Source organism: Podarcis raffonei, chromosome 8, assembly GCF_027172205.1.
Source record: "Podarcis raffonei isolate rPodRaf1 chromosome 8, rPodRaf1.pri, whole genome shotgun sequence".
NCBI classification, from domain to species: domain Eukaryota; kingdom Metazoa; phylum Chordata; class Lepidosauria; order Squamata; family Lacertidae; genus Podarcis; species Podarcis raffonei.
Window position 1 is genome coordinate 10,278,610 of NC_070609.1, and position 141,630 is coordinate 10,420,239.

At 46.4% G+C, this 141,630-nt stretch overlaps 5 protein-coding genes across 7 annotated transcripts; 1 reads left to right on the forward strand and 4 right to left on the reverse strand.

Moving 5' to 3' along the window:
• Positions 1-8,010: 8,010 nt before the first annotated feature.
• LOC128418308 (pregnancy-specific beta-1-glycoprotein 8-like) lies at positions 8,011-21,668 on the reverse strand. The gene is made up of 6 exons (XM_053397843.1): positions 21,102-21,668; positions 18,246-18,653; positions 14,808-15,188; positions 12,735-12,878; positions 11,438-11,516; positions 8,011-8,454 (listed from the first exon to the last, which is right to left on the reverse strand). The coding sequence occupies exons 1-5, from the start codon at positions 21,151-21,153 to the stop codon at positions 11,479-11,481; spliced, it is 1,023 nt and encodes a 340-aa protein (XP_053253818.1). The 5' UTR covers positions 21,154-21,668; the 3' UTR covers positions 8,011-8,454; positions 11,438-11,478.
• CEACAM20 (CEA cell adhesion molecule 20) lies at positions 9,603-42,044 on the forward strand. Its single transcript, XM_053397847.1, has 8 exons — positions 9,603-9,669; positions 32,408-32,527; positions 33,015-33,287; positions 35,517-35,621; positions 36,866-36,981; positions 38,867-38,908; positions 41,171-41,214; positions 41,726-42,044. The coding sequence occupies exons 2-8, from the start codon at positions 32,437-32,439 to the stop codon at positions 41,727-41,729; spliced, it is 675 nt and encodes a 224-aa protein (XP_053253822.1). The 5' UTR covers positions 9,603-9,669; positions 32,408-32,436; the 3' UTR covers positions 41,730-42,044.
• Positions 42,045-55,252: 13,208 nt separating this feature from the next.
• LOC128418313 (carcinoembryonic antigen-related cell adhesion molecule 21-like) lies at positions 55,253-61,256 on the reverse strand. The gene is made up of 4 exons (XM_053397848.1): positions 61,032-61,256; positions 58,902-59,273; positions 57,147-57,276; positions 55,253-55,838 (listed from the first exon to the last, which is right to left on the reverse strand). Exons 1-4 carry the CDS (start codon positions 61,102-61,104, stop codon positions 55,802-55,804), a joined length of 612 nt encoding a protein of 203 aa, XP_053253823.1. The 5' UTR covers positions 61,105-61,256; the 3' UTR covers positions 55,253-55,801.
• Positions 61,257-77,379: 16,123 nt separating this feature from the next.
• On the reverse strand, positions 77,380-91,925 carry LOC128418307 (formin-2-like). Of its 3 annotated transcripts, XM_053397841.1 has the most exons (8): positions 91,656-91,925; positions 87,779-87,955; positions 87,707-87,739; positions 86,972-87,517; positions 84,335-84,482; positions 82,658-82,711; positions 78,693-78,776; positions 77,380-77,619 (listed from the first exon to the last, which is right to left on the reverse strand). In XM_053397841.1, exons 1-8 carry the CDS (start codon positions 91,864-91,866, stop codon positions 77,616-77,618), a joined length of 1,257 nt encoding a protein of 418 aa, XP_053253816.1. In that variant the 5' UTR covers positions 91,867-91,925; the 3' UTR covers positions 77,380-77,615. The 3 variants fall into 3 exon arrangements, with proteins under 3 accessions (XP_053253816.1, XP_053253815.1, XP_053253817.1); XM_053397840.1 differs by having other exon boundaries at positions 87,707-87,955; XM_053397842.1 differs by lacking the exons at positions 87,707-87,739; positions 87,779-87,955; positions 91,656-91,925 and adding an exon at positions 87,539-87,561 and having other exon boundaries at positions 86,972-87,466.
• Positions 91,926-118,222: 26,297 nt separating this feature from the next.
• CEACAM3 (CEA cell adhesion molecule 3) lies at positions 118,223-128,628 on the reverse strand. Its single transcript, XM_053397846.1, has 7 exons — positions 128,418-128,628; positions 125,863-126,231; positions 124,928-125,066; positions 122,656-122,703; positions 121,530-121,562; positions 120,486-120,530; positions 118,223-118,259 (listed from the first exon to the last, which is right to left on the reverse strand). Exons 1-7 carry the CDS (start codon positions 128,527-128,529, stop codon positions 118,256-118,258), a joined length of 750 nt encoding a protein of 249 aa, XP_053253821.1. The 5' UTR covers positions 128,530-128,628; the 3' UTR covers positions 118,223-118,255.
• Between the last annotated feature and the right edge of the window lie 13,002 nt (positions 128,629-141,630).

Sequence of the window (141,630 nt, forward strand, 5' to 3'; positions counted from 1 at the left end):
AGATCAGACCTCTCCATTCTGAAGGAAATCAGCCCTGAGTGCTCACTGGAAGGACAGATCCTGAAGCTGAGGCTCCAATACTTTGGCCACCTCATGAGAAGAGAAGACTCCTTGGAAAAGACCCTGATGTTGGGAAAGATGGAGGGCACAAGGAGAAGGGGACGACAGAGGACAAGATGGTTGGACAGTGCTCTCGAAGCTACGAACATGAGTTTCACCAAACTGCAAGAGGCAGTGGAAGACAGGAGTGCCTGGCGTGCTCTGGTCCATGGGGTCACGAACAGTCGGACACGACTAAACAACAACAATAACAGGGCTCTTCCAGAACACCTCTATTTTAAGCCTGAATTCAACCATGCCCTGGAAAATTCAGGTTAAGCAGTGATCGTTGATGGGGAGGTCTTGCTCAAAACCCTGCTTCCCCCAAAGATCTGACTTTTTGCAAGAAGGAAGCTGTGGGGGTGATTCTTGCTATGACGCAACATCCTCTGACCTCCCCACAAAACAGATCGGAACGGATACTCTCTAAATCGCTGGTGTCTCTAATCTGTTTGGAAGTGCCCTTAGTTTAGGATCTTTCCTTCCTTCCTTTCCCACACATGTGAGGTTTGAAAAGTCTCTTCTCCTGCGTAGTCAGCACTTTAGACTAAAGCAAAGATATGTATTAGATTGGAGGGGTGCGTGGATGTCAGCCTTGTCAGATTTTCTTTTTTCTTTTTTACATGAATCTCCAGAGCTGCAAACCACTGCTGGTTATAAAAGATAGGCTGTAAAGGGTTTTTATGCTGTCAGCCTGGGTAGCTCCGTTAGTTAGAGCATGGTGCTGAAGATGCCAAGGTTGCAGGTTCGATTCCCGTATGGGATAGCTGCATATTCCTGCATTGTAGGGGGTTGGACTAGATGATCCTTGGAGTCTCTTTATGATTCTGAATACTCCTTGCTAGGAATCGCAAGCAGGCTTTGGGTTGGCCATCAATGGGACAGGATCCTGGAATAGGCTGTCCAGTGGCCTGATTCAGCAGCTTCTTCTTATTGCTATGCTCTTAATTAAAGAGCAGGATGCCCCCGTTCTGAGCCTTGGGATGAGTTTTCAGTGCCACAGCTGAACTGAGTTTACAGTCCTTTTGCAAAAAAAAAAAAAACCCACCTCCGCTCCCAGTGAGCTTTCTTCATTTCAAGCAGTCTATCTGATATAGGGAATGTGGTGTTGTTATCACTGTCAAACAAACGGAGAGCCAGGGGACCCGGCTGCAAGTCGACCAGATGTCTATGCTTAGATATTGTTGTAGCAAAACGGTATATAAATTGTTGAAATAAATAAATGAAGTAAGGTATCAGTCGACCCTGATGTACTAGGACTATGGGAAGTGATGGCTCAATTGGGCAGGCACACCCCATGAATTGAGCAATGTTGTGGCTCTGAGTATAGCCCTTGAATTGGGGATCCGGACCAGAACTAGGCCCCTAAGTCCACACACACACAAATCCACTCCTGGTTTTCCCTCTTATCAACGTGTTCTTTTTTCTTTTTTCTTTAGCGTGCTAATTTGGGCTTGTCTACATTTCTGGTTAGGGATGTGGGTGGCGGTGTGGGTTAAACCACAGAGCCTAAGACTTGCTGATCAGAAGGTCGGTGGTTTGAATCCCCGCGACGGGGTGAGCTCCCATTGCTCACTCCCAGCTCCTGCCAACCTAGCAGTTCAAAAGCATGTCAAAGTGCAAGTAGATAAATAGGTACCGCTCCGGCGGGAAGGTAAACTGTGTTTCCGTGTGCTGCTCTGGTTCGCCAGAAGCGGCTTAGTCATGCTGGCCACATGACCCAGAAGCTGTACGCTGGCTCCCTCGGCCAGTAAAGCAAGATGAGCGCCGCAACCCCAGAGTCGGCCACGACTGGACCTAATGCTCAGGGGTCCCTTTATCTTAACCTTTACACTTCTGGTTGGTCCCTGCCTAGCAAGCATGGGTCGGAGAGGTTTCCCCACACTTTCTAGGCACAGGTCTGAGCGGTTTCCTCATTCCTGGAAAACCTGGAAATTGGAACAAATGACAACCCTCAGAAGATCCAATTGCTGTTCCGACTCAGCGCTAAACCACAGGTTTTCCTGGGGGAAGGCGGCGAGGCAAATTGAGGTGTAAACAAGCCCTTAGAAGGGCTGGGTGCACTTTTTAGTTTAAATACCTGGGCATCAAAAACCCTGGCAAGTCACCCAGAGATCTATGTGCAGATCTTCCTGCCCACCCCCGGCCTAAACCCTTTCATGCAGGATGGGCAGGAGGAAGGAGCTATAAGCTCTTTAGAAATCTGCCATGTGGCTACAGCCACCTCTTGTTTATGAGACATCTGAGGTTGTTGCCACATGTTCTGCTTCAACAGGCTCATCTGATCTGGAAAAGTTTCATTCTGATGTATTTATTATTTTCAACTAGCAACTTCATACCTGACAGTGCTTGGGAATTCTAAGGCTTATCCTCACTTCTGGGAAAATCTGTGATTCATTGCTGAATCTGAACAACCGGGAATTGGGTTTTCATTCCCCTTAATTGAGCTCCTCTTGACCCCATCCCCGAGACGTCCTCTTTCTTCCTAGAGTAACATCCAGCCTTTGCTGTGGATGCAACTCTGGTGACAGTCATTTTGTTTGGATTCCAACCCCCACACTGACCATGTTTCGAAAGGCGCAGCCTACCAGCTTGGTTCAAAATACCGTCCAATTTTGTGCCGTAATAAATGGAAATCTGCCCTTATTCCCTTATGGGGGACACAAGAGCCCTTACAGAGTCTTTTGCAGGTTCTCCATCGGTCAGAGAAAATAACAGAGGCCAACCAGAGAATATTAAGAAGCAAAGCAGCCAGTAAGCCTGATCTTTATTGAACTGTTGGAACAGGTTGCCCCCGTCAGATGCAGAAGAAGAAGGAGGACCCAGAACCCAGGGGTGTCTGCCCTTATATAGGCATTTTAAATTGCCCGCCCTGGAGTCCAAGACCACCCCAGACACATCATAGCTACATCACAGAAAGGGCAGTCTACAGCAGAAATCTGAGTGCGTTGTTTATCCCCCGTCGTTGTTTATCTCCTGTCTGGCAGGTTACCTGTTAATACTTACTTGATTGGATTACCTGGGGAGCCTGGCCAGTCTTTTGTAATGATAAATACTTAGTTCCTGAGCCAGGTCACAGGCTCACCCTATTCATATACAGATATACCCTTAAGACAGGTTTTGTGAATGAAAAGACAATGGGGAGACTTTTCCATTTTCCTTTGACCTTGCAGAGAAAACATTTGGTCAGTTTGGGAGCCAAAATGGCTCTAGGATTGCCCTCCTGTGCTGCCTCAGACATGTGGCTCATACATTTATGTACGTGTTTGCTTGGTACATTTATGAACATTTATTATATGTATATAAGACCTTAATATTTTTATTTCAATGCGAACACGGACAAAAAACCACTCCCTGATCTCGTGAACTGTCATGCAAAATTCAGCCAAGGCATCCAAAAAGGTCCAAACGCACAGCGAACATACAGCTTTCCAAAACAGGTATTAGACCCACCAATTTAGTCTTGACCTGGCGGATGCTGCTTATCTTGACTGCCAAAAGCATCCCTTGAGAGACGACGCAAAGACATTTCAGAGATAAGGGAGGCCTGTTATTATTTGTAATATGGGAGGCCTGTTATTATTTGTGACCTGCTACCCGAGAGTGTTTGGCTAGGAAATTTGCCGCAGTTGGTTTCAAGATAGGAAATGTTTAACAGAGTCAAAGCAGGTTTCTGTTACGGGAGAAAGTTGCATTTAGCCATTTAAGGAATGCAAATAGAGAGGAAATGTCCCTGACACTGGGAAGAGGGGGGAGGAAAAGGAGCAGAAGGTGTTTGTGTGGAAGGTCCAAGTGAGGCGTCATCGCTCACTACCTTAATGCTTAAAGCCCACAGTTCACTAAGGCTGAGGGTCTGGGAAGAGGATGGCCACAGCCTTAGCGGCCCCATAGAAACTGGGCTGCTTTAGTGTGTGAATGTTATTATTTATTTAGTTAATTTGTATACAGTGGTACCTTGGTTCTCGAACTTAATCCATTCTGGGAGTCCGTTCGATTCACAAAACAGTTCAAAAACCAAGGCACGGCTTCTGATTGGCTGCAGGAGCTTGTTGGACGTTCGGCTTCTGAAAAACATTCGCAAAGCGGAACACTTAACTTCCGGGTTTGTGGCGTTTGGGAGCCGATTTGTTCGGCAACTAAGCTGTTCGAGAACCAAGGTATGACTGTATAGTGGTACCTCTGGTTATGTACTTAATTCGTTCCGGAGGTCCGTTCTTAACCTGAAACTGTTCTTAACCTGAAGCACCACTTTAGCTAATGGGGCCTGCTGCTGCTGCCGCACCGCCAGATCACAATTTCTGTTCTCACCCTGAAGCAAAGTTCTTAACCTGAGGTACTATTTCTGGGTTAGCGGAGTCTGTAACCTGAAGTGTATGCAACCCGAGGTACCACTGTACTGGCCGTCATCTGCAGATTTCCGGGTGGTTCGCAGCATAAAGATACAATATAAAAACACCAAATACATGATAAAAACAAGAACAAAAATAATAATAATCAAATCAACAAGCCCCTCCCCAAATACATTCAATTCTGTTCAAGCTGTTCAGGAAGCAAAGGGTTTGGAATAAGAGGGGGAGCTCTGAACCCCAACAGAGATGTTTATGAGGAACTGCCTGCTAAGATTTGTGTGAGTGCAGAATTACAAAAATATTGAGGAAGGAACACCCTAAAGGGCTAGGAGTGAGCATGCTCGGAGCCAACAAAAGTGTTGTGGGGGCGTACCCTCCAACATTTCTCTGATGAAAATAGGGACGTCCCATTCCATAATGATAATTTTACTGTTTATACCCCACACATCTTACTGAGTTGCCCCAGCCACTCTGGGCAGCGTCCAACATATATAAGAAACATAATAAAATGTTTAAAAAACCTTCCGTATACAGGATTGCCTTCAGACTGCTTGGGGGGAGTCGTATAACTCCATACCCTCCAGCATTTTTCCAATGAAAATAGGGACATCCTGAGGAAAAATGGGAAAAATCAGAAACCGGGATGGCTTCTCTAAATCAGGGATGCCCTTGGAAAATTGGGACAGTTTGAGGCTCGGGGGGGGGGCAGAGATGGAAAACTGAGGGGAAAGTGGGAATCGCATTGCATGTGCTGGGATAAGGGCATGGCTGGCTGAGTAGCTGGAACCCTGAGCGGGACATTCCACGCTGCAACATTTTGTTGCTGGCCCTGTTAGTTAATCTTTATCCCAGTTGGAACCTTTCCCTGGGATTCAACTTGCTTTGGTTAGTCAGCTGCACCCTGGAGAGGGTTTTTATTCCTGTATTTGTTAACCGGTTAGCTAATGATCAATGCCAGGCTGCAATTAAGAAACTTGAGTTTCTTGAGCAAGGAGACGCCACCCCATTGCTCTTCCCGCCCGCTGCATATGGCAAACACCCTGCTCCACTTCTCTAGGTGTCAGGAATTTGGAATGTGGGGCAGCTGCTTTCAAATGTGCTCCTGCGCCTTCCAGGGCAGCCTGCCGTGCAGAAAAATTATGGGTGCCTCCAGAGTGTCGCGGTTTTGCGGGAGGGATTCAGGCGCATACCGGAAGTTTAGGTTTGTGCAATTAACGTGATTTAAAGGGCTCCGTCGCCCTGTCACAACAAATCCGGTTTGGAAAGTGGCGGAGGGGAATGATTAACGGGAAGGCTTTTAATCAACACCCTGCAAGCAAATCAGGAGGAATGCTCACTAAAGGCCGGATATAGTCTCATCTCCGCGTAAGGTTTGTGCAGGCAAACCAGGACAAAGGTGCCCAGGAATTAGGTCACCTGGAGGGGTCTGAATGCAGGCAGAGTGTTTCTCTTGGGCAAGGAGATGAGGGGTGGCGGACGCTTCACCCCATAGCGACTGAACGTGACTGTGTCAGCAATTAACGGCGCAGCAGGAGAGTCCGTGAAAAAAGCAATGGCAACTGTCAAGGAAGTGGAACAAGGTCCTCTAGTACCCGGCTCTCTCTGGGGAGGGCATTTCATATCCAGGGGGCCACCACTGAAAAGGCCACTCACTCCCATCGGACCTAGCTTGGTAGTGTTGCAGGAATTTAGGTATAGGTTGGGGGGGGGTTGCCCCTCCAGCAGATATCATGTACATGGAGCCCACTACCAAAATCAGCACAATCGCTTTTGTGACTTTTGTGATTTGTCCCCACAAAACACTTCATCACAGTTTCTTCCTATCTATTCAAAGGGCCTCTGCTGCATGATACCAAATGTAAGAATTCACTGATAAATGTTCCTATGTACTGGCTCACTGGGAAAACTTCAGAAATTCATATAGACATGTGAGCTCAGCTACTCAGCAGTCCCTCTGCCTGAGTGGTAATCCCTGGCATCCTGATACCCGAGTGCCAGACAGGTAGCCATTCCGGAAATAGCAAACCCAGATGAAGACAAAAGGGTGTGATTAACTTGGCTGGGAAACAGGGAAATGTAAATATCTCTTTTGCTTCACTTGATGGGTGTTTGGTGGAGGGCAAGGGGAACCATGGGGCAGGGTCCAGGATGCTCAGATTACTGCCACCAGACCTCCCCTTTCATGATGTAACCATGATGTATTAGTGATGTAGTTTTTTGGGGGGTGTAACATGGGGATTAAGGGACGCAGGTGGCACTGTGGGTTAAACCACAGAGCCTAGGACTTGCCGATCAGAAGGCCGGTGGTTCGAATCCCTGTGACGCGGTGAGCTCCCGCTGCTCGGTCCCTGCTCCTGCCAACCTAGCAGTTCGAAAGCACCTCAAAGTGCAAGTAGATAAATAGGTACCGCTCTGGTGGGAAGGTAAACGGCATTTCTGTGCGCTGCTCTGGTTCGCCAGAAGTGGCTTAGTCATGCTGGCCACATGACCCAGAAGCTGTATGCCGGCTCCCTCGTCCAATAAAGCGAGATGAGCGCCGCAACCCCAGAGTCAGTCACTACTGGACCTAATGGTCAGGGGTCTCTTTACCTTACTAACATGGGGATTAGCAGCTAATAAAAGTTTGGGGGCTCTTTTGTTCGGGGCTTCCATCTTGTTCCACCTTGTGGCAGGTGGGAGTCCTGTCACGACAGTCTTCAATAAAGACCAAGCCTACTGGCTGCTATTTTGCTCTGGTATTCCTGGCTGGTGTCCTTGTTTTTTGTCCAAGGGAGCCCTCAGATTTCTCCGGAGAAGATGTCTTGGATTGGCTGGATGCAGAGGAATGGTGGGAGGAGCCAGGTGGGGAACCCCCCCCCAAAGGAAGAAGGCTCAGATCCCGGGGAGTGGTGGTGGGATGATGGTGAGTGATCAGAGGGAGAAGACTGGGAAGAGGAGGTCAGGAAGCTGGAGGGGTAACAGGTCTTAATGAGCAGGGAGAATATGTGGCAGAATGCAGTCCAGAATCAGAGGCAGAAGCTGAATCAGGAGAGGGCCAAGAGGCAGAGAGAATTCAGGCTGGTGAAGAGTCCCTCCTGCTGCGACAGGCTCCCCTCCTTGTCTCACAGAACCCGCAGAGGTAGGAAGAGGACAGAGCAAAGAGAGGCATGGCAACGAAGTCTCAAATTGCTTGGGAAGGCTAAAAGGGAGGAGGATCCTGGGACAGCTGTGGTAAGGCTGGTTTCGTCTCCACAATAGACCTGCTGTGCTCATGAGGCCTGGCTCCCCTGAGCAGACCTTGTTCCTTCTAATAAAGAGTTGACTTCACCTACTCCATGTGATTTATTGCTGGCTGGCTTCTCTTCCACTTTCTCCCTGCCACGCACCATTTTATAAACTTCCACCATGTTGATTCTTTTACCCCACTAATCCTTTTATTCACCACCACCCCTTGACCCCTTCCTGTGCTGCAGAGTCCATGCTGGGTGCAGAAGGCCCGGGAAAGTGTTATAAGAACAGCAGAGATTTGTTCCAGATGGGTAGCAAAGGGCCAAATCATGCAGCTGAAATGAAAATTTGCAGCTTTAAGGCAGAAAAAAAGCAACACTTTATTTGAAAAAAGCATCAGGAAAAGCACCAACAGGCTTACAATAAGTTTGTTCAAAACTGGGTAACATCTGATAATTATGGGAAAACAAGCTACATAGGTTTGATATACTTTTCTGAGTTTCTTTAAGTTGCACATCTTGTGCACTGTCTACATCAGAGGAGATCCAGTGAAATGAATGGGCCTAAGTTCACCATGTCTATTAATTCCAATGAGTGTACACTGAGTTGATCGAACGCTGGATAGAACTTTTAGAAACCTTTACATTATTTTTTTTAGTATTAACAGAAATGAAATAAAGTTTTTATATGTAAGACTGCACAGGATCCAGGATATTTCTTCATCCACGGCTTGGCACTGCATAGAAAGAGGTAGAGAGGCCTTCCTGGTTATCGGGAATCTGTTGCCCAGATGGCGAGGCTGTGGAAAGATTTGGAGATTAGAATATTAGAATATTCATAGGGTATTAGTGATGTGGAGCTTCTACAGTATAAGAGAGAGGGAGAGTTCTTTGCCCCAAACAGCTTACAAAATAAAGTTTGCAAGAGGAGAAGGGAAAGAGAGGCAAGATGAACACATGACAAAATGATTTCGAGCTGAGTACCGTATTTTTCGCTCTATAAGACACACTTTTCCCCTCCTAAAATGTAAGTGGAAATGTGTGTGTGTGTCTTATGGAGCGAATGCAGGCTGCGCGGCTATCCCAGAAGCCAGAACAGGGAGAGGGATCGCTGCGCAGCGCTCCTTCTTGCTGTTCTAGCTTCTGGCTTAGCCGCGCGAAGCCTCTTCAGAGCACAGGGAGCCTTCATCCCGCTGTCCTGAGGAGGCTTCATGTGGCTATCCCAGAAGCCAGAACAGCGAGAGGGAGCGCTGCACAGCGCTCCCTTTAAATAATTTCCCCCCCTTGAATTCCCCCTCTAAAAACTAGGTGCGTCTTATGGTCAGGTGTGTCTTATGGAGCGAAAAATACGGTAGCTTATTGTCGAGCATGAACAAAAAACTGGATGCAGCAGCAATAACTCACTGCCAGCAGGAGTCACATTCAGAGCTGCCAACTTTTCCTAGCAACCCCTGCTCCTGTGCCTTTTAAAGCAACTAGATCTGTAGGCATTCGTAGGTAACAATGCTCATGCCTGTGCGGGGTGAAACTTTCCCTGCTGGTTTCTGCAGATCACCAAGGCGTTGGGGGCTTTCGTGTGCGTGTTTGTTTGGCAATTTGTCTCGCAGGAAATGTTCAGCACCACTGGAGAAAATCATTCCCTTTTTGTAAGCGGGAGGCTGCTGTTGTGGTTGGTGTCAAGCCTGGTGCCACCTGGTGGCTACTTCAAGCTTTGCCACCTGCTCCGGGGGGAAATCCACCCAGCTTTTTCCAACGCCACAATGGATTGCAGTGGCTCGTGCCTCTTACAAAGACCCTCCAAGTGCCCCTGTTTTCCAGGGACAGTCCCCGATTTACAGAAACCACCCCAGGTTCTGATTTGATCCCGGAATGCCTTGCTTTTCCTTAGAACCAAATGCTTTGGAAAGGCAGGATGGACTTAGCCTGCTGCCTAGAAGATAACCATCCCAGGAGAGGGTGTTCCAAAGACAGAAGGTTCCAACTCCAGGACGGAAGAAGGACCACTTTAACAGAAGGTAAGTCATATGGTGCTGGAGGAGACTCTTGAGAGTCCCATGGACTGCAAGAAGATCAAACCTCTCTTTCCTTAAGGAAATCAGCCCTGAGTGTCCATAATTTCCCGGTTAGCCGGAATATGACAGTCATAAGCAGTGTCCGGCCGGAAAAACCACGTTGAAAGTTTAGATAAGGAGCTATTCTTTAAAATAGCCCCAAAACTTCAGTGGTTTGTTTGTGTGTGTGTGTTTTGTGTTTTTTTGCAAACAAACAAAAAAGCTCAGCAACTTTGGTCAAAAAACAGCAACAGCAACAGAAGAAGAAGAGTTTGGATTTGATATCCCGCTTTATCACTACCCGAAGGAGTCTCAAAGTGGCTAACATTCTCCTTTCCCTTCCTCCCCCACAACAAACACTCTGTGAGGTGAGTGGGGCTGAGAGACTTCAGTGTGACTAGCCCAAGGTCACCCAGCAGCTGCATGTGGAGGAGCGGGGAAGCGAACCCGGTTCCCCAGATTGCAAGTCTATCGCTCTTAACCACTACACCACACTGGCTCTCAGCAACTTTTGTGTCCGGATTTTCACTTTTTGAAATATGGCAACCCTAGCTCTGGCTGGGAAGCAGGACTCTACCCTAGCCAACAGCCAGGGTTGCAGGAAGCATCACCAGGAGTGGGGCATGGCTTGGTCACCCAGGCCCTGGTGGTGCCCCTATTTCTGGGAACAGACCCTCTTCCAACACAGTGACCGCCTTCACTCAGGAGTCTCGTGAGGCAGGAGAGTCCTGTGAGTGAGCAAGCCTTGCCCGTTGGGACAGCCCTATTGATTCTGCCCAGTTCTGGACTGCTTGTCCAGATCTTGGACTCTCTGTAAACTGGAACCGGCCCTTTTGGCCCAACTGGACTTGTCTTTACTGTCGCTCAGGCGTGAGTTGCTACCTGTTGCTGAGACTTTACCTCTACTCTGCCTCAAAGAAGGCCTTTTCCTCACTCTCATGTCATCAGGGCCTGAGTGGGAATCAGGGCAGAAGCTGCCTTGTAGCAAATCAGAACACCAGTCCATTTAGCTGTCAGGTGTGGGATCTCCACCAGCCCTACCTGGCGATGCCAGGATTTGAACCAGGGACCTTCAGCGTGCAAGACGATTCTCCCCCACTGAGCTACAGTCATACAGGTTACAGACGCTTCAGGTTGCGTATTTTCGGGTTACGGACCCGTCGAAACCCGGAAGTACCGCAATGGGTTACGTCCGGGTTTCAGCAGTCATACATGCGCAGAAGCGCTAAATTGTGCTTTGTGCATGTGCAGACGCACTGAATCGCAACCCACACATGCGCAGACATGCCACTGTGCATTGCGAACGCTGTGGGTTGCGAACGTGCATCCCACACGGATCATGTTCGCAACCCGAGCGTCCACTGTACTTGGCTAAGCCCCAAACCTAGGGTACCTGGAAAGCCTTTATTGATAGACAGGTCCACATGGGTTTTTGATGTCTTCATTGCTGTGCTTGAAAGCAGTTTGACTAGTTAATGTTTCATGCAGATCAAACTGCTGTTAAAGGCAAAGGAGCAGGCTGCGCAAGGTTCTTCTGATCAGTTGGCTTTGAATTTATGGATTTTCTTGGCGTCCTAGCTCTGGGCAGGGGAGGAGAAGCACCGCACGACCCTGGTTTCCTACGAGCTGAATTTGAGCCCAAACTGGGGAAGGAGCAAATGCCCCAGAAGTTGTGGATCCTGTGAGATTGAGCCCCCGCTGTCACTACCAACCCAACAGGCTGTCAACATACCTTGCAAAAGTTAGGGACTTTCCGCCAAACTCATCATTCATTCACGGGATGACTTTGCGCCTCAGGGAAGTGAGGGAGCCTAAAAGGGTGGAAGAAATGGGCTCATTAAGTACGTCCACTTCCTGCCCTTCCTCCAGCGATAAAGAAACACAGAGATTGTCCTATTTTCGCCTCACAACATTTCTGCTAGGTAGGACAGGGTGTGTGGCTCAAGGAGGCCAAGGGAGCTTTGTGCTCCAGCAGAAATTCAAACCCTGGAACATTTATAGAACATTCCCCCTCCCACCCGATAAATCGTGGGAACTGTGGTTTGTTGTGCTGGGGGGGGGGGGAGTTCTAGCTCTGTAAATGGTGCTGTTTTAAATGTGCATTTCATATTTAACTTCCCTTGGCAATGTTTTCTTTCGAAATGTTTAAGATTTTTTTGTCGACTTTGTTTGTGTCAAATATGTATTCTGTAGTTGACCTCCTCTGTAATGTTTTATTTTGAAATCTTTTAAGATAATATTTTAGTTTCCTGTTAATTATGTTGCTTTGGCTGTATACTTTATATTTGACTTTCTTCGGAAATGTTTGATTCTGGATTGTTTTAATCTGCTGTAAACCGCTTTAAGATTTTTCTTAAAAATATAAAGCGGTATTGAAATGAAATGAATAATAATAATAATAATAATAATAATAATAATAATGCAGTTCCCAGGCTTCTTTGGGGTGTACATGTTTGCTTTAAAGGTATGGTGCATTCCTGTCAACTGCTTTGGAAAAAACCAGGACATCCCGTTTCTTCCTGAGAGAGAACAGCGGCCATTTTGGGAGCCTTGCTGTTGTGCAATTTCGGGCCGAAAACTCACCCCGAAAAAGCGCCTTTCCCAGATCTGTGATCTCACACAGGCCATGTGACTTTTGCAGGATTTCAGAGCCGAAAGATGGTGTCCTGGATTTGCGCCATGTCATGTCGGAAGGTATGATAGTGTGTGAGCCTGAGATTGTCTGTTTGAGATGGCCAATGATGCATGTAGCATATGGGCCAAAACAAAACGCTTTGCCACTGGTCCTTATTCCCATCTCTAGGGACTTAAGAAGAACCCCACTGGGTCACAGCAAAGGTCTGTCTGGTCCAGCACCCTTTCCTCACAGCAGCCCACCAGAAGCCTCTAAGAAGCCAACGAGCTGAACTCTCATTCCCCAGTGGCTGGTTTTCAGAGACCTGCTGCCACCATGACTGGCAGCCCTCGAGAGAGAGAGCCTTATCCTCATTTCTGAAGCTGTGTATCCTAGCGGTTTGTGTGCCACTCACAGAATAGCATGGAGAAGACGGGCATCAGGGCGTCTGCCCAGGCGAGCGATCCAAGCAAGGTCCCAGCGACGACGGCTGCGCTGTAGGTCAAAGAGGCAGAGGCACGACCTTTTTGGGGGCCATGACCTTTTTGGGGGTCATGACCTGAAAGAGGGGGAAAAGGATTGGGAATGAAAGCACTGATCCAGAATTCGGCTCCAAACAGCTGCCCTGTTGCGATCCGGAGGTGCGTTCCAACACCCACGCAACGAGGTCTTTCCAACTGTTAAACAAACCTTAAATAAACAGCTTAGGTAGTGATTCAATCTGCGTAAATTAAATGTATCCAAAACTCCCCATCGCCTGGCCGTACAAGGTAAGCTGGCAACTTTATTTTGAAGAGGTCAAAGCATCCCTGAACAGGTGCTCATGGGATGGCACTGATTTGCACATGGCTGAAACAATAGTTTAAAGTCCCAAGATGGCAGAACGAACGTTTTTTAGACCAGGCGTTCTCTCCAGTGTGAGAGAATGAGGCAGGGATCCCTCTCCCAACCTGGGGCTTGCTGTCCTCCCTAATAATAATAATAATAATAATAATAATAATAATAATAATAAGTTATTTATACCTTGCCCATCTGGCTGGGTCCTTCTTAGTACTCAATCTAAGTACTTCTTAGATCAAGGCCCTGTCTAATAATAATAATAATAATAATAATAATAATAATAATAATAATAATTATTTATTTATACCCCACCCATCTGGCTGGGTCCTTCATAGTACTCAATCTAAGTACTTCTTAGATCAAGGCCCTGTCTGTACTATGCAGTGGTACCTTGGTTCTCGAACTTAATCCGTTCCGGGTGTCCGTTCAACTCCCAAAACCGTTCGAAAACTGAGGCGCAGCTTCCGATTGGCTGCAGGAGCTTCCTGCACTCAAGCAGAAGCCGCGTTGGACATTCGGCTTCTGAAAGACGTTCGCAGACTGGAACAGTTACTTCCGGATTTGTGGCATTCGGGAGCCGATTTGTTCGGCATCTAAGCCGTTCGGGAGCCAAGGTTCCACTGTATGTTGAAAGGAGTACCATACCACTTTAAACAGCCCCAACTTCCCCGCAAAGAATCCTGGGAAATGTAGTCTGCTGAAAAAGTTGCTGGGGGTTGTTAGGAAGCTCCAGTTCCCCTCACAGAGCTACCACCCCCCTTGCAATATTCTCCGTCCCCCTTGCAATATTGTATATATTCATGTGGCTGCCGCCTAGTGGCCAAAAGGCAAACTGCTCTCTTGAGAAACAGTTGGAGCTGAGTTCTTGGGAGCTGGTCCAAGATGGATGCTGGACTACAAACTGTGTAACAGAAACCAATAAATAAGACCACATATTGGGCACCCGCTGGTATTGCATACATATATTATACCTCTTCCCAGGGAATTCTGGGAATTGTGGTTCTGTGAGGGGAAGGTGTCTCCTAACAACTCTCAACCACCATAGCAAATTACACTTCCCAGAATCCTTTGGGGGGAAGCCATGACGGTTTAAAGTGGCATCAAAGTGCTTTAAATATGTGGTGTGGACAGGACCTAAAAGAGAGGAGGACTAGTTGATCAGTTTATGGTCAGGATCCGCCTTCTGCTACTCTTGCCTGGCCTTCTCCAGATACCAGACTCTCTGTGTCTCCATAGTACAGCAACTCAGCACCTGCTCAAGATGCTCAGGACAGCAAGGGGCTGTGAGCAAACCCCCAGATTTGTGTCTCTTTCATTGGGAAGCCGGATAGAAATTAAGACCTGCAACCAATCTCATTGCTTTCCACCACTCTTTGGAAAAGTGCAACAGTGGTGTCAGAAGTTAAACCGCAGCAGGAGAGAAAGCACTACAAGGGACTCCTCTTGGCCAAGGAAATGTTTTGCCCTGGAATGCAAATGTTAAGTTTGGCGCCTCCTAGAGCTTGCAGTGGGGTTCCAATGTCTAATCGATGGAGTGGTTTGATGATGTTAAAAACGCTTTTAAGGGGCCCAAAAAGGAAGAAGTCATTGTTTATTTAAGCAGGCGGCTGCCGTACGGTGTAGAGCTTTGGAGAGGATGGATACTTGCCAGATTGTCGGAGGACGTCAAGATAGATCTGTCCCTTGTGCACCTGAAAGTCTCCAATTTCAGGTTCCTGGTGGGAAGTCCCCTGCCCTGGTTGTTGCTGCTGGTTCAGAAGAGATTCGATCTTCACCGTGTAGTTGCCGGTGTCAGAAACATCAAGCTGCCTGATGTGCAAGGTGCAATCCTGCCTCAAAGTCGTTCTGCCTTGGGACAAGCTTTGCTGGTCTGTGTCCTCTGGGTCGTATTCGAGAACTTTTTCTTGCCCGCCCCTGGGGTGTATGACCCACTTGCAGAAGCTTAATTGCTTGGGGGCATTTTGTGGGGTCAGGGTGAGGTCCTGACCTTGAACAGGACGTTGTGGGTTGAGGTTTATGGACATGAGGCCTGTAAAAATAGAATTCGTGAGGATTTCACATGGCTCAGGATGAGAGTGAATATACCGTATTGGCCTGAATATAAGCCTTGTATTTCCCCCCAAATTCCGACTCTGAAAAGTTACCGTATTTTTTGCTCTATAAGACTCACCTTTTCCTTCCTAAAAAGTAAGGGGAAATGTGTGTGCGTCTTATGGAGCGAATGCAGGCTGCGCAGCTATCCCAGAAGCTAGAACAGCAAGAGGGATTGCTGCTTTCACTGTGCAGCGATCCCTCTTGCTGTTCTGGCTTCTGGGATTCAGAATATTTTATTTCTTGTTTTCCTCCTCCAAAAACTGGGTGCGTCTTGTGGTCTGGTGCGTCTTATAGAGCGAAAAATAAGGCAAAGCATTAAATTTGAGACCTTACAAAAATGGGCTTTTGCGATATCACTGTAGGATTTTCTTCTACATTTGCCATTTATGGGTGTGAGTGCCTGTGGAATTTTAAGGGAGCGGCTTATATTCGGGTATTGTCTCCCCCCCCTTTGAATTTTAAAGGTGTGGCTTATATTCGGGCCAATACGGTATATATATATTTGGAAAGCGGGTTGCCAACTTATTTTACGGCTTGCACTCCTGTGCCCCAATCAGCAGCCGGACCCACAGACTTTGCCAAATGTTTATCACTGTGCTTCTGCAAACCAAGCTTGCACAGCCTATCTCCTTTCCTTTCCGGTCAACTAGCAACTTTATGTGGAAGGGGCCAAACTACCCTTAAATAACTTTGCTCCTCCCCCTGCTGGATTGCCACTTTTTTCATAGTCCCTGCTCCTATGCCTTTTGGACAGTAGCCTTGAAATGAACAGCTGAAGCTTTTATCAACATGGGCAAAAATCCAGACAGAGGTGTGTTTTTTTCTGACATCCAAATCTCAGATAGGTCTGGGAAACCCTGGACATATTGCAGCCCTAGGCAAGTACTGGGAAAAAATCTTCCAACAACATTCTCCCCCCCCCCCCCGGAAGAATACAGGACTTGGTTTAAAAGGCAGAAAATTCCCACGGTCTTTTCTGACCCTACAATTTTAAAATTATTTAGAGCCAAAACTTCCAGGAATGGATGGTGAATTGATAGGAGTGTGCTGAGATCGAATTAGGGCTTGCCAGCTGACCAGAAAATCTGCCTGCTGTTGTGCCATAGGCACACACACTTATTTATTGATACTCATGCATAGATATACAAAAATACATACACATTACAAACTAGCTTTTTTATAATATGCTAAGATAAAACAGCTACTTAGTCTAAAAAAGAACAAAGCCAGAAAGAAGAAAATACAAGACAAGGAGAGACCTACAGAAAGAGAGAGCGAGAGAGAAGAGAAAGAACGGACTAAAATAAAATAGAAGAAAAATGACTTTTGGCTCTCTGTCCTGCAGCTACTCATGACATTTGTTCCTTAAACCACAACCATTCTGTCTTCTATAAAGTAGTGTTTTTAAAATATCCAAATCTTGATAGTACACACAGTGGCGTAGCGTGGGTTGTCAGCACCCGGGGCAAGGCAAGTAATTTGCACCCCCTAACCCGTGGATTTGCGCCCCCTAACCTGTGGATTTGCGCCCCCTAACCCTAACCCCCAGATGTTGTGCCCGGTGCAGCCGGCCCCCCCTGCACCCCCCACGCTACGCCACTGAATACACATTCCTCTATCCTGCAAAAAGTCCATAAGAAATTTCCAATCCTTAACCAGTGCCAGCAATGATTTTTCTCCAATTAAACATGTCGGCTTTGCCATCTCAGCCAGCTCCAATAACTTTATCAGCCTCTTCTAGAGTGGCTGTCTTGTGCCCTTGATATATAGGAGGCCTGTCTGCAGAGACTGGCAGAGCCAAGCCTTTCATGGTGTGGAAATAATAATAATAATAATAATAATAATAATAATAATAATAATAATAATAATAATAACAACAACAACAACAACAACAACAACAACAATAAGAAGAAGAAGAAGAAGAAGAAGAAGAAGAAGAAGAAGAAGAAGAAGAAGTATATCCCGCCCATCTGGCTGGGTCTCCCCAGCCACTCTGGGCAGCCTCCAACAGAACACTAAAATACAATAACCTATTAAACATTAAAAGCTTCCCTAAACAAAGCGCCGTTGCAGCTGGCGGCAGCGAGAGCATTTGCAGCAGCGAGTGCAAATGTTGGGGGGAACTTCCGGCCCTCCACAACTCTCTCACTGGCCCCTGGAATCCTCCCCAGGCCATGCCTCTCACAGGCTCTGCTGCTCCAGACCCTCCCTGAGGGTGTTTGCCTGGCGGGACTGGGCCCCCAAACTTCAACAATGCTTCTTGCTTGCCTGGACAGAGGATAGGGAGGTGTTTGTGTGTGGAGACTAACCTCCTGCGCAAAGGAAAAACTGAGCATTCTATGTTAATGGCTAGAAATTGAAGGGGGGGGGCAGGACACCAACAAAGGAAGATGGCAAGATCAATTGTATTTGGAATTAGCAAGAATGACAGAGGCAATTAGGAACCACCAAACCAAAATCTCAAAAAAAAAAAACCCCACACAAAAACCCACACACAAAAACCCCCCACATAAACAAAGGGGGAGTGGGAACGTGTAAAAGATTATCTGGGGAAACATTGTTCTCAGATAAAAACCCTTGATATGTTCCGACTAAATTTTGCGAAGTGAAGGTCAGATAGATGAGATATATTACGTATTAAAAAGGCAGTAAGAAAAACAACACAGCTGAAAAGAGAACGAAGACAGAAGAAGCTGCACTGAGGTATTGGGAATAAATATTGTGTGGAAATGTTGTTATTGTTTGGTTTTTATATGTGTGCAATATATATTAAAAAGTGAATGGAATATGTAGATGAATAACCAATTTAAAACTCAAGAAAAAGCAATTTAAAAAGAGGAAGAAGGAAAAACTTAACATTCTCCGCCCTGCTCTCTTTTGCCTCTGATGCAACGCTAAGAAAAAAAGGATGGCCCTTTTCCCGTTACATTGTGGTTAAAGACACAGGAGCCTTTCTTTGAAAAAGGTGGCGACCGATCGGTTTGGTACTTACTTGAGATTTGCAAATAATAAGAGTCTGAGAGGTTTCTCCCTACAAATTGTTGCCCTTGGCCTGTTTGCTGGTCCGGGCCGAGCTGAATCACCACGGTGTAGTTCGCCGCATCGGACTGCGTCAACCTCGCGATATACAAGGAGCACCCGTCTCCCAACGACTCCCGTCCGGTGTGTCCGGGGCCTTTTTTCTGCTGCCCCTGAGTCTGCCCAAATTGCGTGAGGATGTTCTCCACTCTCCCCGAGAGGCTTTGCCGGAACCACTGGCACTGCGCGAACTGCCGGGGGGCGTTCCTCAGAGACAGCTTGACATCCTTGCCCAGAAAAGGCTCAATTGGCTCAGGGGTCAAAGACAACTGGGGTTGAAATTGTGCTGGCACCAGCTGCAACACGCAGCTTAGGAGGAAACCTAAGGAAAGGGGAGGAAAAATGGACTAAGACTTCTTCTATAGGGCAATGGTCTAAGACACACAATAACATACCCTCTAACATTTCTCCGGTGAAAATAGGGCGTCTTATTCCTTAACACTCCTGCCAACCTAGCAGTTCGAAAGCACGTCAAAGTGCAAGTAGATAAATAGGTACCGCTCCGGCGGGAAGGTAGACGGCGTTTCCGTGCACTGCTCTGGTTTCGCCAGAAGCAGCTTAGTCATGCTGGCCACATGACCCGGGAAAACCGTTTGTGGACAAACGCCAGCTCCCTCGGCCTGTAAAGTGAGACGAGTGCCGCAACCTCAGAGTCGGTTACGACTGGACCTAATGGTCAGGGGTCCCTTTACTTTTACCTTTATTCCTTAACAACAGCAACAGTTTTATTATTCTTACCCCTGGCCATCTGACCGGGTTGCCCCAGCCACTCTGGGCGGCTTCCAACATATATAAAAACAACATGAAACATGAAACATTTTTTAAAAAAACTTCCCTATACAGGTCTGCCTCCGGATGTCTTCTAAAGGTTTCATAGTTACTTATCTACTTGGCTCGAGGGGTCGGATAACTCCATACCCTCCAACATTTCTCTGATGGAAATAGGGATGCCCTACTGTACACTCCGATATTTATCAGGTGAAAATAGGGACACCCTAAGACTCTTTAGAGTCCCATGGACTGCAAGAAGATCAAACCTATCCATTCTTAAGGAAATCAGCCCTGAGTGAGAGCTGGACTATAAAGAAGGCTGATCGCCAAAGAATTGATGCTTTTGAATTATGGTGCTGGAGGAGACTCTTGAGAGTCCCATGGACTGCAAGAAGATCAAACCTCTCCATTCTGAAGGAAATCAGCCCTGAGTGCTCACTGGAAGGACAGATCCTGAAGCTGAGGCTCCAAGACTTTGGCCACCTCATGAGAAGAGAAGACTCCCTGGAAAAGACCCTGATGTTGGGAAAGATGGAGGGCACAAGGAGAAGGGGACGACAGAGGACAAGATGGTGGGACAGTGTTCTCGAAGCTACCAGCATGAGTTTGACCAAGCTGTGGGAGGCAGTGGAAGACAGGAGTGCCTGGTGTGCTCTGGTCCATGGGGTCACGAAGAGTCGGACACGACTAAACGGCTAAACAACAACAAAGGAAAAATGGGGCATTCCAGGATCAAATCAGAAACTGGGAGAGCTTTGGTAAATCTGGGGCCGTCGCTGGAAAAGAGAGGCACTTGGAGAGTCTGCCATAAAGGACGAAGGAAGCTGGGTGTTTCTGTGCTTTAGGGTGTGGCAGAAAATGGTACCTTGAAGGGGAAAAGAGGAAGTTTGCTCTTCTGAACTGAAGATATCGGGCTGGCCTGCCCATGAGAAGGAGAAAGGCGGTCAGCTCAGGAGGCAGATTTGGGTCCAAGGAGCACACTGCCTACTGCCATGGCATGCCTCTGCCCCATTAGGAGTGTGCCCTGCTGCTGAGGGCAGCCCCTGCCACCTCCCCCATCATGGGTGCATCCCACCACTTGCCTCCCCCTGCTACCACAACCTCCGTGGACGCACCCTAAAATCATAGAGTTGGAAGGGATTCTGAGGGTCTCTATTCCAACGCCCTGCAATGCAGGATTCTCAATGAAAACAAGCTGTTCTGCTGTGGCGGCTGCTTGGCTGCCATCTTCTCAGCTGCAGGTGTGCCTGCTGCAAGGAGGAGGCAGGTTGTGATCTGGGGGCAGCAGGTCCCGTCCCCCCCCCCCTGGTCTCAAGTGCCAAAATGTCCCCTCCTGGCCCTGCGCCTTGTCCAGCCTGGCTGTTGATCCATCTAACCGGGGCGCCACAATTTAAGAAGGATATCGGCAAGCTGGAACGTGTGCAGAGGAGGGCGACCAAGAAGATCAAGGCTCTGGAAACCAAAGCCTTATGAGGAGCGGTAGAAGGAGCTGGGTTAAGAGGAGATATGAGAACCGTCTTCAAATATCTCAAGGGCTGCTGCCATGTTGGTAGATGGAGCGAGCTTGCTTTCTCCGGCTCTGGAGGGTAGGACTCGAACCCATGGCTTCATGTTACAAGAAAGGAGATTCCAACTAAACATCAGGGAGAACTTTCTGGTGGCAAGGGCTGTTCGGCAGTGGAACAGACTCCCATGGGAGGTGGTGAACTCTCCTTCCTTGGTGGTTTCTAAGCGGAGTTTTGACGGCCATCTGCCAGGGAAACTTTAGCTGAGATTCCTGCAATGCAGGGGGTTGGACTAGATGACCCTCGGGGTCCCTTCCAACTCTACAATTCTGTGATTCTATAACTCTTTTGCCCACACTGAACGGCAGCGGCTCTCCAGGGTTTCAAGGAACGGACAATCCTAGCCCGACCTGAAGAGCCATGGATTGAACCTGCGGCCTTTTGCGTGCAAGAAAAATGCTCTGCCGTTGCCCTACTCACTTTCCTCAGCTTACCTGCCAGAAGCATGACCTTCCGCGCTCCCTGTCGGCTGTTGGGGAGACCCATCGCCTTTTTCGCCTGCAGCCTGCGAAACTTCAAACACTTCCAAGAATCAGGATGGACGGACGGACGGACAGGCAGAGCCTCTTCTCTGGACAAAGTCTGGGTCCCTCTGTTCCACGTCCCTCTGCCTGCAACACTCGCTTCCTCCCCTCAGCCTGTTTCTCCTTTTGTCCTGCAGAAAAAAAAGGAAGGAAACGGGTACCGTAACACAAGGTCGACACATCCCTGCCTTCTTTGGTTCGTTTATTTTGCCATTTCTGAGTTACACCATCTCAAGGTGACTAAGGCTGAGTCCTGGCAGTTCAGCCCTGTAGTGCAACTCCGGAGGTGTGGGGGAAAGCGGGTCACTGGGTTCTTGTGGGGCTGGTGGGGGAGATCAGCTGCCGTCCCTTCCATGCACAGAAGGGATTATTTATTAGTAGAGTGTCCTCAGTGTCCATTGTTAGCTAGGCAACACAGACAGGTCTCTGCTCTCAAAGCGCTTACAGTCTGCTATAGTGACGCAACAACACAGGGAGGGAAGGAGGGAGGGAGGGAGGGAGGGAGGGAAGGAGAACAGGCAACTGCCATGCTTTAGTCTTGGCTGCAATCCTAACCCCACTTAACCAGGAGTAAGGCCCACTGAATTCAGTAGGACTTACTTCTGAGTAGGCACAGTTAGGAAACATGGCGCAGTTCATAAGGATAGAAAGGCCTATCAATTTTAGGTCTCTCAGTATCTCATGTTTCCACTCTTAAATTCAGTTCTTACATTCAGAGGGGGAGATTTTCAGCCCCGAGGGCCACATTATTTGCTTCAAAACCTTCTGGGGGCCACACGCCAGGGCAGGCAGGGCCAGAGGCAAACAATTCATGCAAATATTACCTTTGCAAAGTAGGCTGCCTTGCGGCTCATCTTCAGGAGAATAGGCTCCGGAGTGAACCCTACACAAATGTGGAGTCCTTAAGACGGTTGGATGGTGCCTTGCACGCCTCCTTCCGGCAACTCTTGATGCCCAGCTGGTGTCAAATGTATTGTTCTGCCTTCCTTTGGACCACATCAGTGAGGCTGAGAGGATGGTCTTGTCCTCTGGGCAGCTCAGGACCTCCCAACACGCTGCCCAGGCTCGTGCCCCAGGGAGTTCAGTTTACCGCTGCAAACGCAGCCAGAACAACACTGGAGGCAGCAGTTACAAGTCTCCACAGCCACAGCAGGCGCTGCGATTCTCCAGCACTTAGACTTCACCCCTGGAAGCGCACTCCATTGTCTCTCGAGGCAGATGGATGCCCAAAGCCGTAAAACAGCAGGCTAATTCGATGCACGCCTTTCTTTGGCACCCAAACATTCAAGAGGCATTATCGGATTTCAAGGACGCATTCCACTCAGACCAAAGCTCTCAAGGGGTGTAAGGAGGGGTCTTGCACGTGGAGCATCCCAGAGGCCAGGAATAAAGACCTGAAGGGCCACATTTGTCCCCAAAGTTCCTCAGTCTACTAGATGCCGTGCTGGAGTCCGGCTAGTGGAAGGGGCGCCTGGTAAGAAGACAGGGAGCAGGAATGGGCAGGTACCTTAATGGCCAACTTAAGTGTAGGACAAGGACCTGGCGGACCAGGGTTCGAATCCCCACTCAGCCATCAATGAACTGTGACCTCGGGCCAGTCACTTTGCCTCTCAGCCTAACCTACCTCACGGGGTTGTTTGGGGGGATTCATTGAGGAGCAGGAGAACCACGTGCGCCACCTTGGGCTCTGTGGTGGTGGTGGTAGAAAAGGGAGTATAAAAGCAAGAAGTTCAACATGATGCAAAATCGTCTGGGACTTTGGCAAAAGGGGCAAAGGGAAGGTAAACAGATGGAGGCCCCCTCCTTCAGCAGCCAAGCATCCTCAAAAGGGATGGCAGATTGGCCAGATCGATTTGTAGCTCTTCGGAGGTTTATGTTGTTGTCTTGTTGGGCTGCACAGTTGTACCTCGGGTTACATACACTTCAGGTTACATACGCTTCAGGTTACATACTCCGCTAACCCAGAAATAGTGCTTCAGGTTAAGAACTTTGCTTCAGGATGAGAACAGAAATCGTGCTCCGGCGGCATGGCAGCAGCGGGAGTCCCCATTAGCTAAAGTGGTGCTTCAGGTTAAGAACAGTTTCAGGTTAAGTACGGACCTCCGGAACAAATAAAGTACTTAACCTGAGGTACCACTGTATATGAAACAAAGGGGAGCCACACTGGGGTGAATGTGTCCTCTTTTGTTTGTTCTTGTGCTCATTTCAATTTTTATTTTATTTTTTGGTTAGCTTTTCTTGTAGGGCTGTTTCCCATACAGTTTGGTACCAGCGGTCCATGTTCACTCCTGACAGGTCCCTCCAGAGTCCAGTTGAAAAATACTTGGAGTCGAGAGTGGATTTCGTGCTCCTTATTCAGCTCATAGTGTTGAGGAGGAATGAAAGTCCCCTCAAAGTATCTGCTTTATGTACATTATTTACACAATGGGCTGCACGTGATTGACTAATTCCGGGATTCTCCTGTAGGCCAATCAGGTTGTGGATTCACTTCCATCTGGAGCTGGATTGGGTGGCTCCTGTGGACCAATCATACTGCTGCATTGTTTTAGGACCAATCAGACTGCTGCATTTTGGATCCTATTGTTCTAGGACCAATCAGACTGCTGCATTTTGGATCCTATTCAACTCGGTACATAACACCAGTTTTGACACTCTTAAGCAAAACCCAGTGCAGTCAACTAAATACAACCAACCAAGCTCTGGGCTCTCCAACCTCTCGCACCGCCAACGGAAACAAACAAACAAACAGACAGACAGACAGACAGACAGACAGACAGATGAATGAAGAACCTACCCTCACAACTGAAACCAAACTCTGCTACCTTCTTCTTTGGTTGTTCACTTTTGTTTTTCATCATTGTGCTGGTTCTGCAGACTGAAGTAGTCAGAAGGGTGCATGTGAAGCTGAACATCTGGCTTAGCATCTGCTTGGGAGTGCTTTCTCAGGCTGAGGAAGCTCTCAGCCTTACCTGGAGAGGCCAGGTATTGAAATTGGGACCTTCTGCATGCAAAGCAGGGTCTCTGCCACTGAACTATGGTCCTTCCCTGGCTCTCTATAGGTGTACGAGGTCCACCCCCTCCTTACCTGTCTCCCACCCCCCTATGCCACTAAGAAGTGCAATCTCTAGTTCCTGTCGCTTGCCTGCCCGTTGCAAAACAGGAGCATAGGTTCCATGATGCAACACGTGGCTCTTGCTAGCTTCTTGGCAAGAATTAGGAAAGAAAGTTACGAAGTCCGTTTCCCTGCTGTCACCACCGCCTGACAGCAGCCGTTCAGAGTGGAGCAACGCAGCAACCGAACTGACGAAAGTCACAAAAACAGACAAACTCTGATGGAGAGACGGGAGAAGTGAACGCTGCCAACTAGTGGCCATGCTGGGGTGCGCAGCTTGTTGTGGTATCCTTGCAGTTCTTCAAGCAGGTGGTTGAAACCTGTGGCCACTGGTCTGCTGTTTGGACTCCAGTTCCCACCAGCCACAGCCAGCATGATGGGAATTGCGTGGCGAGTTCCCACCTCCCCCCCCAATGAAATAAAGACACAGAACACAAGAATTCAGGTTAATGGGTCAAATTAGGCCACAACTTTATTGATTACAGGAATTGAGTGGTATTGGCTTAGGCATTGGTCCTAACAACTAACCGGCTTCAAGGCCGGTAAGGGTTAACCACCAGTGGGAGGAGTCCTGCTGAGGCACGTCAACTAGGACCTCCCCCCAGCGTCACCTTGTGGGGGCGTGCCCTGGGCCCACACCTCCTTAGTAATAATAATAATAATAATTTATTATTTATACCCCGCCCATCTGGCTGGGCCTCCCCAGCCACTCTGGGCGGCTTCCATAGAAACCAAAAATACAGTAAAATATCACACGTTAAAAACTTCCCTGAACAGGGCTGCCTTAAGATGTCTTCTGAATGTCAGGTAGTTATTTATCGCTTTGACATCTGCTGGAAGGGTGTTCCACAGGGCGGGCGCCACTACCGAGAAGGCCCTCTGCCTGGTTCCCTGTAGCTTTGCTTCTCGCAATGAGGGAACTGCCAGAAGGCCCTCGGCGCCGGACCTCAGCGTCCGGGCAGAATGATGGGGGTGGAGACGCTCCTTCAGGTATACTGGACCGAGGCCGTTTAGGGCTTTAAAGGTCAGCACCAACACTTTGAATTGTGCTCGGAAACGTACTGGGAGCCAATGTAGGTCTTTCAAGACCGGTGTTATATGGTCTCGGCGGCCGCCCCCAGTCACCAGTCTAGCTGCCGCATTCTGGACTAGTTGTAGTTTCCGAGTCACCTTCAAAGGTAGCCCCACGTAGAGTGCATTGCAGTAGTCCAAGCGGGAGATAACCAGGCTTAGGCTTAGGACAAGGCCACGCCCCCGGAATCCTTTACCGGACTACCCTTTGTTTGGGGGAAGGTGATGGCGCTTCTTCCCCCCTTCATCTGCATAACAATAAATCAGTACCCCCACCAATGCCTAACCGCCAATACCGAGGAGTTGTGATGGTTTGCTACGAGGTAGGCGAAAACCAAATGGCTGGTGCCAATCTGCCATTTGGAAAAATTCCTACCAGGCCCCTTGACAGCGACCAACCGAAGGTTCATAGCAACGTCAAAGAACCTACCTAAGGGTGGGAAGGGAGGGAAAACCGGGTCAGCTGTAGCGAGGGAAAGAGGGGGAGCCTCGGCTGCGGCAGATTTAAATAGCGGAGGCCACGTCCCCGGAGCCAGCCGATTGGCTGGCCCGGGGTATGATGCAGCCGAGGATTCCCTCTGTTATCGCGTGGGCTGGAGCCAGCCCCGTGAGTGTGGGGAAGGGGCGTGAAGCCGGCAACCCCACCTCCTCCTTATCTCGGAAGTGGCTTTGTAGTCCAGTAATATCCAGAGGGCCACAGGCTCCCCATCTCTGCTTTGAACAATTGCATAGTTTATATCATTATTAGGTGCTCACCTTTACAATGGCCCTGCTAATGGTTTTTAACAGAGCAGGAAATGATTTGGGAGAGGCAGCACTTCCTATGGTGTACAGACATATTTTATTTCTCTCCCATTGTCTCCAGAAAAACAGGTGCTGCCAGGTTTTGTAGTACATGCAGGTCCCGCTGTCCAAATGCTCGTTAAACAAAAATTTGCTTGTTGAAATATGAGGCATTCGTATCTAAACTTTGCTATGCACAGTACGGATTCAGATATCCAAACAGCCAGACCTGCATGTGTTACTGTAAACAAATAAGCAGCCTTCATCTGGAAATATAGAAGCATAGAATTGTAGAACTGCAAGCGACCCTGAGGATCATCTAGTCGAACCCCCCGCAATGCAGGAATATGCAGCTGTCTCACCCGGGGATCGAACCTGCAACCTTGGTGTTATCAGCACCATGCAGTAACAAATTGAGCTATCCAGTTGCCCAAGCACTACTGCTGGGAGGGAGGAGGGAGTGATCAGACAAAGAACAGAGTATATTTTTCCTTCCTTGTTTGGCTTTTGCAAGGTTTCAGAGGGTTTTCCTGTCTGCCACCCCCCCCCCCCAGCATTTCTGGTTCAAAATTCTGTGGTTGGGAACACATTACAAGTTTCCCCATAGGAATCAATGGAAATCACTGACTTGTTATCCAAACACTGACCTAAAAAATGATTCCCTGACAATGCGTTGTGTTCAGGCAGCAGGACCTGCATGTAGCTCAAAATCCTATGTAACCTGTTTACCGGAGGCAGAACTGGGATATGTGTTTGGGACCCAACAGCCATCTGACTTTTAAAGAATTTTAAGGCATGTTCTTGGCTGGGGTGGGGATATCTATTGCCTTTCTGCAGCCTTAAGTGTTCGCCTAGCATTCCATACCCCTCTTCAACATCAACTTCGTTGGACTGGTCATGTTGTGAGGATGCCTGATGATCGTCTTCCAAAGCAACTACTCTATTCCAAACTTAAAAATGGGAAGCGTAATGCTGATGGTCAACAAAAGAGGTTTAAAGACTGTCTCAAGGCAAATATTTAAAAATGTAGTATAAACACTGACAACTGGGAAACACTGGCCTGTGAGTGCTCCAATTGGAGAACAGCCTTGACCAAAGGTGTCATGGGCTTTGAAGACACTCAAACTCAGGCTGCAAGGGAGAAACGTGCTAGGAGGAAGGCACGCTTGGCAAATCCAGACCGTGATCAACTCCCGCCTGGAAACCAATGTCCCCACTGTGGAAGGACGTGTGGATCCAGAATTGGCCTCCACAGTCACTTATGGACTCATTGTTAAAACAATGAGAAGACAATCTTATGGAAGACAATCTTACTAGCCAAAGAAGAAGAAGACATCTCATTGAGAGGAGGATGTATCTTAATCCAATGTAAACAAACAAGTTGTATAATCCAGAATGACTAAGTGTATTACCATTGCAAACACAATACGAGAAGAAGCCAGCTGCCAAACTCTTGGCCAGCTGCTTCAAGACAGTCTCAGTTCTCGGTCTCTGTGGCCTCTTTGTTCAGCCTCCTCTTCCACATCTTTTCTTATGTTCCCGTTTCGAGGCACCATCTGCTCTGTTGCCCTTCTTTGGTCCTCAGTTGTGGTGCCAGCTGGCCAGAAGAAAAATGCAGAGAGGAAGGTCAAGTTTGTTAACCTCAGCTTGAGCAGCAAAAAAGGCAGGGCGTGATGCTTCTTATCTCATGTATGTAAGCATTACTACCTGCTAGCATTCGCAAAGGAAGGTGCGGTCGTTGGCACAGGAGTATGGGCTTGCCCCAAAGTTGTCTTTGGCGATCCCTCGTAGCCAAGTAAGATTGTCTTCCATAAACATGGTTTTAACAATGAGTCCGTGAGTGACTGTGGAGGCCAATTCTGGATCCACACGTCCTTCCAAAGTGGGAACATTGGTTTCTGGGCCGGAGTTGATCACGGTCTGGATTTGCTAAGCATGCCTTTCTCTTAGCACGTTTCTCCCTTTTGCCCTGAGTTTGAGTGTCTTTAAAGCCCACGACACCTTTGGTAAAGGCTGTTCTCCAATTGGAGCGCTAGCAGGCCAGTGATTCCCGGTTGTCAGTGTTTATACTACATTTTTAAATATTTGCCTTGAGACAGTCTTTAAACCTCTTTTGTTGACCACCAACATTAAGCTTTCCATTTTTAAGTTTGGAATAGAGTAGTTGCTTTGGAAGACGATCATCAGGCATCCGCACAACATGACCAGTCCAACCAAGTTGATGTTGAAGAATCATTGCTTCAACACTGGTGATCTTTGCTTCTTCCAGTACACTGGTATTCGTTCGCCTGTCTTCCCAAGTGATGTGTAAAAATTTTCAGAGACACTGTTGGTGGAATCTTTTGAGGAGTTGGAGATGGTGTTTATAAGCGGTCCATGTTTCACAAGCATACAGTAAGGTTGGTAGCACAATAGCTTTGTAAACAAGCATTTTGGTTTCCCTGCGAATGTCCTGGTCCTCAAACACATTGCACTTCAATCGGAAGAAAGCTGCACTCACAGAGCTCAGGTGATGCTGGATTTTGGCATCAGTGTCGGCCCTTGTGGAAAGATAACTGCCCAGGTAGGAGAAGCTTAAAGCCACAAAGTTGGCACCCCTGGTCCCTAAGCTCCTTGTCCCATAACTTCCTTTGTTCCTTTTCCTGTCCTCCTCGGCCAGAGCTACCCCTGTCAATATTTCACTTGGACTGTTATGGGTTCCCTGGTCCAAACACAGCAAGGAAACAGCACAATTCTCAGCATTTTTTACTCAGAAGTAAATCCCATTGTATTCTGCAGGGCTCATTGGAGGGGCAGATCATCTGTCTGAAAGCACCAGGTGTCAGTTACCTGTAGGGATTGGGGGAGAAATCCAGACCTTCTTTATTTGCACATTCTGAAACAATACAAGAACCCAGACTCAGCCATCCTATGAAATTTGCAGTTCCCTGAATTTTGCAATGCATTTCTTTCACCTTATAGTGTGTACAAAAGTGCATTTGCTAGGATAACACCTGCACAAACACGTATTTATATATCAGCAAAAACAGCAAATAAGCAAATGATTATTATATAATAAGGGAACACTGTTTTGCAAAAATGTTTCTGTTAGGGGAAACGGCACACGAGCACCTGCATATTGGGAGAACTTTGCACACAAATGCTGATGGTTTTCATGACTCCCCCCAACCCCAAAGTTAATAAATGAATGAGGATATGTGGAGATCTGCTGCCTCTCCTGCCCTTAGAGAGGGATAGCAATTTGTTAATAATGCATGAAGAATTAGGGGCATTCTTATTATCAGCTGCTTGAATGGACAGTTCAGCTAAGTGGCAAAGAGGAGCTGATGTGGTGTAGTGGTTAAGAGCGGTGGACTCGTAATCTGGTGAACTGGGTTCGCGTCCCTGCTCCTCCACATGCAGCTGCTGGGTGACCTTGGGCTAGTCACACTTCTCTGAAGTCTCTTAGCCTCACTCACCTCACAGAGTGTTTGTTGTGGGGGAGGAAGGGAAAGGAGAATGTTAGCTGCTTTGAGACTCCTTCGAGAAGTGATAAAGCGGGATATCAAATCCAAACTCCTCCTCCTCCTCTTCTTCTTCTTCTTCTTCTTCTTCTTCTTCTTCTTCTTCTTCTTCTTCTTCTTCTTCAGTGTGGGATAAATAGAATATGAGAAATAGTTCTCTCAGAGCATCTCACTCACCATAAGAGTGTGGTTTGTGGGCAATCTAAAAAGGGCCGGTTTGATGGGACTTGCTTTCTGTTCCTCAATTCTGTAAGCAAATCCACCAGCTCAGTGGATTTCTGTTCCTATATTATGTCATCGTTTGGAAAGGGAACTTTCAGGTTGATTTGCAAACCTTATGCCATCCCAAGAAGCAGGGCTGTGAAAAGACCCTTTGTTGGACCCTGGACAGCACCATCAGGACAGCCCAAGCAGACACCACTACACTAGATGGACCAAATGGTCTGACCAAAAAAAAGCTACACATATGTTCTGCCTGATTTTGCTGGAGTCAGGAACACAGGCAGAGCCCAGGTGAAGAAACTTGGAACATTCCGTGACATCACCTCGCCTCACCCAATCAGCACCAGAGGCCTCACTGCTGCAGTTGCTATGCAGATGCAAGTTTTCATGGAAAACACACACACACACACAAATATCAGCGTACACTTTCTCTGTGCTTAATTTCTTGAGACACAACGTGTTTGGGAACAAACCTCATCTTGATGTTTGGCCCCTTATTTACAGAAGTGTGGAGCGGTGCCTATTGTTCTTCCACAGTGATGGTAACACACACACCGCACCTGTTCAGAAATTCTGGCTGTTTTGCCGTTAATAGGGTTGCCATATTTCAAAATATATTTTGCAGGAAAGTTGTTGCACTTCTTCTTTTCCTCATTTGCCAAAGTAGTTGTTGTGCTCTTTTTGCAAAAGGCACATAGGTTGCCATGGGCCTGGGTCTTCCTGGACATTTTAAACGATTCCACCCAGATGCTGTTTCCGACAGACAAATCCCGGACATGTCCAGGAAATTCTGGACTTATAGCAGCCCTAAATTACAACAAAGCCTTTGTGACATTCCCTTGCATGTTCAAAATGGGACTCGAGGGCTAGTGGCTGCCAAGCCTGCTCTAGAACGGAAACTTTGTCACCCGAGATACTTGATGCCTCCAGTATGCAAATAAGGCATGGTAAACAAATGCTTCATGGGAGCTCAGTTTTGTTGAGAGATGAAAGAGACCCCTCTGACTTTTCTCTGCTGCCCGCATCCCTTGAAACAGTGTCCGATGAGGTGTGTCTTCAACCTTGCACCACGCAAGCCTTCGTTGGACAGAAGTCTTCATTGTTCCCTCTCTTTGCATAACAAGTATCGGCTGGGATTAACTTGTTTGTGACACTGAATGGGTTGAAAGGGAGGGACCACAGCACATCTTATTCTGGCACCTCTGTCCTCCCAGACCCCGGCTGTCACCCCCTCCCTCGTGGACACATCTCTCAGCAAAATAGGCAAAGCGTAGGTGGGATTTGGCAAAATAGACAATTGAAACCCCATAGCGTGCTAATGTCCCAGACAGGGATCTGATGCAACAGAAGCCAGCCACACAGTGGAGTCTTCTCTTGCTTGGGAGAAGAAGCAGGGAAAGAGGAGGATTTAGGGAGAGAGGTTTTTTGCAAGGGGTCAAAAAATAGGGTAGGGTTTGCAAATCAGCCTGAAAGTCCTCTTGACGTTGCACAAACGGTGCATTTGCTCCAGCTCTGAGAGTGTGAGGAAAGCCAATGGAACATCTATTTGCCAGCCCAAGGTCAAAGCTTTGGTTAATATTTCTTCTTGCAGGTAAGGAAGATCCAAATGGGCAAAGGAATTGGCCACAGTAATTTGGGTCAGAACCATAGAACAGTGGTCAGAGGAGCTTGCAAAGATGAAATGAATGACTTTCCTTGCCTTTATGCAAATGTTGATGCTGAATTTCCACTTGATGTTGTGGATATTTGCAACGTTCCCGAGATTCGTCAAGTATTTGTTGTTTTTGTGGTTGACCTGTAATGGTATGTAGGCTTTCGGTCTTTGCCAGAATATGGTTGTTGACATGCAGTGGTGCATCTAATACCAACAGTATATCATAAATGAAGTGAAACGGTAAAAATACCAGGTGTTCTGGAAGTTTATATATATGACACCTGACAAAATCTAATCGAGAGACGACAACAAGTTGTGGTTGAAGTTTCACATTTAGAATTTTGAGCAGGGGAATGGAATACGACATTTTGGGATGTTTCAAATGTTGGGAAATGTTTAGTTCCAGTTTCAGCAGATTGCACCCGGAAAGCCTTCAACAGCTGATGAGGAACAGAGTTACACCTTACGGGTGCATAGTTGCCCGGCTATTTCCTGTGTCTGCAGGTGAAATGTCTTAGTGCAAAATTTGAGATCTGGGGTGCTAATGAAATAAGTTGCTGGACAAAGCACTTGCCATCTGTCTAAGCCTTCAACAGCTATGGGGCAGGTAGAAATTCAACAGGTAGGGTCATTTCCCATTAGTGCATCACCTTCTTGGGAATCATCAATTTAAATTTCTGCTTGTTATACTGCTGTTAAAAACACAGGAGCTTTGCAAGAAAGAAAGGGCAACTTTATTAGGGATATGTTGTGCATGATTTGGAGTGGAAAGATGAGCTAGCTGAGGAAAGAACTGGAAAAACTGCTGGTTCAAAAAGGGAAAGATCCATCAGTATAAGATTTTGCATTTACTTTGATTTTATTCTTGCAGAATCAATCATCCTGAGCTCCTTCGTCCCGATGGCCCTGGGAGAAACAGAGAGGGTGATTTCTGCCACGGACCAGAGTGGGATCTTCACCACAGAGAAAACATCACAAATCTCCCAGTTTTGTCAGTGATCACTGAGATCACAACATCCACCCTTGTTTCCTTACCACTTAATTATTGGGTGGGGGGTTAGATCCTCAGGACAAAGGGTTGGGACTAGACTCTCTTTCCCCAGTGCCATTGCTTCAGCCAAAGTTTGAGTCCGACACAGCTTCTTTGAAGTGTGAAAATAAAAACAGTGGGGGGTCCCATTGTGGATCCTTCACATCGCATGGAGTTTGGCTCCTCATAACTAGGCCTCAAGCCTGTTTCTGGAATGTTCTGGAATGTGAATAGAATGTTCTAGAACGTTGAGAGAACATGATGTTGGGAACGAGGTTTTGAGTTCTGTGGTGGGGAAAAGGACATAAATGTTCTGTGGAGGGAGAAAAGTGGATTATAAATAAAGACACCCCCCAAAGCGCTGAAGCAGACCTTATTTTAGGGATTGCACCTTTCATCCTGACCTCACTGTTGATTTCTGTTCCTTTTTCTTTTTTTTTAAATGTAGACAGACCAAAATCTGCCACAATAAGCCCCTCTGGAAACATCAGCCAGCTGTTGGGTTCCAGTCTGACTCTCATCTGTCGTGCTGCGGATTCGAATCTTGCTACACAGTATAGATGGTATTTCAACAACACCGATGCAAACGTGACAAGCAGCAATCTGACCATTGAATCAATCTCCTGGAAAAACGAGGGGACCTATGTCTGCTGCATATCCTACCCTCAAACAAATGCTACAGCCTATGCATCTGTATCTTTGAGGATAAAAACAGACAACGGTGATTTTCTTGGCTGTTCTGTCTGCCGAAGAGTTGCAGGGAGCTCATTCCAAGTTCAGTCTAAACATGTTTTCTCAGAAGTAAATCCCACTAGGTTGTGTCCAATTAGGTTTCCCTCAGAGTAGTCCCACTGAAGTAGGGCACAAAAGTTGTCGAGCTTTTTAAATCCCCAAGGAAATTTGAAGTTTTTGAGCTATTTCTAAGGAAATTTGCCCCAAAGTCAACACTTCTGGTGGGGGGGGGGGTTGCCATACACCTGGGTGTTCCCAGACATTTTTTTACAGACTTTTGGAAATTCAGCAATTTCTGACGGATGAATCCTGGATATGTCCGGATGTACAGCAGCCCTACACTGAAGTGACTGCGCCCAATTTAGGGTTCCTCTTTGCCGTATCCCCACAAGGAAAACCCACAGCTTATGGCTGAATTGGAACAAACAGAAACTGGGTCTTTTTTGGCACATATTGTCATTTGTTCTGAATTAGCACTAAACAGAGAAAGTAAAAAGAATTCTGGGAGTTGTAGATTTTTAAGGGTGCCGAGAGTTGTTAGGAGAGCCCCCCAAAAATTTTTCCTCCCAGAGCTACAATTCCCAGAGCCGTTTAACAACCAACCTTCTTAAATCCAACAGTTTTAAAGTAGAGCAAATATAGTATTTATATATTGTTAATATTTGGGCTTTCATTCTCAAGAAATGAACTACAGTGGTACCTCGCAAGACGAAATTAATCCGTTCCGCGAGTCTCTTCGTCTTGCGGTTTTTTCGTCTTGCGAAGCACGGCTATTAGTGGCTTAGCGGCTTAGCGGCTATTAACGGCTTAGCGGCTTAGCGGCTATTAGCGGCTTAGCGGGTTAGCGGCTATTAGTGGCTTAGCGGCTATTAACGGCTTAGCGGCTTAGTGGCTATTAACGGCTTAGCGGCTTAGCGGCTATTAGCGGCTATTAACGGCTTAGCGGCTTTAAGAAAAAGGAAACAAACTCGCAAGAACTCGCAAGACATTTCGTCTTGCGAAGCAAGCCCATAGGGAAATTCGTCTTGCGGAACGACTCAAAAAATGGAAAACTCTTTCGTCTTGCGCGTTTTTCGTCTTGCGAGGCATTCGTCTTGCGAGGTACCACTGTATTCTAAAAGCATGTAAATAATTCCTGTAGGCCAATATGATTTTGATAGTGCACTATGAAGCTAAAGATTTATTTTTACAAATTTTAGGGTTTCAGGTGTTATATATTAAGCCTTTACAGAGCTGATTGTACAAGAATGTAAAAGCTGCTGTTTTAAATTTATCTAGATTCTTGGACCAACCTTAAGTATTAAATCAATTGCATGATTGTGATATTAAGCTAGGCAGTTTGGCTGTTAGTGTACTTTTGTACTTGTAATTTTAAGAAAAGGAAATTCAATGTATAATAGTACATTTGAATTTATTTGATGGTGAACAAGTCACCTCTCGAAGCAATGAAAGGTGTAATTTTGATATTTTAAAATTATACATCTTTTCATTAGGAATTTCATACTGTCTCTTACACAAGGTTTAAAATAAATTTTTGTGGGACGGGGTGTGGGGAGGAAGGAGAAGGGGATTCTGAGCTGTTCGACAGTGGAACAGTCTCCCTCAGGAGCTGGTGGAGCCTCCTTCCTTGGGGTCTTCAAGCAGAGGTTGGGTGGCCATCTGTCATGGATGCCTTAGCTGAGATCCGGGCATTGGAGGATGGTTGGCCTAGATGACTCTTCCAGCTCTACGATTCTGTGATTTATTTTGTTTTTCTTCTGCTTTAAAAAATAACTTTTTAGAAAAGAGAAGAAACTTCAACTCCCTCCATCGCTGACCCTGCTTGCTGGGTCCAGCAACCTCTTGAGGGTTTCCTCACGCCAGATTGGCAGGGTGGTACTGCTGCAGCAGCAAAAAAGGGCGAATGCAGCCCACAGGATATGAAAACAGCTTCCCCTTTGTGACGGCAAACAGTGCGTCCTGTGATGGGTTGCGATATCCATTTCTGACACATGCGCCGGGATTGGGCAAAGAATGCACAATGAGACATCTTGCTTAGCCTCTCAAAGCTAGAACATGAGAAAAGTCCGGCCAAAGACCTATCTAGTCCAGCGTCCTGTTTTCACAACAGCCACACAGAAAATAATAATAATAACAATGCGTGAGAGAACAAGAAGTAAAATCCTAGGGGTAAAAAAAAGGGGGGGATGTTCACACCACTCTTGCTTTTCTGTTCCAGAAACTTCTTCAGCTCAATCACAGTTTCCTCTGACGGTGTTTGTCGGCATCGTGTTTGGGTTGGCGGCTGGGGTGACTTTGGTTGGCGCCTTGCTATGCTGTTTCTGTGAGTAAAACCCTTGAACTGGGAAGACTCGGACTCCTGGGTTCTGTTTCCAGGGGATGAGTGTTAGGAATGTCAAAGGGGCTCTTGGCTTGCTCTGTATTTTAACACAAATCTACCTAATCTGCAGTCCGTGAAACTATCCTTCAAAGTTAGCTTGTCATCCTTGATATGATACGATACGATACGATAATCTTTATTGTCATTGTCCCATACAGAACAACGAAATTGAAAAAGTCTACATCAGACATTCAAAACCAACAAGCCTGCTATCCCAGCTATCCCAGCCTGGTTAGCCCCCTAAAAACTCTGATACCCCATAATTAAATACCATATACTCCCATAGAGACTGCCTTACACTGCATTTAAAACCGAAATCGCATTTGGATAGAAACTGTTTCTCAGGCGGCTAGTCCTAGTCTTTATAACCCTGTACCTTCTTCCAGAAGGCAGAAGCTGAAAGAGACCGTTTCCGGGGTGCGCACTATCCTGCGCTATCTCTGCAGCTTTCTTATGGCCCCTGGAAGCATAGATTGGTGAATCAACGAAAAATCTTCAAGCCCTGGTCTTTGTGAAATATTATTTATTTATTTATAAAAAATAGTTACACGTCAGTATTCTTCTTTGTGTCCCTCCTCCATGTGAAGTCCAGAGGGTGGCAACACGAGAAAGGGCCTTTTCTGCAGTGGCTTCCCGCTTGTGGAGTGTTCTCCGCAGGGAGGCTCGCATGACCCCATCATTGCGTTCCTTTAGACACCAAGGGAAAACTTTCCTCTTCAATGTTCCTTTGACTGATTGACATCTGATGCCCTTTTAAATCTATTGTGGGAGGAGGGGTTGGTTTTGTCCTGTTCTTAACTTTATCATGTATTTTGTGTTTTTATATTCTGATTTTATGTTGTGAACTACCTCGGATGAAGGGCGGTATATACATTTAAATAAGAAGAATAAAAAATATTCATTTAAAAATCAGAGTGGTATACAGCAATTGAACATGAAACTGTACAATAAAAACCATATTAAAAAGTTTTAAAATCTCTATAAACAGTGTAACCCAGAATACTGAGCCAATGGCACAAAGATGGTTCCTTGTTGTTGTCTATCAGACCTTTGTCAACTTGAGGAGAGATCAGTGACACTCCTGTACATTGTCTCAGTAATCAAGCTGGGCTATAATTATAAAAGGACCTTGAATCCGGCCTGGTAGACAGAAGAAGTGCTTTTCTCCATTCTTATCTTGTCCCTAGGTGTCCACATTCGGAGGAACAACCTGCAGCCGCCGCCACCACCACCAATTTCGACAATCCCATCCTTACCTAAGGACTTCTCTCGATCCAAAATGCTTGGTAGCAGAGCCAGAGAAGTGAGTGATGATTGAGACACATTGCAGCTAGAACAACCACTTTCACCCTTGCACAGCAGAGGTTCAGCTGGTGCTGAACTTTGGGGCTCAAACCCTGGGCTGTGGATTAAGCCACAGAGCCTAGGACTTGCCGATCAGAAGGTCGGCGGTTCGAATCCCCGTGACGGGGTGAGCTCCCATTGCTCAGTCCCTGCTCCTGCCAACCTAGCAGTTCGAAAGCACGTCAAAGTGCAAGTAGATAAATAGGTACAGTGGTGCCCCGCAAGACGAATGCCTCGCAAGACGGAAAACCCGCTAGACGAAAGGGTTTTCCGTTTTGGAGGTGCTTCGCAAAACGAATTTCCTATGGGCTTGCTTCGCAAGATGAAAATGTCTTGTGAGTTCCTGCAGGGTTTTTTTCCTCCCCCCCCCCTTTTCCCCAAGCCGCTAAGCCACTTAACAGCTGATCCGCTAAGCCGCTAAGCCGCTAAACAGCTGATCGCTAAGCCACTTATCAGCTGATCCGCTAAGCCGCTTAACAGCTGATCCGCTAAACCCGCTAAGCTGCTAATAGCGCTAATCCGCTAAGCCGCTAATGGGCTTGCTTCGCAAGACGAAAAAACCGCAAGACGAAGAGACTCGCGGAACGGATTCTTTTCGTCTTGCGAGGCACCACTGTACTGCTCCAGCGGGAAGGTAAACGGCGTTTCTGTGCACTGCTCTGGTTTGCTCTGGCCACATGACCCGGAAGCTGTACGCCGGCTGCCACAGCCAGTAAAGCAAGATGAGCACCACAACCCCAGAGTCGGCCACGACTGGACCTAATGGTCAGGGGTCCCTTTACCTTTAAGCTACTGAAGGTTATGGGGCCCTTTATATAGCAGGCGGGGCCCATGATGTACATCATAGGAGCCTACACAACACAAAACACTGTTGCTGTAAGTAGGTTTTATTTTATTTGTTTTTGTCTTTTATTTTGGAAATGTACATCCAAGTTTTTGTCCCTTTAACTTTTTTTGGGCCCCCCAAGAGAGTGGGGCCCTAAGCTATAGCTTGTTTAGCTTATACGTAACTCCGGCACTGCTCAAACCCAAAGCTCAGCCACCCACTCCTGCCCCATGACTACCCAGGGAATGGCAGCTGTAAGGGGCAGGGGCAGTCTTGGCGCTGAGAGACGAGAGAGGTTTTTGTTTCATTTGATTGTAGCACAAACCAACCTTGTTTGCACTCCCTGAATTAATATCTGCACCCTGAATTATTCTGTGCAGTTCTTCAAGCAAAAGCACTGTGCGCCAAAGGGCATTTATTAGATAAAACATACACGCTATGTGTAAAGGTAAAGGGACCCCTGACCATTAGGTCCAGTCGTGACCGACTCTGGGGTTGCGGCGCTCATCTCGCTTTACTGGCCAAGGGAGCTGGCGTACAGCTTCCGGGTCATGTGGCCAGCATGACTAAACCGCTTCTGGCAAACCAGAGCAGTGCACGGAAACGCTGTTTACCTTCCTGCCGGACGGTACCTATTTATCTACTTGCACTTTGACATGCTTTCGAACTGTTAGGTGGGCAGGAGTAGGGACTGAGCAACGGGAGCTCACCCCATCACAGGGATTCAAACCACCGACCTTCTGATCGGCAAGTCCTAGGCTCTGTGGCTTAACCCACAGCGCCACCTGCGTCCCACACACGCTATGTGTATGAAGACTTAATTCTGTGTTTTGGGGGGGAGGGGGAGGGGAATGCATTTATGTGTTAAAGTAAACCACACACAAACCCAGAGTGAAGTTTTTTGTTTCTTCATACAAAAATTCAGACTTAAAAAAAGAGAAGAGAGCAGGGGCACTTCCAGCCCTCCACAAAATTGCTTCAGCAAACTAGGAAACCTTTCTGTTTTCCTTTGTTTCAGACCAAGCCTGAGAACCCTGCTGAGCCCAGCACCATCTACCAGGTAAGTGTACAGCTTCTGCCATTGCAGGGGGTTGGACTGAATGACCCTCAGGTGTCCCTTCTGACAATTTATGATTCCATTGATACCTCCAGAGTGAAGATTAGACTTGGGAAGGAAGAGACAAAGGGAAAGAGAATGAAATAGAGCCTTCCGCTCTTTTTGGCAAGCCAGCCGTGAGTCCGTTCTGGACTGTCTAGTCTGCTAGATGCGACATGAGACAAAACCCACCACCACCCACTGCTGTCTGTGGCTTTTGGGGGCACAAAGGTTGCACAGCCGCCCTGCTGCCTAGGCAAAGAATTACGATAGTGGTGGTTGTGTTGTTGTTGTTTTTATGTTCCTTTGGCAAGGCTGACTCATGCCACACTGTGACACAGGGTTTGCTCATTGCATGACTCAGCGGATGGCTCAGAGCCTAACTGGCTGTCGTTCTGCGGGTGGGGGAAGAATCCTGCCCACGCCGACTGCCCTGTGCAGGATCCTGCCTCGTTTTGAGTCAGCATTGCCCACTCAAGTCTCGCCACCACCCACCCAAATACCTGGTGCCTGCAAATGTTCTTGGACCACAGCCCTAAATTGGACATCTCCGGAGCAATATGCTCCCGACCTGCCTTTGAAGACAGTTTGGAAACTGCAGATGGTGCAGAATTGGGTGGACAGATTGATGTCGGCCTTGCAGAGGTCAGCAGAAGGCTGGGGGAAAGGCTGTCTTGCTGCTGTTTTCTCATGCTCTGAAGGGAAGGGCCCAATAGCTCCGATTTACAGTGGTACCTTGGGTTACATACGCTTCAGGTTACATATGCTTCAGGTTACAGACTCTGATAACCCAGAAATAGTGCTTCAGGATAAGAACTTTGCTTCAGGATGAGAACAGAAATTGTGTTCCTGCAGTGCGGCAGCAGCAGGAGGCCCCATTAGCTAAAGTGGTGCTTCAGGTTAAGAACAGTTTCAGGTTAAGTACGGACCTCCGGAATGAATTAAGTACTTAACCCGAGGTACCACTGTACAAGGAACTACCAAAATGATTAAGGTTTTCAATGACATTTTTAGGTTATATTTTAGTGATCAAGATTTAATATATATTTTTAACTGCCACTATATCTGAATAGTCTCTGTTATACCCAATTGCAATTCAATGTATTCCTGTTGTGTTTTATGATTTTCCTGATATTGTAAGTGAGCCGGAACTGGTCTGTGACCGTAATAATAAAATTCATTCATTCAATTGACAAGGAAGGGGATTCTGAGTGAAAAAAACCTCTCTGACAGTAAGAGCTGTTCGACAGGGGAATGGTCTCCCTCAGGAGGTTGTGAACTCTACTTCACTGGAGTTTTTTAAGCTGAGGTTGGCTGGTCAATCGTCAGGGATGCTCCAGCTGAGATGAACCTCGGGGTCCCTTTGAACTGTACAATTCTATGATTTCATGATTGTACTCTGACACGCAGCAGCTCACTCAGGCCCCAATTCTATGGCAGAATGGTCAGCTAGGTCTACTGTCTTAAGATCCCTTTAACAGGAGAGGGATTGAAGGAACAAATTACCCAAACCTGACTGTGCAGTCACCCGAACCGGGCCCCAAAATTCCCAAAATCTTTCTTCAAGGATCCATTAGCTAAAATCCATTAGCTTGAGCTGTATAACACAGACCCAACTGTATAAACAAAGCCTTCTCCTTTATCAGTCCATGAAGGCTTAATGGATGGCCTTGTCAGTTCCGAGTGGAGACGGGATAGTGGATCTGGGTCTTATCTTAGGTTGTAAACTATCCACTCTGACGCGCAGACCTTGCAAGACAGGCCTGTCACCCCCGCGCCAGGGGATGGCGCCAGGAGTACTCCTCCTTGGGGTGACCTTTCTACCCCAATATAAGAATACAGAAACAGGAACTTCTGTTCATGCTCAAGGATGTAAACTTACGTGTACAAACTCATGAGGCTGGATTCCTGGGGAGGGGGAAAGGGGACCTGAAGGGGATATAAGCTGTATGTAACTGCTCTTTAAGTGTGCTTGCTGTGACTGATCACACAGTGCCTTTCTGCTACCCAGAAAGCAGAAATATCCTCGGTGTCTAATGACTCCTCCCTCCCTCCGGGGAGCAACGTGCACCCAACCAATGGGAAAAGTCTGAAAGGCTACAGGATGAACCTAGGTGTCAGGTGTGGATTGCAATGGTGGTCTATGCACACCCTCCCCAATTAGTTAAGCGTGCAAGGCAGGCAGATCAGACCCACAGCTGAACTGTCTCAACGTTTTGTCTTCAGGAGGTGCTGTGTGATGACGGGGCTGTGTATCAAGAACTAGAGAGGTAAGCCTCCCCTCCATTTCTGTGACTTCTCCTGGCTTTGGCAAGAAGGCAGGAGGACTCTAGGACCCTGCCAGAGCTCTCACATCTCCTCCCCAAAGCCCAGGGCTTCACTTACCTGGTTCTGAGATGGTGCCCCCAAGGCTCAGTGCCCAGTGTCCAGCCCTAAACCTGCCTCTGCCACCTTTCCGTATACAGAAGGTGACTGGAACCAGCAGTTGAAAATTTAACTTCTAGTAAACTTAACTCTAGTGAAGGGGCAATGCCTTCCTCTGCCCCTTGGGGGCAGCAGGCTAACTTAGGGGGCACCAGGCACACACAGTTCTGCCCTGCCCCACAGCAGCTCACTGCAGCTTATTGCCTGCCCAGCCCCACATTTCCTGCATGTGCATTTCCTCAAATCCCACCACTGAGTTTTTGGCATTGGAAATAAATTCTGGGCCAGATCCTGTGCCCTTCACACACATTCATTCTCTCTCTCTCTCTCTCTCTCTCTCTCTCTCTCTTTATCCAGGTGATTTCTGAGTGCAGCATCTCCTGTGTAGCAATAAGGACTTACGATAGCTTCTCCCAGCTGAACGTTTCTGCCTAGATGCCTGTCAGCTGCAGACCCCCAGCCAGGCCCTCTTTGATATACCTGCCTTAAAAACCCAGACTCTTCTCTGAATATAGTGCTTTAAATATATGGCGTGAATGTGGCCTTAATGTGCATCCCTGCAGATCATTCTGAGGTAGAACTCTGAACGGTTTCATCTTCAATGTGTTGTTGTTGTTTTTACTTTAAAAGAAAAACGCATTAGACTCTTTGTGCTTGTTTGCTTAAATATCAAAACGGTTGGAGAAAATGCATTAAACAATTCACATTTCACTGCTTTCCTACTGTCTTATGTCTCTTTTTGATGGCAACCTGAAACAATCCGAACGTTGGGTAGTTGGGTTAAATTACCGAGGATTGTCTGCCATAAACTTGAATTGATCGGTGAACTGAGCGTGAACCGAACTAGGCAGTTTTATACAGGATCGAGCATGAACTGAAGTTAGTTCCTTTCTGGATGTGTTAAGCTGGAGCTGGTTCCTTTTTAAAATGATCTTTCCGAGATATGGGCCCCACCTAGGACCCCTGGAGCCCCCTGGCTCAGCCACTGCTGTTCACACTTCCTGTCTAAGCAAGTAAAGAATGTGTTGGATTTGTGTCCCACCGCCTCTCCAAGGAGCTCAAGATGGCAGCATACATGGTCCCTCCCCCCCATTTTATCCTCACAACATCCCTGTGAGGTAGGTTAGGCAGAGGGCTCATCTAGGCTTCCCACCGCTTCCCCCTCTTTTGTGCTGAATCCGAGCAAATGTCAATCAGCTTTCCCAGGGACTGACATTTGTTCCGATTCAGAGCTAAAGAGTGGGTTTTCCTGGGGCAAGTTGTGGGGCAAACAGAAGAAGAAGAAGAAGAAAAAGAAGAAGAAGAGGAGGAGGAGGAGGAGTTTGGATTTTATATCCCACTTTATCACTACCCTAAGGAGTCTCAAAGCGGTTAACCATCTCCTTTTCCCTTCCTTCCCCACAACAAACACTCTGTGAGGTGAGTGAGGCTGAGAGACTTCAGAGAAGTGTGACTAGCCCAAGGTCACCCAGCAGCTGCATGTGGAGGAGCAGGGAATCAAACCCAGTTCACCAGATTACGAGTCCACCACTCTTAACCACTACACCAGAGGACCACTTGGACCCATGCTTCCTAGGCACATGACAAGCAGAAGCATGGATTGTTGGGATACTGCCAGGGAGATAAAGTCCATCTGAGCCCCCAAGCTCGGTGCCGGACGATCCATCGACCTCCCTTAGTCACGCAGTATCTAGCAATTATAGCGACACGAAGCCTCAAGAAAAGATAGCCACATTCTTGGACTTGTGCACACTCTATCAGCAGAATTCACACAACAGAAGTTGCACAGCATGAGAGCAGAACATGCATATTTACAGTTTATTTGGCGTTGGTCAGAACAAAGAAGCATGACCGTCTGCTCCGACTGCTCAGGCAAAACAGCCAAAAACGAAAGGAACTTACAACATAAACATCCTGTGAGACAGGAACTTACGCAGGCTGTTATACAAACATCCTGCTCCCTTTTAAGGTGGAACGGAAATATCCTAACATCCTCCCCCTTTCCGTGTAACCTGTAGTACCTGTGGTTCAACCCAATTGCAACCTTTGTGCATAAACCTTAAGTTGTTCTCTGTTAACAACCTTAGACAACAGATCAGCAGGAATTTCATTTCCTGGCATGTAGGACACCTGAATGAGTCCTTTCTGAATACACTCTCTTGCACGATGTAGCTTAATCTGCAAGTACTTGGTCCTTTGCTTGCAACTCTCCGAGTTCAGCAAAGCCAAACAAGATCTATTGTCTTGATACACTTGTATAGGACATTTCACAGAAACCCCAATGTCCTTAAACAGTTGCATCAACCATTCACAATCCATGAGTGAAAATGACAGAGCATTGAGTTCTGCTTCACAGGAACTTAGGCTAACTGTTGTCTGCTTTTTGCACAACCAGTCAAACAGGCAGTGGTTGTACATGTAGCATACTCCAGAAGTGCTTGTACCATCCGTGGTGTCACTTCCAAAACTTGCATCTGCAAAGATTTCAAGACCTCCAGTCTTCTGACTGGTGAACCTCAGCCTGTAGTGCATAGTCCCTTTCAAATAGCGGGCTATGCGCTTCAGAGCTTTCCAATCCTGAACAGTAGGATTGTTAGCATGTCTGCTCAGCAGGTTAGTGCTTACAGCAATGTCAGGTCTTGAACATCTAGCAATGAAATTCAACTTGCCTAGAATGCATCTGTACAGCGTTGTGTCAGAAAACGCTTCAGCAGTACTATCTACCTGGTAACCTGTCACCATCGGTGTGTCTGCTGGGTTTGCATCAACCAAATTCAACCTGGTTAATACATCAGCAATTTTCTGTGTTTGGTGTACCAGAAAATTACCTGCTTGGTCCCTCTCCACCTGCAGAGAAAGATAGTTGGATACCTCACCAAGATCCTTCATGTCAAAGTGCTCCTTCAGCTGAGCTAGGGTGCTTTGGTAAAAAGCCTGATTCTTCCAAAACATCAGAAGATCATCAACAAAACATAAACAATACAGTTTGTTTTGCCCCTCCTCCTTGACAAACACACACGGATCAGCTTTGCCCTGGTGAAAACCTAGAGAAAGCAACGTTTCAGTGAGTTTTGTGTTCCAACACCTGGCACTCTGCTTGAGACCATATAAGGATTTCCGCAGTTTACAGACCATTCCCTTCTGTATCTGCATCCCGTCAGGTGGAAGCATGTACAGCTGCTCGTTCAAAATCCCGTACAAAAAAGCTGTATTAATGTCGTGATGGGAAACATGCAGTTTCTCCTCCGCAGCGATCTTGAGCATCAGCCGAATGCTCTCATATTTGACCGTGGGTGAGTAGGTCTCGTGGTAATCCTGCCCTGGTACCTGTGAAAAACCTCTGGCAACCAATCTGGCTTTGTGTCTGACAACCTTGCCATTCTGGTCTGTCTTGGCCTTGAAGACCCACTTGCTGCCAACCAGTCTCATCCCTGGGACTACCGGTACCAGCTCCCAAGTTTGGTTCCTGTTTAAGGAATCAACTTCAGCCTTCATGGCATTAAGCCAAGGCTCAGCATCTTTAGAGGTTAACTCCTGGACCTCTTTGAAGCTTGAAGGTTCCCACACCTTCTCTGAGCTACTAAGAACAGCAGTTGCCATCTTAGCAAACTCATCAGCAAATCTCTTTGGAGGTTTGCCTTTGGTCGCCCTTTCAGACCTGCGAACCAGACGCAAGTCTTCTGGACTCATCTCCTCCTTCTTAGGAGAAAAACGACCAATGGTGAACAGTGGTTCTTCCAGTTCATTGTCAGACTCATCAGATGGTCTGACTGAGGCCTTTGCGCTCTTGTAGTCTGCTGTGTCATCACTGTCACTGACAGCAGCAGCAGCGCCGCCCACTGAACTGGAATCCGAACTCTGATCATCATCATCATCATCATCATCATCATCCTCAGTTTCCTCAGCTTTCTCAGCATGATCTGCTTTCTTCACATCACCTTCATCCTCCTCTGGGTAACTCTGGAAAATTCCCACATTTTCCCCCCACTTAGGATTGTACTCAACACTCCTTGTGAACTTTATGGATTTAGAGTTAGTCATCCATACCCTGTATGCACCTTTTTCGTACCCCATGAACAAACCATGTGCCCCACGCTTCCCAAGCTTGTTGCTTTGTGGGGTGTGTACCCACATGTCAGAACCAAAGATTCTCAAGTGTTTGACATTAGGTTGCTTACCAAACATTTTCTCATAGGGAGTGCAGCCAATAGGTGATGACAGTCTCCTGTTAAAAGTAAAAACAAAATTTGCCAAAGCCTCCCCCCAAAACTTCTCAGGGAGATTGGCATCATGCAACAAGGTTTTTATCCCCTGCAGCAACGTTTGATTTGCTCTCTCCGCAAGCCCATTCATCCATGGCGATCTGGGCGTTGACAAGTCATGCTGGATTCCCTTCTCAGTCAGGAAAGCTTCAAACTGCTGAGAAGTGAACTCCCCGCCTCGATCAGTAAACAGACAACCAATACGTTTACCGTGAGCATTCTCCAACCAAGCACAGAATGCCTTGAACCTAGGAAATGCTTGCGATTTCTGCTCGAGCATAAACACATGAATGTACCTGGAAAAAGAATCAATTAGAACCATGAAGTACCTTGCTCTACCCAAAGAGGGCGCTAGAGGACCTACCAGGTCTGCGTGAACTAGCTGGTAGGGTTTGGAAGCCTGCCTGCTAGACTCCTTGCCTTTTGGAGCAACCTTCACCTTGTTCTCTGCACAAGATACACATTTCATGTGAAACTTACAAGGTTTGATGTCCAAACCTTCAACCAACTCAGGCATCTTGGCTAGCGCTTGCCAAGAGAGGTGACAAAATCTGCGATGTGCATCGTGAATGCATCCTGCATGAAGAACCTTGTTAGTTTGTGCAACACAACAAGTATCAGCATTAGACACAGCAACATCATCATAAGTTAGACTGAACAAACCATCCACCAACTTTGCATGCAAAATGTCCTCTTTGCCTTTTCTGATGACACAGACAGTCCTCTTGAAGGAAACCTCAAAACCACGCCCAGTCAGCTGTGGTACACTAATCAAATTGTCCGCAGCTCCTGGAACAAAAAGTACATCTTTAATGGTAGTATGCAAACTTTCAAGTTTCACAGTCCCAACTCCTGTAGCTTGCAAAGTCCTTCCATCAGCCAGCTGGACCTCTCCATCTTGAGGTGTGAAGGAGATAAACAGATGGCGGTCTTTGGTGAGATGGTGCGAGCACCCAGAGTCAATAACAAACCTGGCCTTGGCCTTGTTTCCCACCGGCGTGGGCTTTTGCGGCTTGCCTTTAGCCTTTGGTGAAGCTGTGCCAGCAAACATAGCCTTGTTTTCCACTGGCGTGGGCTTTTGCAACTTGCCCCCCCGCTCCTGGCCACCTGCAAGCATCTTGCTCTGTTTACATCTGGTCTTCCGGCCTCTGCAAAAGCTCTGACCTTGGTTCTCACGAGAAACAGAGCTCTCAGCTGCCGACTCCTTGGCTCCCCCTGGAGGCTGGAATGCTGCCTGGGATGACGTGGCAGTCTTCTCCCCCTGCAGCTTGCAACCGGTGCCCTCAGCATCCCTGCATTCACTAGCATTCTGGGAAACAGCCAGGACCTCCGATGCATTCAAACACTGGGCTGGGATTATTGGCTGGTGGGCCTTTTTCAAAGCATCCCACATGTCACGTGCCGTGAGATTTCCAGCAAGCGTCTTTATTTCCTCCAGAGAGACGGATAAAACTATAATATCCACGGCCTTCAAATTCTGGCCCTGCCATTTCTCTGTCCGAGGAACTGGAGTGGCTTGAGAGACAGTATGCCAGACTCCAAACTGACGCAGCAAACTCTCACACCATTTTGCCCAGGTCTGATAGTTGTGCCGATTTAACTTAGGGCACTCATTGGCCTCCGAAGCTTGGAAAAACTCCATTCCAGCTTTTTACGTGAGCCGTTATGCCTTGGAAGACGTGTTATCTTGGCAGCCCATTAATCACGATGCCTCTGGCTCGGCTCCCAGGCCAATTAATTGTGCCGGACATCAAAGACTTCTTCCGCGGCAGAAAAGCCTCTGCTTTCACTTTCCCAGCACATACCTTTCAGCAGTCTGTCGCTGTCTTACTCCCCTGCAAGTGCCGTGAATCTGGGCCCGAAACCTGTTGTTGGGATACTGCCAGGGAGATAAAGTCCATCTGAGCCCCCAAGCTCGGTGCCGGACGATCCATCGACCTCCCTTAGTCACGCAGTATCTAGCAATTATAGCGACACGAAGCCTCAAGAAAAGATAGCCACATTCTTGGACTTGTGCACACTCTATCAGCAGAATTCACACAACAGAAGTTGCACAGCATGAGAGCAGAACATGCATATTTACAGTTTATTTGGCGTTGGTCAGAACAAAGAAGGCATGACCGTCTGCTCCGACTGCTCAGGCAAAACAGCCAAAAACGAAAGGAACTTACAACATAAACATCCTGTGAGACAGGAACTTACGCAGGCTGTTATACAAACATCCTGCTCCCTTTTATTTTTTTTTTTTTTTTATAAATTTTTTTATTGCTTTTTTCCAGAATCTAAATCCATCATCAATAACACAACAAAAGCGGTTTTACAGAAAGAAAAAGAAATTAAACAAGAAAAAATTCATTTTTCGAAGTCTTTTTTTTTTTTTTTCATCATCCACTGGACTTCCCCATCTCCTCCATCCCTGCATTCTTTATAATAAATATAAACAGCAAATTAATACCTTGTTTCCTGTGTTTTTGTATTTTCATCTAATTATTCACTCTGAAATTAAAACTTTTCTCAATCATTAACTTTGTTTCTATCAACTCCGAATTTCAATACTGAAGCATATTTACCTCAAACCTTAGCAAATTTTTAACATTCATATATCTTATAATGTTTTTGTAAATAGTCCTTAAATTTTTTCCAATCCTCTTCCGCAGCCTCTTCTCCCAGGTCTCGGATTCTGCCAGTCATTTCGGCTAGTTGCATATAGTCCATCAGTTGTGTGTGCCATTCTTCCAGTGTGGGTAGCTCCTGTGCCTTCCAGTATTTAGCTATGAGAATTCTTGCTGCAGTCGTTGCATATAGAAAGAAGGTTCTGTCTTTCTTAGGTATCCTCTGGCCCACAATGCCCAAGAGGAAGGCCTCTGGTTTCTTCTGAAAGGTATACTTAAATACCTTTTTCAACTCGTTATAAATCATTTCCCAGAAGGCCTTCACCCTCGGGCATGTCCACCAGAGGTGGTAAAAAGTTCCTTCAGCCTCCTTACATTTCCAACATTTATTATCAGACAAATGGTATATCTTTGCAAGTTTGACTGGGGTCATGTACCACCTGTACATCATTTTCATAATATTTTCCTTTAAGGCACTACATGCCGTAAATTTTATACCGGTGGTCCATAACCTTTCCCAGTCCTCAAACATAATGTTGTATCCAATATCTTGTGCCCATTTTATCATGGCTGATTTGACTGTCTCATCTTGAGTATTCCATTTAAGCAGCAAGTTGTACATTCTTGAAAGCACTTTCGTCTTAGGTTCAAGTAATTCTAGTTCTAATTTTGATTTTTCCACCTGGAAACCAATTTTTTTATCTTTTTTAAAGATCTCTAAAATTTGGGCATAGTGAAACCAGTCTCGCACCTTCCCTTTCAATTTTTCAAAGCTCTGCAACCTCCAAGTGTCACCCACTCTTTCTATTATTTCACAGTATTTTGCCCAGCCACCCCCCATATTAAGTATTTTTGTGGCTTTAGCCTCCATCGGTGATAACCACCTCGGAGTCTTGTTTTCAAATAAGTCCTTGTATTTAGTCCAGACAGAAAACAGAGATTTCCTTACAATATGGTTTTTAAACAACTTATGAGACTTTACCTTGTCGTACCACAAATATGCATGCCACCCAAAAGCATTGTTGAACCCTTCCAGATCTAGGACATCAGTGTTTTCTAGCAAAAACCAATCTTTCAGCCAGCAGAGGGATGCAGCTTCATAATACAACCTTAAGTCCGGCAGGGCAAAACCCCCTCTTTCCTTTGCATCTGTTAATATTTTAAATTTTATTCGGGGCTTTTTGCCCTGCCAGACAAACTTCATAATGTCCCTCTGCCACTTTCCAAAACATTCCACTCTGTCCACGATCTGTAGGGTCTGGAACAGAAACAGCATTTTTGGCAATACATTCATCTTTACTGCTACAATTCTTCCCAACAAGGAAAGTTTCAATCTTGACCAGATTTCTAGATCCTTTTTAATTTCAGACCAACATTTTTCATAATTATCTTTAAACAGATTCAAATTTTTCCCAGTCAAGTTGACCCCCAGGTATTTCACTTTATTAACAACGTTTAGTTCTGTTTCCTTCTGAAACCCATCTATTTCTAAAGGTGTCAAGTTTTTTGCCAAAACCTTAGTTTTTTGTTTGTTTAACTTGAATCCCGCCACCCGACCAAACTCAGAAATTAATTCCAATACTCTTTTTGTGCTGGACACCGGCTCCTGTAATGTCAAAACCAAGTCATCTGCAAAGGCCTTCAGTTTATATTGTTTTCCTCCGACCTGTATTCCTTCCACCTGCTGATCCTTCCTGATCAAATTTAGCAAAACCTCAAGGACAGAAATAAATAGCAAGGGTGATAGGGGGCACCCCTGTCGTGTTCCTTTTTCAATTTTAAACTCTTCTGTCACCACATTGTTTACTATCAATTTAGCCTTTTGTTCTGAATATATTGCATCTATGCCATTTTGGAACGCCCTTCCCACTCCCATCCCTTCCAAATTCTTCTTCATAAATTTCCAAGATATATTGTCAAAGGCCTTCTCCGCGTCTATAAATATCAAAACTGCTTTTGTATTCAAATTTGTCTGTAGAAGTTCCAGAACGTCAACAATGTTCCTAGTATTATCTGACAAATGCCTGCCAGGGAGAAAGCCTGCTTGGTCTTTATGAATAACTCCATTTAAGACTTTTTTCAATCTATTTGCCAAAATGTCAGCAAAAATCTTGTAATCCACGTTTAGGAGTGAGATGGGACGGTAGTTCTTAAGTTGAGTCTTTTCAGATTCCAATTTTGGTATCAAAGTGATGAATGCCTCTTTCCACGATTCTGGTGCCCCCTTCCCTTCCATAATTTGATTACATACCTCCATCAATGGCTGAGTCAGGTATTCCTTCAATATCTTATAGTATTTGGAGGTAAGTCCATCTGGGCCCGGGGATTTGCCTAGTTGCATGTTCTGAATGGCATTTTCGATTTCCTGTTGGGTTATTTTATAATTCAGGTCAGTTTGTTTGTCTTGTGTTAGTTTTTGTAGGCCATAGCTTTTTAAAAATTTATTTATTTCAGTCTCCACTTGGGGTCCTTGGGAAAACAATTTTTTAAAATATCTCTGGAAACACTTTCTAATTTCCTCTGGTTTCTGAATACATTCTCCTTCAACCTCTAGATTGGTAACAAAGTTCAGTTTTTGTCTCTTTTTCAGCTGCCATGATAGCAGCTTCCCACATTTATTTGCCGATTCAAATGATCTTTGTTTCATCTGTTTGATTTTCCATTCAACTTCTTGATTTATCAGTTTTGCATATTGTGCTTGATGGAATTTTATTTCTCTCAAAACTTCTTTTGATTTTGGATTTAGTCTCAACTTTTTCTCTCCGTCTTTTATCCTTTCCAAGATCTTGTCCTTTTTACCGTTCCAGAGTTTTTTCTTAATAGAATTCTGCTGTATCAGAAACCCTCTCATAACAGCTTTGCTTGCGTCCCAGATTGTTTTTTTTTCCACCGAAGTGTTCAAATTTAGTTCAAAGTAGTCTTTCATCGTCTTTTGGGCCTTCTTCACTATCTCCTGGTCTCTAAACAATGCATCATTCATTCTCCATCTGAAGGATCCAGCTGGTGTAAGTCTCAAGTCCATTTTCAAGGGGTTATGGTCGGAGCAAGTTTTAGGGCAGATCTCTACTTTTTTGGTCTTGGGTGCCAGTCCTCTAGATATCCAGATTTGGTCGATTCTTGTCCAGGATAGGTGGGCCTCAGAAAAGAATGTTCCCTCTCTACCTAGGGGGTTCTTTGTCCTCCAGATATCAATCAAGTCCATATTGTCTGTGAGTTCAAAAAAAGTCTTTGGTAGTCTGCCATCTTTAGTCACATTTTGATTTTGTGACTTATCCATGTGTGTGGAGACAACCCCATTCATATCTCCCATCAGAATGATGTTATTATAGTCCATATGGTCCAGCATTGTCTCATGCAGCTTCCCATAAAATTCAGATTTCCCCTCATTTGGTGCATAAATTCCAATTATCAAAAATTTTTCTCCTTGTGATTGTATTTCGATCGCCAAAATTCTTCCTTGTTCATCTTTGAACACAAATTTTGGTGCTAGGCTCTCCTTTGCATATATCACGACTCCCCTTTTCTTTTCTTTAGCTGATGAAATAAATTCTTGGCCTAGTCGCTTGTTTATTAGCACTCTTCTGTGGAGCCTAGTCACATGGGTTTCCTGGAGACAAATGACGTCTAGTTGTTCTTTCCTCAAAATGTGAAAAATCCTTTTCCTTTTTTCAGGGGAATTTGCCCCATGGATATTCCAACTAAAAAGCTGCAGAGACATCCTGGATCAGCTTGTTAGCCGATGGGGTTGTCTCCCTTCTCGTCTATGTCTGGAGGTGGATCTTTTGTACCAGGCGTGGGGGGTGGCCAGGTACCTGCTGTCCCTTTTCGAAGGTCCTCCCCGTGATCGTTTAGGAATTTTTCTTGCTCTTCTGCTGTTCTGATTCTCACCTTCTTCCCTTTCAAATTAAAAGATAATCCTTGGGGGAATTCCCACCTGTAAGGGATTGTGTTGTTTCTTAATAATCTTGCCAGATCCTTGTATGTAGTTCTTAAGTCCAACAATTGTTTTGGTATGTCTCTGAAGATTTCTGCTGTCTTTCCCTGTATCACCAATGGGTTTTTAAAATGTAGGCCAAGTATGTTGTCTTTTTCTTGCTTGTATCTCAATATGATCAAGCAATCCCTTGGTTTATCTTTCTTGGCCACTCTTCCCAATCTAAAAGCGGTGACGATTTTGAAGTCTTTCTCTTCTGCCAAACCCCAGAACTTGGATATTTCTGCAGTCAAAAAGCCAGCCAAATCTTCCTTTTCTAGTTCTGGAATATTTCTAATCCTAAGATTACTTTCCCGGTTTTTCAGCTCCGCCATAGACAGATAGGCCTGTTGTTCAGTGACCTGTCTACTCAGTGGTCTTACTTCCCCTCTTAATTCCTCAATCCTTTTTTTGTTTTGGTCTGCTTTCGTGTTTGCGTCCTCAGCTAATTTTCGGTTCTCTGATATAGTCTTTTCAAAATTTCCTATCGCCTGTGTGTTTTGAGCAACTTGGTCTGTCAACTTATTAATCGTTGCTGTAACCTGGTCAAATTTAGCCGCTTGTTCATCAGCTTTCTTATTTAATGCTGCCAGTTGATCCAATATTTCTTTAGAAATAGGGTCTAATCCTCCTGCAGCCATATCCTCCAAAACTGGCTGTTTAAATTGTCCTTCTTGCAGACCTATCACAATTGGAACAGATGATCTACGTGGCTGCACAGGCAAAGTTGATTGCAATAGTTCAGTTTGTTTTGCTTTCTTGGCAGCCCTTGTTTTTCCTGCCACACTCATTCCACAACTGTCTAGGTTTCAAGGTCAAATTGTAAATCCCATGGGAAAAGCAATCATCCAGGCAAAAAGATTTCCAAAACAACCAGCAGTTCTCAGAGGTTTATATTTCCACAATCCAGCAGGGGGAGCTCCCCAAAAGTTTCCACCATTTAATTCCCAAATATGGTAAAATCCAAAATAAGGGGGGGAAACCCTCTAAATTCACTTTAAACTGCAGATGATAAAGGTTCTTTGCGAAGGTGTGAACAACAGTTCCTTTTTTGTAACTGCAAAGTAGCCCAATGTAACTTTATGTCTCTATACACAGTTGCCACAGTCTGATGTTACTTTGTATCCAGGCAGCCCGTGAGCTGGGGCTTATAACTTTATAATCCACAAAATATAGAGAGGTATAGCACAGTCTCACAATCAAATCCAAACTTGCAGGGTAAGTTCCAACTTCTTTTAAACTCCTTTCAACGCTTCCGCTTTAAAAAAACTTTGCTCAGTACTTTAAACAGGGACGGAAGACTGACTTCCTTTTTAGCGTCTCCCGCTTTCAGCCGAAATTCACCAATTTGATGTCCAAATAAAGCCTCAAATTTCTTACTCACGAGTTTGTTGTTTCCAATCAAATGTTCAAAGAAGAAAGGTCAGCGCTCATCAGCAGCAGCCGCGCGGCTTCGCTTCCGCGGAAAGAGCGATGGATTCACAGCACCGCTACCCCCTCCACGTTCCGGAGCCCCTTACGGGGTCCCTTCTGCGTATCCGAGGTCGCTCCTGGTGCCCGCCGAATCCCACGGCCACGGGCTCACTCTACCCGTGGTTTTCCTAAACGGGTCGTCGCTGTGCCGCAGCGCACGACCCTTTTCCGCGGAGCCCCTCTTCAACAACTGAAGAGGACCGCCATTGCTGTTTCGCGCCGCCTCCGGAAGTCCCATCCTGCTCCCTTTTAAGGTGGAACGGAAATATCCTAACATGGATGAGCCCTAAGAACCAGGCAGAGGGCCTTCTTGGTGGTGGTGCCTGCCCTGTGGAACGCCCTCCCATCAGATGTCAAAGAAATAAACAACTATATGACATTTAGAAGACACCTGAAGGCAGCCCTGTTTAGGGAAGTTTTTAATGACTGACGTTTTAATGTATTTTTAATTTTTGGTTGGAAGCTGCCCAGAGTGGCTGGGGAAACCCAGCCAGATGGGCGGGGTAGAAATAATAAATTATGATGACGATAATGATGATAAAAATAAATAAATATTTATTTATACCCCACCTGCCCCAGCCAGAGCCAGGCTCAGGGCGGCCAACACCAATAAAATTACAGTAAAAATATAATGGGGCGGGGGGACCAATTTAAAATACAAGTTAAAATGCAAATTAAATGCAGCCTCATTTTAAAAGTAGCCCATAGATCAAAACCATAAGGGAGGGAGGGAGGAACATAAGGGTCAGACTGAGTCCAAACAAAAGGCCAGGTGAAATAGTTCTGTCTTGCAGGCCCTGTAGAAAGATGTCAAATCCTGCAGGGCCCTGGTCTCTTGTGACAGAGCGTTCCACCAAGTCGGGGCCAGTACTGAAAAGGCTCTGGCCCTAGTTGAGACAAATCTAACCACCTTGCGACTTGGGGCCTCCAAAATGTTGTCATTTGTGGACCTTAAGGTCCTCCACAGGGCATACCGGGAGAGGCGGTCCCATAGGTACGTGGGTCCTAGGCCGCATAGGGCTTTAAAGGTCAAACCAGCACCTTAAACCTGACCCTGCACTCCACTGGGAGCCAGTGTAGTTGGTAAAGCACTGGATGAATGTGATCCCGCGGCAAGGATGATTAGAGACATTAACTGGTCTGAGGTCACCCAATGAGCTTCATGACTGAGTGGGAATTTGAACCCTGGCCTCCCAAGCTCCTAGTCCAATGTTCTAACCACTGCACAACATTGCCAGGAGGTTGGCAAAAGAGCACCAAGCCTGTACTTGCTTAGGAAATAAATAACTATTTCCTTTCAGGAGACATCTGAAGGCGGCCCTGTTTAGGTAAGTTTTTAATGTCTGATCTTTTATTGTATTTTTTATATTTTGTTGGGAGCCGCCCAGAGTGGCTGGGGAAACCCAGCCAGATGGGCGGGGTATAAATATTATCATAGCCATCCAAGGAGCCAGCTGAAGGCATCTTGTCCAACGATCTCCCTCCCCAAAAATCCCTGGAGCCAACACTGCCCATCGCAACACTTAATGGAACAAGGGAGAATGGGTGCCACTAAACAGGCACTGGAGGCTTTTATTCCACAGGTGTATATATGATGTTATTTTCTGCCTCTGGGGTTCCGGTTGGCTGTAAGGGTTGGTGCTCAAGACGCCGCCAGACGACTGTCCTCGATTATTTCATTCACGGTTTCCAGATAGATGGAGCTACTCCTCTTGCTGTGGGGAAGGCAGTGACTCATACAGTCTTTGGGGTTGGCTGTTGCTGCTCCAAAGGCCACCGCTGTACTGGAGAATGATGATCTCTTCTGCTTTCCCCCCCTTTAGAAGAGAGCTTGTCTAGAATCAGAGAAGGGAAACCAGAAGGATCCGTATCCTACTCCCTTTGGGACTAGAAGGGTAATCTCCAACCCACTAGGTGCCACAAGGCCAAGTCTAGCCCCAACCTCCTCCTGCTGTACACACAGCTCCCTTAACTGAAGACGCCATGCTCTCGTTGACATCTGGAGGCGGAAATGGACCCTCAGAAGGAAACCGTGACTACCAACCTCTGTGATTTAAGGCAGGGGTGCAGAATCTTTGGCCTTCCAGATGTTTCTGGACTCCTGGCTTTTGCTTCAGATCAGAATTGAATTGGCTTGTTCAGGATCAATTCTACCCAAGGAGAGAGGGAAAGGAACAACAATTTATGGGGTGAGAAGCTGGTTCTATTTCATATTATTTGAAACATCCCTATGCCGCCTTTGAGAGTAAAGGCGGCTTACCACGAAACACAGAAATACAATTTATTAATTATTATTTTTAAAAATTTCTATACCGCTTTATATTTTAAAGAAAAACCCCAAAGCAGTTTACAGCATATTAAGTCAGTAAAACAATACAATGCAAGTACAATGCCATGGATGTGAAAAATTACGGGAAAAATGAAATATTAGGAAAGGGCCACCAATAAGACAGGAGCAAACCCTACACAGCAGGGTCCGGCCTAAGATGGTTGGACAGCACATTGTATACACCTCCTTCACTTTTTGGTCAAAGAATATAAACAACACCCATAGTAATTGGGAACAATAGAGTTAAATATAGTCTCCAGTTGTTCTGGGTTGGGGCAAAGGCTCCATTTTTAGCCTGTCTTGCTGGTTGCTTTCATTCTCCTGTGTGGTTGTGTATTGGCCTGCTCATCCGTAAAGCAGCCTCTTGTTCCAGACCTGCCTTATATTATACTTACAGTATTTTTCGCCCTATAGGACGCACCCGACCATAGGACGCACCTTGTTTTAGAGGGGGAGAACAAGAAAAAAAAAAATCTCCCCCTCTCTGCTCAGCGCCCCTTCAGCAAAGCGGCAGGAGAAACGGAGCCCCTTTCATTTCTCCTCCTGCTTGGCTGAAGGGGCGCTGCACAGCTCTCCCTCTCTGCTGAAGCCAGGAGAGTCTTGCTCTCCCGGCTTCAGCAAAAGGAACCTGAAGCCTCCGGAGCACAGCGGGACTTCTAGCTGCGCTCCGGCGGCTTCAGGCGGCTATCCCTGAAGCCTTCGAAGCGCAGCGCAAGTTCCCGCTGCACTCTGGAGGCTTTGGGTTCCTTTTGCTGAAGCCGGAAGAGCAAGACTCTCCTGGCTTCGGCGAAAGGAACCTGAAGCCTGCGGAGCGCAGCGGGAACTCGCGCTGCGCTCTGAAGGCTTCAGGCGGCTATCCCTGAAGCCTGGAGAGCGAGAGGGGTCGGTGCGCACCGACCCCTCTTGCTCTGAAGGCTTCAGAGAAAGCAACGCGTAGCCTCCGGAGCGCGGAGGGAGCACTCCCTCTGTGCTTTGGAGGCTTCGCGTTGCTTTTGCTGAAGCCAAGGAGCCTGCATTCGCTCCATAGGACGCACAAACATTTCCCCTTAATTTTTGGAGGGGGAAAAGTGTGTCCTATAGAGCGAAAAATACGGTAACCAAAATGAAATCAAAAACAAGCTAGCGTTACCTTGCATAGTTGCTCAACGCGTAGTAGGAAGTGATGCCTACCAAGAACAGGGACAGCGAAATACATCCGACGACAATCCCCGCCGTGACTTTGGCAGGAGGAATATGCGCCTTCCTTTTTCTGTCCAGATCTCCACATGCAGACAGCAAGAAAAAAATATGCATATAATAGGAATAATAGTACAGCAGCACCTCGGAAGTCGAACGGAATCTGTTCCGGAAGCCCATTTGATTTCCAAAATGTTCAGAAACCAAGGCACGGCTTTCGATTGGCCACAGAAGCTCCTGCAGCCAATCAGAAGCCGCAGAAGCCTCGTTTTGGACGTTCGAGTTCCAAAGAACATTCGCAAACCGGAACATTCACTTCCAGGTTTGAGGCATTTGGGAGCCAAAAAATTTGACTTGCAAGGCATTACGGATCCAAGGAATGACTGTAATAGTAGTAGTAGTAATTTATTATTTATACTCTGTCCATCTGCCTGGGCCTCCTCAGCCACTCTGGGCAGCTCCCAACAGAATATTAAAAACACGATAAAACATCAGACATTAAAAACTTCCCTAAACAGGGCTGCCTTCAGGTGTTTTCTAAAAATCAGATAGTTGTTTATTTTCCTTAGCTCGTCCTCAGGTACGCTGAGCACCCCTGTCCTCTGCATCAGTTACAGGTAAGGGTGAGGGAGAAAATTGATTCAGTTCACAAGGAAAGGTGAACCCACATCTTTCACATTTTCTAAAATAATACAAGTACAGGGGTACCTCAGGTTACAGATGCATCAGATTACAGACGCTTCAGGTTACAGACTCTGCTAACCCAGAAATAGTACCTCAGGTTAAGAACTTTACCTCAGGATGAGAACAGAAATTGCACGGCGGCAGCGGGAGGCCCCATTAGCTAAAGTGGCACCTCAGGTTAAGAACAGTTTCAGGTTAAGAATGGACCTCCAGAATGAATTAAATTCTTAACCTGAGGTATGACTGTATGAGGGCCGAACCATCCATGAAGGAAGGTGAGAAGACTGCCTCAGGCGGCAGGATCCATAGGGGCAGCAGTCCTGATGTAGATCTTTAGTCTCTCCTTGTTCCTTCATGTTCACCCCTTTTGTGGTTCGTCCCAGGTGCTAAAAATGCCTTGGACCAGCCCTGGCGCGAACTGAAACACAGCTCTGCAAATGCGCTGCTCTGAATTTTGCACGGCAGTTCAGTAGCCAAGGTTTTGTACAGAAATACCTATACAGTGGTACCTTGGTTTGCAACAACTTTGGATTACAACTGTTTTGGATTACAACCACATCAAACCCGGAAATGTGTGTCCCTTTTTTTGGATTACAACCAATTGGGGGGGGGGAGGCCCCATTGGCAAAAGCGCGCCTTGGGTTACAACCAGTTTTGGTTTACAACTGGACCTCTGGAACGGATTATGATTGTTAACCAAGGTAGCACTGTACTAGGTCAAAGTGTGCATAAAAGTAAATACGTTGGTGAAAATATTCTGCGGAAGCGCACTATATTTAGGGAAATTGCCTTGCAAAAAAAGTCACAATTGCATACATACATATATATAATATATATATATATATATATATATATATATATATATATATATATATATATATATAATATATATATATATGGAGAGTTTCCATTCAAATGCTGATGAATTGTCATGATGACCTTTTTTTTAAAAAAAAATAAATTGTAAAAATGTGAAGAACTGCATCTAAGACTGGAAAAATGAGAAACCGAGAAATATACTCACCTTTGACCGCCAGGTATATCCTCCCCACTTCGGATGAGTCCGGCAGAACTTTTTTCTTTTGTAGCATGTAGTAGCCGCTGTCCAGGAGGGTTAAATTAGTGATGTGTAGGGAGCAATGTGGATTGATGTCCACCCGCCCAGTGTAGGCCCAGCTGATATTAAATATGGAGACTGGCTGAGGTTGGTAGGTCACAATATTACTTGCCTCTGATATTTTCCCTCGGAACCAGCCGCAGAATGAGACCCTCTCCATGCTACTGACTGGGACCAGTGTTACATCATTTCCCAGTGATGGGCGCCAGGGATGCAAGACGATGGGAATTCTAATGTTCTCAGCTTGCACCAGTGCAAAGCACGAATTCAGAACGTGGGCTAGAAGAGCAGGGCGGAAGGGGAAATAAGCAAAAGTTAAGTTCAAGGAAGAGGTCGGCAGCAAACCGGAGACATCAGCGCTTGCGATGTATTTATCAAATTCATTTATCAAATTCCTGCCCTGTGCAATTTCGAAACAAAAGCAAGCAGATCGCAACATTCTGGAAATTCGGAATCAGCTATGGTTTGAAATGTTCTGAAACCAATAACAGCTAAAAACATGCTTCCGTTATAGAGCAAGAATCAAGGGGGTTTTTCAGTGTTATGTCTTGGAGAAAAAGGGAGAAAATTTGGGAGGCATGACTTATATCGAGGCTGCAGCAGAGCTCATCGCTAGTGCCTTAAGAACAGACTCCCTGCCCAAGCCAGAGTTTTAGACCCCAGCCCTGAATCCTGTTACCAACTGGGGAAGGGGTTTTCTGAAAACCCTGTGCTCCATCTGCACTTACAGCAGCACCATAGCACTGCAAAGAATTCTGGGGACTGTAGTGTGTTGCTAGGAGACTTCTTTAACAGTATATTATTATTATTATTATTATTATTATTATTATTATTATTATTCCGCCCATCTGATCGGGTTACCCCAACCACTATGGGCAGCTTCCAACAAATTAAAACACAGTGTTATTATGATGATGATTTATTACATTTCTTAGTAGCTTTATCTTGCCCAGTGCAGCCCAAAGTAACATACAACCAAAGTAACATACGAACCAAACTCCCCACATAAAGACATTAAAACCAAGGGGGGGGGGGACATCCCATCTCCTTCTCAGGTCCATAAATTACCGTATAGCATATATTCAACACAAAAAAAAACAGCGACAATTTGTTGTTGACAAAGGACAGCTGGACATTTAAAGGGTCCCATTACCTTCAGTTGTTTAGGGCCTCATCAAACCTAAATCCGGTTCTGTTTGTGAGGCACATGAAGGAGGACCTCAAAGGATGGTCAGTTCATATGGGGAGAGGCAGTTCTTGAGGTATTGAGGCCCTGAGCCTTTACATTTGAATTGGGCCTGGAAACTACCGTATTTTTCGCTCCATAGGGCGCACCGGACCATAGGGCGCATCTAGTTTTTAGGGGGGGGGAATCAAGGGGAAAAAATCTTATCCCCCCCCCAGCCCCAAAGAGCGGTGTACAGGCTAAAGAAGCCATAGCCCCGTGCAGCTTCTCCCTGCCGGAGGGGTTGCGCGCGGCTATGGAACAAGCCAAGGCAGCCAGCGGGATCCATCTGTTTTGGCTGTTTTGGCTTCCTCTTTAGCCCCACGCAACCTCTCCCTGCCAGGAGACGCTGCGCGGGGCTAAAGAAGCCATAGCCACTTGCAGCCTCTCCCTGCGGGAGGGGCTGCACAGGGCTATCCCTGAAGCCTGGAGAGTGAGAGGGGTCGATGCGCACCGACGCCTCTTGCTCTCCAGGCTTCAGCGAAAGCAACGCGAAGCCTCCAGAGCGTGGAGGGAGCGCTCCCTCTGCGCTTCGGAGGCTTAGCGTTGCTATCGCTGAAGCCAAGGAGCCTGCATTCGCTCCATAGGACGCACACACATTTCCCCTCAATTTTTGGAGGGGGAAAAGTGCATCCTATAGAGCGAAAAATACGGTAATTGGCAGCCAGTGCAGTCAGGTCAGGATTGGTGCAATATGCTCAAACCGTCTTGCTCCGGTGAGCAACTTGGCCGCCAAATTTTGCACCAGTCAAAGCTTCTGAACCGTCTTCAGAGGCAGCCCCACGGATGACGCATTTGCCACAGTCTCTCACCTGCTAGAAGCAGCATCGGCCAAGGTCTTCCACAGCCAGAGGGGGCCCCAGCTACTGGGTGGGCTCTCTGCATGGTGTTGGTACCACTCTTGTAGGTGAGAGGGCTTGGGGCATCCTGGGAGGATGATTTTGTGCCCAGCCATACACATGGATTCCTCCCCTGTCCGTAACCACAGATGCCCAGGAACACCCAGCCTAGGCCACCTGTTCCCCACCCCTGCAAGATCTCCCCAGATTTAGCCTAGGATACCTCACTGCAGCCTCCCTCACCTGTTAGCTCCCAGGTAACCATAGGAGGTCATAAAGCTGGAGTGTGAGCCTTGGTGAGTTGCGTGGGGAAGACCCCATTTGGGGGGCCCATCTGAGACAGTCCAGGGTTTAAACCACAGCAAGCTGGCAGGGTTTATAATGAGCACAAATAATGAATAGACTTTTTAAAAGTCATATTTCTTGGTTTCCAAAGATGTGTAGCAGGCTATAACTATGTGGCTAAATACACCGATCCTGGCCTGACTGCACTGGCTACCAATTAGTTTCTGGGCCCAATTCAAAGTGCTGGTTTTGACCTATAAAGCCTTAAACAACCCAGGACTGTAATACCTCAAGGACCGTCTCTTTCCATATGAACCTACCCAGACCCTGAGATCATCTCCCAAGACCCTCCTTTGTGTGCCTCCTCCTAGAGAGGTCCAAAGGGTGGCAACACGAGAACGGGGCCTTCTCTGCAGTGGCTCCCCGTCTGTGGAATACTCTCCCCAGGGAAGTTCGCCTGGCGCCTTCATTATATATACCTTTAGGCTCCAGGCAAGAATGTTCTTTTTTAAACAGGCCTTTGGTTGATCTTACTGACATCCAACACCCTTTTAGAATGTGGCTTGGGGGGTGTTATTGGGGGGTGTTATTGGGGCACTGCACAAATAATGAATAGACTTTTTAAAAGTCATATTTATTATGATATTATATGTTGTGGTCTTCTTTGTGAACCGCCCTGAGACCTCTAGGTATAGGGCAGTGTATAGATTGAATAAATCACCACCACCACCACCACCATCATCAAACCCCTTTCGCCCCCACGTCAATCTCAGCAACAACCAGGTACATACCATACTTTTCCGTGTATAAGATGAGGTGTTATCCTGATAATATTATGTATTAAATTGGGGCTCGTCTTATACACGGATAGTGCAGAGTAGAGATGGGGGATTGGTCTTTGTCACGAGCTGATTGGTGGTTGTGGCAAGGGCTGATGTCAATTGGTTGTTGTTGTGGCAATTGGGCAGACGATTGGTGTCCTCTATGCCATGTACTAATGGCAGTGTTGTTGGGGTGGGTGAGCGATTTGTTGCAAACCCCCCCCTCAAGAAAGCTCAACAACTGTAGGAATAACAGAGACAACAGGAGGCTGGATGCAGGTGAGCTGTGCAGGAGCGAGCTGGCAAGCATGTTCTAAGCAAGCTGCCGGCTAGCTCTGCCGAGGCTCCTTTTATTAGCAGAAGTCAACAACTGGAAACAGTAGTGAAACCACCCTGAACTTAACATATTTCATCTAAGCACATTTCCAGCGTTAGCAAATACATGTGTCAGCAGGTGTTTCCCTAAGATGTTCCTCCCGATACTTGATTACGTCTGCGTCCCCTGTCATGCTTCAGCCAAGCGAAATGTCTAAGCAAACGAATTGTGAAAGGACGAAAGGTCAGGGGGGGAAACCCTGTTTTCTAGCCAAGAAGGCAAAAGGTCAGAAAGGAGAGCAGGCGCAACGCTCCTTGACACACTGTTGCATGTCTGGTGCGAGGTTTGCCTTCACAAAGCGGAGCGTTACCTCCACAAACTACTCTGGGCAATCTCCCCTCATTTTCTTAATTTTGAGTCCCCCAAAATAGGGTGCATCTTATACATGGGGGCGTGTTATACATGGAAAAATATGGTATTCTGTAGAATATTCATTCTTCTTCCCTTCGACAGGATTATCCTGTGTTTTTCTGCCAGGGTGGTGCAGGGAGCATCCCAGCCTCACAAAGCGGCTCAGAGCTGGTGTTGATCCGGTGGTGAGGGCTTGGCTGGCACACAGCCCTCTGTACGCGCAGCCGGGGTACCATGAAACCATGCTCCTCCACTGCAACTGCTCTGTCTGCATGCCTGTTTTATAGTTAATTTTTCACCTTTCCATTTCGTCTGTTGCTATAATTGTTATCTCTGTTTTATATACATTATAAGATGAAATAATAATAAAGAACTTCCCCCCAAAGGGGGGTGGGGTGCTCTGTCTTCGACCAATTGCCAGAGGGTTGTTTGCAACACAAGGATTGAGCGAGACACCTTACACCAAACATTGTATTGTAGTTATTTGTTGGGTCCAACGTGATGCATGGTTACTTCCGTCTGTTAATGTAAGCACCCAGTTTGGTGCAGCCTTGCCAACAATTTTTAAATAAGAATGAAGAGAGAGGTTTTACACCTCAATTTCATTTTGCAAACTGACACTCTTCTTATGCTGTAGGATACAAAACTGGGGCCACATCCACACTGCAAATCTAAAGCACTACAGTGCCACTTTAAACAACCACGGCTTCCCCCACCAAAGAATTATGGGAGATGTAGTTTGTTAAAGGTGCTGAGGGACCCTCATTCGCCTCAAAGAGATGCAATTTGTAGTTTGGTTTAACAGTTAGCCCTTCTTTCCAAGGAACTCTGGAGTTTTGTAGCTCTGCGTGGGGGATGGAAATAGAGGTTTCCTAACAACCTGGATCCTTGGGTGTCGTCTTCCCTTCCAGCTAAGTACCAATAGTCATATAGAACTGGGGAGGGACAAATTATCATGATAGGCACATGAAAAAGCCAACTCATCAATTCCATTCTTGGATCATGAGGAGTTTCTGGCGTCATTACCCCTCCTGTCCAGAAGGGGGAGCAGAGGTACTGGAAGGACCAGTGCGAACAGCGGAGGTTGAGCATTTATAAGCCCAGAATTCATAACCTAGTTTACTTCCTCCTTCAATGGTTCTCATCATTGATGTCCTACAGAACTATTTGTGGTGACTTGCAATAATTTTATATATTATAATATAACACAATGCACGGCTCTGGAATATGGTGAGTCCCATCTCCACAATCTCTGGCACAAAGTACGAATATAGCCAAAACTAAGCATTGGAGGGTTTTCTTGTTTTGTTTTTAATTTCATCAGTGGACATGAAGGTGTGCTTTTCCCCTGCCCTGTTGGGTTTGGGCTAGGTACAAAGGCCGGTGCTTATCAAGGGGCTCTTGATTCTTCCATCATCATTTTCAAATAAATGGAGTTTCTCTTCTTGGGGAGATGGGGAACATAAAATCCATGGAACTCATGGAAGCTCTCCTGGGCGTGGCTCCAAAGAGTTTTCTGCACTATTGGCTATTTTTCTTACCTGGAAGAGAACCAGTCATAGGCTGAAAACCAGAACCACCACGACCATTATTATTTCACCATCACCACACCACCCGTTCACCCTAAGGTTCCAGAACAGGTTACAACAATTAAAATACAACATTAAAAACAATGTACAATAAGAGAAATAAGGTGGGTTGTAAATGTGCATCTCAGGCATCAAAAGGCAGGACAAAGAGGTTCATCTTCTGCTTTCACCGAAAACATAAGGTGACAGACACATCTCAATGGGGAGGAAGTTCCACGACTTAGGAGCTGCCATAGAGACTGCCCTTTCTTGGGCCAACCTTCCCGAGTTTCTGAGGGTGGTGGAGCAACCAGGAGGGCTCCCTCTGACAATTTTAACACCCAAGGGAATCTGTAGGGAAGGTGGAGGACTAAGCATTGGGGGCCTGTGTCGTTTAAGGCTTCAAACACTAAGGTGAGCACTTTGAGCTGGGCCCAGAAATGAACTGGCAGCCAATGTCAACATCCAGTCTTGAATTTCTCAGAGGGAGAACTTCTGGATATACATGCTGGACCCCTGGACTTCACATGGCCTCCTCCCGGAGGATAGTCTCAGCATCAGTTAAAGGTAAAGGGACCCCTGGCCGACTCTGGGGTTGTGGCGCTCATTTCGCTTTATTGGCCAAGGGAGCCGGCGAACAGCTTCCGGGTCATGTGGCCAGCAGGACTAAGCCGCTTCTGGCGAACCAGAGCAGCACATGGAAACACCGTTTACCTTCCCACCGGAGTGGTACCTATTTATCTACTTGCACTTTGACGTGCTTTCGAACTGCTAGGTTGGCAGGAGCAGGGACAGAGCAACCGGAGCTCAGCCTGTCGCAGGGATTCGAACTGCCGACCTTCTGATGGGCAAGTCCTAGGCTCTGTGGTTTAACCCACAGCACTTCAGCAAATGAAGGTCTTCTGAGCATCCCATCCCATACCCTCCAACATTTCTCCTATGAAAATAAGAACGCCCTATTCCATAACAACATGCCAGCAAATTTGGAAAACTCAGCAGTGGCCAGAAGATTGGAGAAGATCAGTCTACATCCCAATCCCAAAGAAGGGCAGTGCCAAAGAATGCTCCAACTACCGCACAATTGCACTCATTTCACACGCTAGCAAGGTTATGCTTAAAATTCTACAAGGAAGGCTCAAACAGTATGTGGATCGAGAACTCCCAGAAGTGCAAGCTGGATTTAGAAGAGGCAGAGGAACCAGAGACCAAATTGCAAACATGCGCTGGATTATGGAGAAAGCTAGAGAGTTCCAGAAAGACATCTACTTCTGCTTCATTGACTATGCAAAAGCCTTTGACTGTGTCGACCACAGCAAACTATGGCAAGTTCTTAAAGAAATGGGAGTGCCTGATCACCTCATCTGTCTCCTGAGAAATCTCTATGTGGGACAAGAAGCTACAGTTAAAACTGGATATGGAACAACTGATTGGTTCAAAATTGGGAAAGGAGTACGACAAGGCTGTATTTTGTCTCCCTGCTTATTTAATTTATACGCAGAATACATCATGCGAAAGGCTGGGCTGGATGAATCCCAAGCTGGAATTAAGATTGCCGGAAGAAATATCAACAACCTCAGATATGCAGATGACACAACCTTGATGGCAGAAAGTGAGGAGGAATTAAAGAACCTTTTAATGAGGGTGAAAGAGGAGAGCGCAAAATATGGTCTGAGGCTCAACATCAAAAAAACGAAGATCATGGCCACTGGTCCCATCACCTCCTGGCAAATAGAAGGGGAAGAAATGGAGGCAGTGAGAGATTTTACTTTCTTGGGCTCCATGATCACTGCAGATGGTGACAGCAGCCACGAAATTAAAAGACGCCTGCTTCTTGGGAGAAGGGCAATGACAGGCCTAGACAGCATCTTGAGAAGTAGAGACGTCACCTTGCCAACAAAGGTCCGTATAGTTAAAGCCATGGTTTTCCCAGTAGTGATGTATGGAAGTGAGAGCTGGTCCATAAAGAAGGCTGATCGCCGAAGAATTGATGCTTTTGAATTATGGTGCTGGAGAAGACTCTTGAGAGTCCCATGGACTGCAAGAAGATCAAACGCATCCATTCTTAATGAAATCAGCCCTGAGTGCTCACTGGAAGGACAGATCGTGAAGCTGAGGCTCCAGTACTTTGGCCACCTCATGAGAAGAGAAGACTCCCTGGAGAAGACACTGATGCTGGGAAAGATGGAGGGCACAAGGAGAAGGGGGCGACAGAGGATGAGATGGTTGGATAGTGTTCTCGAAGCCACAAACATGAGTCTGACCAAACTGCGGGAGGTAGTGGAAGACAGAAGTGCCTGGTGTGCTCTGGTCCATGGGGTCACGAAGAGTCGGACACGACTAAACGACTAAACAACAACAATTCCATAACAACAGCAGCAACAATTTTACTATTTATACGCCACCCATCTGACTGGATTGCCCCAGCCAACTTCCAACACATTTAAAAACATAACAAAACAGTAAACTTGTTTAAAAATTTCTTTTGCTATGCAGGCCTGCCTTCAGATGTCTTCTAAAGGTTGTATGGTTACTTATCACCTTGGCTCGGCGGTCTCATAATTCCTACCCTCCAACATTTCTCTGATGAAAATAGGGCCATCCTGAGGTAAAAAGGGACATTCCAGGATCAAATCAGAAACCGGGATGGCTTCTGTAAATCTGGGACTATCCTTGGAAAATAGGGACACTTGGAAGGTCTGCCATTTTCATAGCTTTATAGCCAGTGCCTTTTTCCTTAAAAAATGTTCAGGGGTACTCTCATTTTGGTTCAAGAACATCACCATTTTATGGTTCAAATCGGGAAAGATAAATACAGTAAATGGTCAAAATGTCGCCATCGGGGGTAGAAACTGACGATTCACCGTGTTAGAGAAGAAACAAATTTTTATTGAAATGTTTAGTTTCTTCTCCCATTAGTTTCACAAAATGCTTAGGGATTTGCGTACCCCTGTGTACCCCCCTAGGGGGGGGAAAGGCACTGTTTATAGCTATCACCTTGGAAACAGCAACTTTTTAAAAGTCAGAACAACCAACGAAGGTTATGTTGGTCACTGTAATAAATACATGGTTTGAGTGATTAACAGCATCCTCCCACTCAGGGCCGGCTCAAGAGATTTCGGCACCTGAGGCATGCCACGAAATGGTGTGCGCACCCTGCCAGGGAAGAAGGGGACAGCAAAAATCTACAGTGGAAATGGGGGGGTGGAGTTGGAATAAAGATTGACATGGGGAACTAGGGCGGGAGAAGACCGGAGGCGCTTCCTATTGGCCAAAAGCCTGTTGTAGAGGCAGCCTGAGGGGGGGGGGTGCTGTTGCTGAGGCATCAGCAGATCCAGCCTCCAAGGAGCATCCCAGACCATGAATTCCTTTCAGGCTGCATCTGCTGCCCCTTCGGATCTTGCCACCTGAGGCGGTTGCCTCACCTTGCATCCCGTGTGAGCCGGCCCGGATCCTACCAGCATCCAAGACAAATTTGCCGGAAGTACTGCCTGATATTCTTTCTCTCTCTCTCTCTCTGTTTCTCCCTCTCCCTTTCTGTTAAATTAGCTACATTACCGTACAAAACCTTGTGTGACTGTGTAGGAAATCAGGCCTACAAGAAAGACAGCCCCGACTATGCAAGCCACAAAAATCCCGGCGATGGCTCCTCCAGAGACGCTCGTCCCTTTTTTTGTGTCGGTTCGCTTTTCTGGAGAGACGGAGAAAGGTCAGGTGAGAAGTAGGAAGGAGAACCGTAATTCCTTGTCTCTTGTTTATCTCAGGTACCAAGGGCATTTCCCCCCCCCATCCTCTCCATCGGTCCTGGAGACCAAACAGGGCCACTGAGGCAGCGCAAGATGGTTTCCGAAAAGATTGTTCCCCTCCCGTTTCTCCCATGCTTGCTGTGGCAAACCCCCCCCTCTTTTCTCATTACGTGGTACGGTCTCAGGGCTAAGAGTGTGAGCAGAGAAAGTTCCATGTCTAGGTTGGGGGGGTGAGCAGTTTGCGTCCCTCCAAGCTTCTCTTCCTGGTCCTCAGGCCACACCTCCTCTCTTGGCTGTAACCCTCGCCAACGCACTTCTCCATCCTTGCCCTTTGAACCCTTGCTTCCCTGGATGAGGATGGAGATGTGCTATTTGCCCTGGGCTAGATGAACAAGGATCGCCAGTTTCCTATGGTCCTACACAGATTCAGTTGCTAAAATTATATCTTGCTCCTGTTTACAGTTCTCCGTATTCTTTTCGTTCGTCTGAACCCAAGCACATCATCCTCTCCAAGAAACAAAAGAGGCTGCTTTCTGTTCTCTAGAGTGTGGTACTGAGGAGACCACGGTTGTGGGTTCGATCCCCATACAGGCCACCTGCATTACAGGGGGTTGGAGAAGATGAACCTTGGGGTCCCTTCTGACTCTGTCATTCTATGAGTCAGTGCAACTAGCTCAGCACTGACTCAACAAGATAGCTCAGTTGGTAGACTATGAGGTGCTTAATCTTAGGGTTGTGGATTTGAGCTCCATGTTGGGCAAAAAGATTCCTAGACTAGGTGACTCTCAGGATCTCTTCCACCTCTACAATTATATGATTCTATGAATTCTTCAGGGTTCCAGCTAGGCCTTCCCCAGCCCTACCTGGAGAAGCCAGGATTGAACCTGGGACCTTCTGCATGCCAAGCAAATGCTCTACCCATTGAGCTAGGGCCTGTCCCCTAATAAATAGTAAACCTAATACATGCAGAACTTAATAATAATAATAATAATAATAATAATAATAATAATAATAATAATAAATTTATTTATACCCCGCTCATCAAGCTGGGTTTCCCCAGCCACTCTGGGCAGCTCCCAACAGAATACTAAAAACACAATCAAACATCAAACATTAAAAACTTCTCTAAACAGGGCTGCCTTCAGATGTCTTCTAAAAGTCAGATAGTTGTTTATTTCTTTGACATCTGATGGAAGGGCGTTCCACAGGGTGGGTGCCACCACCGAGAAGGCCCTCTGCCTGGCTCCCTGTAACCTCACTTCTCACAGTGAGGGAACCACCAGAAGGCCCTCAGAGCTGGACCTCAGTGTTTGGGCTGAATGATGGGGGTGGAGACGCTCCTTCAGGTATACTGGGCCGAGGCCATTTAGGGCTTTAAAGGTCAGCACCAACACTTTGAATTGTGCTCGGAAATGTACTGGGAGCCAATGTAGGTCTTTCAAGACCGGTGTTATATGGTCTTGGTGGCCACTCCCAGTCACCAGTCTAGCTGCCGCATTCTGGATTAGTTGAAGTTTCCGGGTCACTTTCAAAGGTAGCCCCACATAGTGCGCATTGCAGTAGTCCAAGCAGGAGATAACCAGAGCATGCAGCATTCTGGCAAGACAGTCTGCGGGCAGGTAGGGTCTCAGCCTGTGTACCAGATAGATCCACTGAGCTGCAGCCCAACTGCTAAATATACGAAACCAAAATACCTATTCAGATTCAAGACACAATAAACATCATTGACACACCAGATGATATCATCATGCGGTGTGTGTCTGTAGAGAGATATCAAGAGGGGAAGAAAGATTGTGTAGGTTAAGAAGGGGCATGTGAAACATTTACCTATGACCACTAAGAATATCTGCCCCACTTCTGACTCCTTAGTAGTGTTTCTTTGCATTATATAGTACGTGATATCTGAGACTGATATGTTCTTGATCTGCAAGGCGCAATCCGTGTTCACAGACTCCCGCCCAGTATACGAGGCTTTGTATTGAACATCTTTCACCGGAGGCGGTTGATAAACCAAGATCTGATTCTTCTCAGCCGTATCCCACCGGAACCAGCTGCAGGTGTCCACCTTCTCCTTGCTCTCTTCCGGAATCAGCAAGACCTCCCCTCCTACCTGGGGGAACCAGGGCTGGACGGTGATGAGGAGGGTAAAGTTCTGGTCCGCTTCCAGAAACACAAAGGAAGAAAACAAGATATGGGCTGAGGGAGGTGAGGGGGAGAGAAGAGACAAGAGATTCAGGTCAAGGAACAAGCCGATAACACACTAACCCTTGCGGGTTTTCACCCCAATCAGAGACATTTGCAACTGTGCAATGTGGAGGTCGCGGGTGGTGCTGTGGGTTAAACCACAGAGCCTAGGACTTGCCAATCAGAAGGTTGGCGGTTCGAATCCCCGCGACGGGCTGAGCTCCCGTTGCTCGGTCCCTGCTCCTGCCCACCTAGCAGTTCAAAAGCACGTCAAAGTGCAAGTAAATAAATAGGTACCACTCTGGCCGGAAGGTAAACGCCGTTTCCGTGCACTGCTCTGGTTTGCCAGAAGTGGCTTAGTCATGCTGGCCACATGACCCGGAAGCTGTATGCCGGCTCCCTTGGCCAATAATGTGAGATGAGCACCGCAACCCCAGAGTCATAGAATCATAGAATCATAGAGTTGGAAGAGACCACAAGGGCCATCGAGTCCAACCCCCTGCCAAGCAGGAAACACCATCAGAGCACTCCTGACATATGGTTGTCAAGCCTCTGCTTAAAGACCTCCAAAGAAGGAGACTCCACCACACTCCTTGGCAGCAAATTCCACTGTCGAACAGCTCTCACTGTCAGGAAGTTCTTCCTAATGTTCTTCCTAATGAACTTCTTCCTAATGTCAGCCACGACTGGACCTAATGGTCAGGGGTCCCTTTACCTTTACCTTAATGTGGAGGTCAAGATAGCCTTCTGTTTCCCAAACCACAATTTTAGAGCACAGCTGATCTGGGTCTCTCTCCTCCCCACACCATCACTATGCTAACCCCCACTGCTCCACAGGGAGCCCCCAATCTTTCACCTGCCAGAAGGAGCAGTGGAGATTTGAAGGTCTTTGGCATCATGGGAGATTCCCTTTATGCCCAGCTGGATGCCTGGGTTCCTTTTATCTTCTTTGCTCCCAATGCTGGGGGCATCAGCTGAACCCACCTGCTCACGACCCACCCTAGGCTTTCCCCTACTGGAGCCCAGGAGGCCTCACAGCCAGCAGCCCCCTTCCCCATTGCGATCTCCTAGGCAACCAGAGGAGGTCACAAAGCAGCCTGGACTGTGTTGAACTGGAAGTGGGAAGCCCTTTATGGGGTCCCACTCAGATAGCCGGACTACAAATTTATATATCTATCTGAGGCTGTGATTTGGCTGGGAAAGTGGCGTAGTGTAGGGGAGGCCGAGGGCTGATTGCCCTGGGTGTAAATTTTTTGGGGGCACAATTTCATCACCGGGTGCTGCCCCAATACAATTGTGCACTACTGTCTCTAGGCTTGATCCAAACGGCTTCTCCAGGCAAACCAGGAAGTGACCTCTCCAGATCTCCTGGGTGGTGCAGATACTGTTAGGCAGTTGAATGCGCATGCGTAATCTGGCTGTTTCCCACTCACTGCTCCCAGCCTCGGGCACTGGCAACCCATGGTACGCCACTGGGGGAGGGACTGTATCGACTTGTCCCTTCAGGTCTATTGCAGGCACTTTCAAATTTCACATTCTACCAATTAGGTGACTGTATTTTCACATTTGTAGTCCAAGCTTTCTCCAAGGAGTTCATGGCACGTGGTTCCTTGCTTGGAGGTTTCTAAGCAGAGGTTGGATGGCCGTCTGTCATGGATACTTTAGCTGAGATTCCTGCACTCTAGTGGGTTGGACTAGATGGCCCTTGGGGTCCCTTAAAGGTAAAGGTACCCCTGCCCGTACGGGCCAGTCTTGACAGACTCTAGGGTTGTGCGCCCATCTCACTCAAGAGGCTGGGGGCCAGCGCTGTCCGCAGACACTTCCAGGTCACGTGGCCAGCGTGACATCGCTGCTCTGGCGAGCCAGAGCTGCACACGGAAACGCCGTTTACCTTCCCGCTAGTAAGCGGTCCCTATTTATCTACTTGCACCCGGGGGTGCTTTCGAACTGCTAGGTTGGCAGGCGCTGGGACTGAACAACGGGAGCGCACCCCGCCGCAGGGATTCGAACCGCCGACCTTTCGATCGGCAAGCCCTAGGCGCTGAGGCTTTTACCCACAGCGCCACCCGCGTCCCTTACATAACCATAGAAACCCATCAATTTCATTTTTTTGATCATGGTGAGTTCCTGGTATCACTACCCCTCCTGACCAGAAGGGGGAGCAGAGGCACTAGAAGGATCAGTGTAAGCAATTGGTTTTATTGTTTACATTTTTCATTTTCAGGTTTTCTCATTTTACAAAACATATCAGAAAATCTTTTTATACATTTAAATATACTATGGTCTACCCTCCTCTCCTTTCTGTAGTTACATAAGTTGTATCTTCTTTTTTCTGCGTCTGCAACATTAAAACCTAAATATAATGAATCACTTGTACTCGAAATTTTAATATCACCATCTGCACGTGTTTATATCAATCCTGCTAATGTTTTAAGTCATTTACAATCATTCTTTAGATATTCAACAAACAATCCCCACTCTTGCTTAAAGATTCTATCTTCTTATCTCTTAATCTTCTAGTAAGTTTTGCCGTTTCTGCATACTCCAGTAACTTTTGCTGCCAGTTCTCTTTATTTGGGGTATATTCCACCTCTGGGCACATGCCATTTGGGCTGCTGAGGTCATATACATAAATATCCCCCCCCCCCCGTTCTTTAGGTATCTCAGATCCAATTATCCCTGAAAGAAAGGCTTCTGGTTTCTTGACAAATGTCACCTTAAACATTTTTTAAAATTCGTTATATATCATTTACCAGAAGGCTTTTTGAGGATGCCCAGAGCTTACAGAGTTAACAGCTCAAGGGAAATGATATCCTGTCACTGGGGGGGTGTTCACATATGGGTTTCGTACTTTGTTATGTGAACGCTTTTATCATGTCTTCGCTCTCTCCTGGCTGAAATGTTTGTTTTGCTGCTATACAATAAAGCTTCATAGAATAGAAACAGCTGTTGTACGAGAGTTTTACTGCATGGCTGAAATTCCTTTCACACAGACACACCTCTGCTTAAGATACCCTGCTGTAGCCGGGAGAAGCAGATGGGCGCAGTGGAAGTGGACTGGACGTCACAACAGTGCCACTGTTTGCAGCCTTGATGGATGCTCAATGGAACAGGCTTTCTCCTTTTTACAGGCCCACCACCAGTGTGGACAATTGAAGCCGAGCATCTGTAAGCATGGAATGCATAGCCTGGTGTGCTTGTCTGCTTGCTCATTGAGGAATGAGACTTGGAATACCAAGCAGGGACAGACCTTGGCATCTCAAATGTCAGTGGTGCCCTGTCCGATGCCAAAATTTGCTTCCCTGCCTCTTGCCTTCCATTGAAGTAATACTGGTGGCCCCTTCTCCAGCGCCCCAGCTGCTCTGCACCTGGTGCAACTGTACCAGTCACGCTCCCCTAGAGCCGTCTCTGTACCCAGTTACTGTCGGACTTGCATTCGACCGAGCGACACCTCTGGTCGAGTCCTCCGATGTGATTAACAACCTGAGCCTTTGATAAGGCTCCAGGCAAGCTCCCTCATTACGCAGAGTATCCAGCAGCAGGGAAGGATGAGAAATATGAGCTACATTGCAAAGAGGTTTATTTTCTAACTATGCAGACAGAAAAATACATCCTCTCTCTGTGAGAGCAGAGAGGCAACTGGAACAAAGCAACAGGAAACCAGTAATATCAACATCCATCTCCCATGAGACTTCCAACAGTCTGGAATCCCTGGAATGTAAACAGAGTCCTGTGACTCCAAGCACTGCACTAGTGGCACAAACAGAAACCTAACAGTTACCCTCAGCACTGCTAATGTGCTGGTCCCAGGGGGGCTACCGTGAGGTGTGGTCAGAGTCCGGTCCTGGGCTGAGTGTCTGGAGACTGTCCACCAAGGGTGAAGTGGGGTCCAAAGCAAGAAGCCAGGCGTGGTCGGGAACTCCGGAGAAACAGGTCTGGGTGCTGGCAGAAACAGGTTTCCAACTTCGTTGCTCCCGCAACTTGGGACTGGGCTGACTGGCGTTTATCTCCTCTGAGGCCAGGGGAGGTCCCAGCCCACAGGTGACCTGCCTCTCCTGGCCTTAAGGCGAGCACTCCTCCTGAGAGAACCCAGTTCCCTCCGCCTCTCTGCCCTGAGCCTCTGCAGCTCAGGAGAGGCTGGAGGGTTACTGGACCCAGGGGCAGCTTCACCTTCCCCTGACAGGGCTGGGAGAGGTGCACCTGCAGGCAATGGGTCCTCAATCACCTCCAGAGCCAGAGTGGATACATCTGGTGTCTGCTCCTGAGGATCCGGCACAGGTGCAGGCCCTTCAGATTCAAGCCGCTGCCCCGGCTCAGCTGGCCCTGGAGGCGGGGACTCCTGTGCAGGCTGGGACTCCTCAGGTTCAGATTCTGAATCAGATTCCCAGGCCATCACAGCTAAGCAGGACATGAGCACTTATGTTCCATCTGCCCATCATGCGACTCTGGGAGCTTAGCCAAGGCCAGCCAAAATGTTCAAGGGGCTGGAGCAATTCCCTTATGAGGAAAGGCTGAAGCATTTGGTGCTTTTTAGTCTAGAGAAAAGGTTAAGTGAGAACAGGAAGAAGGGTCATTTTATCACATGTGGTGGCCCTGTGGAAATGGGTGGGGGAATGATACACAGTGGTGACTCGGTTTTTGAACGTCTCCATTGACAAACATTTCAGTTCTCGAATGCCATAAACCCAGAAGTTAATGCTTCGGTTTTCGAACACGCCTCAGAAATTGAACATGCCATGTGACTTCCTGAGTGCAAGATCCTGAGGCCTAGCTATCGGCTATTGAGTTTTCGGTTTTCGAATGTTTCGGAACTCGGACGGTCTTCCAGGACGGATGACGTTTGAAAACCGAGGTACCACTGTATAATGAATTGAAAAACGATGTTTAAATTTATAATCCCTATAATCACAAAAAAGCCCGAAGCCTTTTTACTAGGAATAATGGGGACGAAGGTCTGAAGAAAGCAGACTAGTTTATTTATGCACATGACAACAGCAGTTAGAACTTTATATGCACCTTTTTTTGGACAAAGAAGTTTTAAAGATGTGTTGTTGTTGTTTTTAGAAAACACTTCAAATATGGGCTGCCATATGCCTGGCTTTTCACAGACTTTTTTTTTTTAGCAATTTCCGAAAATTCTGCCTGAACACAATTTTCGACAAATGAATTCCAGTTGTGTCCTGAATTTTCTGGATGTATGGCAGCCCTGGTGGAAAGAGAATGGATTACCAACAGAGGAGAAATGGGTTATCAAACTGCTGGACTATGCTGAAATGGCACAATTAACTGCCAAATTAAGAGGACATAACGACGAGGATCTTAGGGAGGAATGGAGACCACTGGTGGATGATCTACCAATTTATCACTTATATATTAAGTCACGGGCAGGATTTGAAATATAAGCAGCGGATTACTGAAAGATTTAACCGGTAGCGGGGTTTAGATAATAAAAATATGTGTGTTATAAAACAGCTAATAAAAAGGAGTAAAAAACAATCAAACATCAGGAAAGGGTGGGAATTGAAGAAGAAACTTTGGTTGTTAAAAAGCAATTGTATATGATGATAAATGCTTTGAAATGTTTTTGGAGGCTTCGTAAAAAATGATATGGGAAAAAGAGAAAAGGTAAAGAAAGAAATGATGTGTTAGAAGTTTATAAAATTATAAAAGTGGATGGAGGAAAGTTTTTCCTCCCTCTCTCATAAAGTTAGAGCTTGTGAACATCTACTGGAGCAGAACATTGGAGGATTCAGAACAGAGAAAAGAAAGTACAGTGGTACCTCGGGTTAAGAACTTAATTCGTTCCGGAGGTCTGTTCTTAACCTGAAACTGTTCTTAACCTGAGCTACCACTTTAGCTAATGGGGCCTCCCGCTGCCACCACGTGATTTCTGTTCTCATCCTGAAGCAAAGTTCTTAACCCGAAGTACTATTTCTGGGTTAGCGGAGTCTGTAACCTGAAGCGTCTGTAACCTGAAGCAACTGTAACCCAAGGTACCACTGCACCTCTATAAGCAGTGCATTGTTAAACTATGGAACTCTCTCCCACAGAAGCCAATGACCACCAAGTTGATAGTCTTCTTATTTTACAGCATGGAACCACTTCTGGAATTTCATTCCATTCACATGAGGACAAATTTGCCTAATTCACAGCTCCCAAGACAAAAGACAGACAGCCTTTGAAATTCGCACTTTCCTGAATTTTGCGACGCAGTTCTCCGGCCAAGAGCTGTGTACAAAAATGCACATATTGAGACAAAGTGTGCATAAAAATGAACATGTTAGTGACAACAATGTGCAAAAAGGGCAGGCCTTGCTTTGCTAAAAAGGTGAGCGCTGCACACAAAAATGTGCATGTGAAGAGAAATTTGTGCTAAAATGCTGGTGGGTTTTCAGGAGGACATCTTAGAAACAACTCACAAAATGATGTGGAAATGTGGAGAAATGAACATAAGAATGGAAGAAACAGAGAAACACTGAAACCGATAGACTGCCCCGTTCCTCACAATCACTGAGTTTCACTTCCCGGCAGGACCCACCGCAGCCCCTACCCCAACCAATATTGTAATAATAATATAATAATAATAATTTATTATTTATACCCCGCCCATCTGGCTGAGTTTCCCCAGCCACTCTGGGCGGCTCCCAATCAAGTGTTAAAAACAGTACAGCGTTAAATATTAAAAACTTCCCTGAACAGGGCTGCCTTCAGATGTCTTTTAAAGATAGGATAGCTGCTTATTTCTTTCACATCTGAAGGGAGGGCGTTGCACAGGGTGGGCGCCACTACTGAGAAGGCCCTCTGTCTGGTTCCCTGTAACCTCACTTCTCGCAATGAGGGAACCGCCAGAAGGCCCTCGGCGTTGGATCTCAGTTGAACGATGGGGGTGGAGACGCTCCTTCAGGTATATTGCCATAATATTATGTGTTACAGTGGAATATGGAGAGAGCCATCCCATCAGACCCTGGCAAAGGAATATGGGCACAGCAGAAGTGGGCATTGGAGGGTTTTATTGCCTCAGGGGACATAATGTTCTATCTGCCCCAGGGGCTGTGGGTGAATCACAAGGGCCTTAAATAATTTCATCGTGATTTTTCAAGTAGATTTCAAGTAGATATTTCAAGCGGAGCTTCTCTTCTTGGCAGAGTGGGGGAAATGGTTGACGCTGCTCCAGTCTGGAAGGCTGACAAAATTGTTGACCAGGACGATCTCTCTTACTCTTTTTGCTTTTACCTGGAAGAGAATCAGTCTAGAATCAGAGGATGGAGAGCAGAAATATGGTAAGGCAAAAGTAAAGGACCTCTGGATGGTTAAGTCCAATTGGATTCAACTATGGGGTGTGGCACTCAACTCCACTTTCAGGCCGAGGGAGCCGGCGTTTGTCTGCAGACAGCTTTCTGGGTCATGTTGCCAGCATGACTAAATCGCTTCTGGTACAACGCAACACCACGACAAGAATTAAATCATTATGCTGGATAGTAGGGTTTAGTGAGGTCAAGGCCGAGGCTGGGTTTGGCAAGAGAGGCTGTTTAACCCTTTTGGAGATAATATCCAAGACCCTGCTCCAAAATATATAAACAATTTTGCATGAAAGAAGAGAAGAAGAGTTTGGATTTGATATCCCGCTTTATCACTACCCGAAGGAGTCTCAAAGCGGCTAACATTCTCCTTTCCCTCCCTCTTCCACAACAAACACTCTGTGAGGTGAGTGGGGCTGAGAGACTTCAGAGAAGTGTGACTGGCCCAAGGTCACCCAGCAGCTGTATGTGGAGGAGCGAAGACATGAACCCGGTTCCCCAGATTATGAGTCTACCGCTCTTAACCACTACACCACACTGGCTCTATGTTCCAAAGTTCCCACAGCCTCTCCAACAAAGTTGGGGGATAGGGGTTTGTTGATTTTGGCTAGATGAACCGGAGTCCTGAAAAAAACCTCTTAGGCAACCACCCGATCTGAAATCCTTAAGTCCCGCGAATGTAGACGCTACTGAGCTGGATAACAACAACAACAACAACAACAACAACAACAACAACAACAACAACAACAACTTATTTATACCCTGCCCATCTGGCTGGGTTTCTCCAGTCTCTCTGGGTGGCTTCCAACAAAAGATTAAAAGTAAATTAAAACATCAGTCATTAAAAATTTCCCTAAACAGGGCTGCTTTCAGATGTCTTCTAAACATCAAAGTCTTGACTCTGCATTAGGCAGCTTCCTATGTTTTTGCGGATGAGCGGTGCAAAAGAGCGGGTGCCACACAGATCTACTGCTGTGGTCCTCCCATGTAGGGCTGGCAGGTACTTACTTCTGGGCTTTGGGTGCTCCTTTCTTTGGACCTTTTTTCTTCTCACCCCCCTTTTTCTCCAGAGCCTTCTGGCCTTCGTTATTCCTAAGGAAACAAAGAGACCCTTGCTGTTGTTCCCTGGCAACCAGCACTCAAGTGGCACATGGCCAGCATTTGCCCTCTCATCCTTACTGGTTCTTTCCCCAGCACCTTCCCACTGTCTGTCATGGCATCCATCGACTCATGGAGTACTGCAGTAGTATGGCCACTTGTTCATCAGAATAAGAGCCCTGACGGGACTTCCAGGCAAGGAACGTGGTGGACTGAACATCTACTGTTGACAGCTAAGCCAACAGAGATAATTGCATGGGGATTAATGATAGCCAAGCCATAGATCTTGGTTATCGAATTCTCACTGGATAGAGTCAGGGCTTTTTCCCCCCTAGAAAAAGAGGTGTCTACAGGTTCTATGGGGGAAGCCATGACTGCATGAAGTGCCATCATAGTGCTTTAAATGCATGGTGGACATGCATATACGTGGCTTGGGTTTGGTTTAAAGACACAGTAACGGAGACGGGGGATATTGCCTAGCCATGAAATTAGTATGGAGAAATGTACTGCATTGCAATTAAAATTATGGTAGCTCTCTTTAATGGTGCATCTATACATACAGTGGTACCTTGGTTCTCAAACAGCCTAGTTCACGAAAAACTTGGAACCCGAGTGTAGCAAACCCAGAAGTGAGCGTTCCGGTTCTTATTTTTTTGGGGGGGGGAGTCGAATGTGCTTTGTTTTGAGTTGCACTGCTTATTAGTGTCCTACCATTTTAATCAAAGAGTTCCGCTTCCGTTTTTAGTGTTGTGCTGCTAATTAGCATCCTACCTATCTGCAGACCCGTGTGAGAGATCACACTGATTTGGGAGGTGGGGGAGAAGCGTTCTTGCAGTGCTCTGCAGCCCAGCTGCTTTGACATGAGAGAGAGAGAGAGAGAGAGAGAGAGAGAGAGAGAGAGAGAGAGATCTCTCAATAGATCATGCTGATTAGGGCAGTGCAGAGAAGTGTCACGGCAGCTCTGAAGCCCAGAAAGAGGAAGAGATCTCAAAAGATAGCGCTGATGGGGCGGAGGGGAGAAGCATTTTAGGGGTAGTTTTTCAACAATCAGGAATGGATTAATAGTTTTTGCATTACTTTCTATGGGAAAGTGCGCCTTGGTTTTGGAACGTTTTGGTTTTGGAACGGACTTCTGGAACGGATTAAGTTTGAGAACCAAGATACCACTGTATAGCATAGCACATGCCCATTCTATGCAAATCTTCATTCCCTTTGGTCCAGGGCCAGCCCAAGGCATTTTGCTGCCTGAGGAGGAGGAAGAGGTTATGCTCCCAACACCATTCCATGCACAGGAACCAATTGGAAAGGGAAGGTGAAACATTGGCCAATCAGTAGTGTCCTTCATGACACATGATACCAGCAGGTTAGTTATGGGGGTTCAGGATAGGCTGCGTGACAGACACAGGTCTGTCCTCCAACAGAAGGCAAGTAAGAAGCTATAAAGATGAATGTATTGCCTAAAATGTTGTTTTTGTTTCAAACTTTGCAAATTTTGGACAAAATGGATTGTTTCAAGAAGTGGCAGAAGGACATTTCTAAATTTGTCTGGCAGGGCAAGAAGCCTAGAATAAAATTTAAGATATTAACTGATGTAAAGGAAAGAGGTGGATTTGCCCTGCCAGACTTCAAACTCTACTATGAATCAGCAGCATTTTGCTGGTTGAAAGACTGGCTGCTTCTTGAGAACACAGACATTTTGGATCTTGAAGGTTTTAACAATGTTTTTGGGTGGCATGCATATTTGTGGTATGACAAGGTGAAAGCACACAAAGCTTTTAAAAATCATATTGTCAGGAGAGCACTGTTTAATGTTTGGACTAGATATAAAGATCTATTGGAAAATAAAACTCCAAGGTGGTTGTCACCAATGGAGGCTAAGGCTCAGAGAAAACTTAACATGGAGGCCAAATGGCCAAAATACTGGGAAATTTTGGAACAAGAAGGGGACAGACTGAAATTGCAGAGTTTTGAGAAACTGAAAGATAAAGTGCGAGATTGGCTTCATTATTACCAGATAAGGGAGGTTTACAATTTGGACAAGAAGGTTGGTTTCCAGGTGGAAAAATCTAAATTGGAAACAGAACTGCTAGAATCCAAAACTAAGACTTTGTCAAAAATGTATAACTTGCTGCTGAAATGGAATACTCAGGATGAGACGGTTAAATCTGTAATGATTAAATGGGCACAAGACGTTGGACATAATATCATGTTTGCTGACTGGGAACAGTTATGGACCACCGGGATTAAATTCACGGCATGTAATGCCTTAAGAGAGAATATTATGAAAATGATATATAGGTGGTACATGACCCCAGTCAAGCTTGCAAAAATCTATCATTTGCCCGACAACAAATATTGGAAATGTAAGGAAAATGAAGGTACATTCTTTCACCTTTGGTGGATGTGCCCCAGGATTAAGGCTTTCTGGGAAATGATATATAATCAATTGAAAAAGGTATTTAAATATACTTTCTTGAAGAAACCAGAGGCCTTTCTCTTGGGTATGTCTGGCCAAGTGGTGCCAAAGAAGGACAGAACTTTTTTTATGTACGCTACAACAGCAGCAAGAATACTTATCGCAAAGTATTGGAAGACGCAAGATCTACCCACTCTGGAAGAATGGCAGATGAAACTGATTGACTGTATGGGACTGGCAGAATTGACGAGCAGAATCCGTGACCAGGGAGAAGAGTCGGCTGAAGAAGATTGGAAAAAATTTAAGGACTATTTACAGAAATACTGTAAAATTAAGGAAAGTTAAATGGTGTTGGATCGAAATTGAGTGGTTTTTAGCTGTAATGATATAAAGGAACATAGATGGGAAAATAAGGGTTTGAAAAATAAGGTAATGTGATAAGCTGTAATGCTTTAAATGAAAGATTTGCTGAACAAATAACCTTAATTGGGCCACAAGGAGGAGAAGTATGAGGAGGTCTGAGAAATTTGTTATTTAAAAGTATGATTTATGAACTTCATGTCTTTTTTAATGTTTTTGTTTGTTCTGTTTTTGTTTGTTTGTTTAAAAAATTGGAAAATCTAATAAATATTCTTTAAAAAAAAAAAGAAGGCAAGTAAGAAGTGTGCCATGATAGAAGTTTATAAAAAATTATGCACGACCTGGGAGAAAGTGTATAGAGAAAACCTCCCCCTACCAAAAAAAACCTCTAGAATGTTAGAAGATTCAGAACAGATAAGATAAATTCCTTCTTCAGGCAGCACATCGTTGAACCATGGAACTCACACCTGCAGTGGGCAGGGATAACTATTGACTTAAAGGTAAAGGGACCCCTGACCATTAGGTCCAGTTGTGGCCGACTCTGGGCTTGCAGCGCTCATCTCACTCTATTGGCCGAGGGAGCCGGCGTACAGCTTCCGGGTCATGTGGCCAGCATGACTAAGCTGCTTCTGGCGAACCAGAGCAGTGCACAGAAACGCCGTTTACCTTCCTGCCGGACTGGTACCTATTTATCTACTTGCACTTTGAGGTGCTTTCAAACTGCTAGGTGGGCAGGAGCAGGGACCGACCAACGGGAGCTCACCCCGCCGCGAGGATTCGAACCGCCGACCTTCTGATCGGCAAGTCCTAGGCTCTGTGGTTTAACCCACAGCGCCACCCACGTCCCATGACTATTGACTTAGGTGGCTTCAAAAGAGGATTGGACAAATTAATTGGGGGGAAGGCTACCACTGGCTATGTTCTGCCTCCACAGTAGGCGGCAGCAATGCTTCTGAAGACCAGTTGCTGGAAACCACAGGAGTGGAGAAGTGCTCTTCTGCTCAAGTCCTGCCTGTGGTTTTCCCACTGTGACACGCATGAGCTGAAAATGGGAGGTTCAAGCTCCATTCACACCCCATCCTGACGCCCTGGCACTTACGGTGGTTGGGACTGGGTGGGTACCGGTGGCGGCGCCTCTGCAACTGGTGGCACACTAAGGAAACAGGAAAAAAAGAGAGCAAAGAGTTCAGAAGTGAGAAGCACACTTTGGCCCCTTGCGACCACGCCAGAGATAGCAGCTTATTTACTTCCTCCCCAACCGTTGCGTGGCGAGTTCCTGTCCCCCCCCCCAGTGGAAAAAAAGACTCATAACACAATTTTTAAGGTTAATGGGCAAAATAAGGCCACAACTTTATTGGTTACAGGTGGTGAGCAGTATTGGCTTAGGCATTGGTCCTAACTGACTATACCCGGTTTCAGCCCGTCCGCTTGAGGTCCGGAAAGGGTTAACCACCAGTAGGGGGAGTCCTTCTGTTGCACATCAACTAGGAACTCCACCGGGGTCACCAATTGGGGGCGTACCTTAGGCCCTCACCTCCATCGTCTTCGGACAGGGCCACGCCCCCCCGGAATCCTTTATCGGACTACCCTTCAATATGTGGGTCAGGTGATGGCGCTTCCTCCCCTCTTCCATCTACATAGAAATACCAATACCAATGCCTAACTGCCAATACCGAGAAAGTTGTGACAATTTGCTACAAGGTAGGTGAAAACCAAGTGGCTGATGCCAATTTGCCAAGTGGAAAAATTCCTACCAGGTCCCTCAATAGCCTCCAACCAAGGTCCATAGCAAGGTCAAGGAACGAAAACCTTAAAGGACGGGAGGGTGGGAAAAGTAGGAACAGCTGGCAGACGGCAAAGAGGGAGATCCCCGGCCGTGCCCCCTTTAAATAGGTCAGGCCACACCCCCAGAGCCAGCCGATTGGCTAGCCAGGGGGTGACGCGGCCAGGGATTCCCCTCTTTTGCCGCCTCCAGCTGCTCCTGTTTCCCACTCTCCCGCCCTTTAAGGTTGGCTCCAGCCACCGCACATGTGGTGGGAGCGTGAAGCCCGCAACCCCACCTCCTCTGGAGGGCGGAAGTGGCTTTTCCATTCAACAGAGATAGTCCCTGTTTTCTGCCAGTCGTTGGCCTGTTTTGTCCTTACAGATCCAAACCTAGACCAAGGAGTATAAAATGACAGCTAAATAAAATCACAGCTAGTTGCTCTCCTCTGCCCCTCACGCTTGCTATCTTATAGTTCAATCCTACACCTGACGGTTCAGAGGTGCTTCCAAGCACTGGTGGAGAAAGGGGGTGCGGTGGGTGCTGCCCACCCCGGGGGGGTGTCATCCCTGAGGCGGGTGACACCGCTGCGGGTGGTGCCCCCCTGGGATGCTTGCAGACGCACCCCCCGGGCAGCTAGCCCCTCCCCCAGTGCACAGCATGGAGCTGTGCTTCCAAGTCTCTTTCTCACAAGTAGCTGAAGACAGGTACAAATTGCTCGTCCAACCCAGGAACACCCCCCTAAGTGCACTGCTCAGCTGCTGGGTCACCAACTACATAGACTGTAAGCTCATTGAATGCTACCTGTGCATACCTGAATACAACTATTTGTGCCCCAGGTCCACAAACTGTGCACTCCTTGAATGCAATGTGTGAACCCACCTCCCCTTCAGTGTATACAAGATAGCACTCAAGTCCTTTTGTTACCCTCCCCATTCAGTTTGATCAAAGATTAAAGCAAAATGCCTTATAAAGAAGTAAATAAACTAAACAACAAATGATAAATATAATTACGCTTTGCTCCTTTTGACTTGGTAAGTTATCAGGCCTCCAGCTAAGATGATCCCAAAAAGACTTCCAATAGCAATCGCTGCGATGATCCCCAGAGGAAGGCCTTTGGCTTTTGCCCCTTCGTCTTCGTCCTCTTCTGGAGGTTTAGCCTCTAAAAAAACCCCAAAAGACATGTGAGAACTAGGAAAATGGCTCCCAATACCTCCTTGCTCCAGCTTGTCCCAGGTAGTGGCCTTCCTTATCCTTGCCACCATTGGAAGGTAGGGATGGGAGAGTTGTTGGCTGGCATCCGTCTGTCTCGAGGGACAATGGAGTGTGCCTCCGTGGGTGAAGCCAAACCGCTGCAGTAGCAGCGCCAAAGTGACTTCCTGGGCAGCGTGTATGGAGGTTCTGGGCTGCCCAGGCGACAGGACTCCTGATGTGGCCTTGCTGATGTGGTCTAAGGAGATAGATCGGAGGGGCTTGGAAATTACTCATCAACACAGTGAGCTCCTAGACAGCAGACTGAGAAGAAGAAGAAGAAGAAGAAGAAGAAGAAGAAGAAGAAGAAGAGGAGGAGGAGGAGGAGGAGGAGGAGGAGGAGGAGGAGGAGGAGGAAGAAGAAGAAGAAGAAGAAGAAGAAGAAGAAGAAGAAGAAGAAGAAGAAGAAGAAGAAGAAGGAGAAGGAGAAGAAGGGAAGAGTTTGGATTTGATATCCTGCTTTATCACTACCCGAAGGAGTCTCAAAGTGGCTAACATTCTCCTTTCCCTTCCTCCCCCACAACAAACACTCTGTGAGGTGTGTGGGGCTGAGAGACTTCAAAGAAGCGTGACTAGCCCAAGGTCACCCAGTAGCTGCATGTGGAGGAGCGGGGAAGCGAATCCGGTTCACCAGATTACGAGTCTACCGCTCTTAACCACTACACCACACTGGCTCTCACGCAGGTCACTATGGTGAGGGGTAGCGTAGAATTGTAGAGTTGGAAGGGTCATCTAATCCAACCCCCTGCAATGCAGGAATCTCAAGTGTATTACTATTTATCTGTACCAGTGAAGTACCGTATTTTTCACTCCATAAGATGCACTTCTGTCTTCCTAAAAATGTCTGTGCGTCTTATGGAGCGAATGCACGGTCCCTGGAGCCGAATTGCCCAGGGCAAAAAGCAGATCATGCTCTCTTTTTTTGAAAGTGGGAAGTGGGTGTTGAAACAAAGCCGCTGATCGTTTGCCGATTGGGGAGGGAGATAAGGGATGCTAGAGATAAAGAAGGCTCCCTGGGAGCGGGGAAGGTAAAGACAGCAAACTTGCAAAGGGGGGAAACAGGAAAACTAAAGCAATAAGGAGAGAAATTAGAAGAAAAGGAGGAGCAAAAAACTGCTCCAGCTAAGGAAAAGACACCAAGGCAAACAAGAGGGAAGGGAGTGATGAAAGGAAGCAGCGGATCAGTGGGATCGGGAGGGAGATAAGGGACGCTAGAGATAAAGGAGGCTGCCTGGGAGGGGGAGGTAAAAGCCCATGGATCCTCAGGATTTTTGCATTGGGTCACCCCAAATTCACCATCAGATCACACATCTGTGGCCACAGCATGAACCACAAAAATCATACATCCACTGTTTCATTCAGAATATTTTCTTTCCTTGTTTTCCTCCTCTAAAAACTAGGTGCGTCTTATGGAGTGCAAAATATGACACACACACACACACACACACACACACACACACACACACACACAGGTCTCTCTTGTATCCTCCTTTTTCAGGCTGCAATTCCTCTTTATTGGCAAAGCCTCGGTGGCCACTGTCCTACTAAGCTCTCTAGTGGATGCTTGGCTCTGCATGAAGGCCAGTCCTCCCGTTTGGCTGTGAGGCAGATACCTCAGGCAGCAGATTCTAGGGGTCACAGAAGGGCATCAAGTTGGTATTTAATTTGCTAACGTATTTCCTTATCACAGTTATTGAGTTTAACACCATCCATGCTTGGGAGAAGGAGAGGCGTTTGTGGGATTTCCTGCCTCAGGTGCTAAAATAATTTGGTGTGCATCTTGATTCGGAGGGGTGATGGTGGAACAGACACTTGTCTTGCTGACTCAGGCAACAACATGCCTGGGGACACCCCTGTCTCGCATCTCAACGGTAGGTTGGTGTGCCAGAAAGGGGCTGCAGCTCAGCAGAAGAGCACCGGCAAAACCAAAACTGGTGCCAATTTGAACCAAAATAAAACAATTAAAGGGACGTGGGTGGCGCTGTGGGTAAAACCTCAGCGCCTAGGACTTGCCGATCGCATGGTCGGCGGTTCGAATCCCCGCGGCGGGGTGCGCTCCCGTCGTTCGGTCCCAGCACCTGCCAACCTAGCAGTTCAAAAGCACCCCCGGGTGCAAGTAGATAAATAGGGACCGCTTACTGGCGGGAAGGTAAACGGCATTCCGTGTGCTGCGCTGGCTCACCAGATGCAGCTTGTCACGCTGGCCACGTGACCCGGAAGTGTCTGCGGACAGCGCTGGCTCCCGGCCTCTTAAGCGAGATGAGCGCGCAACCCTAGAGTCTGGCAAGACTGGCCCGTACGGGCAGGGGTACCTTTACCTTTACCTTTTAAAACAATTAGTGGTTTGATTCCCTGCCCCCCAGACCTAGGCTAAGGTTCTATAGGATGTAAAATGTTTACCTTTGAACACCACAGATTTTTCTCCCTCTTTCATTTCTTTACCACCAACTCCTTGTACTTCCACCTGCAGCAGATATAAGGTGGCATCTTGAGGAGTTAGCTTCGTTATGTGGAGGGCACATTCTGCATTTACAGATTCCCTGCCAGTATAGGCAAAATGGTACTCCAGTGAGGAATTGGGTGGTGGTATGTAGGTCAAGATTTGCTTGGACTTTTCCTTACTCCCCCGAAACCAAGTGCAGGAGGCGTAGCTGCCTATCCCTTTTGGGATTAGGGTGACGTCCATTCCGATCTCTGGAGTAACTGGTTCCAAATCGATAGTAATTTCATCACCGGGACTCTCGGGTTCATCAGGCCCCTCAGGAATATCAGGACCCTCAGTTTGCATAGTTTGCATGGTTCCTGAACCAGTCACTGTGGCACCCGTAGTTTGTGACCCAGGAGGAACAGTAGGAACCTTTGTTGTTGCTGCAGGAGGAAGAGGAGGAGGCGGTGGTGGAGGTGGAGGAGGAGGAACAGTAGCCTTAGGTGTCACTGCAGGAGGTGGTGGTGGAGGTGGAGGTGGAGGTGGTGGAGGTGGTGGTCGTGGTGGAGGAGGAGGAGGAGGAGGTGCAACAGTAGCCTTAGGCGTCACTGCAGGAGGTGGAGGTGGTGGTGGCGGAGGAGGTGGAGGTGGAGGTGGTGGTGGAACAGTAGCCTTAGGTGTTACTGGAGGAGGAGGTGGAGGAGGTGGAGGTGGAGGTGGAGGTGGTGGAAGAGTAGCCTTAGGTGTCACTGGAGGTGGTGGTGGTGGAAGAGTAGCCTTAGAGGTCACTGCAGGAGGAGCCCCAGTTGTTGCAGGTGGAGCAGCAGCTGTTGTAGGTGGAGCACCAGCTGTCGCTGCAGGAGCCCCAGCTGTGGTGGCAGGAGGAGCGACAGCCACAGTTGTTGTTGTTGCTGCCGTCATCACAGGAGCAAACAGGAAGCAAGAGCTCAAGATGTAGGCTGTGGAGTGAGGAAGAGAGACAGTCATTCAGTTCAAGAGGCCAATAGCAGTCAGGAATAACATGTTGGGATACTGCCAGGGAGATAAAGTCCATCTGAGCCCCCAAGCTCCTGCCGGACGATCCATCGATCTCCCGTAGTCAGGCAATATCAGCAATCAGCGACACGAAGCCTCAAGAAATTAGATTGCCACATTCTTGGACTGGTGCACACTCTATCAGCAGAATTCACACAGCAAAAGATGCACAGCAGGAGAGCATATTTACAGTTTATTCAGCGTTGGTCAGAACAAAGAAACCATGACCGCCTGCTCCGGCTGCTCAGGCAAACAAGATGGGAAAACGAAAGCAACTGCACAACATAAACATCCTGTGAGACAGGAAATACGCAGGCTGTGACACAAACATCCTGCTCCCTTTTAAGGTGGAACGGAAATATCCTAACATAACAGAGATAGCAACCCTCTTGATTTTATTTCTAGATCACCAAGCCAGACTGAAGGCCTGGATGATGCCTTCCTAGAGCACATTACCAAACATGTTTTTTTTAAAGGAAAGATATAGTAGTCATGGGAGACGCCAACTACCCCAATATCTGTTGGAACACAGACTTCCCAGGAGATGGAAGAAACAACAAGGGGATCTTCTATATTGGACCTGGTCCTCACCAACAGGGAATAACTACCGGTAATTGACAAAGTGGAAGTACTTGGAAAGTTTGGAGGAAGGTGAATGTAGTTGGACATGAACTCTGGATTTTAAGGAGGCCAATTTCAAAAAGCTCAGGGAGCTAGTGGATGAGATCCCATGGTCAGAAACATGAAAAGAGAAGGGAGTCCAAGATGGATGGGAGCTTCTTAAAGGTGAAATATTGAAGGCCCCAAAGCAGACATTTTCAACAGGAAAGAAAAGTAGGAGGCATATAAAGAAACAGATGTGTCTGCATAAGGAGCTTACAGGTGAGCTGGGATTCAAGAAAGGCACATTTTTTAAAAAATGGAAGAAATGGGAAATCACAAAGGATGAACCAACACATGAGTAGCCAACAGTTGCAGAGTGAAGGTCAGGCTGGCTAAAGCTCAGAATGAGCTCAGACTTGCAAGAGAGGTTAAAAATAGTAATAAATGGATTTCTGGCTTTGTCATGAGTCATTGGTGGTCGCTCCTCACTGCCCTCTGCGAGAAGCAAGGAGGTTGAGGTGGGGGAAAGCCGGGATTTATGCGGCAAAAATCCTGGTAATGTTCCCCAGTGGGGTCTGCAGAGCTCACTGCATCCCACTGTACTGCTCAAGCCCGTGTCTGCCAACCTGAAAGTCAGAGCGGGTGCGACCTGGGAGTGTGTCCCTACCAAGGATAAGCCTCCATCTCTGGCATAATTTGTGGCTGGTTCCTCCATAACTTGGACAATTGGCATTAATCAAGAGGTGCTCCGGGGCTGACATATGCCAATGGGCTGCAATCAATCAGCTGCCGCAAGGACTGGGCTCTTTGAAGGGGGTGGCGGGGGGGGAGGGGAGAAGATCCAGGTAGCTACCGACCGGTGAGCTTGACATCGATACCAGGAAATGTCCAAGAACAGAGAATTCAACCGTCAGTCTGTGAGCGCTTAGAAAAGTGTGCTGTGATTATTAAGACCCACCATAGTCTTCTCAAAAACAAGTCATTCCAGAGGAATCTCACTTCTTTTTTTGATAGAGTTACAAGCTTTGTGGATTGGGAGAATGAGTCAGCTATATCTTTAAAAAAAGCTAATGCGTACCAGAGAAGAATGGTAAATTTATCGCCCAGTCAGTCTGACATCAATACCAGGGAAGATTCTGGAGCAGATCATTAAGCAAACAGTCTGTGAGCACCTAGAAAGGAATGCTGTGATCACCAATAGTCAGCATGGATTTCTGAAAAATAAGTCATGTCAGACTAACCTGATCTCATTTTTTGACAGAATTACAAGCCTGGTAGATGAAGGGAACACAGCAGATGTAGCCTACCTTGATTTCAGCAAGGCATTCGACAAGGTGCCCCATGATATTCTTGTAAAGAAGCTGGTAAAATGCGGTCTTGACTATGCTACCACTCAGTGGATTTTTTAACTGGCTGACTGACCGAACCCAAAGGGTGCTCATCAATGGTTCCTCTTCATCCTGGAGAAGAGTGATTAGTGGGGTGCCACAGGGTTCTGTCTTGGGCCCGGTCTTATTCAACATCTTTATCAACGACTTGGATGATGGACTCAAGGGCATCCTGATCAAATTTGCAGATGACACCAAACTGGGAGGGGTGGCTAACACCCCAGAGGACAGGATCATACTTCAAAACGACCTTGACAGATTAGAGAACTGGGCCAAAACAAACAAGATGAACTTTAACAGGGAGAAATGTAAAGTATTGCACTTGGGCAAAAAAAATGAGAGGCACAAATACAAGATGGGTGACACCTGGCTTGAGAGCAGTACATGTGAAAAGGATCTAGGAGTCTTGGTTGACCACAAACTTGACATGAGCCAACAGTGTGACGCGGCAGCTAAAAAAGCCAATGCAATTCTGGGGTGCATCAATAGGAGTATAGAATCTAGATCAAGGGAAGTAATAGTGCCACTGTATTCTGCTCTGGTCAGGCCTCACCTGGAGTACTGTGTCTAGTTCTGGGCACCACAGTTCAAGAAGGACACTGACAAACTGGAACGTGTCCAGAGGAGGGCAACCAAAATGGTCAAAGGCCTGGAAACGATGCCTTATGAGGAACGGCTAAGGGAGCTGGGCATGTTTAGCCTGGAGAAGAGGAGGTTAAGGGGTGATATGATAGCCATGTTCAAATATACAAAAGGATGTCACATAGAGGAGGGAGAAAGGTTGTTTTCTGCTGCTCCAGAGAAGCGGACACGGAGCAATGGATCCAAACTACAAGAAAGAAGATTCCACCTAAACATTAGGAAGAACTTCCTGACAGTAAGAGCTGTTCGACAGTGGAATTTGCTGCCAAGGTGTGTGGTGGAGTCTCCTTTTTTGGAGGTCTTTAAGCAGAGGCTTGACAACCGTATGTCAGGAGTGCTCTGATGGTGTTTCCTGCTTGGCAGGGGGTTGGACTCAATGGCCTTTGTGGTCTATTCCAACTCTATGATTCTATGATTCTAAACTGTTTGGACCGAGAATGGTAATTTAAACTGACCGGGAAGCTCAGGAACCAAGAAGACCAAAACTTTAACAAAGAGTGGAGGGGGGGGAATTATCTTGGAGACCACCGTAAGCAGATGAAAACGTTAGCAGGACTGCAATAACACTTGTAATGTAGCAAATACTATGGAGACAATGGAGTGATATAAAATTTGAACTGAATAATATGCATTTGAAAGGGCTGACAATCGGACCCATGAAGGGGAGGGTGGGAAGTCCAGAGATTCGGAGGAATCTTTAAATATGGATGAGTATGATTGCATTGTCATATTCTTATACTTGTAAAATCAAATAAAAATTATTTCCAAAAAGGAAGAAAAAAGAAGCTAATTCTGCTCTAGGCAGCCTAGGGTCCAGATCAAGGGAAGTCATAGTACTGACTGCTCTAATCTGCCTTGGTCAGACCCCCCAACTGGAGTCATGTGTTCTAGGTGCCACCGTTTAAGAAATATATTGAGAAGTTTGGAACGCTGATTCTTCTCCCCAGGCCAGAACCTCTGTTCCCCAGAGACCCCCCCCCCAATGTCTTACCTGCTAGAAGTAGAACCAGGCAGGACCTTGCAAACCCAGAAGGTCCACAAACTGTTGGGCGGCGTCTGCATGTTGTTCGAGTTGCTCTTGCAGGTGGGAGGGTTTGGGGCATCCTGGGAGGTTCTTTTTGTGCCCAGGTTGGTGCCTGAGTTCCCCCCCCGTGTTCTTTGATGCCGGTGATTGGGATCCCCAGCTGAGCCCAGACACCCATCCTAGGTTCTCTTCTCCCACCCTAGGCCCAGGGTGCTTCAGTGCCAAGAGCCTGCTCAACCCCAGTGTAAACTCCCGGGTAACAAGAGAAAGAGGTCATAAAGCAGAGACATGAGTCATGAGCTGAGGGAGACCCCATGACTTTCCTTCTGCCCTGCTATGAAATAATAATAGTAATTATTATTGTTGTTGTTGTTATTATTATTATTATTATTTATACCCCACCCATCGGGCTGGTTTTCCCCAACCACTCTGGGCGGCTCCCAATAGTATATTAAAAACACAATAAAACATCCAACATTTAAAACTCCCCTAAACAGGGCTGCCTTCAGATGTCTTCTAAAAGTCAAGTAGTTGTTTATTTCCTTGGCATCTGATGGGAGGGCGTTCCACAGGGCAGGCGCCACCACCAAGAAGGTCCTCTGCCTGGTTCCCTGTAACCTGACTTCTCGCAGGGTGGGAACCACCAGAAGGCCCTCAGAGCTGGACCTCAGTGTCTGGGCAGAACGATGGGGGTGGAGACACTCCTTCAGGTCTACTGGGCTGAGGCCGTTTAGGGCTTTAAAGGTCACCACCAACCCTTTGAATTGTGCCCAGAAACGTACTGGGAGTCAATGTAGGTCTTTCAGGACCGCGTGTTATGTGGTCTCAGTGGCCACTCCCAGTCACCAGTCTAGCTGTTGCATTCTGGATTAGTTGTAGTTTCCAGGTCACCTTCAAAGGTAGCCCAACAAACAGGCAGGCAATCAACTCTTACATCCTCCTAGTGTTGCAGTAGCTTCTGCAGTGTGTGGAGACTGGCCCCTTCCTTGGAAATATCAGAGGCACTTTATCTGATTTTCTTTTCTTTAGCATGAAGCTAGGTTTAGGGGGAGAAATTTGGCTTGGTTGGCATGTGAACCCTCCTATACCTCACTTTCCAAAGCAATTAGAATCACAGCATCATCGAGCTGGAAGGGACCACAAGGGTCATCGAGACAAACGCCCCCTGCAATGAAGGAATCACTTCTTTGTGATTGGCAACCCAGTTCTCTGGCCAAGGAAGGTGTGCAGAAATCCATGCGCTGGCGTTATGCCGGGTAATATTGCATTGCAAAAAAAAAACGGTGAATATCTCTGCTTGGCAAGAAATGTGCATGTTAAGAGAAAATCAGTGCTTTCATGAGGTCTTAAAAAAAAAACTTACTGCACACTAATGTGTAGGATTGAACTTGTAATTGCAAAATATGAGAAATGGGGAGAAACAGAAATGGACCTATTTGCCTACTGTTACTCACTGATGAGACAACATCAACACCACCAATAACCCAATAACAATATGCACATTATAGAATACTATGGCAGATACTGGAATATAAACCCATCCCAGCAGTCCTTTGCAAAGCAGTGCCAATACAGTCAGAAATAACCACTTGAGGCTTTTATTTCATCAGCAGATATGATGTGTGTGGTTTTTCTTTTTCTGCCTGGGGGCCTGGACAGACCTTAGAGATGGTGCTTAAGAGATCCACCACGATCTCCATGCATACGATATTCCTCTTCGGGGGGGGGTGTGTTGGAGGTTCCTTGGACTTTGCTGGTGCTGCTCCATACTTGAATGATGGCAATATTCTGGACTAGAATGATCACTCTGTCTTTAACCTGGAAGAAAGCCAGTCTAGAATCAGAGGACGGTCGCTACAACTGGAAGCAACCCCACCATCTTTATCTCTCATACCCTGGAAGGTTATACTTCTAACACATGAAATTTATTTAATTGTTGCAATTATATCGCCCCCTGTTCCCCTCCAAGGAGCTTGAGGGGGCATACGTGGTTCTCTGTCTTTTCATTTGAGCCTCAAAACAGGCTAGCTAGGGCGTCCCCTGCCAATCGGTGTTGATGATACTGAGATAAATGAACCAATGGCCTGGCTCATTATAGAGTGATTTCCTGTGCTGAACAGGATGCTGAGATGTCATTAGATGCTAGAAGAGGATATGATATTTGTCGGATATGATCCTTCCTTCCTTACGTTTGTGAGTTGAGCAGAGGGAACCCCCCTCCCCCAATAACAATACGAATTTTGTGTAACATCTGTCTGCATTTGAATAACTGGACCCCCCCCACCCCAAACCACTTTCTCCCCAAAGGTGGAAATGGAATTCCAGAAGTCTGCCCTCCCTCTCTGCCTCCTGCCAGATGTTGTTTAATCATCATCATCATCTTCATTTTATTATTTATACCCTGCCAATCTGGCTGGGTTTCCCCAGCCATTACGGGCAGCTTTCAGAATATATAAAACATAATAAGGCATCAAACGTTTAAAACGTCCTGATACAGGGCTGCCTTCAGATGTCTTCTACAAGTTACGTCAACCTTAACTTTTAGAAGACATCTTAACTTACGCAGTTTGTGGTTTTTGGAGAGAAAATCCAGTTTTCTCGAAAAAGAGTGGTTTCAGGCTCCATCGTCTAGGTTTGCTACTTACCGTGCTGCAGAAGACGTGGTTACTGTGGACGGGTCCAATTCATTGCTAAAGAAACAGGGGAAAGGATCGAAGAGTTTAGGAGGGAGAAGTTTGGCGCCCATCCATTGTGTCAAAGATGGTTGCTTCTTTAGAAAACCTCCATGTCCCTTATTTGACTGGGGCTCTGTTTTCTGCCGTTCACTGAGCCTCTCTGGTGCTTAATTTGCCTTCTGGGGACACCTCATTCAATGTTTTGGCGTGAGATGCTACCGTTGTCATTCGACTCCCGTCCCCAGGGTCTATTCATGTCTCAGGGTCGGCTGATGCAGTGCCAGATTTATGTATAAGCTAAACAAGCAACAGCTTAGGGCCCCACTCTCTTGGGAGCCTCCCAAAAAAATTAAAGGAAAAAAACCTGGATGTACATTTCCAAAATATAAGACAAAAACAAAATAAAACCTACATACAGCAACAGTGTTTTGTGTTGTGTAGGCTCCTACGATGTACATATTTTGTTATGTGCAGATGGCTTTAGATACCTATTAGGTCCATAAATTTCCATATAGCATATATTCAACACAAAAAACAGCGACAATTTGTTGTTGAATAAGAACAGCTGGACATATAAAGGGCCGAGTTACCAGTAGCTTAGACCCTCATCAAACCTAAATCTGGCCCTGGGGCCACCCCGAGCAGTTTAAAAGGAACCTGGATTGCTTAAACTAAGAGGCTCAAACTAGCCTATCCAAGCTGCCTCAACACCTGAGCCCAAGCCCTGTGTCATTTAACCCTTGGTTCACATTACACCAACAAGAAGAACTTGCGGGAGAGCTGGTGTGGAGAATCTCTGGCCCTCCAGATGCTGCTCTCATCTTCCCTGAGCATTGGCCGTGCTTGCTGGGCCTGAGGGGAGGTTGTGGGGCAGCAACATCTGGAAGTCCACATGTTCTCTGCACCTGCCACGGAGGCAGGCTGAGGAACTTGCGCCCCACACACCCAGCACTCACTGCCCCATTGTGTAGGGCTGGTACTTACGTAGGTGCCTTGCTCTGACTGCCCACCCTAGGGAAACAAAGGAGATTTCAGAGGTAGGCATTAGACTTTCATCATTCCCCACAGTGAACCAGTCTCCCTTCTTTTGAAGGCATCTATGCAAAGCCCCACCTCATCCTCTCATCCACCCCTGAGACTGGGTTGGTGGAGCAGCCCTTTGGGACTGCTGCAGCCATAGATCTCTCCCAACCTCACTGCTGCCTTGCCCTGGTGAGTGCAACCCTAGTGGTACCAGGTACCAGGGGAAAGTGACACTTTTCCCACCAACAAACTACCCAGGGTGTGTTTTTTTCAGCAGGAACTTGGGGAAACTGAGTTCCCTTACCTTTTAAAATTAAATAATATATATAAATATATTGGTCAAGGGTGGGTGGGTGGGCCTGGAACATATATGCATCATCATCATCATTTTTAATTTGTATACCGCCTTTCTATCTTACAATACAGTGGTGCCTCGCTAGACGAAAAGAATCCGTTCCGTGATTCTCTTCGTCTAGCGGTTTTTTCGTCTTGCGAAGCAAGCCCATTGACAGCTTAGCGGATTAGCGCTACAGCTGTCAAGCGGCTTTCAGCGATCAGCTGTTAAGCGGCTTATCAGCGGAACAGCTGATAAGCGGCTTAGCGGCTTAGGAAAAGGGCGAAAAAAGCGAAAAAACCCCGCGGGGGGACGCAAGATTTTTTCGTCTTGCGAAGCAACCCCATAGGGAAATTCGTTTTGCGAAGCGCCTCCAAAACGGAAAACCCTTTCGTCTAGCGGGGCACCACTGTACTCAAGGCGCTTTACAAGCTGAAGAAACAAAAAATGTACATCTTATAACAATCTAATACAATACAAAAATGTGATAACAAAACATAACTTTAAAATAGGCAACCTCCATCAAAAAGGTAACATTCAACAATCATTAGAATAGTATAAAATAATAATATCAACATATAAAAGTTAAACAGAAATCCACTCAACAGTTACAATACTATCTAAACTATAATCAATAAAACAACGGAAAGCCACAGTACATAAAACAATACAACACACATTGAGAAGCAGAGGGTAGAGCAAGGCCAGTGGAAGGAGGACTTGCCTGATGGACGCACCCAATCCCTGAGCCAAAAACACACCTATACAGTGGTGCCCCGCAAGACGAATGCCTCGCAAGACGAAAAACTCGCTAGACGAAAGGGTTTTCCGTTTTTTGAGTCATTCCGCAAGACGAATTTCCCTATGGGCTTGCTTCGCAAGACGAAAAGTCTTGCGAGTTCTTGCGAGTTTGTTTCCTTTTTCTTAAAGCCGCTAAGCCATTAATAGCCGCTAAGCCGCTAAGCCGTTAATAGCCGCTAATAGCCGCTAAGCCTGACCTAGCCACTGTGATCCACGCGACGGTCACCTCTAGACTGGATTATTGTAACTCGCTCTACGTGGGGCTGCCCTTGAGACTGACCCAGAAACTCCAGCGGGTGCAAAATGCCGCGGCGAGACTCCTTATGGGGTCTTCGCTGCGAGATCATATTCATCCGGTACTATACCAGCTGCACTGGCTCCCGGTGGAGTACAGGATCAGGTTTAAGGTGCTGGTTTTAAGCTTTAAAGCCCTATATGGCCTAGGACCCTCGTACCTACGGGACCACCTCTCCTGGTATATCCCACAGAGAAATTTACGGTCTGCAAATAAAAACATCCTAAAGATCCCAGGCCACAGAGAGGTTAGGCTGGCCTCAACTAGAGCCAGGGCTTTCTCGGCCGCGGCTCCAATCTGGTGGAATGCTCTGTCACAAGAGACTAGGGCCCTGCGGGACCTGACATCTTTCCGCAGGGCCTGCAAGACAGAGCTGTTCCACCAGGCCTTTGGTCAGGGCGCAGCCTGACCCCCTCCTCTGGCAATCCGCACAGAATTTTGCTTGATGGTTGCCATTAATTTGATTTTAATTTGATTTTAATTAATTTTATAATGAATGTTTTTAGAATGTTGGACTATTTTGATTGTTGTTAGCCGCCCTGAGCCCAGCTTCGGCTGGGGAGGGCGGGATATAAATAAAATTTATTATTTATTATTATTATTATTATTAAGCCGTTAATAGCCGCTAAGCCGCTAAGCTGCTAATAGCCGTGCTTCACAAGACGAAAAAACCGCAAGACGAAGAGACTCGCGGAACGGATTAATTTCGTCTTGCGAGGCACCACTGTACCTGTAATCAATGAAATTGTGGCCATTTCTAATCCAGATCGTTGTCTGCTTGAGTTTATTAATTGCATCTTACATTTAGCCGCAGCCTGGGGAGGAGCTGTCTGCGCTGCGACTGGGTCCGTAATGAACAAACAAACAAACTTTGTGGTGAGTTCCCCCACTCCCCACCCCCTTCCTAGAAAAAAACACTGGTGCTACCATTGCTCAGGGGAGTAGCTGAATGACTGACCTAGTGATCTATAGGGTCCAAGGCATTGTAGGGCAAAGGTGGAGTCATTAATTTTTTTTACTAGGACCCCAGTCAGGTGCAGGACTTGGGTGGATGGATATATGCTCAGAATGAGGTACCTTGGAACACACATACTGCTCAGGAATTTGTGATCTGTATCCAGCACCAAGCTCACAAGTCCCTCCACACAAAAGCCTGCTTCTTTCTGCGTGCTAGACCATTACAAAGTCACAAACCGTTGTTGATCCATTGCAAATCAGCCAAAGATCTATCAGTTCCTCCCGATCTGCCTTCTGCCCTCCTGTTCCAGGGGACCCCAAGAAAGTTCCATTTCCCTGAGGAAATCTGGCCTGATCCACGACAAATGTCTACAGCACAGCCAACACACCTTGAAAGCACATGGCTCCCCCCGAGACTTCCGGGTTAGCGCCATCGACTAATGGCGGATTCCCTCTGAGCTCCGGAGGGAATCGGCTCTGTAGGATCGGGTCTTGCCGCTGCGGTGACGCGGGGACCCTTAAAAATCACAGGCGGTGAAGCCTGTGAACCTGGTGACTCGGCGGGCACCATTTGCGCCCCCGACCTGCGAAGAGCCTTTTTAAAGGCTTCAGAACGGGGGACGGAGTGAGCAGCGCGGTGCTGAGAGTCGACTGCTTCTCCTGCAGAGTGAAGCCGCATTGCCATGGTCGGAGAGCGCTGACTTCTTCTTTGGAACAATTGGACTCTAAAAGTAACAACCCGTGAGTACTACGGAAATTGGTATCGTAAAGAAAAGAATTTTTTTTTTTAGAATTAGGCACGATCGGGGAAGGTATAAAAAGGAAGTCTGCCTCCCCGTCTTGTAAACAAGTTAAAGCAAAGACCTGTTAACTAAGGTCGAGAGAACCTCTTTTTTCCTTCTTTGGTAAAAGACTTTAATTTCACGGTTTGGCAGTATAAGAAATCTTGCTGGAGGATAAAAGAGCTAATTTTGGGAGCTGAAGTGTCACCCTCCCGGACCCGGGAGTGTTCCGCGAGAGAGCCTGTTGATGAGGTACTAAAGAGCTTGACAGCTGTCAAATTAGCTGTCAAGACAGAAAAAGAGAACTTTGTTTCTGCTGCTTCTGCTGGTTATATCTGTTACAATTTTTGTTACAATTTGTTGAAAACAAGGAAGAACCGATATAAACTAACCGGATTTTTGGATTTGAACTGGAATGAACATTAAGAAACCAAAATCCCTCTAGAGGGGGTTTTGGGACATTACAAGAATGGCTGGAGGAGGGAGAGTTCAGGCTGAATTGGACAGAGTCTTTGTTCTCTTGGGAAAGTTACAAGGCCAAATTGATGTTTTGGCTATAAATGTTACAACTCTGGACTCAACTGTAAACAATATCATGGAACCTGATAAGGATTTGAATCAGGAAGTTTATCCAACTGAACAGAAAGAGAAACTTGACAACATTGAGAACTTGGAGAAGGAGACATATGTTGCCCCTGAAGAAAAGGAAGGAGGAACTGTAATTTTGCAGATGATGAAAGAGGACTTGAGGTTTGACATGATGGCAATGAAGGAAAATAAGAACTTGATGTGGAAAATCTGGCCTGAATTGGAGATGGAAAAAAGGAGAGATCTCCTTATGTGGAGATCTGAAGACCTAAGGATTACAAATTTGCTTAAGGTGGAGGTTGGAGCCTTGGGGACATTTGGATCTGAAAGGAGTAAGAAACAAGATTTGGGCCCCACCTTTAAGTATGGAGGACTGGTTGGAAGAAATATGGATCCTGAAGGGCCAGAGCTTCTCCGAGATTTGGTGTTTAATTTTAAGGACTATCAGAAAAACCAGCAGAGAGGAATTGAGAGAGAATTAAGAGCCTCGGATGTGAGGTCTCCAGGCTAATACTAGATTAAGACTGGTGGATATTTGTGGGGGACTGAAACCGGGAAAGGGGGGTGTGGGGCTTGGGAATCCAAAGGGTACATAATTATAATGTGTTTTTGTTTTCATTTTGTTTTGGTAATGTGTATGAAATTTGGGAAATTCGTGGAAGGGAATTTGGGTCGACTTTAGAAAGAATGTTTTAAGAATGCATATTGAGGTACAAGTGTTGATGTTGAAGTTTGGATAAGGTAAAATTGGTGTGTTTTAAAAAGGACTAAATTAAAGAAAAATAAGGTTAGCAAAAATAAATTGAGGAAATGAATGAAAGAGAAAAAGTAAAATAATAATATGTTAAATTAAGCATAGAAATAGGTTAAAAATTATGGATAAGGATTTGCTGAATTAACAACTTGAATTGGAAAACAAGAAAGGGGGGTATGAGGAGGTCAGGGAAATATGTTATTGAAAAATAGATTTTGTGAACTTTATCTGTTTTTAATTTTTTTTGCTTTTGGTTTTTCTTTTTTTTCCTTTTTGACTTTTTGTTTCTTTTTATTGTATTAAATTTGAAAATCTTAATAAATATATTTTTTTAAAAAAAGAAAGCACATGGCTCCCCCCAAAGAATCCCAGGGGCTGTAGTTTTCCAGTCACAAGAGTTGCAGTCCCTGGTACCCTTAACAAAATACAGTTCCCAGGATCCTCTGGGGGAAGCCATGAGCTTCAAATGTGCATTGGTTGTGCTTTAAATGTTTGGTGTAGCTCTTTCCATAGTCACAGTGGGTTTTCCCAGCTGTTCCCCAGATTGAAGATTGTTTAGTTTGTCCCATTGGTTGGAGCCAATGAGAACCAACCAGACCCTATTTGAATAGCTCCACCCCTTTATCTCTGTAGCCCTGCCTTGAACTAGAAACTCACCGACTTCACCGTTCTTAAGTGCAGTACTTAGTGCTGGTTCTTACTAGTCTCCAAGGATAGGGGTTAGACACAATTTTTTGGTTTACGTCTTCCTTAACAGAGGGTGGAGTCAGAAGTGGAAACTCTTGGGGCTGAAGCGTCTTCTCCGAATTTAAGCCATAGGTATCTTTCCCCTCCAGAACAGAGTTGTACAAATCCCAGTTCTGCATGTCTGCTGCAGAAATTGACTAAGGATAGCACCAATTGGCTGGTTCCTGTGATGTCAGGAATCTTCAACCTTCCCTGGACACATCCTTGGAGAAGTTTTGCAGTTCTTTTAAATTGTTTTGGGGGGGGGAGAGATGCACATCCAAATGAACAGGAGTAAATGTACATGCTGTGCTTAAAAATAAAATATAATTCAGACAAGCAGTCTGAAGAAGCACTGTGGGGATGTGAATGTCAGATTGTTGAAGTAGTGTTCACTTTGCTGGCATGCATGCTTGCCATTTCAGGTAGGAAGCCTGGAGAAGCCAGACTCCTGCTATGGCTGAGGGACACTCTGTAAGTTCTCTTATTTTCCGTTACCTGAAAATAACCCAAATATGGAAATGGAGTCTTGGAGCTCTGAGACACTCCTGTAACTCCCAAAAGCTGTTTTTTTCAAGAAGGAGGAGGAGGAGGAAGAAATGAAGAAGAAGAAGAGCACCCAGGATTTGCCTGCTACTTACCTTGAAGGTTTGTTGCTTGCTATTGCAGGTTCTGGTTCCGCACTCCTAAAATAAGCAAAAGGACAAAGAGTTCAGGAGCAACAAGGCTGTTCTGGACCCTCTCAACTGTGTCACAGAAGGTCCCCAGATATTTGAGGCCTAAGTCATTTAGGTGCTTTAAACACTAGTCTGAACACCTTCCATTTTACCCAGAAATGAACCAGCAGCCCAATGGAGCCGTCTGTGAGGAATAAGGTGAGGAGGCACCTAACCAACAGCCCGGTTTTCCTGACCAAAATTCTGTGCCACCCTAGGCTATTTGAGTTTCCTCTGCATGAGAATGAGCAGGATGGTCTAGATAGGGAAAGCACTGCCGCGTGAACAGGGAACAGCCCTCCCCAATGCCACAACTCATCACCAAAAGCAGGGTTGTGTTATGAAATGCCTTCCCACCAAGACCCGACCAGCACCCACCACCCACCATCTTCAGACACCAGGCAGCAGAAACCAGGTTCTTCTAGAAGGCTTTTGGGGTCTCGCTGTTCATTGCTTCCCCTGTTGCTATAGAAATGGTTATTGATTTCTGTTTTAAACATTTTGATTTAGCTGTTCAGTAGAATTATGTATCTTACAGTAATGGAGCTCAGGAGCTGTGGGCAATGCCTATCAGGTGTCCACACTAAGTTTGGCATAGTTTCTCTCTTAATGAAAAAGATTGCCACAGAGCGTTAGGCCCAGCCCTCCAACATTTCTATGATTTTTTTTTTAAAAAAATCTTTTACCAACAACCAAAACACAAACATTGAAACCCCCTAGGCAGCTGATACATTGGGTATACATATTCAACAACATACATATTCAATAATATACTTATTCAATAATATACATATTCAATAATATTCAATAATAACATGTTCACATCAACCATATGTACACTTCTATATACCTTAACACTCCTCCCTCCACAAGGTTTATTTAACTTTTAACATTTTAATTGCCCCAAATTGTTCAAAAATACCCAAATAATTCAATATCTTCTCAAACCAATCCTCCTCTTTCTCACTGACCTTAAACCCTTTCATTCTATGTATCTTCACAGTTAGGTATTCCAAAATTATAATATCATTCAGTTTTTTCCTCCATTGGTTCACCCCTAGCTCTTCTGCATTTTTCCAATTACTCGCTATAACCTGTCTGGCTGCAATTACCATGAATTTTACCCATTTACATTCCTCTTTTGTTTTTAACTCAGGCTACTCAGAACTGAGTAGCTCCAACATTTCTATGATGAAGATATGGACATCCCTATCTATACCCTCCAACATTTCTCCGATGAATTTAGGGATGCCCAGTGCTATTTTTCTGGAAAAAGAGGTGCCAGAACTCATAAGGAACACCTCTCTCGTTCTACTAGAATGGCAATGGCACCCACCAGACAGGTGCCGGAACTGAGTTCTGGCGAGTTCCGGCTGACAGAGAGCCCTGAGGACTTCCTATTCCATACCCTCCAACATTTCTCTGATGAAAATAGGGACATCCTAAGGAAAAGCGGGACATTCTGGGATCAGATCAGAAACCAGGATGGCCTCTGTAAATCTGGGACAGTCCCTGGAAAATAGGGACACTTGGAGGGTCTGGGTTGGACCCTTTCAGGTTCCTGAAAGATTAAATCAGAATCTATCCTTCTAAGATACAAGGAAAAACAACAAAGTAATAAGTGACGAAGAGATATTTGTTACCTTCGAGTTGATTTGCTTTGGTAGCTAATCAGACCCACGGCCAATATGACCCCCAGGAGACACCCAAGAACAATGGCTGTGATGGCTCCTCCTGAGAGGCCTCCGGCTCTTTCTATCTCTGTCTCATCTCCTGGAGGTAAGGGAAAAGTCATGTGAAAACAGCGATGGGAACCCAAATCTGCCTGTGGCATTGGCACCGTGTGGTTTCCAGAAATGGACTCTGACTGTTAGCCTTCTATTTCTGTCTCGGAAATTATGCTTTATTATACTAAACCAGGGTTGTGAGACATGAAAGAAAGTTGTTGAACTTCCTTTTGCAAAATCTCCCCCCAAAATGAGGGGATTTGGTGATTTTAAAGGAAATTCTTGGACATTTCTACGGATTTTTGTAAATTCCGCCAGGACACTATTTTCGACGGGCAAATCCCAGATATATCCGGGAAATGATGGACATATGGCAGCCCTTGCTTTGGCCGTTTGCCACCTGACACCAGAAACAGCTGATAACTCTTCCTATCACCTGTTTCTGGTGTCGGGTGGCCAAAGGCCGCAGCGACAGTTCAACAACTCTGTCTACGGCTCAGCCGTGTGCAGCTGAGGGCCTTTTTATGCAGGCAGATTTTTATAGATTGGATTGAGGTTTTTGCCTTGATGGAGGTGCTCCTAAACCAAGCCTTCCATTTAAGCTTGATCGTCCTTCGCACCTGTTCTATAGGAAAGAAGGGCCCAAATAGGAGTTACCTGTAACCTCCAAATATTTTCGCCCAACGAGAGAGTATTCTGTCCCATTCCTCCACATTTCCATCTCTACCTCATATACAGCAGTGTCCTCAGAGGTGATTTTGGTGATGAGGAGAGAGCAATCCTGATTAAGAACTTCCCGACCGGTATGGCCAAACATGTATTGCAGCGTGACATTGGGCTGTGTATAGTAGAGCACAATGGTCCTCGATACAGGGCCCACCCCTCGCTTCCAAAGGCAGCCCACAAAGCCTTTGATATCTCCATCCAGGGTCAGTAGGATGTCCTCATCTTTGACCGGAATCGATGGGTAAAAACTGATAATGATATCCCCCCTGGGTGGTTCCACAGGTTCCTCGGGCTTAGGAGTAGGAACACCAGGACCACCAGGAACGGTTGGTCCTGGACTACTGGCAGCTCCAGGAGAGGCAGGAGAGATTTCGGGGGGAGGAGGACTCTTGGGTGTCCCCTCAGCAGGAGGGCTGAGGGAAGGAGGGTGGGGAGGAAGAGAGGCTGGAGGGAGAGGGGGAGGGGGAGGAGGAGACTTAGTTGTCACTGAAGGAGGAGGGGGAGGGGGAGGAGGGGGAGGGGGAGACTTAGTTGTCACTGAAGGAGGAGGGGGAGGGGGACGGGGCGGACCGGGAGGTGGTGGTGGGGCAGGAGGGCGGGGAGGAGGACGGGGACGAGGAGTCTTAGCTGTCACTGCAGGAGGAATGGAAGGAGCCCCAGTTGTCGTTGCAGGGAGAGTCCAGTTTGTCACTGCAGGGAGAGTCCCGTTTGTCATTGCAGGAGGCGTCCCGTTCGTTGTTGCGAGGGGAGTCCCCTTTGTCATTGCAGGGAGAGTCCCTGTGGTTTTTTCAGCAGCTGCAGCTGCTGTTACGGGGGGAGCCCCGGTTGTTGCTGGAGGAAGAACAGAAGCATTCGTCGTGGCAGCCTCCTGAGGCAAACGAGGAGGCTTAGGAGCAGCCATTTTCTTCACATGAGAACGACGAGCTTTAACCCTTCTGGCAGCTTGAGTCAACAGGAAGCAAGAGCTCAAGATGTAGGCTGTGGAATGGGGAGGAGAAAGTCACTCCGTTCAACAGGCCAAGAACAGGCAGGGGTAATGGAGACAGAAACCCTTGTAATTTCATTTATTCTTTCTCCTACATTTAAATCCTGCCTTTCTTCTGTCATGGCACCCAAAGTGCCATACATTCAGCTCTCGGGTGGTCAACAATTCAGTCACAGACCAGACTGAGACCTACTAGGCCTCAGCAAGTTAGTGGTGGCCTCACCTGCCTTCAGACCATACCCTGCAATTTTACAACCAGAAGGGGCTTCCCAGCTTACACCCCTGAGAACAAATAAGGGGGGATTTTTGATCAACTTTATATTTAAAAAATATACAATTGTCATCTCAGAATTTGGGAGGCATGGCTTTTTATACTGAGGTGGCCGTAGAACTTATAAAACAGCTTCTCTCAGTATGAGATCTCAGCTGTACCTCACTGTTAGGATATTGGTTGAGATCATTTCTTCTAAATGCACAAATGAAAAATGAAGCTACAAGGAAACTAGCAGAATATGAAAAGAAGCTGACAAGAGATCGTATAATGGCTAAGGGATGAAATTCCCTTTTATACGAAACCCTTTTCGTGAACCCATTTTGCTCCCAGCAAAATCTAAAAAGCTGGTGTGAATTAAATTGGGATATAAGCATTGAAGAGGATAAATTGAGCAATTTATGGACAAAAGCACCATATAAATATTTGTCAGCAACTACCAGGGAACGTTTATTAAAAATTGTGCATGGATAGTATTTAACACTGAAGCATCTATGGATGCCAAATTATAGGTACACACCAACTTATGTGGTGGAGCTGTTCACAAACGGAACAATTTTGGAATGAAGTTTTAAAAGAAATTGTAGCTCAGACAATCCCAATAACCCCAGTAACAGCCTTACTTCATTACTACAGATATGGACCAATTAAGAAGTAAGGAATTAATAACACATTTATTGAAAGCAACTAGAATGGCAATAGCCAGAAATGGGAAAACCTTGCAGTTAATGAATATTGAGTACTGGTATAATATAGTCTGGCAGGCAGCCATAATGGAAAAGCTGTTTGGGGAAAAAGGTGCTATGGTGGAGAGAAAGAAAACAGATATTTCTACACAATGTGTTGTGATTTTATTAAATATACAAACAAAGCAACACACAGACGAGAAATACCTGCAACCTATATTGCAATATGGCATAGATAAGCAGGAACTCCTCATTCGCTCCCTTCTATTACTCTGTGTTTTCTAAGTTGAACTGCTAAAGAACTCATTTTACAGGTTTACTGTAATTATCTCATTATTATGTATGTACAGTCGGACCTTGATTCTCAAACGCCTTATGACTCGAATGTTTTGGCTCCCAAATGCCGCAAATCTGGAAGTGAGTGTTTTGGTTTGTGAACATTTTTTGGAAGCCGAACGTCTACAGCCAATTGGAAGCCGCGCCTTGGTTTTCGAACGTTTTCAGAAGTTGAATGGACTTCCGGAATGGATTCCGTTCGAAAACCAAGGTACGACTGTGCTGTAAAACAAAATATTTGGTATTTTTCGTCCCCATCCAGTAACCCACATTTTGTTAGTCCTGTTATGTTTAGGATGTATGTGTGTACAATTTTGTAAAAGAATATTATATATGTATTTTTAAAAAATAAATAGATCTCAGTCCTTCTGGATCTCTTCTCCCCAGACCATCATCATGCCAGGATCTCTGTTCCCCAGAGACACCCCCCCCCCCAAATCTCTTACCCGCTAGAAGCAGAACCAGGCAGGATCTTGCAAATCTGGAGGGGCCCCAAGCTATAGAATGGTGTCTGCATGATGTCCGTGTTGTTCTTTCAGGTGGGAGGCTTACAGGCATCCTGGATGGTTCTTCGTGCCCAGATTGGGGTCTGGGTTCCTCCCAAGTTCTTTGATGGTGGTGACTGGGATCCCCAGCTGAGCCCAGACACCCATCCCTGCTTTTCTTTTCCCCCTCAGCCCAAGATGTTTCACTGCTTGGGAGCCTTCTTAACCCCTGGTTCAAACTCCCAGGTAACAGGAGAAAGAGGTCATAAAGCAGAGATATGAGTCATGAGCTGAGGGAGACCCCATGAGTTTTCTCCTGTTTGAAACAGGCAAACTAGAGACTCATACATCACTCTCATAGTCCCTGGAGTCTGTGTGCTATAGAGGTTGGACCCTGTAGATATCCGAAGTGCTGCGTTTGATTTAAAAACAAAAACACATACTGTATTTTTCGCTCTATAGGACTCACCCAACCATAGGACGCACCTTGTTTTAGAGGGGGAGAACAAGAAAAAAAAACTCCCCCTCTCTGCGCAGTGCCCCTTCAGCGAAGCAGCTGGAGAAATGGAGCCCCTTCCATTTCTCCTCCCACTTAGCTGAAGGGGCAACTACTCTTCAGCGAAAGGAACCCGAAGCCTCCAGAGTGCAGTGGGAACTCCCGCTGCGCTCTGGAGGCTTCAGGCAGCTATCTAGAGAGGGAGAGGGGTCGGTGTGCATCGACCCCTCTCGCTCTTCAGATAGCGTTGGGTTCCTTTCGCTGAAGCCTAGAGAGCAAGACTCTCTTGGCTACAGCAAAAGGAACTTGAAGCCTCTGGAGCGCAGCAAGAGCGCTCCCTCTGCGCTTAGGAGGCTTCGCGTTGCTATCGCTGAAGCCAAGGAGCCTGCATTCGCTCCATAGGATGCACACACATTTCCCCTTAATATTTGGAGGGGGGAAAGTGCGTCCTATAGAGCGAAAAATACGGTATGTTGCATCGTCCTGCAGGCCACACAAAAAGCCCTGTTCCCAATCCCCGGAGCTCTGCCGGCTTAGAGCTAGCATATTGAGGAAACAATCCATCATTCTGCCATCTGTCCTGACTCCTGTCTGATGACCTCCTCAGACTCAGATTATGGCTTTCAGCAGAAACTTCAATGATCAGATCAGTACGACACATAGGCCAATTGGAGACCTAAAGACACGGCATAGGCTAGAAAGCTGTACACTGTAGCTGGGAGCAGAATAGGAGTCTCCTAAAAACTCTCAGCACCTTTAACAAACTACAGTTCCCAGAATTATTTAAGGGGAGCTATGGCTATTTAAGGGATGCGGGTGGCGCTGTGGGTTAAACCACAGAGCCTAGGACTTGCCGATCAGAAAGTCGCGGTTCGAATCCCCACGACAGGGTGAGCTCCCGTTGCTCGGTCCCTGCTCCTGCCCACCTAGCAGTTTGAAAGCACGTCAAAGTGCAAGTAGATAAATAGGTACCGCTCCGGCGGGAAGGTAAATGGCATTTCCGTGCGCTGCTCTGGTTCTCCAGAAGTGGCTTAGTCATGCTGGCCCCATGACCCAGAAGCTGTATGCCGGCTCCCTCGGCCAATAAAGCGAGATGAGCGCTGCAACCCCAAAGTCGGCCACGACTGGACCTAATGGTCAGGGGTCCCTTTACCTTTACCTTTTAGGGCTGTTTAAAGTGGTGCAATGTTGCTTTAAATGTATAGCGCAGAGGGGACGGACCACGTTACGTTCGTTTCACATTGGAGGCCTTGTTTTGAAAATGGATCCCATACCCACTGATGAAAATAAAGACGTCCCATTCCATAATGATAATTTTACCATTTACACTCCACACATCTTACTGGGTTGCCCCAGCCGCTCTGGGCAGCTTCCAACATATATAAAAACATTAAACTTTTTTTAAAAAGAAACTTCTCTATACAGCACGGGTGTCAAAAACAAGGCCCACGGGCTGAATCCGGCCCGCCAGACCTCGTCATGTGGCCGTGTAGCCGCCATTCTCGCTGCTGTTCTCGCCCATCCAGTGCACCATCGCCTGGTTGTGCGCCGTGTCGCCTTTCAGCGCGAAGGAGGTGGTGAGCAGAGAGGCCGCCTCCGGAGGTCCCCCTCCGGCGCGACCCCGCAGGCCGCCCGCCTCGTCCCGCGGGCTGCCGCGACTCTGGCGGCCGCTCCGGTCCAGCGGGCGCGCCGCCCAGGAGGCGCCCAGCACGAGCAGCAGCAGCAAACGGAGCGGAGCTGCCCGGCCGGATGCTCCTCCGCGCGCCCCGGCAGCCGCTGCTGGCGCCATGCTCGGCCTCCGCTGTGCCGCCGCCGCCGGGCAGGGATGCGAGTCTGGCAGGCGAGGCGCGGAGGCAGAGGACGGGAGGGAGCGAGCCGAGATGGAGGCGGGAGCGCAGCGCGGACGCGCGGCGTGGGAAACAATGTGCCAGCAGGGCTTCCACGCCCAGGCGAGGCGCAGCGCCGCCCTCTGCTGGTGGGCCCCACCGAGCCCCGGAGCCTGGCCGGCCGCCTTCCCCGACGGCTGCTGGCAACAGGGCTGCAGCGGGCGCGCCGGAGCAAGTGGACGGGAGCCCGGCGCCTGGGCAAGTGAACGTCCCCCTCAGCCTCGGCTTGCCATGGAGGGCAAGGGGAGGCGGCTGCCTCAGGCAGCAGGATCCACAGGGGCAGCTCGGCCCATTGTGGAAATGTGCTTCCTCCACCAGCACCAGATTTGGGGCCGTGCGGGCGCCTCACCCGCCCCGAGCCAAGGGAGCACAAAATAATGATAACGATGCTTATTTATTCTATTGGGGGGGGCACCAACTTTTGTCCTCACTCAGGGTGGGTGCCATATTACCAAAGTCCGCCCCTGCCCCCCCCAATGGGATTTGAAATCCAGGGATTTGAAATCCAATAAATTCCTAGGAGTGCCCCTGTCCGTACTGAGTAAGCCCCTCAGCCCCTAAAAGCAGACGATATCAACTTTTCAACATTGTGATAGTGATGTTGTGATACGGTAGCGATATATTGCAGTGTTGAAAAGCAGAGGGAGGAACAAGCAGCATTGGCCCCCGTCAGAAACTGGGGTGCAACCGGCACATCTCCCCCCCCTCCAGTGCCTGGCACAGGGAGGAGGCAGCAACAGGCGGAGAAGGAAGAGAAGGCGCAGACAAGCCCCAGCCACAAGACGCAGTCCAGTAAAGGTGCCCTCAGACTGGGCCTGCACAATGTTATGATACATCACCACAGGGGCAGACTTTAGTAATCTTTCATAACAGGGGGGTCAGCCTGAATAAAATATTGAGGGGGGTAGGTAGGCCCCACCTCACATCATCATCATCATCATCATAATTTATTACTGGTCAAAGACCAGCTCGAACCTCACATAATTTATCACATGCCACACACACCCCATTTAAATGTCAAAGCCCATCAACTTCGGGAGTCTCAGCCTGCTCAAATATTTTAGGCCGATACAACCGGCCCTTTGAGGGTGACCAAACTGCTGATGCGGCCCCCGATGAATTTGAGTTTGACACCCCTGCTATACAGGATTGCCTTCAGACGGCTTGAGGGCTGGATAACTCCATACCTTCCAACATTTCTCCAATGATAATAGGGACATCCAGACTTGGATCACTCTGAGAAAATGTACCGTCTTTCCACAAAGGAGAGTTAAGAAATAAAATTAAAAGGAGCTCAACGTTCTCCTGAAGTCTCTGACAATCAAGTCTCCTTTCATTCAGTTTAGCAGATGTGGCATCTTTTTTCTTTAATATAATTTTTATTAGTTCTTCCCTTTATGAAAACACAACATATCCAACATTATAATAACAAACAATATCTGCTCACCCCCTCCCTTGGGTGGGCGGGGTTTGCGACACCGCGCGGGCTCCTGGGACAGGTGAGTCACCCACCTTTGTTCCAGGGAAGCCATCGCCCTGCCCCCATCTTGGCAGGACTATGGCTCACTTGTTTTCCTTCCAGGTTCCTTTCCAGGTTCCAGGAGCTCTGCTGGTGAGGTAAGTGCCCCCCCTGACAATGTGGGTTTGGGGCTGCTGTGCCAGCTCCGCAATATTGTCCTTCTAGCCTTGTATGCATGTGTGTGCCTAACAACTGTTTTCTTTTACAGAGCAGCGCACGCCTCTCAGCTGGATTGGAACTCCTGGGACTGCAGGAAGCATTTTGTTGTTGCGTGCGTGCTACATATCCAACATTATAATAACTGTTATGTACTGAAGTTCTCACCCTGGGTCAGCAGGGGGATACTGTAGATAGTTTTCACTCAGGTCCACATATGCAAATAAGGGATAGAAAGTGACGTTCAGGGATTGGATAGTTACAGAAAGTGGTTACTGTTGTGTTGTAGTGGAGCTCTATATAAGCAGGCTGGCTGAACCGTTCAGTTCAGTTCTGTTCTGGCCTGTGAATAAACAAGAGCTGTTTGAAGAATCGCTGTGTTGTCTGATATGTTCATCCACAACTTAACAATAACAAACAAATATAATCTTTGCTCTGCTGAGCTTATGACTTCCCTCCATCCCTTCAGCTGGTTTTTTTGTTTTCAAGTCTTTGTATCACACTTTAAAACATCAATTTCCGACCTTTATACCTTTAAAATCAGTTCTATCTCAATTGTTCTAGAAAATTTTAAAGTTTATCATCACCAGATTTATTCCAATCCCGCTAGTGTTTTCACATTTTTACAATAATTAGTCATATACCAAATAAATTTACTCCAGTCTCTTTGAAATTTTTGGTCGTCTTGGTTCCAGATTCTACCGGTCAGCTTGGCTAGTTCCGCATAGTCCCTCATCTTCGTCTGCCACTCCTCAATCGTTGTTAAAGCCTGCAATTTCTTTTTTTTTTTTATAAGATATTTATTAAGATTTTTTTAAAATATTACAATAAAATAAAAAAGAGGAAAAAACAGATAAATAACAAAAATACAAAATAAAGAAAATTTAAGAACACATAGATTTTCAATTGCTTATTTTCCTTTAACTTGTTTCCCGGACCTCCTCATACCTCCCTTTTTTGTATTCCACCACAAATTGTTAGTTCAGCAAATCCTTACCATTATATTATTACCTATTTATAATCCTTTTTTTCATATTCTCTTAAGGCATTACAGCTGGAAACCACTTAATTTCAATCCAACATCATTCTAACATTCATTGATTTTACAATATTTCTGTAGATAGTCTTTAAATTTCTTCCAATCTTCTTCCACCGACTCTTCTCCCTGGTCTCGGATTCTGCCAGTCATTTCTGCCAATCCCATATAGTCCATCACCTTCATCTGCCATTCTTCCAAAGTGGGTAGATCTTGTGTCTTCCAATACTTTGCAATAAGTATTCTTGCTGCTGTTGTGGCGTACATAAAAAAAGTTCTGTCCTTCTTTGGCACCAATTGGCCGACAATGCCCAGAAGAAAGGCCTCTGGTTTCTTCAGGAAGGTATATTTAAAAACCTTTTTCATTTCATTATAGATCATTTCCCAGAAAGCCTTAATTCTTGGGCACGTCCACCAAAGGTGAAAGAATGTACCTTCAGTTTCTTTGCATTTCCAACATTTATTATCGGGCAAATGATATATTTTTGCGAGCTTGACTGGGGTCATGTACCACCTGTATATCATTTTCATAATATTCTCTCTTAAGGCATTGCATGCCGTAAATTTCATACCTGTGGTCCACAACTGTTCCCAGTCAGCAAACATAATGTTATGTCCAACATCTTGTGCCCATTTAATCATAGCAGATTTCACCGTTTCATCCTGAGTATTCCATTTCAACAGCAAGTTATACATCTTTGACAAAATCTTAGTTTTGGGTTCTAACAGTTCTGTTTCTAATTTTGATTTTTCCACCTGGAAGCCAATTTTCTTGTCCAAATTATATGCCTCCATTATCTGATAATAATGAAGCCAATCTCGCACTTTGTTTTTTAATTTCTCAAAGCTCTGCAGTTTTAGTCTATCTCCCTCTTGTTCCAAAATTTCCCAATATTTCGGCCATTTGGCCTCCATATTGAGCTTCTTCTGGGCCTTTGCTTCCATTGGTGACAACCACCTTGGGGTTTTATTTTCCACTAAATCCTTATATCTTATCCAAACATTGAACAAAGCTTTCCTGACAATATGGTTCTTAAATGCTTTATGTGCTTTAACCTTGTCGTACCACAAATATGCATGCCACCCAAAAACATTATTGAAACCTTCTAGATCCAAAATGTCTGTGTTCTCAAGAAGCAGCCAGTCTTTCAGCCAGCAGAATGCTGCTGATTCATAGTAAAGTTTAAAGTCTGGCAGGGCAAATCCGCCTCTTTCCTTTGCATCAGTTAATATCTTAAATTTTATTCTGGGCTTCTTGCCCTGCCAGACAAATCTAGAAATATCTTTCTGCCACTTCTTGAAACAATCCATTTTGTCCACAATCTGCAGTGTTTGAAACAAAAACAACATTCTAGGCAAAACATTCATCTTTATATCTGCAATTCGACCCAACAAGGAAAGCTTCAAGTTTGACCAAATTTCTAAATCTTTTTTCACTTCTGTCCAACATTTTTCATAATTATCTTTAAATAAGTTCCCATTTTTTGCTGTCATATTAATCCCCAAATATTTCACTTTCTTAACCACAGTTAGACCTGTCTCATTCTGAAACCTCTCTCTTTCGATCGGTGTTAAATTTTTCTCTAAAACCTTAGTTTTTGACTTGTTCAGTTTAAATCCTGCCACTTGACCAAATTCTTGAATTAGTTCTAAAACCCTTCTGGTACTAGCTTCTGGCTCCTGTAACGTCAATACTAAATCATCTGCAAATACTCCCAATTTGTACTGTTTGGCTCCGACCTGTATACCTTTAACCAACCGGTCCCTTCTAATCATGTTCAGCAAAACCTCCAGGACCGATACAAAAAGCAATGGAGAGATTGGGCACCCCTGTCGTGTCCCTTTTTCTATCTTAAATTCTTCCGTCACCACATTGTTTACAATTAATTTTGCCTTTTGTTCAGAATATATTGCACCTAAACCATTTTCAAAACCTTGGCCTACCGCCATCCCCTGTAGGTTCTTCTTCATAAAACTCCAAGAGATGTTGTCAAAAGCTTTCTCCGCATCCACAAATATCAGAACTGCTTTAGTGTTTATATTCACTTCTAGTTTTTCCAATATATCAATTATATTCCTCAAATTATCAGACAAGTGTCTTCCCGGGAGAAAGCCCGCTTGATCTTTATGAATCTCTTCCATCAATACTTTTTTCAATCTCTTGGCCAGAATGTCAGCAAAAATTTTGTAATCCACATTAAGTAACGATATAGGGCGGTAGTTCTTAAGCTGAGTCTTTTCAGTCTCTGTTTTCGGTATAAGTGTAATATACGCCTCTTTCCACGACTCTGGTGCCCTTTTCCCTTCCAGAATTTCATTGCAGACTTCCTTCAAAGGTTGTAATAGCCACTCTTTCAAAGATCTATAATATCTAGAAGTCAGCCCATCCGGTCCTGGAGATTTGCCCAATTGCATATTTTGAATGGCACCTTCTACTTCCTGTTCAGATATTTTGTAGTTCAACATTAATTTACTTTCTTGAGAGATTTTCTGTAATCCATTTATTTTCAAAAATCGGTCTATGTCCATTTCTTTCTGAGGACCTTGTGAATATAATTGTTTAAAGTACTTCTGGAAACAATTTCTAATCTCAATTGGGTTATGTATGTTCTTTCCTTCCACTTCTAAATTTGTAATAGTATTTAATTTTTGTCTTTTTTTCATTTGCCAAGCCAGCAGTTTCCCACATTTGTTGGCTGATTCAAATGTCTTTTGTCTCATTTGTTTAATTTTCCATTCTATTTCCTGATTCATCATTTCCATATATTGTACTTGATATAATTTTATTTCTCTCAAAATCTCCTGCGACTTTGGTTTTGCCCTCAGTTTCTTCTCAGTTTCTTTTATTTTCTCCAAAATTTTATCTTTCTTCTCATTTTGACTTCTCTTCTTTATTGCATTCTGTTGTATCAGAAACCCTCTCATAACAGCTTTGCTTGCGTCCCAGATTACTCTTTTTTCTACATTGGTGTTCATATTTATTTCAAAATAGTCTCTCAAAGTTTTTTGGGCCTTTTTATACACTTCTTCATCTCCAAATAAGGTGTCATTCATCCTCCATCTGAAGGAGCCAGTTGATATTTGCTTCATCTCCATCCTTAGAGCGTTATGGTCGGAGCAAGTTTTTGGGCAGATTTCCACTTTCTTTATCTTTGGTGCCATTCCTCTAGTTACCCATATTTGGTCAATTCTAGTCCATGTCATCTTGGCTTCAGAAAAGAAGGTTCCCTCTCTTCCCAAGGGATTCTTTGTTCTCCAAATGTCCACTAGGTCCATATTGTCTGTCATCTCAAAAAAGGTTTTGGGTAGTCTACCATCCTTGGTGACTACCTGCCTTTGTGCCTTGTCCATGTTTGTAGATACTACTCCATTCATGTCCCCCATCAAAATCAGGTTATAATCCAAATAGTCCAATAAAATCTCATGCAACTTTTTAAAGAATTCAGATTTCCCCTCATTCGGTGCATAAATTCCTACAATCAGAAATTTCTCTCCTTGAACTTAAATTTCAATTGCCAGGAATCTTCCTTGTTCATCTTTAAAGATTCATTTCGGTAATAGTCTCTCCTTTGCATATATCACAACTCCTATTTTTTTGACTTTATCAGATGAAATAAACTCCTGTCCCAATCTCTTGTTAATAAGTAGTTTCCTGTGTAACCTTGTTACATGCGTTTCTTGTAGACAAATCAAGTCCAATTGTTCCTTTTTTAGTAGGTGAAAAACACTTTTTCTCTTCCAAGGGGAGTTAAGGCCATTACAATTCCAACTTAAAAGTTGCAGAGCCATGGTGGGGTTACTTCACTTTACCTCCAACTGCTCCGAGTGTCTGTTCTTGTTCTGTCAGTGGTGTCTCTTTCTCTGGGCAGTGTAATCCAAAGGATAGATTTGCTATATCTAGTATTCCTTTTTCCAGTGCTCTTGGCTCTTCTCTGGATTCCGCTTCTTTCTGTAGATCTTCTTCGTGGTCTTTCAAAAACCTGTCTTTGTCGTTAACTGATCTTATTTTTATCTTTCTTCCTTTATATTTAAAGGATAGTCCTTGGGGAAATTCCCACCTAAAGAGAATTCTATTTCTTCTCAGCAGGGCAACTAGGTCACTGTAGTTAAGCCTTAAGTCCAAAAGATGTTTTGGAATATCCTTAAATATCTCCACTCTTGAGTCGTCAATTTCCAAAGTCCTTTGATAGTGCAGATTCAAAATTTTATCTCTCTCCTCTTTTGTTCGGAAAGTAATCAAGCAGTCCCTCACCTTGTTCCTCCTTTGTCCTCTTCCAAGTCTAAATGCACTCACTATCTTGAATTCTTCCTTCCCCAAATCCTGTTGCCAAAAATCTGTAAATTCCTGTGGAAGAAAGTCAGCCAGATTGTCTTTCTCACGTTCTGGTACAGCCCTAATTCTTAAATTCTTTTGTTTCTCTTTCAATTCAATCATGGACAGTGTCAAACCGTGGTCCTCCAATTGCTTGTATACTGGTGGTATCTTCTCTTGAGTAGCAGTTGCAATGTCTTTTGCTTCTTCAGCTATCTTTCTGGTCGAAGCAGATTCCTGCAGTAATTTTTCAATGGATTGTGTATTGGTAGTGACCTTCTGTCCCAAATTATTAATGCTTGTAGTATTCAGGTCAATTTTAACTGATGCTTCAGCTACTTGTTTATTTGTCTCAGCTACCTGCTTGGCTAAATTTTCCAAGGATTCATTAATTTTTCCAAGTGCACGTGCCAAAACGTCTTCGGATGACATAACTTTTGGTTTAACCTGTGGAGGGGCAGCCCCTGGTATTCCAGATGCTCCAGATGTTGAAGCCCTTCGCTGCTGTGCAGTGTCTGTCCGATAGTGTCTGCCAGACCTAGTAGTCTTTTCCTGCACCAGCTCTAACTTTCCTCTTCCATCTGCCATAACACTCTCATGGGAATCCAAGGTCAATCCCACGGTTTGAAAGTTTGTTTTGAAAAGGAATTTTCCAACCCAGTTGTTATTGTAACAATGTCAAGCCTCCTCTAGGGGGACACAGTAACAGCCAGAACTTGCAACTTTTAAAATACAAATATAGTCCTTATAAGTCCCCCAATTCACTTAAAAAACAACAGTTTCAGTCCACTTAAAGAGTTACTTTAAAACCAGGAGAAGTCCAGAAACACTGTATCTCTTTTTGCAGAGCTAGGTCAAAAATCCTCTGCTTACCAATAAGCTTTCCACTGAACGGCTTTCCTTGTCTGGGGGCAGTCCGTTCCCAGGTTTCAGGCAGCAGATTTTAGCTTCCTTTTCCTCTTAAAGCCTGCAATTTCCATCTTTGGGCTAATAAAGTTATTGCTGCCATCGTGGCGTACATAAATAATCTTTGGTCTACCTTTGAAATTTCTTCTCCCATCAATCCCAGCAAAAATGCTTCTAGTCTTTTGGGGAAAGTATATCTAAACATCTTTTTTAACTCATTGTAGAGCAATTCACAAAATGCTTTTACTTTATTGCAAGTCCACTACATATGATAAAAATCTCCATTTTTCTCTTTGCATTTCCAGCACAATTTGTTTCTCGTCCTGTACATTTTGGCCAATTTCACTAGTGTCAAATACCACCTATACATCATTTTCATTACGTTCTCTTTTAAGGACATACATGCGGTAAATTTTAAACTTTGATTCCACAATTTTGACCAATCTTCAAACTCAATATTATACCCAAAGTCAATAGCCCATTTTATAATAACTTTTTTGGTCTCTTCATCTTTTGTATACCATTCTAACAACAAATTATAGATCTTTGTGAGCAATTTAACTTTGCCTTCCAACAATTCGGTGGCATCTTAGGCAGTTGTACACATGCCTTTGAGGGAACCAACATGGCACCCTGCAGGTGTTGTAAGACTCCAACTCCCATCAGCCCCTGCTACCATGGCCAGTGGTCAAGGGTGATGGGAACTGTAGTCTAACAACACCTGAAGAGCACCGTGCTGGCTACCCCCCACAAGACGTCTCCAACAATCAAAAGGACCCATTTATCCAACCTGTGTGCAATTGGGCAGACAGATTGGATAAATGCCAATTATAGTAGACATGCCGTGTAGCACTCATGTCATGGAAAACAACAAAGTTACAGGCAGCAGATGGTCTCCCCCCCCTTGAAATCAGTGCAAAAATGGAGGCGAGGCAAAACTGAAATGAAACAAAAGTAAATTGAAAACAAGGTCCATGGAAATAAGCAAAACAAAGGCATCTTTCAAAATGAAAATTAAATGGAAGGCTAAATTTATTCCCATTCAAGTGCCTACCCTTAATTCAAGGTGATGCACCATGATATTATCAATTTTAATATATACATTATGTAATACCACGGAAGTTAATGGAGTATACAGCCATCCCAACCCAGTCCCAGGCAAAGGATTACAGATGCTGACAGAAGTGGGTTCTGGAGGCTTTTATTTCATCAGGGGCCATGTTGTCTTTCTGCTCCTGAAGGCTTGGGTGGGCATTGGTGTTTAGGGTGTTGATTATTTCGTCATGATTTCCAAGGATATGGTGCTCCTCTTCTGGAGTGGTGGTGGTTGGGGGTCCACGGGCTTGGCTGATGCAGTGCCTAAATTCTGGACTAGAATGATCTCTGCTTTCACCTGGAAGAAAACCAGCCTAGAATCAGAGGAAGGAAACCAGAAATGGAAGCCGCCACATCCCCCACCAGCTTCCTCTTTGAGGACTTTGAAGGCTACAGGTCTAATCCCATTCAACAATGCGAGTCTGAGCCAAGCTGGACATAGAAATGGAATCTAGGAGCTTTGATCTCTGTAATGATCTCAGACAGGCAAGCAAGCTCCGATAAGAATTAATGAGTCTCTGGCAGTTTTATGGCACGTTTATTTACAATTAACACCCAGAGAGCGGCTCTGAGCCTGCCATTCTTCGCTATGAGTTGGTCAACCTGAGTCTCCTCCCCTTTCGCAGCACAAAGGGCGCCAAAGTCCAGTCCTTCCTCTCTTGTACTTCCGTTGCATTTTCACTCTTTCAGTTCTTCTGGTTCAGGGAGAAGGTGGGTGGCCTCCCCTCCCCAAACGAAGAGTCCTCTGAATGCTGCCTTCCTCCTGTTTGCTTAGCAACCCCCTCAATGCCATCTATCTCCTCCCCTCCCTTAGCCTGCAAGCTTTACGAGTCTGTAGCTCTATCTGAGCCTGGGAACTCTTGATGAAGGGGGCCCGAACTAACCCACTCCTGCTCTGTCTGTGATTGCATCCCCTCATCTCCAGAGTCAGACTCTAGCTCCCTCTGTACTGGCATTCCATCTCCAGAGTTAGCCTCTTCCCAGGCGTTCAATTCAGCCACGTCCCTGACAATCTCCAACTTCTGTGGTCTCAGACAACATGGGGCAGAATGAGGTGGAAAAGTCCCGAGTCCACGTCCCTTCTAAGTTTATACAGTGGTACCTCGGGTTAAGTACTTAATTCGTTCTGGAGGTCCATTCTTAACCTGAAACTGTTCTTAACCTGAAGCACCACTTTAGCTAATGGGGCCTCCCGCTGCCGCCGCGCTGTCAGCGCACAATTTCTGTTCTCATCCTGAAGCAAAGTTCTTAACCCGAGGTATTATTTCTGGGTTAGCAGAGTCTGTAACCCGAAGCGTATGTAACCCGAGGTACCACTGTACAGCCTTCTCTAAGTTTATACAATAATCTTACAGTGATGCAATAATAATAGTTAGGGATGAATTGCAATGACCAGTGGAGATCTCCTTGTTTTGTCTTTCTGCTAGATCTACTCATTTCTGCTTCAGTATCTTGTTTCCCAGCTACTTGTGTTTTCCGTGAAGTCCCATTCTACACAACTGTCAGGGACTGTAGTGTGGAGGCACTTTTTCTGAACCTTCCCAAGGGCAGAAGGAAAGTATTGATTTAGAACAGTGGTTTGAAGAAGGGCATAGTCCAGAGTGGAAAAGCTGGGAAATACTAGGTAAGGAACAGCTAGAAGAGGAAACGGCAAGAGAGAGACAGCTGGCAGATTCAGGGTCCTTGGACAGCATTCCTGACACACACACACCCTTCGCCTAAGACTAGAAGGGCTTGGGAAGTGTTACAACAGAAAGTGCAATGACAACAAGCTCAGATTACCCGAAGTAGGAGTGACGTAAAATAATAGGGGTGGAGGGGGTAAACCTTTACTGGGAGCAACGCCGTTTTTTAGAGGGATATGCATTCCTTTGTCTCTCACTGTGATCATTAAAGAACTTATCTAGTAAAAACACTCCTTTTGTTTGATCTACTTATTTACTGCCACCGGGGAAGGGATCTGATTCCCCGAAATCTGACAGTAACAGAACTTTCATGGCATTCTCTTGAAATGGAAGCACTTTGGGTTTCCAGAGTTCTTAAATGCTTAGCTTCAGAGCACACAGAACAACTCCTCCTTGGGGTTCCTCCCATGCACCTTCTCCAGAATGACCCTAGGAGCCAATCCTCAATGGCCGACTCGCCCCCCTTTCACTCCGAGTGGCTCCAATCAGCACAAAGAAGGCTCCTTCTCAGTGGCTTAAAGCACTCCCCTTTCATGCTGATTGGGCAGCTCCTGGATGTTGGAGACAGAGATCCTGCTGGGACCCTGCTGCAGAAATAGTAGCGGGTCTTTGACCCCACCCTGACCCTGGACCACTACACCACTGCAGATGGGGCTTGAGAGAGAACCAAGGGACAAGCCATAGGTAAGAGCTCAGGAAGAAGGAGGAATCAGAACCACGAGACAGGCCAGGTTGGGGTCTGAAACTGGGGGGGAAAGGATGGCACTATTTTCCAATTCTCTTTTTAATTACCCACATGTGGGCCCCACAAATCTTATTTTCCTCCCACCGGTACTTACCCAGGTCGGACATGGTGGCTGCTTAATATCAGCTGATTCTCCATCCTAAGGAAACAAACAGCATCTCAGAGGTGGGCTTGGGACTCACAGGGTTCCCAACAGAGGGCCAGCATCTCCCCACTTTTCCAGCTCCTCTCCGCAATGTCGCCCCCCAGAATACAGCTAAGAACCTGATTAATTTTATAATGAATGATTTTAGAGTGTTGTTTGTGTTGTACTTTTGTATTGTTTTATTGTTGTTAGCCGCCCTGAGCCCAGCTTCGGCTGGGGAGGGCGGGATATAAATAAAATTTATTATTATTATTATTATTATTATTATTATTATTATTATTATTATTATTAAAGGGCATGCCAGCATCCTACACATCTGGATAGGCTTGGCTAAACAAAAATGCTTTTAGCAGGTAAAGAGTATATGCCTTAGGCTTAGGGGACAGCAAAAGGCACCTGCCTGGTGTCAAAAGGCAGAGAGTTGCAAAGTTTTGCAATCTTTACCAGAACCAAGAAAAATACAGATTGACAAATTTGCCAATTTTGGTTCTCTAAATTCCTTGTTCTCCCAGCATTTGAGTGCGAATTTCTCATCATGAACTCATTTTTGTACATAGTTTTGTCTAATCAACCCCCCCCCCCGAAAATAAACCAATCATTTTTGGTACGGTTGCTTTCTCGAACATGCATTTATATGCACATTTTAGTATGTGCATTAATGAACATATATTTTTGCCTGGAGAACTGCATGGCGACATTTAGGGAAATGTGGATTTTGAAGGATAACTATGCTTCAGTTCACACTAGGCAAGCTCACTTTTAAACGAGAACAGAATCCTTTCCCATAGGAAAACTGGAGAGGCCAGGTTCGTTCTCTGGCTGAGGGACCCTTCACAAGTCCCCTCAATTTGCATTCACTGAATCATTTGACCCTCATTTAACCCCCAAAGGTGGACATGGAGTCCAGGAGCTCTGAGACCAGCCCAGCTTCCAAAAACAGTATCTTCTTCCAAAAACAGTATCTGGGCTGTATCCTGAAGGCCTGTGACTTACCTTGAGTGAGAAGGTCTGTTGCTTCCCATAGAGCTGAGGAAAGAGGAAAAACAGCAAAGAATTCATGTGTGAGAAGTTTATTTCTGGCAGCTCTCAGCTCCCTCCCACAAGCACCAGCTTCCCTTCTTTGACATCCATGGAAAAGTTTTGCAACAGTTTTAAACTATTGAAGGGCATTTTGTGCATTTTGAACATATGGGAGGAATGTTTTAAAATAAAATAAAATCTTCAGACAGTGTATATTTTTAGGACCTATCTGATTTCTATAACTGTAAGTTGTTTTAAACCATTCTAAATGTTTTCATGTTCTAACCTGTCCTGGGACCTTAGGGTTAAGGGCAATGAATGAATGAATGAATGATATAAATCACAGTGAGGAAGACCACGACTGACTGTTGAAGTCATGTTCAGTTTTCTGCTCTGCAAACCTGCAATTTCAGGGTCATATCATGGCTGAGGGAACGTCCCTCCCCCAATAACAATACAATTTTTGTGCAATATCTGTTTCCATTTGAATAACTGGACCCCCCCATCCCAAACCACTTTATGCCCAAAGGTGGGAATGGAATTCCAGAAGTCTGCCCTCCCTCCCTGCCTCCTGGCCAGATGTTGTTTAATCATCAGCACCATCATTTTATTATTTATACCCCGCCGATCTAGCTGGGTTCCCCAGCCATTCTGGGCAGCTATCAGAATATATAAAACATAATACAGTGGTACCTCAGGTTAAGTACTTAATTCGTTCCGGAGGTCCATACTTAACCTGAAACTGTTCTTAACCTGAAGCACCACTTTAGCTAATGGGGCCTCCTGCTGCTGCTGCTGCGTGCTGGAGCCCGATTTCTGTTCTTATCCTGAAGCAAAGTTCTTAACCTGAAGCACTATTTCTGGGTTAGTGGAGTCTTTAACCTGAAGCGTATGTAACCTGAAGCGTATGTAACCTGAGGTACCACTGCAAAGCATCAAACATTTAAAAAAACATCCTCATACAGGGCTGCCTTCAGATGTCTTCTAAAAGTTTTGTCGTTCTTAACTTTTAGAAGACATCTTATGTAGTTTGCAGGTTTTGGAAAGAAAATCTGGTTTTCTCCAAAAAGAGAGATTTCAGGCTCCATCCTGTACTTACCGTGCTCTAGAAGGCATGATGGTTACCACGGTGGGGTCCGAGTCATCGCTAAAGAAACAGGAAAAAGGATAAAAGAGTTTAGGAGGGAGAAGTTTGGTGCCGCTCTGTTGTGTCAAAGATGGTTGCTTCTTTAGAAAACTTCCATGTCCTTTATTTGACAGGGACTCTGTTTTCTGCTGTTCACTGAGCCTCTCTGGTGCTTAATTTGCCTTCTGGGGACACCTCATTCAATGTTTTGGTGTGAGATGCTACTGTTGTCATTCAACTCCCCTCCCCAGGGTCTATTCAACATTGGTGGGTTGATGAGATACATCTTCAGGACATGGGAACGTCCAAGGAGGCTGCTGGATGAGGCCAATGGCTCATCTAGTCCACCATCCTTTTCTCACACCCAGATGCCTGTGGGAAACCCACGAGCAGGATCCGAGCACAAGAGCAACTCTCCCCTCCTGTGGTTTCTGGAAACTGGTATTCAGAATCATTGCTGCCTCTGACCATGAAGACAGAGGAGAGCCATGATGGCTGGTAGCCATTGATAACCTCCATGAATTTGTTTAAACCTCTTTGAAAGCCAGAGAGCTGGTGGTTTCTCATGTGGAGACAACCCATGAGAATGCAAGTGCATGAGCAATTGGGCTTTCTCCCAGTTTCTCACCCTCCCCCCATATTTCCATATCAGTTTGTGATTTGTTTATTTTTAAATCCTCTTGAGAATTCATCAGCATTATTGCGACTTTCTCCTAATACAGATATTTCGTACAGAAATTCACAGAATCACAGATTTGCAGAGCTGGAAGAGACCACGGGGGTCAACTAGTCCAACCCCTTGAAATGCAGGAATCTTTCACCCAACCTGGGACTCAAACCCACAACCCTAAGATTAAGAGACACATGCTCTACTGACTGAGCTATGGGATTTTGCCTGATATATACACATTGTGGAAAAGCAATGCCTTTTGTGTAGGCACCAGCTCTTTAGGATGACCCAGTGCCCACATGGGCCATTCATATGCTGGTCAAAAACTTGGCTCTTCAGGAAGGCTTTTGGGATCAGCTGGTCTATTGGATCTCCTACTACTACTACTGCTCAGGCCGTATTCAATATCTGACCCCTCCTATCCCTCTGATTCTCCTTCCATTTCAATTTTTTTAGTCATTTTGCATACAACTTTTATATTTTTGGTTAGCCCCCTCAAGACTTATGCAAGATCAAACTGGAATGCAAGAAGGAGAAGAAGGAGAAGGAGAAGGAGGAGAAGAGGAGGAGGAGGAGGAGAAGTAGAGGAGGAGAAGGAGAAGGAGAAGAGGAGGAGGAGGAGAAGGAGAAGGAGGAGAGGAGAAGAGGAGAAGGAGAAGGAGAAGGAGAAGGAGAAGGAGAAGGAGAAGGAGGAGAGGAGGAGAAGGAGGAGAGGAGGAGGAGGAGGAGGAGGAGGAGGAGGAGGAGAAGGAGAGGAGAAGGAGAAGGAGGAGGAGGAGGAGAAGGAGGAGAGGAGGAGAAGGAGAAGGAGAAGGAGAAGGAGAAGAGGAGAAGGAGAAGGAGAAGGAGAAGGAGAAGGAGAAGGAGGAGAGGAGGAGAAGGAGAAGGAGAAGGAGAAGGAGAAGAGGAGAAGAGGAGAAGGAGAAGGAGAAGGAGAAGGAGAAGGAGAAGGAGAAGGAGAAGGGGAGAAGAGGAGAAGGAGAAGGAGAAGGAGAAGGAGAAGGAGAAGGAGGAGAGGAGGAGAAGGAGGAGAGGAGGAGGAGGAGGAGGAGGAGGAGGAGGAGAAGGAGAAGGAGAAGGAGAGGAGAAGGAGAAGGAGGAGGAGGAGGAGAAGGAGGAGGAGAGGAGGAGAAGGAGAAGGAGAAGGAGAAGGAGAAGGAGAAGAGGAGAAGAGGAGAAGGAGAAGGAGAAGGAGAAGGAGAAGGAGGAGAGGAGGAGAAGGAGGAGAGGAGGAGAGGAGGAGGAGGAGAAGAAGGAGGAGGAGGAGAGGAGGAGAAGGAGGAGAGGAGGAGAAGGAGGAGAGGAGGAAGAGGAGGAGGAGAAGGAGAAGGAGAGGAGAAGGAGGAGGAGGAGGAGGAGGAGAAGGAGGAGGAGAGGAGGAGGAGGAGAAGGAGAAGGAGAAGGAGAGGAGAAGGAGGAGGAGGAGAAGAAGGAGGAGGAGAGGAGGAGGAGAAGGAGGAGAAGGAGAAGGAGAAGGAGAAGGAGAAGGAGAAAGAGAAGGAGAAAGAGAAGGAGAGGAGAAGGGAAGGGAAGAGAAGGAGGAGGGGGAGGAGGAGGAGGAGGAGAAAGCATCACCTTGTAGAAGTTAACATAGTCAGGAGAGTTATCAGCATAACCCCCAAAAGAATCGCTCCCACAATGCAGCCAAAAGCGAGGCCTGCGATAGCTCCAGAAGTTAGACTTCTAGGCTTTCTCAGCTCTGGAGTCTTTTCTTCTGTGGAGACAAGGAAAGGCAACCGTGAGAATGAGGAAAAGGAAGGATCACAAACTCCTTGCTCCAAATTGTCAAAGCTACTTTGCTTTGGCAAGTGAGAATCAGGTTAAGTTTGCATGGAATCGTAGAGTTGGGAGGGACCACCAAGGGTTATCCAATCCAACCCCCTGCAATGCAGAAATATCAGCTTGAAGCATCCATGACAGGTGGACATCCAACCTTTGCTTAAAAACCTCCAAGGGAGGAGAGCCCACAACCTCCAGTGGGAGACCATTCCATTGTCAAACAGCTCTTACTGCCAGGAAGTTCTCCCTGATGTTTAGTCGGAATCTTCTTTCTTGTAACTTGAAGCTCTTGGTTCAAGTCCTACCCTCTGGAGCAGGAGAAAAACAAGCTCACTCCACCTTCCAGGTTAAACACAGAGCCTAGGACTTGCCGATCAGAAGGTCGGCGGTTCGAATCCCCACGACGGGGTGAGCTCCCGTTGCTCGGTCCCTGCTCCTGCCAACCTAGCAGTTCGAAAGCACATCAAAGTGCAAGTAGATAAATAGGTACCAGTCCAGTGGGAAGGTAAACAGCATTTCTGTGTGCTGCTCTGGTTTGCCAGAAGCGGCTTAGTCATGCTGGCCACATGACCTGGAAGCTGTACGCCGGCTCCCTCGGCCAATAAAGTGAGATGAGCGCCACAACCCCAGAGTCGGTCCCGACTGGACCTAATGGTCAGGGGTCCCTTTACCTTTATTTTATCATAAATGTGAGCTGAGTCAGATTTCCTCCCCCGGTTCCCAGTCCTTACCTGTGACCAGTAAGAAGGCCTCACCCACTTCGTTGGCAATCTTTCTAGTCTTGAATATTTCGTAGAGACCAATGTCGTCAAATGTTACATTCCGGATGTGCATGGAGCAATCGAAGCTTGGCGTCTGGCGTCCGTCATAGGCTGCTTTAGGGTAGAATGCAGCTTTTGGGGGTGGGTGATAGAGGAAGATGGGGAAAGATTCATCCTTTTCCCCTTTTGTCCACAGGCAGGAGATGACGTCTATCATAAGCCCTTTGGGGACAAAGGTGACATCCTGCCCTACCAGGGGGAATTCTGGGTCCAGGCTGACATCAATGGTAATGTTCTGAACAGCTTGTGTCAACAGGAAACATGAACTCAAGATATGACCTAGAGTTGAAGGGGCAGAGAAGAGACAGTCAGGGCACGGCTACACTTGACAATTATATCGTTATAACTGCGTTATAAACATGTGGCACCAGATGGCGCTGCAGAGCAGCAATCCATCGCCAAATGGATTTTCCATTAAGAGCTTTTCTAGCGTTTTCCCCCCTATAGCGTTTTTTTCCAATCTGTATAGATCCAGCCTCAGTCAGTTCTAGGAAGTGACATAAGAAAAAATTCTTATATTGGATCATACCATTCTATTCTGCTGAGGGCCTTCTGGTGGTTCCCTCGCTGCAAAGCTACAGGGAACCAGGCAGAAGGCCTTCTTGGTGATAGCACCCGCCCTGTGGAACACCCTCCCATCAGATGTCAAAGAAATAAACAACTACCTGACTTTTAGAAGACATCTGAAGGCAGCCCTGTTTAGGGAAGTTTTTAATGTGTGATATTTTAATGTATTTTTAATCTTTGTTGGAAGCTGCCCAGAGTTGCTGGGGATGGTGATGGGAGATGGTTTGCAGCCGTGAGCAGGAGATATACAGTGGTGATTGAGTGAGTGAGTGAGTGATGTATGCGCCAAGGGCTGTTTGGGATTGGCTGTTGTGGTGGCAATTGGACAGTGATTTGTGGCTGCTGGCGGTGATTGGGCAGACGATTGTTTTTTTTTGTGAGGTGTGCGATTGACAGCTGCGGTCAGGCAGCTCAGGTGAGAGAGTGATTGTTGGCAATTCGCCCCCCAGAAAGCTCAACAAGTCTGGGCAATCCCCCCCCCCAAGCAAAAACAAAAATACCCTCTGGGCAATCTCCCCCCATTTTCAGAATTTGGAGTCCCAAAAAATAAGGGTTGTGTTATACACGGGGGCGTGTTATATACGGAAAAATACGGTAAGTCCTGCCCCACATAGTCAATCACATGACGCAGCACACACAAAGCTTTTGAATGGCAGTACCCATCAGTTTTTTGGGGGGAAGCCCCCTCAAATATTTTATGGCAAACCCCCATGTCTGCTATGACTAGCCTACAATGGCAGGTCCATCTGCTCTACGAGGGGTTGTATCATCGAGAACATGGGGGGTCTGATGAGACTGTAGCCCCTTCTTTGGTGGGTTTGAGAAGGACGTTCCCCGACTCCCCCACTCCCAGCACCAATATGGTCAGCATTGGCTATGGTACAGTCACTTCCGAGAAAATGGTTGGTTGGGAGCTAACCAAGCATTTAACTCAGGATCAGCACCGGAGTTTGTTCTTTTCCTCCACCCTCCCAATGGCCTTTCCTTTCATGCCATGTATTTTGGATTGTAACATTTAAGGGCAGGGACTACAGAGGCTCTACTGGGAGCACTTTTCCACCGAAGTGCAGGGTGTAATGAGGAGGAGGAGGGAAAGGTAAACACCAGGGGAAGAACAAGAATCAGGTGGGGTTGGACTAGATGATCCTCAGGTCCCGTTCCAACTATGAGTTCTATGAGGAAGGTCTGACAAAGTTGCACCCCTGGGAAAAGGGGTTAGTAAGGGGAACGTGTCAGAGACATCACCTTGCCAACAAAGGTCCGTATAGTTAAAGCTATGGTTTTCCATTGGTGATGTGTGGAAGTGAGAGCTGGACCATAAAGAAGGCTGATCGCCAAAGAATGGATGCTTTTGAATTATGGTGCTGGAGGAGACTCTTGAGAGTCCCATAGACTGCAAGAAGATCAAACCTATCCATTCTGAAGGAAATCAGCCCTGAGTGCTCACTGGAAGGACAGATCCTGAAGCTGAGGCTCCAAGACTTTGGCCACCCCATGAGAAGAGAAGACTCCCTGGGAAAGACCCTGATGTTGGGAAAGATGGAGGGCACAAGGAGAAGGGGACGACAGAGGACGAGATGGTTGGACAGTGTTCTCAAAGCTACCAGCATGAGTTTGACCAAACTGCGGGAGGCAATGGAAGACAGGAGTGCCTGGCGTGCTCTGGTCCATGGGGTCACGAAGAGTCCGACACGACTAAACGACTCAACAACAACAAAGGGGGACATTATATCCTCTTTACATATTTCAAAGAACAGTTGTATTGTTGCACCATGATGTCAGGATTTTGAGGTTGGGTGGGGCATGGCTTGTACTAAGACAGCCAAAGAGTTACATCACCTCGAAAGGGCAATTTTTGGATCTAAGTGCCTCCCCACGGAGTCCCAAATAAATCTCACCTGCTAGAAGCACCAGGGCCCAGGATCTCCCATGGCCACAGAAGGAGCCAACTTGTGGGCACTGTCCACATGATGTTCCCGCCCCTCTTGGAGATGGGAGGGGCTTGGACATCCTGGGAGGGTGGCCTTTGTGCCCAGCTGGTTGCCTAGGTTCCTCCCGTGCTCCTTGCTGCCAGCGGCTGGGACCCCCAGCTGAGCCCACCCACTCCCCACCCACCCCAGGCTGTCCTCCTAGGCCCAGGGTGCTTCATCCATAGCTCCCCTCTTCTCCCTCCACCACACACCCCCACCCTGCAGCAGTGTGAAGCTCCCTGGTAACCGGAAGAGGTCACAAAGCAGAGGACTGTTCCACAGGGAGCAGTGTGTGACTGGGGGTAGAGTGGTCCTGTCTGGGGAGGTTCTTTTGAAAGGCAGGCTATACATTTCTACACCAAGCCAGAACTTTTTGCCATTTTGGAGGTGGGGGCAGTTGGTTTTGGTCAGCGACAAGGAGATTCCCCCCCCCCCCAATAATTTTTATTAAATTTTATACAATTATAACACACTCTACAACAAAAAAGAAAAAAAGAAAAGACAAAAAAGAAGAAAAAGATAAAAGATACATCTATAATAGATAACAACCAACACATAAACCACAAAAACAATCTTAGTTATTTAAAAATCCAATCTTATAAACATGTTAATTGACTTCCTCAAATCCCTCCCTTCTGAATTTCCTTGTGTCTGAATGTAACAATTTTCCACTATCATTATTAACACACAATATTCCAGTTATAATCAAATTTCTTCACTTTTCTTAATGTTCTAAATCCCATTTATTTAAATAAATCGTAGGCCTATTTGGTACTTTCACGTAACTTCTAATTTTTAATATTACAATATTTATTCAAATAGTCTTTAAATTTCCTCCAATCTTCTTGGTATTCCTCTTCTTTCTGGTCACGGATTCTTCCAGTAAGGTCCGCTAGCTCCATGAAGTCCATCATCTTCATCTGCCATTCTTCCACAGTTGGTAGTTCTTGTGTTTTCCACTTCTTGCCTAGTAAAATTATTGTGATTCGGGATCGAAATGTCTGTCATTGATCCTACAGACCACAAGGAATGTCTTGGTGGCTTGCATCCAGAACTTTGGGGGGTAATATCACAAATGATATATAAAAATTGGATTTAAATGCTGGAGGCGGGGCAAGGCAAGTTGGCATTTTGATGCCGCTGGCATTGGGCAGAAGTTGTCAAAGATTTGCATGCATGAGCAGTGCCCAGCCGATGGGAACTTAAAGTTTGCAAGGCACTCCAGGGACAGCAGGTCCAAGGCAGGTTTAAAGGAGAGAGAGAGAGAGAGAGAGAGAGAGAGAGAGAGAGAGAGAGAGAGATGTCCCAATGTCCCAGGGACATTATTTACAATGAATTAAAAAAAAAATATTAAAATATAACTTTAGCAAAAAACCAGAGGCATTCTTATTAGGGCTAATTGATGAAGAAATTAATAAAAAAGATGTAAATTTATTTATGTATGCCACAACGGCAGTGAGAATCCTCTTGGATCAAAGGTGGCAGTAGCAAGAACTCCCTACATTGGAAGACTGGTAGAATTTGTGGAGTTGGCGAAGCTGATGGGGAGAATCAGGAATCAGCCCGAAGAAAAATATCAAAAGGGCTGGAGCAAATTTATTTATTATTTGAAAGAAAACTGTACTCATTTAAAAACGTTTGTAGCATTAACGTGAAATGTTTTGTAACGTGAAATTATGATGCCGATTTATAAATCAGAATGTGATTTCTTAAGGTGATTATAGATAAAGAAGTGATTACGGGAATGTGAAAGATATGTTATAGGCTATAGGGGTGTCAGAAAGAGAGGTAGAAGGAAGTCAAAGCTCACTTTGAGCAAATAAGATGTTGTGAATATGTGTATTGAATTAAAATGAAATATGGAAAAATCCAATAAAAATTATGTTAGAGAGAGAGAGAGAGAGAGAGAGAGAGGGAGGGAGAGAGAGAGATGTGAATTTCAGGACATTGGACAGCTCTGGGAAGGGGAGAAAGGCTAAGACAGCTAAGGCATTTGCAATTTCTCCCCATCTGTACATTATCTCAGTGCATTTTAAATCGACTTTCTTTTTGGTGTGATTCTTTGGTCAATAGCCGTATGCTCACTGGAACAAATTAATATGCAGTCCATCAGGCAAGGCTTTTTCCATCTGCCTTGCCCTTCAGTCTCTGCTTCTCAATTGTATTATTTTATGCACTGTGACTTGCCGTTGTTTTTACTGATGATGGTTTTGTTGTTGTTTAGTCGTTTCGTCGTATCCGACTCTTCGTGACCCCCTGGACCAGAGCATGCCAGGCACTCCTGTCTTCCACGGCCTCCCACAGTTTGGTCAAACTCAGGCTGGTAGCTTCGAGAACACTGTCCAACCATCTCGTCCTCTGTCATCCCCTTCTCCTTGTGCCCTCCATCTTTCCCAACATCAGGGTCTTTTCCAGGGAGTCTTCTCTTCTCATGAGGTGGCCAAAGTATTGGGGCCTCAGCTTCAGGATCTGACCTTCCAGTGACCACTCAGGGCTGATTTCCTTAAGAATGGATGCGTTTGATCTTCTTGCAGTCCATGGGACTCTCAAGAGTCTCCTCCAGCACCATAATTCAAAAGCATCAATTCTTCGATGATGGTTTAGAAATTATTTATTGTAATTGTCAAGAGTGGGTTTCTGTTTAATTTTTATATGCTGATATTTAATAGTCCACACTGTTCTAATGGATTGTTGAATATGACTTTATTTGATATCGGTTGCTTATTTCAAAGTTATGTTTTATTATCACATTTTTGTATTGGATTAGATTTTTACAATATCTTTATTGTCATTGTCCAATACAGAACAATGAAATTGAAAAATCTACATAAGACATTCAAAATCCCCTAAAAACTCTGAAACCCCGTTTTAAAATGCAATATACTACAGAGACTTCTTATACTGCATTTAGAACCAGAATTGCATTTGGGTAGAAACTGTTTCTCAAGTGGCTAGTCCTAGTCTTTATAACCCTATACCTTCTTCCAGAAGGCAGAAGCTGAAAGAGATCATTTCTGGGGTGCACACTATACTGTGCTATCTCTGCAGCTTTCTTATAGCACCTAACAGCATATATTTAATCCAAGGTGGGAAGAGTGCACCCAATTATTCTCTCTGCAGTCTTTACAACCCTGGACAGCATTGTTTTTTCCCTGGCCGTGCAGCTCCCAAACCACACACACAGACCATAAGTTAATACACTCTCCACAGTTCAATGGTAAAATGCCATCAACAGGTCCTTTGAGAGATGGTTTTTCCGGAGGATTCTCAGAAAATATAACCTCTGCTGTGCTCTCTTCATCAGGTCTTTGCTGTTTTCTCCCCAGGTTAGGTCATCTCTCAACTCCATTCCCAGAAATCGAAACACCGAGACCTGTTCCACGCACTTCCCCTCAATAATAAGTGGCTGAATATTCAATTTACATTTCCTAAAGTCCACAATAATCTCTTTTGTTTTATTTAAGGAGTAAGTTGTTTTTCCTGCACCACTCCCCCAACTGCTCAACTTCCTTCCTATAAGCCGCCTCCCCCTCTCCAGCCATAATTAAACCAACCACCATTGTATCATCTGTGTTATAAGGTTGTTATGTACTGAGTTGAATAGGATCCAAATTGCAGCAGTCTGATTGGTCCTAGAAGACTGCAGCAGTATGATTGGTCCGCAGGAGCCACCCAATCCAGCTCCAGGTGGAAGTGAATCCACAACCTGATTGGCCTACAGGAGAATCCCGGAATTAGCCAATCACATGCAGCCCATTGTGTAAATAATGTATATAAAGCAGATACTGTGGGGGAACTTACATTCTTCCTCACCACTGTAAGCTGGATAAAGAGCATGAAATCCACTCTAGACTCCGAGTATATTTCAAAGGTGTACATTCCTTGAAAACCGCCTTGGGTATAGTAAAATAGAAAGGTGGTATAAACATTAAATGTGAAACGAAAATGAAATATTATCTATTTGGAGCGTCAGCCAAAAAGGCTCCCAGGGGAGGGTCGTCCAGACCAACGTCCCGCCTGTAGCATTGAGAAACCCTGTGATGTGGCCTTAGCTGAGATATATTGACTGACTGACTCAACAAGATGCAACCAATAAATGTTCTGGCTAAGTACACCCAGAACTTTCTGGTCAAAGTACATCAGGTTTACAAGTGTGGAGGAAGTAATGAAAGGCAAGAATAAGTCTTCCCTTGGGTGAGGGGAATGGAGCTCTCTGCTGGCCAACAGGCAAGGGCTTTCCGCATCTGTCTTGCCACATCTTCCAGCCCTCAGAGCCCTAGGAGCTTTCAGAAGGAAGTTGCCTGGCAATGGGGCGCCACTGGGGGCTTTTCCTTGGGTGGAAAAGGAGCTGGGAGGCAGCACTTCTAGCAGGTGAGAGGGATCGGGACCCGGGGGGGGAGGAAGACCCAAAGTGGGTTGTGGAACAGGTTACCCTTGATAGTCTTTGGTGGTGTGTAAGTGGGTCTCCACACTGTAACTTGTCTACTTTCGGGGTTCATTCCCCAAATGGATTCATCCTGCTGTTGCTGTAGCTACGGTTGTTTTTACTGCAAATGATTCCACCACCCCACCAGGGCCGGAATTAGGTTTGATGAGGCCCTCAGCTCCTGAAGGTAACGGGGCCCTTTATATGTCCAGCTGTCCTTTGTCAACAACAAATTGTCGCTGTTTTTTGTGTTGAATATATGCTATATGGTAATTGATGGACCCAACAGGCATCTAAAGCCATTTGCACATAACAAAATACAGTGGTACCTCGGGTTAAGTACTTAATTTGTTCCGGAGGTCCGTTCTTAACCTGAAACTGTTCTTAACCTGAAGCACCACTTTAGCTAATGGGGCCTCCTGCTGCCGCCACACCACCGAAGCCCAATTTCTGTTCTTATCCTGAAGCAAAGTTCTTAACCTGAAGCACTATTTCTGGGTTAGTAGAGTCTGTAACCTGAAGCGTATGTAACCTGAAGCGTATATAACCCAAGGTACCACTGTATGTATTTTATCAAAGTAATTGTTGAACTGGAATACAATTAAGAAGAAGTATATTAATAGTGAGGGACGCGGGTGGCGCTGTGGGTAAAAGCCTCAGCGCCTAGGGCTTGCCGATCGAACGGTCGGCGGTTCGAATCCTCGCGGCGGGGTGCACTCCTGTTGTTCGGTCCCAGCGCCTGCCAACCTAGCAGTTCGAAAACACTCCCGGGTGCAAGTAGATAAATAGGGACCGCTTACTAGCGGGAAGGTAAACGGCGTTTCCATGTGCGGCTCTGGCTCGCCAGATGCAGCTTGTCACGCTGGCCACGTGACCCGGAAGTGTCTCCGGACAGTGCTGGCCCCCGGCCTCTTAAGTGAGATGGGCGCACAACCCTAGAGTCTGTCAAGACTGGCCCGTACGGGCAGGGGTACCTTTACCTTTTATATTAATAGTGAAATACAATTAAGAAGAAGTACATGGGGGGGCAAGAGAGAGGGGCCCTAAGCTATAGCTTGTTTAGCTTATGCGTAAATCTGGCGCGCAAACACACACACACCCAACAGCCAGTTCTGTTCCTATTTCTGATTCTCTCCGGGACAGAGGACCCCCGCCCACTTTTGATAAGATTTGCACAAAATCAGAAAACGGCCGCGGTAAACCACATCGTAAAAAATTCTGCGCCCTATATATTGTGCAGCAATTTTGTGTACGCAAAGAGTTTACGGCTCCTTTCCTCACTTTGCCAGTGGGTGTGTCAGGAACTTAGCCTTTTATATGTATAGATGGAGGAGCAGCACCGTTGCCAGGAAATATTTCAGAGTTTGGGCCGGTTTAGCTCAAGGAAAAGGCGAGTCGGAGGCGACACGATAGAAGTGTATAGAATTCAGCCTAGTGGGCAGAGAAATGTTTTCCTCCCTCTCTCACAACACCAGAAATCATGGGCATCTAAAGGAGCTAAGCGTTGGAAGATTCAGCAAAGATAAAGTCCTGCTGCACACATAGTTAACTATGGAACTCACTGCCACAAGAGGGCAAATTCATGGATCGCAAGACTACCAAGGGCTACTAGCCACAATGGTTGTGCTCTGCCTTCAAGATCAGAGGCAGTACAGTGGTACCTCGGGTTAAGTACTTAATTCATTCTGGAGGTCCGTTCTTAACCTGAAACTGTTCTTAACCTGAAGCACCACTTTAGCTAATGGGGCCTCCTGCTGCCGCCACGCCACCGGAGCACGATTTCTGTTCTCATCCTGAAGCAAAGTTCTTAACCTGAAGCACTATTTCTGGGTTAGCGGAGTCTGTAACCTGAAGAATATGTAACCTGAAGCATATGTAACCTGAAGTGTATGTAACTTGAGGTACCACTCTAATACGTCTGAAGACCAGTTGCTTGAGATGGCAGGGGTGCCAACTTGAATAAAATATGGGGGGGGCCCTAGGCAAGCCCTGTCCGGCATAACCGATCACATGATGCAGTGCACACACAACATGTGAATGACAATGCCCGCCAACTTGGGGGGGAGCAGCCCCCTCAAATATTTTATTGTGAGGGCCGAAGCCCCCCATAGCCCCTAGGAATTCGCTCCTATGGCAGGAGGGAAGAGTCAGCTCCTTCTTGCCAGTTTTGCCAAAGACATCTAGTTGGCCACTGTGAGAACAGGATGCTAACTAGATGAGCCTTTGGCCTGATCCTGCAAGGGACTCTTCTTATATTTCCTTTTGATCCCTCACTAGCTATATCTATTTATTTTGATTATCCCAAATTTGCACACACACACACAAGAACCGATTGCACAAGCAAGTTGGCAATTGCCTGTGGACTTTTTGCACATTTCTGGGGTGGGGGTTGTTTTAAAAGGAAGGCGCACCCATGGCGTTCTGTGCGCATGCCCAGCCTGTACTTTACTGGCACAACAGATTCGACAAATTAAAAGGTGGGAACAAACAACCCAGCGGACTCTTCCTGGTATGAACAGGTGAAGCCGAAGTTGCAAATATATGCAGGTGTGGACTGCTTTGGTCTATCGCAATTGGGGATAATGGGGATTAACAGCAAAGTAGTGATATAATGTGGACGAGTCCCATGTTTCCTAGAGGAAATGGGGGCAGGTTGCTGAGAAGGTCCAGGAACAAATGCTCAAAACAGCTTTCGAGAACAGCTCACTACCATCATATATATATGGCCTATATAATAGTGTTGACACAGTGCGTGGGAGGCGGGCAGGGTGTACTCTGGGCAAGAGCGATTATTTCCTTTTTTCTACAGCATCACCAGGAGGAAGGGGTGGGTGCAGCTTAGCACAGTAGAATCAAATGATGGTCAAAGCAACTCTTATAGAATCATAGAATTGTAGGGTTGGAAGGGACCTGAGGGTCATCTAGTCCAACCCCCTGCAATGCAGGAATCTCAACTCAAGTAGCCATGACAGAGGGCCATCTAACCTCTGCTTAAAAACCTCCAAGGTGAGCTGGGCCTGGGGGTTAACCCGAGCAACCCGGTCCAGGTCCGGTCCCGAACCCAAGGATTCCACGAGGAGTCAGTCCAAGAGGGCCAAGGCAGGAAACCAGGCTAGGTCAGGCACAGGGTCTCAGGCAGGTTCCAGCAGCAATGTTGCTCCCGCAACCTGGGGCGGGGTCCGACAGCCTTTTATCTCTGTTGGGGTCGGTCCTGATCTCCCAGTGACTCACCTCCCTGTCTCACCCGAAGGCGAGCACTCCTCCTGCGAGTACTCAGGTCTCTCCTTCTCTCAGAGCTGAGTCTCTGCAGCTCGGGAGATGTCGGTGGCTTACTAGACCCAGAGGCTGCCTCAGCTTCCCCTGACCCAACTGGTAGTGGAGCGGCTGTACGTGATTGCCCAGCAGAGGGTAACAAGGTAATCCCCGCATCTGGAGCCAGGGCAGGGTCAGGCCCCTGACTCGGCCCAGCTGGTGCTTGTTGCAGGGGAACCTGTGCAGACTGGGGCTCTTCAGAATCAGGCCCCAGACTCGGTTCAGATGCAGCCTGAGGCAGAGGATCCAGTGCGGACTGAGACTCCTCCGGTTCCAAGTCCGAGCCCGAGGCCCAGGCCATCACACAAGGAAGGAGAGTCCATACTACTGTCGAACAGCTCTTACTGTCAGAAAGTCCTTCCTGATGTTTAGTTGAAATCTCATTTCTTGTAACTTGAATTGGTTTGAGTCCTACCTTCCAGAGCAGGAGGGGGGCAAAGCTTGCTCCATCTTCCCTGTGACAGCCCTTGAGGTATTTGAAGACAGCTATCAAATCTCCTCTCAGTTTCCTCTTTTCCAGGCTAAGCATACCCAACCCCCTCAACCGTTCCTCATAAGGCTTGGTTTCCAGACCCTTTGTTGCAGGAAAACCTGCTCCCTTTCTCATGAGTAAACCAAAAAGTTCATGAGGCGGAGTTTGTGAGAAAGGAGTCCAAATGTTTATTTCTGTGCAGAAGTTTTGATCTAGTGGGATTGCTTCGCAAAGACTGGACAACAAACAAAGAATCCAACAGTTTTTCTATTCATTTACAAAAACTACAAATTCAGTCACCCAATCAGATCATTTTGTTTCTCTCTTACGAAACTCATTGGTATGAACATGCTGTCTCCTCCTAATTGGTCTGAATTGCAAACAGTGAGAGCAGGCGTACTAGTTAGCTTTAGACAAAGGAAATTCCTCGTGGTCTATTAGATTTTTATTTCAGGATTAAGTTTCACCTCAATTGTCAAGCATGCTCAGATCATACCAGAAGTTCAGTTCAGTATGCTTTCCTGTTCTTCATCACCTTACCTTGATCCTCTTGGTCACTGTCCTCTGCACACGTTTCAGCTTGTCAGTACAGTGGTAGCTCAGGTTACAGACACTTCAGGTTACAGATGCTTCAGGTTACAGACTCCCCTAACCCAGAAATAGTACCTTGGGTTAAGAACTTTGCTTCAGGATGAGAACAGAAATTGCATGGCAGCACGGTGGCAGCAGGAGGCCCCATTAGCTAAAGTGGTACCTCAGGTTAAGAACAGTTTCAGGTTAAGAATGGACCTCCAGAACTAATTAAGTTCTTAACCCGAGGTACCACTGTATCCTTCTCAAATTGTGGTGCCTGATGAAATTGTGGCACAAATTTGGGGCCTGGGAGTCTGCAGCGAAAGGGCGTTAAGGAGGAGTGTAGGAGGCATTCGACCTCCTGCCTTCTGTTCCTCTGCCAAAGTCAACACCCTTCTTTTTCCTTCTTCCCAATCTTAAGAACATGAACAGGTCAGAGGCCCATCTAGTCCAGCATCCTCACATAGGCTAGCCAGATGTCAACAAGAAGGCCACCATCACGACCCAAGTGCAACAACACCCTCCCTACTTGTGACTTCCAACAACTGGTATTCAGAAGGATAACACCTCAGACAGTGGAGGTGGAACGTTTTGTGTTTAAAGCCCTACATGGCTCAGGTGCCAAATATCTGAAAGGCCACCTCCTTCCCCACAGACCTTCCTGGGTGTTAAGATCAGCTGAGAGGGTCCTCTTGGTTTTTCCACCATCTGCAGAAGCTCAGCGGGCAGCAGCCCAGAAAAGGGCATTTTAAATTATGGATCTCTCTCTCCACTATAAGTTTTCAGCAAATGCTGAAGATGCACTGGCCTTTGAGAGCCAGTGTGGTGTAGTGGTTGAGAGCAGTGGACTTGTAATCTGGTGAACCGGGTTCGCTTCCCCGCTCCTCCACATGCTCCTGGGTGACCTTGGGCCAGTCACACTCCTCTGAAGTCTCTCAGCCCCACTCACCTCACAGAGTGTTTGTTGTGGGGGAGGAAGGGAAAGGAGATTGTTAGCCGCTTTGAGACTCCTTCGGGTAGTGATAAAGCAGGGTACCAAATCCAAACCCTTCTTTGACACCTGAGACACAGAGTTTTTTAGGACCCACCTTGCCATTGGTTTTAAACAGCTTTTCATGCTGCATTGTACATTGGGAACCACAATCCCAACAGTTGGAATGGGACCTGAGAATGCCTCTTGCTCAGCCAGAATCTTACATGTGCAGAAATGGGAAGAGGAAGAGACCCCAACCAAAGAAGGACGGCTTATAACATTAATGGATGGTGCTGAAATTGGCTGTAAAACTCAGAGATCAAAATGATGAACTGTTTATCAAGGAAAACTGGAGAGCTTTTGGGGGACTATCTGGGAGCCAATGTAGGTCTTTCAGGACTGGTATTATGTTGTCTCAGCAGCCACTCTCAGTCACCAGTCTAGCTGCTGCATTTTGGATTAATTGTAGTTTCCAGGTCACCTTCAAAAGTAGCCCCACGTAGAGCGTATTGCAGTAGTCCAAGTGAGAGATAACCAGAGCATGCACCACTCTGGCAAGACAGTCTGCGGGCAGGTAGGGTCTCAGCCTGCATACCAGATGGAGCTGGTAGACAGCTGCCCTGGACACAGAATTGACCTGCGCCTCCATGGACAGCTGTGAGTCCAGAATGACTCCAAGGCTGCGCACCTGCTCCTTCAGGGGCACAGTTACCCCCTTTAGGACCAGGGAGTCCTCTACACCTGCCCACCCTCTGTCCCCCCAAAACAGTACTTCTGTCTTGTCAGGATTCAACCTCAATCTGTTAGCCACCATCCATCCTCCAGATAATGATGATGATGATGATGTGTCTTTCTCTCCTGGTCATAGGATAGAGGGTTGTGTAGTAGTTGTGTAGAGACTAGTCCACAATACAAAGGTATGTGTCCCTCAGTCTGGAAAAGATTGCCACCTCTGGCTTGATGAGAAAAATCTCTCTTATATCCCACACTGCAGTCTCCATCATGAGTTCTTGCTTCCTGCTGACTCAAGGCCAGGACACCATCGCCACCAAAATCTCCATCGCTGTGGAACCACTAAATCCAGTAGCAGGGCAGAGCGTCACCCTTACACCGGGAGTTGTCTTAGAAGATTTTAAAAGGTGCCGCTGGTACCGTGGGGTGACAGCTGAATTGGAAGAACTGATCTTCATCTATATACCTCCATTTTATGTGATGGGAGTGGCGTACACTAGGCGAGAGACAACAGGTCCTGGTTGCTTCCTTCACATCAGGAATTTAGTACCAGAGGACTCTGGGATTTATACAGTAACACTGGATGAAGGTGGGATGCTTTCCACCACAGGTCATGTGGACCTGGAGGTTTCAGGTATGATGTTCTTCTAATGCCTTTATGTCAGGGATGAGGAAATCTGTGGGCCTCCAGATCAGCCCTCAGCCAGCATGGCCAATGATCAGGAATGAAGGAAGTGGGAGTTGAACAACATCTGGCATCATCCTGATATATCTTTAGGACCCGGGGGGGGGGTTGCATTCTTCTATAAACAGGTACTTGGCCTTCAACCATCTGTATGTAGCCTTTTAGATATAGGTGTAATATTTTTAATGTATTTCTTCCCCCTCTTTCCCCGCTTGGTTTTAATGTATCTACCATATTGGCCTGAATATAAGCTGCGCCCGCATATAAGCCACACCTTTAAAATTTGGCAGCTTGGGGGAGGCTTGGGAGTCTCAGATGGGACGGGCGCCGTTGTCCCGTGCTCCCGGGCTGCTTCCTGGCATGGGGGAAGCCACGCCACTTTGCCAGTGGCATAAGGTCGTGAATATAAGCTGCACTTTCAGACATGATCAGCTGCACGATCAGAATTTGTGGGGGGAATGCAGCTTATATTTGGGGCAATATGGTATGTGGGGTTGTTTGCTTGGAAGTCACTTTGTTTTGCCCTGGGCAAGATAAAGGAACTAACCAAATTTTATAATTAACAATAGCAATAATAGCATCTGGGGAGCCACAGGTTCCTTCATGCCTAGTTTAAATGCACCCTGAGTTGTCTATCCTGCTGCGTCATTAAATGTCAGGCTTCAGAGGAGCCAACCCCACACGGTAGGTTGCCAGGAGTGGATAAGACGAGGAAAGTTCTTACCAATGTTTTTTTATTCAATATTCACAGAGAGAGGCTTAGAAATGCAGCCTCTTGGAGCAATGGTGTTGCTCTGATTGAAACGCTACCCCCTCTGTCTCTCCCACTGTGTGTCATCACTAAGGTGGGCTGAGCTGTGCCTTTGGCCTCTGAGCTCTCTGCTCTCCTACTTTCAATGCCTGCTGGGTTCTGGGAAAGGAGGGGTCTGGAATGCTTTCTAAAGACACTGAGTCTGCCAGCTGTCTCTCCCCTGGTGCCAGTGTGGTGTAGTGGTTAAGAGCGGTAGACTCGTAATCTGGGGAATCGGGTTCGCGTCTCCGCTCCTCCACATGCAGCTGCTGGGTGACCTTGGGCCAGTCACACTTCTCTGAAGTCTCTCAGCCCCACTCACCTCACAGAGTGTTTGTTGTGGGGGAGGAAGGGAAAGGAGAATGTTAGCCACTTTGAGACGCCTTCGGGTAGTGATAAAGCAGGATATCAAATCCAAACTCTTCTCTCCTTCTCCTCCTCCTCCTCCTCCTCCTCCTCCTCCTCCTCCTCCTCCTCCTCCTCCTCCTCCTTCTTCTTCTTCCTCTTCCTCTTCTTCTTCTTCTTCTTCTTCTTCTTCTTCTTCTTCTTCTTCTTCCTCCTCCTCTCCCACTATTTCCCAGCTTTCCCCCTCATCTGCCGCTGAGTTGTTGTAATTCTGAACTGTCTTCTTCTTCTTCTTCTTCTTCTTCTTCTTCTTCTTCTTCTTCTTCTTCTTCTTCTTCTTCTCTGGAAGGGTCAGGCTGGAGAGGCAGTCTCCACCATTTTTCCTCTGCCAAGTCCCTGGCATTAAGTGAAGCATCCCATGTGTTTCACCTGAGAGCCTAGTCAACCTCCCCCCCTCCCCAAGTGAGCCTCTCCTGTCTTGGGGAATGGTCTTAAGGTGGGCTTCCTTAATGGTCATATGGGATGGAAGAGCTGGAACACACAAGGACTCACCAAGGATAAGCCTCTTTCTATTCTTTGTACAGAAATCCTCTCCAGACCAGTTCTGTTGCCTGTAGAATTGGTGCTGGCAGAGAACAGGAGCGTCACCTTGCGCTGTAGCACCTCGGACAGCTCCAATGTCAAAGTTTTCTGGTTCAAGGATGGGGAGCTCCTCCAAGCTCAAGCAGGACTCTCTGAGCAGAACAGAACCCTCACTCTAGCTGGAGCCTCCAAAGATGAATTGGGGACCTATACCTGCGAGGCCAGAAACCCCATTAGCAACGCCATAAGCA

Excerpts from the sequence above, each read along its gene's own strand:
- LOC128418308 (XM_053397843.1), bottom strand. The coding sequence starts at position 21,153 with ATGGGTCTCCCCAACAGCCGACAGGGAGCGCGGAAGGTCATGCTTCTG. Across the intron at positions 18,654-21,101 it reads GAAGGTCATGCTTCTGGCAG|GTTTCCTCCTAAGCTGCGTG; the intron begins GTAAGCTGAGGA and ends CCCTTTCCTTAG. Across the intron at positions 12,879-14,807 it reads TGACGTCCTCCGACAATCTG|GTCATGACCCCCAAAAAGGT; the intron begins GCAAGTATCCAT and ends CCCCTCTTTCAG.
- CEACAM3 (XM_053397846.1), bottom strand. The coding sequence starts at position 128,529 with ATGTCCAAGCCCCTCCCATCTCCAAGAGGGGCGGGAACATCATGTGGA. Across the intron at positions 122,704-124,927 it reads ACTATGTTAACTTCTACAAG|CGATGACTCGGACCCCACCG; the intron begins GTGATGCTTTCT and ends CTGTTTCTTTAG. Across the intron at positions 121,563-122,655 it reads ATCATGCCTTCTAGAGCACG|CTCTATGGGAAGCAACAGAC; the intron begins GTAAGTACAGGA and ends CTCTTTCCTCAG.
- CEACAM20 (XM_053397847.1), top strand. The coding sequence starts at position 32,437 with ATGGCCCTGGGAGAAACAGAGAGGGTGATTTCTGCCACGGACCAGAGT. Across the intron at positions 32,528-33,014 it reads ATCACAAATCTCCCAGTTTT|ACAGACCAAAATCTGCCACA; the intron begins GTCAGTGATCAC and ends TTTTAAATGTAG. Across the intron at positions 33,288-35,516 it reads GAGGATAAAAACAGACAACG|AAACTTCTTCAGCTCAATCA; the intron begins GTGATTTTCTTG and ends TTTCTGTTCCAG.
- LOC128418313 (XM_053397848.1), bottom strand. The coding sequence starts at position 61,104 with ATGCAGAGAGCCCACCCAGTAGCTGGGGCCCCCTCTGGCTGTGGAAGA. Across the intron at positions 59,274-61,031 it reads GCCGATGCTGCTTCTAGCAG|CCCACGTTCTGAATTCGTGC; the intron begins GTGAGAGACTGT and ends CTGCTCTTCTAG. Across the intron at positions 55,839-57,146 it reads GCGTTGAGCAACTATGCAAG|AATTGATCCTGAACAAGCCA; the intron begins GTAACGCTAGCT and ends CTCCTTGGGTAG.
- LOC128418307 (XM_053397840.1), bottom strand. The coding sequence starts at position 91,866 with ATGGGTGTCTGGGCTCAGCTGGGGATCCCAATCACCGGCATCAAAGAA. Across the intron at positions 84,483-86,971 it reads AAAATCTGTGGTGTTCAAAG|AGGCTAAACCTCCAGAAGAG; the intron begins GTAAACATTTTA and ends GGGTTTTTTTAG. Across the intron at positions 78,777-82,657 it reads CCCACCCAGTCCCAACCACC|GAATAACGAAGGCCAGAAGG; the intron begins GTAAGTGCCAGG and ends TTGTTTCCTTAG.